Here is a 143,444-nt window from a genome sequence, read left to right as displayed (position 1 = left end):
AGATTCGAGATCTCCTCACGTGGAATTAGGCCGGATAGCGCCCCGAAGCCTTCTTTGTGCCCGATCCGACGCCTGCCGTGCTGCCGACCTGTGCATGCTACGGGCCACGCGCTCGCTTCTCTGTACTGCTTCACCGCACCAACGTGTTGGGAGCAGATCGGATCAGGAGGCCGGCCTGCATGCAATAACTAAGTGATAGTTGATATTTTTTTGTCAAATCATGACGGTATAGTGAAATCATTTGCTACGCCAACAAGAATTTGATTCTTGTATTTTTTTTTTGTCCCAAGGGAATCATCCATCATATAGGTAATATTTGTAGGTATGCTTAATTTAGGGTCATTTTCACAATACGCCAAACAGTCAGCCGTCACATACCTGTACTTAGTGCTTTTACCGTGCTTGATAAGAGAACACACTCTCGGTTGACTAAGCTCTGGTGGATACCTTGTTTGCGTTGGCTGCATGCATGCATTGTTGCTGCTTGGACGTACCATGGCCGTCTATGATTGCCAAGCTAGCAAATGCTGGACGAAAACATAAAATCACCTTTTTTTTCCTTGACGCATATGTTCCATGAACAAGAGCCATCCAATTGGTGGGCTAATGATTACCCACATATGCAAGAGCTCCGAATTTTCTTCTTCTCTTGCCGATCGAGTGAAATGGAACCCTTACCAAGAATATTCCACACAAGCCAAGTACTCTCCTAACTAGTGCTATGCATAGCAATCCAATAAAGGCAATATCTCCTCCAAAAGCAAAGGATTTTTCTCGCGCACTAGCGAGGATGTGCGAGGGAAACAATTCAGCACATCGCTAATGATATATACTACGGAGTACTAGTACAAGAGTTGTCCCCTAGTTACAAATCGACGGATCGAGCTTTACGATAGATCGATGCTGCCAATGAGCTGTTGCGAGGAGCAAGGAACATGAGAAAAGGGAGGATAGAATTTGCAAAGGCATGTACGTCTCCAACGCCGACCTGTCACTCCCGACGAGCGAGCCGATCGAACCCAACGCCGGCCGGCCGGCCGAACGAAGCTTTCAAGGCCGCTCGCGTCGCCTACCACTCGCCACTAGAAATAAAAGTTTTATCCGTTTATCTGTTTATTTACAGTTAAATATTTTAATAAGATTAGAGTTGTTCTTTATTTACTATTTCTAGATATATTCATAGACACCAATTGCTACTCGACAGGTATACATATACATATATAGATAAAATATACTTATATCTGTGAAACCTGTTTACCCGTCAATATATATGACATACGAGCTTTATTTTTTCTAACTCTAATATTCCAACAACTCTAATAGTCTAACTCCACCCACCCACCCCGTCGCCATTGCCCTCTCACCCAGCAGATCCGCCCCCCGCCCCCCACCGCCCTGCACCACCATCCCACCGTACCGCATCGCACGCCTACCCCACCACCCTAGGTCGACGTCACCCCTCGCTGCACTCCCACCTCGTACCGTCGCCCACCCCAACGCCCGATAAGTAAATAGGTATACCTATAAATGACAGATTTAATCCTGCCTTTTATCAGAAACATTCACAAATATACTTTAAACAGAGAAAAATTGATCGATACTAATATAGATAAGCACTACCATGCTAACTTATCTTATCCCTACTCGCCGCTCCCAAAAAAAAGGATTTGAAACAGTAAAGGAGATTCTCCATTCCATCGCCATTGGTCGCCGCTGCCCCTTCTTTTCTCTCTGCACCGTCACATCGAACGGAACGAGCTGCAATGGCTACCTCAATAGCTCCTTTGGCCGTCCATGTGTCAACGCGTCTGGCCTCTCCTTTTCTACCGCTCAAAGGTCCTTTTTCTCCATTGCATCCAAGTCAAGGCCGGCCATGGATGATATATATAGATATGATCTTCCATGCAGAGTTGCTCATGCCTAACATAGTAATTTCGTTACTCTAGATCAGATCGTGACCTGTGATGGACGTCTTGTGCATTTGTTCTGTGGTGGGGGTCTGTCCTCCTAGAACCGTATTCTCAAAAGAAAACGATACATCACACGTGACAATTCGTAGTTAACCATCCGCACGTATATGACTCACACACGTGACATTCCATTCACAGAAGCAAATAACAATTTGTCGAGAGATGGAATTTTAGGTGCGCTAGAATAACAGTTTGTATTAGACTTGAGTCATATATGTTCATTACTATAGATATATCTGGTAAGTTATAAAGAGAGTTTAGATACCTATTATAATCTTTTATATTGTACGTATCTTTAATATAATAAAGATTATCAATTGACGATCATGATTTTATCCATAAAGATTATCTCTGTAAAAATCGTGACTATTATTTGATCCTATCGTGTTTGATTTCTAACGAGTGATACCCGAACCGAATTGATACACGAAGTGTAAGAGAAAAAAATAGATCGATTCGTCGCCAATTTCACACCCGCATCTGCGTTCGTGTGATTCATCATTGCATCACGCGATTCGGTGGTCTTCGTCGTTGCGAGCCGCTGCCCAGGACCGTGCCGATCGCTATTGCGCACGCGATTTGTTACCTCTCGTCACGATTTCATCATCTCATGCTGCAGATCGCGCGTCTCTGGTGTTTTGGGATTTCACCATATCAGGGGGCTAAGACGCGGCCGCAAAGAGGCGACGCCCCAACTTGCGTACGCCCAGGGTCGAGCCCTCTGTGCTGAGGACCTCATTTGTGAAAAAAAAAATCTACGATTTTGATTCGCGCTGCCGTATCGACATCAAACCACCGGATCAAGTACCGTGACAGCTCACTCCGATCCGAGCGACCACCAGAGAATGCCTGCGCGGTCCCGTCCACCAAACCACACAAAGCAGCCAACCCGTTCAGCTTACCAGTTTCCGATTCACCTCGGAATTTCAAAAGGAAGAGAAAAGGAGCAAGTCCCGAGGAGATTAAAACCGAGGCATCCTATTGTTTCTGTTCTCCTTCAAAATTGATTGGTCATTGCTTGGTGCATCAGGAAGCCTACCAGAAGTTTTGCTGTTCATTGCTAAAGTACACGAGTGCTATACAAGGCTGCAGATTATTTTTTCCTTCTCGTATTTCTTTATCATGATTTATATGGAATATGATATTTCACTATTAAAATGAGACATAATATTTTTTTATGGCAAGTTAAGATGCGAGTTGTTTTTACATGTACTAATTTGGATGATACTCTCGATAATTTTAGGATTATATTTTGATCCGATGAAGAAAAGAGAAAGGATTGTAAATCTTTGTCATAAATTCATCTTCATTTATCAAATAATATTTTACAGAAGAAAACTGCTGCTACTTTATGGCTAAAACCAGAATCGATCTGCATATCCAAGGTCTGACCAGCAAAATGCATCTGGAGGTGAAGTTGTTTATGCACAAATTGCAAGAGAGTGGTTTTGTGTTGAATCATCTTTCGGTCTTTAAGAAGATCACTGCTAACCTACAGTCTATAGAGGTAAAATATGATGACGAGAATTTAAGTCTTATTCCTTTATGCTCATTGCTAAGTTCTTTTGTAAACTTCAGAGATACCATATTATATAGTCATGATAGATAAACTTTGAAAGAAGTTTATGAGGCCTTGCATGCCAAGTAAAAGATGAAACAGATGATGTCTACTGATGGCTCGACTTTCAATGGAGAAGATTTGATTGTGCGTGGCAGGACAAAGGAAAAGAATTCGCATCATAGCCACATAGCTAAAAGTTCGAACGATTGCAGGGGTCGTTCGAAATCCAGAAGCAAAGAAAAATTCTGCAGGTATTGCAAGAAAGATAATCATGACATATCTGAGTGTTACAAGTTGAAAAATAAAGAAAAGAGAAAAGATAAATCTAATGAAGAAGGTAAAGCTTCTGTTACTGCTTCCAATAATAGTTCTGATGGAGAGACTCTCGTTGCTTTTGCTGGATGTGCTAGTATTGGTGATGAATGGATTATCGACTCTGCTATGTCTTTTCATATATACATACATAGATATTAGTTCGCCACTTATAATTCTATTGAAGATGCTGGTTCTATTAGGATGGGTGATGACAGCCTACATCTAATTGTTGGAAGTAGATCAATTATGATAAAGAAACATGATGACATTGTTAGAATCTTGACAGATGTGAGACACGTTCCAAGTATGAAAATGAACTTTATTTCCTTAAGTACTCTTGATAATAAAGAGTATGATTGGTCTGGTGGAGATGGTATTTTGAAGGTGAAAAAAGTTCTCTTATTGTAATGAAAGGTGATTTAAAATCTATCAATTTATATCATCTTCAAGGCACTATAATCATAGGTGATGCCTCTGTAAGTTCATATTCATTATTAGATTATGATGCTACTAATCTTTAGTATATGCATCTTGGACATATGAGTGAACTTGGTTTGATAGAATTGAGCAAGAAAGGTCTTCTTGATGGACATAACATCGGCAAGCTAAAATTTTGGGACCATTGTATTTTTGGCAAGCATAAGAGGGTAAAATTTGACACTTCGGCTCATACAATAGAAGGCGTTCTTGATTATGTGCTGTCGGAGTATTGAGTAAGGGGGCATCCTAGTTAATGGGCCCTATGAGGGGTATGATGACCAACAGAGGATATTTCCTGAACCCTAGCCCATCACGCGACCAGGTCCAAGTTCGCACGGCCAACGCAAGGCTTGCACGACCAGCCTCTTTGCGATATTATGAGATCTCGTGACTAGCAACCAGCGGGGTCGGTCCTTACCTAACCCATCTAATCGCATTTATTGCAATTTACTTAAGTGTTTTTCTTCTCCAGGCACCCCATCCAGTGAACAAAGTCGTGGCCGGTGAGGTTGGGCATTGCCCTGTTCTGTAGCATTAAATGCTATGGATGGGGCCTTGCAAACCGGTGTAGCACCGCACAGCTGACGAGACAAGGTCTGTAGAAGACCAGGCAAGTGGACGGTTTTGCAGGTAGACTCATGAGGCGTAGGGACACGATGGATTGACATATGATCTTACGGCGCATGATGATGTGATGGGTCGGGCGGCTAGGGAAGGCAGGTGTAGAGGCGTTTCATGGTTAGGATAGGCACTCAAAGCTCTCAGGGCAAGTTGGGCTCACCTGGTTCTTCAGGATATGATCTAAGAGTTGAATATCTAGCTAGGCATGGGTCTACTAATCAGGGCCTACTTATAAGTTCTCTCTCTCTGGTATATAAAGAGAGGAGGACCCAGTTTGTAAAGGAGGATGGGTAACTAATTCACAAGCACTCATAACAAAATACACAGGATGTAGGGCTGTTATCCTTCAGGAGGCCTGAACTTGGATAACCCTGGTGTTTTTGAGTTTAACACACACACACACACACACACCGATGAATGCATACCTTTAACGTTGTTCACGCGCCCTTCGACCGGTACTCCCTGGAATCATTGTCAGGGATTAACCCTCGACAGTTGGCGCGCCAGGTAGGGGCGTCTTTCTGCATTTCAGTAGGTGTTAGAGATCAAATTGGGCTACTCATGGCCGGATCCACGACAACCGCTGAGTCCCGTTCTGAGGACACCGGTCAATGCGAGGTATTCGTCATGGGGTACGATACAGATGAGCCTAGTGTACTCTAGGAATGGGACACCGAACCGAAGTCCGAAGGATCTGAGGCTCAAGGAGAGGTTTGCATGATAGTTCATGCAATGGGGGGGGGGGGCAATAGAGGCTCCCGTGTTTCGGGTGCCAACGTTGATCCCTAGGCCACGGGCCCAAAGGGGAACCAGACCGAAGCCGGACACGGGAACGCTTCAACACAGCCCCAACCACCACAGCATCGCACGGAGGAGCTACCGCAGAGGACACGGTCTTTGGTGGCATTGTCACCAAGGCTGTCATGCCACAAATGCCGGGGGCTCCCCCCCTCGCGATATGTCATCACTCCGCACCCGATAGCTCGACTATGAGGCCATGACGCCAGCACAAAATTTGCAGACTGTGCGAATGCTTCTTAGCCACTCGACAGTATCAGTACCGGAGGGTTCGCTAGTGGTGCTATGGTTGTGTGATCTCGCTCTCCTGGTTGAGACTGCCCGATGCCAAACTGCGGCGGCAAACACCGCATCTGTCGCCAGGATTAGTGAGGGACGCGATCGCCAAGAATCGCGATAGGCTCCATGGCAATAAAGATCTCGTCCTCCCACATCAACAGGGAGCACTTGGAGACCCCCGTCACATTGAGACAGCCTTCCCTCTGACCTGCGTGACTCCCTGCGCTAACGCGACCTTCGTGGCATTATTTAGATCCAGGTTGTAAGACCCCGTTCCACGGGTTCTCCTGTGCCTCCAGTATCAGTCCTTAGATTAAGTAGCTGATATATATAGTATAACAGTTATAAAATCACAATCAAACTTCGTACACAATTATTAAGGTTACCGAGTACAAAAGGTAACAAAACATATCGTATACATTACCAACCTGGCCGAACGGCCAACTAAAACACAATAGAGAGTAGAGACCCAAGCCAATAGCATCTAGGGTGCGAACGTGACTTCTAGGACTACTCTTCATCCTCACCTTCACCTTCGGCGAAGTCACCATCAGTTTCTTCATCTGAATGACAATAAGAGTGAGTACAAAAAGTACTTGGCAAGTCTTATACTACTTCAAGTGTTTGATAGATGAATAAAGGATGGATCATGGCCAAGGCTTTATTGTTTAGTTTTAAGCGTAAAGAGGTTTTATGCAAGTATTCCATTGTATTATCTAGATTGACTTGAAAATAATTTGAATAGTTCAAATCAGCTAACAGACTATATCTGGGGGTTTTCGGTCCTGGGAGGGGCTACACCTCACTCCGTAATCCCTATTATCATCTCTGGTGTACCTCTAGTACCACGCAGCTTCTGGCGGATTGAGTAAGGAACCTCATCACACGGACATCTAGTCCACACACTCACTCATCAAGACACACACACTTAGACTCTAGCCAAAATGGTTACTACTGTCGTATGTCCATGACCGTGGACACGGCTATTCAAATAGGTTTACACTCTGTAGAGGTTGTATACTGTACCCACGCGATATGCTCAGCCTCCAACCGTTACAAGCGGAGGAGCGAATCATATCGAAACACTCCAATCACATTTCCTGCTGGGCTTTTCTACGAGATTTACCACCAAGTACTAGTGGTCTTGTACATAACGTCAGGTTCCCTTTTTAAGCATTTGTCGGTCTCTGCACGCTCAAATAGAGGGCCACATAGTCACTTGATTGCTCATTGCTCTCAGCCTCGTAGTAGGATGCCAACTCAGTCCGGTGAAGGAGAAGTCAAGTCCTACCCATTCAGGACGCATGGTTGCACGGGGGTAGCTAAGCATGACAGCACAATGACCGGATCCTCAAACGGTCGGAGCAAGTATCTTCTAGCAATGAACACCACAGAGGTGACTCAAACCCCCAGGAGCATCCTCATCTAGAGTACTACTTCACCTGCCCCCGCCAAACAACTTTCACCCATTTTTACACGTCACCCACCATATCCCACATGACATAAGGATTTCACAATCATTACGGAATTCACAACCATCAAGGATTCATGGTATATGAGTTATAATTGATAACAGTAAATCTTATCTCTGATGTGAGGTGTTTTTAAAAGCGACGTCTTCGAGGAGGCGTATTCAATCCTAAGCATGCTAGATATCAAGACGTCGTCTGTCATTAATATAGATAACAACAGGTAATCCTAGGGTGATATGATTTTTGGATGAGAACATTTATGGCATGGCAAGTGTTGCTAGGACTAACTACTACAAGCAGTTTGTAAAAGCGCAATATATAGCACATGCGATATAAGTCCAGTTTTAAGTTGATCATGTAGATTAATTGAAAACATAGGTTCAATATGATCAAGAAGATAGGAGTTGCCTTCTTCGAGGTTTTCTTCAAAGTCTTGGTTGTAGTCAGGATCTTCTTCGCTCCTGACGCTTCCTACGCAACACTCATAGAATTCTGGCATTCTGTAATTGCGATCACGATCTGTAACAAGCTATACTAGAGAAGAACCAAATTTAATGCCAATGGAAAGTCAAATGAGTTATAATGGATATCACACTATGATAGATGGGTAGATCACGATTTAGATGAATTTTGGCGAAAGAACCGTCGAAATCGGAGCTAGAACGGAGAACTTATGACTACGTGCTAAGAGAGAGAGCTCGGGTGGCTATACGCTACCTAGGCGGATGCATGAGGGGATTGGGAGGCTCACCGAGCACAAGAACGGTGATGGGTGGGGTGGCGGCCGGTGATTCGTTGAAGAGGTAGTGGCTGCGCTGCTCGACTACTAGGTCGGGCGGGCTCCCGTCGGGCTTCTGGTGAACGGACAGCGGCACAAGGACAGCGGCAAGGTCCTGAAGCTCCTTGGCTGCACATGGTCGGTGGATCGATGGTGGCGAGCTGCGGTGGTGTGCAATGGCGGCGACGGCGGTGAAATAGGGGGAAAAGGGGGAAGAACAGAGGTCGGGGCTACGCTATTTATAGCGGGGGTGGGACCTGTAGAGAGGTGGTGCACGCACGTGATGTCGGGCAGACGTCAGCGGGCAACGCAACAGTGAGGTGGCGGGGTGGCTCCCATCACGTTTCCTGCGGTGTGGGGGCTCTGCGCCGTCCATGCGCAGGCGTGGCGCGAAAGTCCTGCAGCATGGGTGGAGAGAGAGCGAGAGAGGAAGGAGAGAGTAGGAGAAGTGGAGGTCGATCAGGGCGCACAAGGATATCTCCTGGAGGAGGCGGATGCCATGATGGCGAGCGGCACGGCGTCATGCTGGAGGGGGAAGGAGGAGAGGGCGCGGCGGGAGGCAGTTTGATGCACGGCACATGGACGACCGAGCGTGCATGGGCGGGCGAGCTCGCGGGAGCAGGCCAGCGCGAGGCTAACTGGGCCGAGTGGCACAATGGCGGCTCAGCGCGGGAAAGAAGGGGGGGGGGGGGGAGGAAAAAAGAAGGCTCGGCCTACTGGATGGGCTTAGAAAGAGAGGGAGAGGAGGAAATCCAGCCCGGGGAGAAATGGAAGAGAAGAGGGAAAAGAAAATGGAAAAAAATGAGGAGGAAGTTTGGAATGAATTCAAATGGAGTATTTGAATTTAGCTTTGACCTTGGATTTGGATCAACTCATTTGAACATATTTGAACTATGATTTGGACTTGGATCTTGAGATTCTAAAGATGATTTAAATCAATGGATTTGAATTCAAATTGAATTTGAGCTGAATAGAATCTAAGACTTGATTTGAATGGAGAGACATCCGATTTCAAACCTCCACACAAGAACTATAAAGATCTCAAACCATTGCATATGAACCAATTTAATGCAGGGATTATTTTGAAATTGATTCTAATGCACTTAATATATATGAATGTATACATACATGTATATATATACATTCATATACTTATTTCCTCAATCTTAGTTAGACTAACTAATCATAAAAAGTTTTAATTTGGAGTGAAATTTGCAATTAATTTAACATGTTTAAACTCAGGATGTTACACAGGTGACCACTCGAGCGCAGGAGGACCGCGCCCGGCGAGAGCAAGAAATGGACAAATAGTCCTACTACTCACCTCCCCCACGCAGAGAGACGTCAGATTCCTCCATCTCGTCCCCTGGACCATGTGACCGTTGCCTCTCTCCATGAGCACATGCTGTCGCCCATCCGCCAGTGACTTCCTATTACGGGACGGGGTGCAATGCCCTATCAGCCTGACCATGAGAGGTGCGTTGGCCGGACAAGTTCCAGGTGGTCCTAGCCAAAAAAAATATGATGGCTTGACTAACCCTGAGGAGTTCCTGCAAATCTACACCACCAAGGTACAGGCTGCGGGGGGCCAACGAAAAGTCATGGCCAACTACTTTTTGACCGTCTCGACCAGTTCAACTTGGTGCTGGCTTATGAACCTTCCCTGCGAGTTGGTTAACTCCTGGGAGGATCTATGCGACCAATTTTTCGCCAACTTCTAGGGGACCTATGCCAAACCTAGGGTCAAGGACGACCTGTACCAAGTCAGGCAGTGACAAAGTGAGTTGTTGCGAGACTTCATCAGACGCTACACCGAGCGCCGAAACACCATTCCAAGAATCACAGGTGAATCCATGGTCATCACCTTCAAGAGAGGGGTCAGAGACCAAAAGATGGTCGAGAAGCTGACCACCAAGGTAATCCAAAGCACTACCAAGCTCTTCGAGCTCGCTAACAAGTGCGCACAGGCCGCTGAGACCCGAGAGCATCAAATTGATGCCAGGTTGTGACCGACCTCCGACCAACCCGCCCTCCAAAGGGGTTGTCCGGAAGGAGAAGAGGAAGAACAAATGCAAGGAAGCATTATCCAATGTCATGGTGGTCGAGCAGACCGGCCAACCGTGCCGGCACTTCGAGAAAAAGGAGGGAAAGAAAGGCCATGGCAACTGCCAGATCCCACTGCCCCGATGCCCATGACCTGACTTATTGTAAGGTCGTGCGGGGCATCATCGATAAGGAGCTTAAAGAGCGTAAATTTAGGCACGATGAGGATGGTGAGGATGCGGCCGACCCTAACCAGTCGACATTGGGGTGCCAGTAAGCCAATCATAGGGTCCACCACATCTTCAGTGGCGCTGCAACGTACTCCTTGAATAGGGAATACAAGTCAGTGGTTCGTGAGGTATGGGTGACCACGCCAGACCCAAGCCCACGTATGAAGTGGTCACAAGTGTCCCTTACCTTCAGTCAGGCCGATCACCCGACAAGTGTCAAGCGACTTGGTCGCTACCCTATTGTGGTTGACCCACTGTGTAGAACATCCAATTGGGTTCCGTGCTAGTCGACGGAGTGAGCTCCATCAACATCCTCTTCGCCGATGCACTGGATGCCCTGCAAATCCCAAGGAGTGCGTTAAAATCGTCTACCCCTTCTTTGGAATTACCATGGGCTCCTCAGATAAACCTTGGAGCGGGTTGAACTATCTGTCACTTTTGGCCCATTGAGTAACTTCAGGACCGAAAAAGTCTTATTTGATGTAGCGGACTTGGGGACTGCCTATAACGTGATCCTAGGGCGACCGGTGATGGCTCAATTCATGGCCATCGCCCTCTATGAGTACCAGGCGATCAAGATCCCTGGTCTGACTGGGGCCATCACCATCTTCGGCAACACAAAGACAACTTTGCTCTGCGACAAGAGGAGCTTTGATATGGTCGAGTTGACTTCTGGGCCGCAGCCGAAGAAAGATACACCTAGTGGCCACCCAATGAAGGTCCACGTCACCACCAGCCAAGACGAGCGGCTTAATGCAGTACACCTCGATGACTCTGACACAACCAGGACGTTTCAGGTAGGGGCCAGCCTAGCCCCCAAATAGGAACTCGTGCTTATCACCTTCCTCCAAGCAAACACAGATGTCTTTTCATGGAGTCCGTCTGATATTCCCTTAGTTCTCAGGGACGTGATCGAGCACAAGTTGTCAATATGACCTAACGCACAACCAGTCAAGCAAAAAACTCATTGGTTTGCAGCCGACTGAAAGGAAGCATTTCATGAGGAGATCAACAAGCTCATAGAAGCAGGCTTTGTTCAAGAAATACAGTACCTAGAGTGGCTGGCTAACTCATTCATGGTCCAAAAACATAATGGTAAGTGGAGGATGTGCGTCGATTTCACCGACCTCAACAAGGCATGCCCGAAAGATCTCTTCCCTCTAACCCGGATCAACTCAACCGTCGACAACGATCTCCTAAGCTTGTTGGATGCCCGTTCGGGGTACCACCAGATTAGCATGTATAGGGAAGATGAGGTGAAGATTGCTTTTGTAACACCCTTCGGGATCTTTTGCTATGTAAAAATACCTTTTGGTTTAAAAAGCGTCAGTGCTACTTACCAGTGTTGTATTCAGTTCATTCTTCAACCACAGCTCGGTAGAAACGTTGAGGCGTACGTGGATGATGTCGTCGTGAAGAGTAGAATCAAGGATGATCTAGTTGCGGACCTCCAGGAAACGTTCGACAACCTTCGGAAGTACTGTATGAAGCTGAACCCAGAGAAGTGCATGTTTGGAGTCCCATCGGGGAAGTTGCTCAGATTCCTCATTTTCAATCGATAAATAAAGGCAAACCCTGAAAAGTACTGTATGATCTTGTGAGAAGCCATCAGAATGTTTGAAGATGAAGTCCCAGACCAGGCTAAAAGAAGTTCAGAAACTAACAGGATGTGTGGCAGCATTGAGCAAGTTCATCTCAAGGCTAGGATAGAGGGGGATGCTGCTCTTCAAGCTCCTGAAGAGCAGCGACCACTTTTGGTGACACTGGAAGCGGAAATGACCCTCCAAGATCTAAAAAGGTACCTCTCCTCCCCTCTTGTACCGACCCGTGCCTCGACAAGATGATGAGCTCTTCCTCTAAGTTGTTGCCACCCCACAAATAACGAATGCGGTATTGGTCGTCGAGCAAGAAGGTCTTCAACGACCAGTGTACTATGTCAGTGAGGTCCTACATGAGGCAAAGGCTCGGTACCCATAGGCTTAGAAGATGCTATACACCATTCTGATGGCTTCTCACAAGCTCATACACTACTTCAAGGCCCACAAAATCAAGATAATATTCTCGCTCCCGATCAGAGAAATTCTCCACAATAGGGATGCGGCAGGAAGAACGGCAAAGTGGGTAGTAGGGCTCAGGGAGTTCGATCTCCAATTCATCCCCCGAACGGCTATCAAGTCCCAGGCGTCGGTCGATTTTGTGGCTGAGTGATCATCTTTTGAGCCCGAGTAGGTATAGTGACCAGATGCAGATGAGTACTGGACCATGCACTTTGATGGGTCATTCACGCTGAAGGGAACATGGGCTGGAGTAGTCCTGACTTCACTAATCAGCGACATCCTCATGTACATAGTTCAATTATGCTTTCCAGCCACTAACAATATTATGGAATACGAGAGCCTCTTGTCTGGAATGCGGATAGCCTCTGCACATGGGATTAAATGTCTGTTAGCGATAGAGGACTCGCTATTGGTTGTTAACTAAGTGCATAAGGAGTTTTAGTACTCTGATCCGATAATGACGGCATACCTCAATAAAGTAAGGAGATTGGAGCGATGTTTTTTTAGTTTCGAAGTCAGGCATGTCCCTCGTAAGGACAACTTCCTAGCCGATGAGCTGGCCCGTCTAGCTTCTTCTTGTGAATCTATACCGGTCAAAGTCTTTGAAGAAAGACTTACACGACCATCCACCGCGGTCTCGGGCCAAGGTGAAGGGGATTCTCCACTTGGAAACAGAGCACCAGAGGCAACACCTTTGGAGGCAACACCTTCTTCAGTGCTGTCGACATCGTTTTACCATCATGTGGTCGCCGTACTCGATTCGGGTATGACCTGGATGGATCAGATCTCAAACTACCTTCAAAATTGAGCAATCCCTGACGATGATGCATCGACAGAAAAGGTCTCGCGGCAAGCCCATAGATACTCCCTGGTAGAGAGATGCCTTTACCGTAGATACTCTCTGACGATGATGCATCACTCGGGAAGAGAGGAGCACACTGCTCTCTGATATCCATGAAGGCATATGTGGTAACCACGCTTCATACCGCACTCTGGTCAGAAAAGCATTCCGGTAAAGATTTTATTGGCCCACTACCCTCTAGGATGCTTGCGAGCTGGTGAAACAGTACGAGTCATGTTAGTACCATGACTGACAAACCAACCTACTAGACCAAGCACTGCAAACTATACCACTCTCTTGGCCTTTCACTGTTTGGGGCCTTGATATCATGTGACCGTTCCCTAAAGCCTCACACGGTTTTGCATTTCTGTTCATGGCAATCGACAAAATCACCAAGTGGATAGAGGCTAAGCCTGTCAGGAAGATGACCGCCACAACAGTGATTAAGTTCATACGGGGGCTGGTAGTGCAGTTTGGCAGTCCAAATCACATAATTACGGACAACGAGACTCGGTTCGCTAGTAGTGCTTTCCAGGACTACTACGAAGAGATCGGGACCAGCTATGTGTTAGTGGCACACCCACAGAGCAACAGATAGGTCAAAAGGGCAAATAGGATGCTACTGCAAGGGATCAAAACTCGGGTCTTTGATTGGCATATCAGCTCTTCAAGACACTGGGTGGATGAACTACCCATAGTACTCTAGTCGCTGTGAACAACTCCCAGCAGAGCTACCGCCGAGACCCCTTTCTTCGTTGTTTTTGGCGTAGAGGCAATGCTTCCCTCCGAGATCGCCCTTTAGTTGCCTTAAGTGGCCAACTACTCGGACGACGACTAGGTGGCGTGATGCGAGGATGATGCAAACTTAATCGAAGAGTTCTGCGAGCTTGCTCTAATCCGAGCTACCCGATATCAGCAAAGCCTCAGACACTATCACAACCACAAGGTGAGGGAGTAGAGACTTGTCATAGGGGACCTCATCCTTAGGCAAATCTAGAATAAGGCCGATCGGAATAAACTCTCCCCGAAGGTGGGAAGGACCCTACAAAGTAGTCAATGTCACCCAACCTGATGCGGTCAAGCTAGCCATGGATAACAACCATGAATTACACAACAACTGGAATAATGCCTTGTCACACAAGTTCTATGTGTAGGATTGCTCGAAAATGAGCATGTTTCTCTATTTTGTAGAACCTTCCGGATGAGCACAGAATAAGACTTGTAAGTTTTTAAAAGTTCAAAAGACTAGACTCTCTATTTTGCAGGATGTTATTACCAACAACGGACCCCGCCGGATTGACTATCTGACCACTGCATGACCTGGCGACTAGGAAGTTAAAATGACCAATTGGCTGTGGGCTCTGGGATTGTTGCTCGCACAATGGCAAAGGTACTAATGGCATAGGATAACGACCGCGAGGCCACAAGTCCCCGCTCGAGTCAGGCACTGGTTGCCACTGAGAGACTTATTGTGCCAAGGACTATCCTGCGCTTCAAGAGCCTAACTAATGGGCAAGGCAGAACAATCAAAGCCTATGTGCCACGACAACACAGGGAAAACTCTCTGAAAACTCTGAACTGAGGCCTGGACCAGACGATCCAGAAATCGCAGGGCCCCATATAATCTTTTGGCCATTGGCAAGACCTTCTGAAGTGGTTGGAACACTTTCATTCATGGAAAGGATTGGTTACAGACAAGATGATTACATCTGGTCGGACTAATTATCCTCTTACATGCCTGTTCTTTCCCTGCAGACTCATGTGGCTGACGCACAGTTGGTGGAAAGCTTCCGTCTAACTCTTATAAGGTGTGGGGATCAACCAGCTCCAAGGGTTCAGAAGTTGGTGGACCCCTACTTACCCTTGAATGGGTCAAGGAACCTTTTTATACTCTTTGATGCGCATTTGCCCGATCTTCCGAAAGGTAATATGATAAGTCGAATGGTGGAGCTTCGATGTTGATGATCCGAAGGCTCCGAACAAAATAGATCGAGAACCTTCGTAACCACTACACCACTATTCCGTGGTTATCAACCGTATCAATACATGGTAGATCTCGCCAAGAAGGCTTTTTCTGCAAGTGAATCAAGAACACAAGCAAGAACAGGTAGATGCAGTCTGAATATTGCTAATTACCAGTGAAGTACTTGAATTGGGGTTCAACAAACTGATAAACGGTGAAATTGTCTAAAATAGAATAATCTAAGTTAAACTCAAGCCTAAACTACGATGGCTACTGTATATATATAGGGGGACGTGAGGAGGTCGACCTAGGGTTGTGCAGCCATCGAAAGAGGCGTAAACAACCTAGACTCCGATCCCGACACGATTACAAAACCCAACAGGGTCCAAAACGGTGGCGTGATATCTTATTTCTTTGACTCTGACTAAACTATAAGGAATATTTGGTGGAGCTCATATCCATTGGAAAGAGCTCATTGTAAGCTTTTCAGAATGTCCAAGATTGCCTAAAACGGACTTCGTTTGAGAGTGTTATGCCCGTTTTATTGACGTGTTGTCCTGCGACTCGACCACGACCACGACCACGACTAGAGCTCAGCCTCGAGTCCGAGTAGACTTGGCCTTCGAGGGGTGACATTCGGGTGAGTTTGTGGTGCTTCTCCCACATTCCTAAGCAATAAAACATCACACGAATTTAGTAGAAATCCATTCAAGGAATCATGAACAGTGAGAAATGAGTTCACTTGATGGTCTAATTATCATGCACGTGTTCTTTTAATTGTATCTTGTATGATTTGAGGATTATTGGCAGTATTGATCATATTCGAAGGAGCCATGTGCTCATCAGGCATGGTGAGGAGTTGCACATGGCGTGGTCGGTGGCTATTGCCCAGGGAGAGAGAGTGACCAGAGAGTGTGATGGAGCTGGTGGAGCTATGTGTTTGTGTGAGAGATGTAGAGAGACAGATGAGATGTGTGAGAGAGCATTTGAATGAAAATTCAAATGACGTATTTGAAATTGAAATGGATTTGTAAACTGGATGTATGAAGATTCAATTTGAATAAATTGTGTTTGAAATGATTTTGTAATAATTCAAATTGAGTGATTTGAATTGGATCAGATTTGGATGATTCAAATAAATGACTTGAATTTGAATTGGATCGAGTAATTCAAATTGTATTTGAATATGAAAATTGTCATGACTTTGGAACGAGGATTCGAATTTGAGAGACATTAAAATTCGAGTTGATCAAAATTAATTGAGGATAATTCAATTGAATAATCAAATTATACATTTGAGTTGGATTGGAAGGTTGATTTTCACAGATTGATTTGGAAAAGGAAGTTACCGAAAGTAACTTAAATAGATTCGAATTTGAGAGACATTCAAATTCGAATTACCACACAAAAAAGATAAAAACAAATAAACCAAAATGCATATGATCCATTTATTGCAACGATTAATTTAGAAATTAATTTGGTGATCTCTAGAATACTTAGCCAAAATAATATATTTGAATAGACACATATAAGTATATGCATCTTCAAATATATATTTCCTTGATTTTATACTGGTTTAATAATTAGAAAAAGTTTTAATTTGGAGTGAATTTTGCTATATTTTTATATGCTAAAACTCAGGGTGTTACAATCTGTTCTGACAGTTGGACAAACAGATGCTGTCCAACTCAACCAGCAGTCTGGTCCAGTCAGTGAAGCAGAAACCGTAGACACAGATGCTGCACTACTCGAATACGAACTGGCTTGGATGACTCCGTACCAAGCCAATCTCGAAGGTCAAGACATCCTTGATATGGTCGACTCGACTAGTGGTCGAACTCGAGTAGATACACAATCTCGGCTATAGCAAACAAGGCCAGACCGAGATACACGACGACTAAACAGCAAGACTCGACACTAGAAACTAGATCACGATGACTCGACTAGCAACAAAGACACCGACAATGAACTCAAACTCAACAACGCGAATACTAAAAATAAAATTGCGAAGGCACAAAGTGGTTTGGACAGCGGAAAAACTAAGATCTAAATATTTTGTGGGGAAATTTTCTGGACTCTAGGTAACGAAAAACGACAAAAATAAAGGGGACAACTGAGATTACCTAACGGGCAACCGAAGCTCTGATACCACTTGATGTGCGTTTGCCTGATCTTTCGAAATGTAATATGATAAGTCGATTGGTGGAGCTTTGACGTTGATGATCCATAGGCTCAGAACAGAACAGATCGAGAATCCTCGCAACCACTACACCACTACTCCATGGTTATCAACCGTGCCAAGAAGTGGTTGACCTCGCCAAGAAAGTTTTTCCTGCAAGCGAATTGAGAACACAAACATTAACATGTAGATGCAATCTGAATATTGCTAATTACCAATGAAGTACTCGAGTTGGGGTTCAACAAACTGATAAACAGCGAAACTGTCTAAAACAGAATAATCTAAGCTAAACCCAAGCCTAAACTATGACGGCTGAAAGGATCGAATGGCCCAAGAGGGGGGGGGGGTGAATTGGGCGCTAATTAAAACTTCTACCGCTTAAACAAATAAAACCTTAGCCTAGATAAAAAGAATGTGACTACGTGATTTAAACTAGGACAAGGCAACTAAACAAGCAAGATGGCCAAGAGAGAGAATTTCAAAGAAGGACTCGCAATAGCAAAGATACTCAAAGTAAAATGCGGGAAAGTAAATAGTTGGAGAAAAGAACACCGATTTTTTCCCGAGGTTTCGAGAAGTTGGCACTTCCCCCTAGTCCTCGTTGGAGCATCCACCAAGGATGTAGCTCCCCCTTGAGTCACCAAGACTCAAGTGCTCCCTCTTGATTGCCCCTTCTCCATCTCTGGATTGGCGGGTATCAAACCAAGTACATCATGTCTTCCCGGGGCTCCCACAAGTCCTCCAAGAGCTCACCGAGAAAACCTCCGATCACCAAGACCGTCTAGGTGTTGCCAACCACCAAGAGTAACAAGCCTCAAGCTTCACCTGACAAAGATCAAACCTAGACAACAGCTAGATGCACACTTGTTACTCTTCAAGCACTCAAAGAAGTCCTTAATCTTCAACTAAGAACTTAGAATTGACACAAGTACTCTCTCTCTTGCTTCTAAATGACACACCAAGTGTATGAGCTGCTACAGGGTCGCAAGAGAGACTGAGAGGTCCAAATGGGTGGGTATTTATAGGCTAAGCATAAAAAATTAGCCGTTGCCTAACAACCCAGAACTTTTTCTTCACGCCAGAAGTTCCGGTGTGAATAACTCACTTCACATCGGAATATCCGGTGCTAATACTTCTGACAAAATAGCTGTTAACTGTTCCATTAGCCGTTAAACCTCCGGTGCTTAATCCGGACATACGCGGGATCATCCGGCGCATTGAAACCGGCCAGATGATTGTTTGCAGCCTCTCTGTATAAAATCATCCGGTGATTACTCTTTGCTACGCCAGACCATCCGGTGTGTAGATTTAATTCTAGACTTCACTACTTTCTATTTCTCCGGTGTTCTCACCTCTCGAACGCTGGACTGTCCGGCGTGGTCTTCAACAATTTTTCAAGTCAGAACTCTTAGGAATTGCTCCGGTGAAATCACTCTTTATACAGAGGATCATCCGGTGAATTGAAGTTTCGCTGAATTTATCTATTTCAAAGCCATTTTGAGTTCTACCTTCTAGATTCGGAGCCAAAAGCTTTTTGAGGTTAACCTAGCAATAGAAAGTCACAAGTGTGCATCGACTATGTCTAGACTCACCTAGGTCAAGCTACAACTCTTAACCCCTCTTTATAGTACGGTCAAAAGACTAAATAGAAATAGAACCTATACTACTCTAAGTGTCCTTCATCTCCTTGTGACACTTAGAACTAGAAGATCCTTATCCTTCAAGTTCCGGTCCTTTGATTGTCCATATAAGCTTTTTAACGGGCAAGAGTATCAAGACATTATTATCAAATAAGTTTTTCTTTATCCTTTACACTGCTCAAAAGCTCAAACGTTAGTCACAATGATATGGTTGTCATTAATCACCGAAACTCTTACCTCTTTCTTAGGGGCCTAGATGCTACAACGGCTACTGTGTATATATAGGGGGAACGTGAGGATGTTGACCTATGGTTGTGTAGGACACAACTAAGCATCTGGAGCGGGAGGAGACTGAGGATCTGTGGCAGAAGACGGGGCCACGACAAACTGGGAGCCATCATCGGAGTTGGACGGACTGTGCCCTGCAGCTGCTGTCACCTCATCAATCTGACACTGCATTGACTGAAGGGCAGCATCGGGCTCATCAAGTGCAGGCTCAGAAACTGGTGGAGGCACAACTGGCTGCTGCTGCTCAGGAACTGTCGGCTGGGGAGTATCCTCGAAGCGTAGAGGACCAGTGGGCAGAGGTGAAGTCAAAGAAGGTAACACTGGCCTCTGAGATGTCCCGATAGGCTCTGAGAGAACTCCGGTAGCCAAAAGAGCAGATAGCGGAAAACTGGACTCCGGAGTGTTGAGCAAACTAGTGGTGCCGGTAGGAAGAGGACTAGGAACTACAGCTGATGCTGGAAGCTGCTGTCCTGGCTGCTGAAGGAGGTATGAGAAGAGCCGAGTGTTAGTCTCCCTGTCGGCCGACAGAGCCTGCTGCTGCTGCAGAAGTGCTGCAAGCATGGCCTGCTGCTGCTGCTGGAGAGACTGAATAATCAATGTCTGCTGCTCCTGCTGGCGAATAATATCAGCCTGATACTTCAGCTGCCTCTCCTCCTGAGCTGCCTGCTGCTGAATAATCATCTGCTACTGCTATACCAACATCTGCTGCTGCTGCTGCATCTGCTGCAGGAACTGTGAAAACTCTGAGGATGATGCTGCAGGAGGTGGCACTGGGGGGTCGTCTCAGGTGCTGAAGGAAAGGAGGCTGAATGCTGTGCACCCTGAGCAGACCCGCCTGCCTCGTGATCATGACGTCGAGGTAGAGGCGGTAAGAACTCGTGATCCGCAGAGTCGGAGTCACTGTCTGAGGCTATGTCTAAGAATGCCTGTGGTAACTCAGCCTCGGCCTCTGCAAGTGCCTCATCCTCAGCAGCCACTCTCTCTCTATCCTCAGGAGGGATCTGCTCCTGAACGTGAGCCATTGCTCACTGACCACGACGTCTGTCTGTAGGAGGAGCTGGAGCATATACTTTGAAGGACCGAGAGGACTCATATGTCTCAAAGAACTCTGGGGGTCTGGTGGTCTGAGCAAGCAGGAATGATATGATGTGGGCATATGGCTGCTGCCTGACCATCGTCATCCCATCGGCGATCACATCCTCAATCTCACACAGAATGAAGTCCACAATGTCGAATGGCTGGTGAGTGAAGATAGACAGAATAAGCCACTGCTGAAGGCTCATGATCGACTCTGCGTTCCCAATCCTCGGTAGCAAACTGTGCCTCAGGCATTATGAATGATGCGCACCTCAGGGATCAGCATATCTGGCAGTCTCTGAGAACCGGGAGGGAACGGCAGCCGGAACAAGGGTCGGATCTGATCATCAGTTGGGAAAATCCCTCCAGTCAGACCGCGGCGAGGAGCACTGGCTCCTGGATAAACAATCTCATGCAAGCTCCTGTCAGACTCCTGCAGCCTCAAAGCCTCTAGTATATCTGTCCTGTACAGTCTCTGAAAGTCTCCCTGGAACATGAACTGCACAAAAGATCGATCCTCTGCAATCCAGGCTGTGGCATAGAATACTCTCACCCAGTCCTCAACATAGTGATCTACATCTGTCAGCAGGTCAGTGAGTCCTGGAATAGAATCAAAGTGACGCTGTCGGAGGATTAACTCCTGTCGCAGGGATCCCGAGAGACCCCTTTTTAGAGATTCAGCCGGGGGGATGATCCTGAATAAGTTCGTCGGAGAAATAAATGGAAGTGTAAGTAAATGCAACGGCCGGTGGTTGGGGGATGATCGACCTAGTGCAAAGGGAAATAAATGCACCGGAGTTTAGACAGGTTCGGGTCGCGCAGGGGCGTAATACCCTACTCCTGTGTAGATGCAATAACTGTCCTGAGGAAGTCCCTCAAGGATGTTGCTGGTTACAAGAATATTGTGTCTAACTAAGAGCTTGAGGCCCCTTGTTCTTGGACAGGGACTACGGTTTTGCTCTTGGTGCTTCTGTGCTCGATGCTTACAGTCTCTTCCTCGATTGCTTGTTCGGTCCTGCTCCTTTGTTTACTGGGGGGGGGGGGTCGTTCCTTTCTTTTCTTCCTGTGTGCCGACTCTTTTATGCACTCGCCGGCTGCGACATGCCCCGAACGGGAAGGAGGGGGCACAAGTTCCAAGTCGCCATGACTGGAAAAGGCGTCATCATTTTCTCTGGGCGAAGTGACCAGGGGGTTGAAAACGCGACGCCCGCCCGGTCACTTGTCACCATAAACGCCCTGGCAACGGGCACCGTTGAGAGGGCCCACCGGGCAGCCACAGAGCCACCCGGCGTGCCCGCCCTGTCTTGTTCCTCTGCCACGGCAGGGCGGCAGGCAGAATGCCTTGATCCTTGCAATGTTATCCCGAAACATACCGGATGATACGGGACGGGACCCGTGCAATTCATAGCCCCACGCCCCTCTGCCAAAGCATGGCAGGAACTGACGCTGCGGCGGGAGCAGTTGGATGTGTCAGGCCACGCGCGCTCATTTAATGCGGCATTGGACCTCTGACAGACGGATACCTCATGGTGGGCCCCTCAGGGGCCTTTCTGGGTCGTCGGGGAACCGAGTACTCGGGGGTACTGTTCACCTCCCCGAGCACTTTCTCCCGGGAATGCCTATCTTTGTCTTCGGGGTACCGGGTGCTCGGGGGTACTGTTCACCTCCCCGAGCACCCTTATACGAACCTTCGGGGAACCGAAAGCCCGGGGGCTGCCACGTGCAGCCCCGAGCACTCTCTCCCGAGCACTTTCGCACTGGCCCTCGGGGAACCGTGCTCTCGGGGACCGATGCGTGCAGTCCCCGAGCACTCTCTACCGGAACTTAGCCCTTCTGATCATTGGGGGACTAGGGTGGTCGGGGGCGACCGGGCAGCTCCCCGAGCACTTTCTTCCCGGACTTAGACTTTGCGGGTCATCGGGGGACTGGGGTGCTCGGGGGCCAGAGACTGTGGCCCCGAGCACCTTCTCCCGGAACTTGGACTTTCGTCACCCCGCAGGAGGGACCTCGCGGGATGGCGACACGTGGCGGACGGCTGGCCTGGCCTCGGGACTCAGGGACCCCCGGTTCCTGATACACCGACAGACACCTCACATCTGCTCCCCCTGCAGCTATCCTCATATATCTCCAGTTGAGCGTCTTGTGAACGCTCAAATTAACATTTAGCTTCTGATATGAGACATAGAAGCTCTCCTGCAAGAGGGTGTGGAACCTCGGATCTGTTCCCTCTTCTCTCTCCTCAGGGAACCACTCATCAATGGGTACAAATCGCAGCTTCTTGACCTTTGGTGACTTGTAAGAGGTCAAGTCACGCAACCGCCTCTCGGCCTGTGGCTGTGGCTCTGCTAATTGCTGCTGCTGCTCCTCCTCAAGCTCTGGCTCCTGACGAGCCCTCTTCCGGCTGTCTGACTGGCCGGAAGGTGTCGAGCTCGCTCCTCTAGCAGAGCGAGAGCGAGTCGACCGGCGCACAGGGGTGGCAGTATCTCTGATCTGAATCCCCTGACCCTGCTGCTGCTTGTTATAGGCATCTACGGCTGCAGTAGCTCTCTCCCACTCCTTCTCAGATGGGGTTCTCTTGGCCTTCTTAACCATCTTGCCCTTGCCTTTGTCAGTGCGCTCACGACCCATCACTCCTTAATGGCTGTGGAGACTACGATGAGGGGAGAATTCGTCGGAGAAGCTGGCCGGCGGCGTTGATTTTTCGGCGGCGTGGAAGAAAACAGCGGCGCAGAGGATGGGTTTCTCTGGGAGCTCGACGGAGAGAGGGGGCGATGTGGAAAATGGCGGCGCTCAGGACGGCTGTGGTCAAGGTGGTGCTGCTCGGCGCGGCGACGGCGAGTGCGGTCGGCGACTAGGGAGAGGACGGGCGGCGGGTTCGGCGCGGCGACGGGAAGAAAATAGAAGGAGTGGCGACAGGCGGCCAACGAACTGCTTATATGACAGGCGGGGCCCGCTCAAATTTGTGAACACCGGAAGGTCCGCTGAAATAAGATTTTAATGCCGGAAAGACACCGGATCAAAATTCCATAGACATATTCGCCCTAGTTTGTGAGCGTCGGATAGTCCGGTAACCTTGCCACTAAACACCGGATACATGCCGGAACAAATTTTCTAGAGACCATTTTAAACTGCTGAAGAAACATCTTCTGTACGCCGGATGGTCCTCTGAGTCATATACTGAACATCGGATAAACGCTGGAACAAATTTTCCAAAGAGCACTTTTAAACTGCCCAAAACAACATTACTGCACGCCGGATGTTCCTCTGAGGCGTGTACTGAACACCGGACCTTCCGGTTTAAGTCCTTTTTGAGTTCATTCTCATTGAACTAACCGGATAATCCGGTGATGACTTTGAGCAGACGCCGGATCATTTGGTGATAGAAGGTTGCGCTGAACTAAAATCTACTGAGTCCAAATTTTAAACAAACCACTCAACAAAAACACATATTTGGACCAGTTTGATTGAAATCTTTACCCTCTCAAACACTCCTTTGCAAATATTTGCCAAAGGCTTTACCATATATAATTTTTGAAATAGGCAAATAAGAACCAGAGAATAAGAGATGGAACTCCAAATAGAAATGTTTGAGTCATATTTCCTATGAACTTAAAGATTAAGACTTTAAATTCGATAGGACATGACTCAATTAGCATTAAGCACTTATATCAATTTAAGCACACTTATAGAGTTGTATGCTCACATCAAGAGTGAACAACCATCTCAAAGAGTGATATTCTCCTTTGTGATCTCTCTACCGCCAATGCTAATGTAATGCAAGGTTCATTCATGAAAGTAAACATGAGTGCATACTATATGACATGTGAATGTGAAGCATAAAATTAATCTATCTTGTCATATTACTTCCCTTCTCAAGCTTCTTCATGGTGAACCCAACAACATACCTTGAGAAGAACTAGTGACCCACCATCTCAAGCAAAACCCATGTTCACCATTATCTTGAGAAGGTTAGACAAGGTCCTATTATGAATGCATCTATATGACAAGGTATCACATGACATTAGAAACATCGATCACATTTAGTTCATTTCGCAATCTACTAAAAGTGGCTTCATCTAGAGGTTTAGTGAAGATATCCGCCAATTGATCTTCCGATCGAACACTACTAAGGGAGATATCATTGTTAGCCATATGGTCTCTTAGAAAGTGATGACGAATATCAATGTGCTTTGTGCGAGAGTGTTGAACAGGATTGTTAGCAATTTTTACGGCACTCTCATTATCACAAAGGAGTGGAACCTTCTCTAGACGAACACCAAAGTCTAACAAGGTTTGCTTCATATAGAGGATTTGAGCACAACATGCTCCGGCGGTAATGTATTCCGCTTCAGTTGTGGATAAGGCTATTGAGTTTTGCGTCTTAGAACTCCAAGAGACTAGGGATCGCTCTAGCAAGTGGCACCCACCCGAAGTACTTTTGCGATCCACACGGCATCCGACAAAGTCCGAATCTGAGTATCCCAGGAGTACAAAACTAGCGCCTTTCGGGTACCACAAGCCTATGCTAGGTGTATGCTTTAGGTATCTAAGGATTCTTTTTACCACGCTAAGATGTGATTCCTTAGGATTAGCTTGAAAATGAGCGCACATGCATACACTAAACATAATATCAGGCCTAGATGCGGTAAGGTAAAGGAGTGATCCAATCATAGAACGATAGAGTTTTTGGTCAATCGATTTACCCGTTTCATCCAAGTCGAGATGTCCATTTGTAGGCATGGGGGTCTTGATTGGCTTGCACTCATCCATCTTAAACTTCTTGAGGATATCCCTCGTGTACTTCTCTTGATGGATGAATGTCCCTTCCTTCAATTGCTTGATTTGGAATCCAAGAAAGTAATTTAGCTCGCCAATCATCGACATCTCGAACTCCCTAGACATCATGTTACCAAATTCCTTGCAAAACTCTTTGTTAGTTGAACCAAATATTATATCATCAACATAAATTTGACACAAGAAAAGCTCATTGTCGATGATCTTTATGAACAATGTGGTGTCCACCCTCCCGATCTTGAATCCTTGGTTGATGAGGAAGTCACGTAGGCGTTCATACCAAGCTCGTGGGGCTTGCTTGAGTCCATAAAGCGCCTTGACCAACCTATAAATATGAATAGGATATCTAGGATCTTCGAAACCGGGGGGTTGTTCAACATATACGAGTTCATTAATAAGGCCATTTAAGAATGCATTTTTCACATCCATTTGATAAAGTTTTATGTTATGATGTGAAGCAAATGCAAGAAGGATACAGATGGCTTCAAGCCTTGCCACGGGAGCGAATGTTTCCCCAAAATCCAAACCTTCAACTTGTGCAAAACCTTGTGCGACAAGTCTTGCCTTGTTGCGTACCACCACACCGTGTTCATCTTGCTTGTTGCGGAAGACCCATTTGGTTCCAATCACATTCTTGTCTTGAGGCCTCTCTTCAAGTTTCCATACCTCATTACGGGTGAAGTTGTTAAGTTCTTCTTGAATTGCCAACACCCAATCCGGATCCTTGAGAGCCTCATCTACATGTGTGGGTTCTGAACAAGAGACAAACGAGTAATGTTCACAAAATGAAGCACACTAACGAGAGCGAGTTTGTACTCCCCTAGATGACTCCCAATGATCAAGTCAATCGGGTGATCCTTGGAAATGTGTGTATGCTTCACTTGTGGTTGTTGAGGTGTATTTTGTGGTGGTCCAACATCTTGAGCTTGAGCTTGAGCTTTCTCTTGAGAGATATAAATGTCATGTGAAGGAAGTGGTTGATCATCCTTGTCTTCATCTTTATCAACTTGGGGTGCCATTGAGGTGTGCGGATTTAAAGTAGAGGGTACATCTTCATCATCCTCCTTAGGCTTGATATCCCCAATTGCCATATTCTTCATTGCATCTCTCAAGGGTTCATCACCTACATCATCACAAGAGATATCTTCTTCTTGGGAGCCATTAGATTCATCAAACTCCATATCACAAGTTTCTTCAACAAAATCGGTGGCATTGTTGAATACTCGATATGCTTTAGAGTTTGATGCATAGCCAACAAGAAAACCAATATCACAACGTTTTTCAAACTTACCTAGGCGTTCCTTTTTATTGTAGATGAAGCACTTACACCCGAACACCCGGAAGTATGAGACATAGGGTTTTCTCCCAATGAGAAGCTCGTATGGCGTCTTTTTCAATAGTCAGTGGAGGTAGACTCGGTTAGATGCATGACACACCGTATTGATTGCTTCCGCCCAAAACTTCTCCGACGTACCATACTCATCCAACATTGCTCTTGCAAGCGTGATCAAGGTCTTGTTCTTCCTCTCTACCACGCCATTTTGTTGAGGAGTGTAGGTTGATGAAAACTCATACTTCATGCCGCTATCATCACAAAAATCTTCAATTTGAGTGTTCTTGAACTCCGTGCCATTGTCACTCCGGATCTTCACAAGTGTGGACTCAAACTCATTTTGAGCCCTCTTTGCGAACTTTTTGAAGATCTCAACGATCTTGCCCTTGTCATCTAAAAAGAAAGTCCAAGTGTATCTTGTATAACCATCAATAATGATAAGACAATATAGATTACCACCAAGACTTTTGTAGGTAGTTGGTCCGAAGAGGTCCATGTATAGAAGTTCCAAGGGTCTTGATGTAGACATCATGGACTTGTATGGATGAGAACTTGCAACTTGTTTTCCCGCTTGGCAAGCACTACACAACTTGTCATTCTCGAAAACCACATCCTTCAAACCAACCACCATACCATTTTTGAATACCTTCTTGAGTTGGCTCATCCCAATGTGTGCAAGCCGACGATGTCAAAGCCAACCCATAGATATCTTGGTGAATAGGCATGTAGTCAAGCTAGCTTCATTAGAGGAAAAATCCACAAGATAGATATGCCCATGTCTAAAACCTTTGAATATTAGGTCATTATACTTCTTACTAGTTATGACAACATCAACATCACTAAATAAGCATGTGAAGCCTAAATCACATAATTGAGCTACGGAAAGCAAATTGAAGCTAAGTGACCCTACTAAAAGAACATTGGAAATAGAGAGATCTTTTGAGATAGCCACCTTACCCAAACCTACCACATTTGCCTTAGAGTTATCACCAAAGGTGACTTTATCATGATCACCCACTTCATCTTCTAGAGAGGTGAACATCGTTACATTGCCGGTCATATATTGTGTACATCCGCTATCAAGCACCCAATATTTTCCACCGACTTTGTAGTTCACCTACACATATATGATCAAGATTTTTGTTTAGGTACCCAACCAAGTTTGGTACCTTTCATGTGAGACACAAGAGATTTAGGCACCCAAATTTGCCTAGGAAGTTTGCCCTTAGCTTGAGTTCCGATGAATTTTGCCATGATTTTACCACTCTTAAGCTTATGCAATAGAAAATGATGATCATTAAATGTGGACTTGTATTTAGAAGGCAAAATGGGAAGGGGTTTAGTAGGAATTGGATACTCCCTCGTGTGGTGTCCGGTGACTTGACAATGTTGGCAATATGAACCAACTTCCTTGATAAAACAATTCTTGATCTCCGGTGTCTTTATGACCCTTTTTACCGGGTTGTGGAAGCATCTAAGTCCTTTCTTGTTGTAGTACAAAGCATTCTTCATGAGGATTTCCTTGTGCTTGTATTCCCCCTTAGTCAACCGGGCCACACAAGATTTGAGACTAGCAATCTCACTTTCAAGCTCTTGCTCCCTTGCATGGTTAGTCTTAGATGATGATTTAATATCACATGATATATCAAGAAGATCATCACAAGAGGTAGATGCATTGACCTTAACTACATCATTATCAACCAATTCATCCAAGCTACGATCAATGGCATCATAGGCATACTCAAGTTCTTGGTGTTTGTATATTAGGCCATCATGCTCAAGTTTTAGCTTATAGTTACTTGCTTTGAGAGACTTGTTAGATTCAACTACTTCATCATGTTTTTCAAGCAAATTATTGTGTTAGTGAGCAATTCATTATGTTTAGAACTAAGCATGAAATTAGCATTTTCAAGCAACTTGATTTTAGCCTTTTGCCTTTTGATAATGGTAGCATAGTCATTCATTAGCTTAGATAGATCATTAGGAGAAAGACCATTATCATCACTACTATCATCTTCCTCACTACTCACCTTGTTGTTACCTTTTGCAATGAGGCACATAGGTGGTGGAGGTAGAGGTGGATCATCATTAACGATTGCAAGACCCGCGAAGTTGTTGTCATCATTATCACTTGAGTCATCACTTGAGCTCTCACCGGAGATCCATTCACCAACAATGTAGGCCTTACGTCCTCCACCCTTCTTGTTGAAGAGCTTCTTCTTCCTCTTGTCTTGATCCTTCTTCTTGTGCTTGTCCTCGTCCTCACTTGCATCAAGCTTCTTGGACTTGTTCTTATTTCTCTTGTCGGGATGAGGGCAATCATATGAAATGTGACCAAGGTTACCACAATTGTAGCACTTCTTCTTGTCTCCGCCACCGAACTTGTCAAATTTCTTTGAGCAAAATTTGTTGTTCTTGGGATCATAGTTGTAGCCCTTCTTTTGAAACTTAGAGATCATCCTTGTGGTTCTTCTCATGAGAAGAGCAAGCTCGGTGTCGGAGTCATCATCATCATCTTCATCATCATCATCATCTTCATCGCTTTCACTTAATGATGGAAGCTTCATCTTCTTCTTGTTGTTGTCAACCATCTTTGCTTTGAGAGCAAGATTTTTCTTGGATGAAGACTCATGATCTCTAAACAAGAACATCTCATGAGCACATATCTTTCTCACGGCATCGGTGATGGTCATGTCATTGATGTCCCTTTCATGAAGAAGAGAGATGACAATATTGTATTATGGCTTGGGAAGCACCATCAAGATCCTACGAATAATGTCTCCATCAGACAATTGGGTGAGTTCAAGAGAATTGATTTCTTCCACAAGGATGTTCATACGAGTATACATGTCATTGCATAATTCATTTGGAAACATCTTGAATTGATTAAGAGCATTCATAAGCACATGATATCTTTTCTCACGAATTCTCCTAGACCCTTCATGAATTTCACAGAGTGCGACCCAAATGTCATGAGCGAATTCTTTGCTTCTAACTCTAGAGAAAACTTCTTCACTAATTCCCTCAAATATAGCATTCTTAGCCTTAGCATTCCACCTAACTTCTTGTTCGGTAAAAGGTTGATCAAACCCAACAGAGGTTGCTTGCCAACACTCGGGGGAAATAGCCTCAAGATAGCTCGCCATGCGAACTTTCCAATAGGCAAAGTTCTTTCCCTCGAACCTTGGCAAGAGAACGAGACTCTGATACCAATTGAAAGGATCGAATGGCCCAAGAGGGGGGGTGAATTGGGCGCTAATTAAAACTTCTACCGCTTAAACAAATAAAACCTTAGCCTAGATAAAAAGAATGCGACTATGTGATTTAAACTAGGACAAGGCAACTAAACAAGCAAGATGACCAAGAGAGAGAATTTCAAAGAAGGACTCGCAATAGCAAAGATACTCAAAGTAAAATGCGGGAAAGTAAATAGTTGGAGAAGAGAACACCGATTTTTTCCTGAGGTTTCGAGAAGTTGGCACTTTCCCCTAGTCCTCGTTGGAGCATCCACCAAGGATGTAGCTCCCCCTTGAGTCACCAAGACTCAAGTGCTCCCTCTTGATTGCCCCTTCTCCATCTCTGGATTGGCGGGCATCAAACCAAGTACATCATCTCTTCCTGGGGCTCCCACAAGTTCTCCAAGAGCTCACCGAGAAAACCTCTGATCACCAAGACCGTCTAGGTGTTGCCAACCACCAAGAGTAACAAGCCTCAAGCTTCACTTAACAAAGACCAAGCCTAGACAACAGCTAGATGCACACTTGTTACTCTTCAAGCACTCAAAGAAGTCCTTAATCTTCAACTAAGAACTTAGAATTGACACAAGTACTCTCTCTCTTGCTTCTAAATGACACACCAAGTGTATGAGCTGCTATAGGGTCGCAAGAGAGACTGAGAGGTCCAAATGGGTGGGTATTTATAGGCTAAGGATAAAAAATTAGCCGTTGCCTAACAACCCAGAACTTTTTCTTAACGCCGGAAGTTCCGGTGTGAATAACTCACTTCACATCGGAATATCCGGTGCTAATACCTCTGACAAAATAGCCGTTAACTGTTCCATTAGCCGTTAAACCTCCGGTGCTTAATCCGGACATACGCCGGATCATCCGGCGCATTGAAATCGGCCAGATGATTGTTTGCAACCTCTCTGTATAAAATCATCCGGTAATTACTCTTTGCTACGCCAGACCATCCGGTGTGTAGATTTAATTCTAGACTTCACTGCTTTTCATTTCTCCGGTGTTCTCACCTCTCGAACGCCGGACTGTCCGGCGTGGTCTTCAACAATTTTTCAAGTCAGAACTCTTAGGAATTGCTCCGGTGAAATCACTCTTTATACAGAGGATCATCCGGTGAATTGAAGTTTCACTGAATTTATCTATTTCAAAGCCATTTAAGTTCTACCTTCTAGATTCGGAGCCAAAAGCTTTTTGAGGTTAACCTAGCAATAGAAAGTCACAAGTGTGCATCGACTATGTCTAGACTCACCTAGGTCAAGCTATAACTTTTAACCCCTCTTTATAGTACCGTCAAAAGACTAAATAGAAATAGAACCTATACTACTCTAAGTGTCCTTCATCTCCTTGTGACACTTAGAACTAGAAGATCCTTATCCTTCAAGTTCCGGTCCTTTGATCGTCCATATAAGCTTTTTAACAGGCAAGAGTATCAAGACATCATTATCAAATAAGTTTTTCTTTATCCTTTACACTGCTCAAAAGCTCAAACGTTAGTCACAATGATATGGTTGTCATTAATCACTGAAACTCTTACCTCTTTCTTAGGGGCCTAGATGCTACAACGGCTACTGTGTATATATAGGGGGAACGTGAGGAGGTTGACCTATGGTTGTGTAGCCATGGAAAGAGGTGTGCACAGGCTGGACTCCGACCCCGACACAATTACAAAACCCAACAAGGTCCAAAACAGTGGTGCAACACCTTATTTCTTTGACTCTGACTAAACTATAAGGAATATTTGGTCGACCTCTTATCCATTGGAAAGGCTCGTCGTAAGCTTTCTAGAATGTCTAAAATTGCCTAAAACGGACTTTGTATGAGAGAGTTATGCTCGTTTTACTGATGTCCTATCCTAAGACTCGACCACAACTAGAGCTCAGCCTCGAGTCCGAGTAGACTTGTTCTTCGAGGGGTGACATCTGGATAAGGTTGTGGTGCTTCTCCTATGTTCCTAAGCATTAAAACATCACAAGAATTTAGTAGGAATCCATCCAAGGAAGCATGAACAGTGAGAAACGAGTTCACCTGGTGGTTTAATTATCGTGCACGTGCTCTTGTAATTGGACCTTATGTGATTTGAGGATTATTGGCGGTATTGATCGTATCCGAAGGAGCCATGGGCTCATCAGGAGACATCAGAGGTGATGCGTGAAGGGTCAGTGACCTCCGATGGACATTTTGTTCTTTCTCCTCTTAGGCCTCTCGATTGATTCCTCCTTGTCAAAAGAAACAATGATGACTCTGAGAGGAACCATGGCGAGGGGCCTTGGGGTGAGAGATCATATCTCTTCACTTTCTGGACCGGGCCTGGGAGACGATGGTGGAGTGGACGCCATGGCTTCAAGCTCTACGAGTTCTACTGGGCGTATAGGGAGAAAGGAGGAAGACGAGGTGAAAAACAAACGGTCTCGAGTCCTCTCTATTTATAGCGACAGGAACGGTTTGCGCTGTACACACAAAGCCGCCAAGATCCGATATCATTGGGCGTGATAATGAGGCCGCCTCGGTCACGTAGCGTGTCTGGCGAAAGTCGAGGCGTCGCTGCGGTATTATGACCTTCTAATCTCTATAAAGAGGAGTGCAGAGTCGTGATGACACATCAAATCAAGGGTTGCTGTGAAAACAAGCACGAGAGGGAGTGAGTTTTTAATGCTCACCTACCCCCTTGTTCGACTTTACTCGATGACAATGGAACAGCCACAGCCATGAGCTCGGGGGCTAGCACTCACAAGCGTGTGGTTGAGAGTAATGTGTCGATGCTTATGCTCTTTTTCTGTCTTGATTATCATATCGACCAGAAAGTCGAGAGCTACATCGTGTGGTTTTTTTATGCTTATGCTCTACTCTCCACTCGATTCATTCATCGAGGAGAGAGCCGAGGGCTACATCATATAATTTCGATTCGACGCTTTTGCTTCACTCTTTGTCTCTGGTTATCGCACCATTCAGAGAGCCAGAAGCCACGTTGTGTGAATACTTATGCTCCATTCTATACTTGAATTCAGTCATTGAGCGAAGAGACAGGGGCCACGTCAGGTATATTTTGATACATATGCTCTACTCTTTACCTTGATTATCACATCAAGCAGAGAGTCGGGAGCTACATCATATACTTTATATGTTACAACTTTACTCTTCACTCAATTCCGTCATCGAGTAGATAGTCGAGAGCTATAGCAACACATATCTTCAATAGTACAAGTATGCCCTTTTTCTAATCTTAGATTGAGTAATCTTCTCCTCGACCATAGAATCGGGAGCTACATAATAATACCATACTTCTCATAAATTTTGTATATATTTTTTGCAAAAGTTTATCTGACTTTGCCTCGACTGCTTTGGATAAGAGCCAATAAAGGCATATGTCAGATTGATGGCGGACAACTACAACTATTAAGGTATAACAACACAAGAGATTGTCAGACATATCACGCCTTACGGCTAAAAAAGGTTCTAAAGTTCTAGCCGATCTACGTGTGTCCTCTGTCGAGTTCATGTCTGAACGCTGTTTAAACATGCAAGTCAGTGAAAGTTTGCAAAAAGCCATCATATTTTCTGTTTCTAGTTTTACACTAGTATTTTCCTTATTATTATAGTCTTCTCGAGTGTTCACTGAAGGGTCACGCATCTAATGGCTTGTTTAATCGAGTTTACAAGTATCAACAGATATACAATCATCTAGTATCAAGAATGATTACAACGTGTACTTATCGGTTGTTGCGTCTACTTATGCTAACTCTATTTTATAAGCAAGAAAATAGCAGCCAGTACCATGTTAGACAAGCAAAATGATAGTATTGTTACAGACATTCCCAGATCATAAAATAAGTTTCAAGTGTTTTTGAGCCAAATGGACCATCAGCTTGAGGGACTCCCCTCACTTTCATCATCAGGCAGGCTAAGCCCTAGCAACTCAACAAAGGCTGGGATCACTGGTTGGACGCTGTGAACAAGTCTTGCTACTTCCTCAGTGGTACAGTTAAACCTGACTATCACTATCGAGGTGTTGAGTTTGGGGTTGTAACTCTTGAGGATGCCGAGCAATGTAGCGACGCTCGTAGAGGCCGATTGAGTCATGCGGTCGAGCGTCTATTCCTTTAGTTCTTGAAGTGCCAAGACCGCAATGTCTTGTTGAGTGGTAGCAGCATTTCGCTCGGCGATAGCAACATCCCTTTCGGTTTCCACGACCTTCCATTCGGCTCTCGCGGTCTTTGCTTGGTTCTTGAGTTTTTCCTGATACTTGATGTTGCCATCAATAGTCTTCATCGAAATAGAAAGAAGTTTTTCCTTGCGGTTATCGGAGGATTTGAGAACTAAAAAAAGTAAACAGAAAAGTAACCCTTGTTAGTTGTCTAATGATCGAATCACATACTTGTGATCTAGTGATGGACTCACATTTGATTTTCTCATGCTTGGCTTTAAGATTAATCTGGTAGTCGATATAGCCCTTTTTGGTGGTGGCTATTTGAGCATGCGCTACATGGAGGAGAACCTATGTTGCTGCCCAAGGGTCATCGGCTAGGACTGATATTAAGTTCTCAGTTCTTAAGCTCTTTCAGCCTTGATTCTTGCATTAACTAGGCCGTCCATGCTTCGATCAGAAACCTCGCTTCATCTAGCTGTGGCGAGGCTCCGATAGTCTCTGCATCGGACTGTTTCTCTGGCGAAGAAGGAGCAAAAATCTTCAGGTAAGAGCCAAAATCCATGGATGTGAGTTCTTCTGGTGGAGGCATGTGTTTGGGCGGAGAGAAATGAAGGTTTGTGCGAGAAGATTGGCGCCGATGACGAGGAATGACTGCTATAGTCCGGTTAGTATGGGTAAATAGCCCAAAAAACTTATAGTCTTTTTGACAACCACTCCCGTCTCTATGATGCTTCGGTCAGTGTCAAAAGTGGCATGATGATGACGTGCAAATCTCTGCACGCCCATCTATATTCTGCAAGCTTTAAATGCTCCTATACCCGTTGTTTTAAATTTTGAAAGGTTTTTTTAACTCTACTCAGAGACAGATGTCGATAAGTCGATACTACTGGCCCTTATCGAGTCTCGAGTGCAGATAATAATAGGGCGTTCGATCCAAAAATGTTTCCACTCGATGCTCAGAGCAGAGCATCTTCTTGTTCGATTCTTTCAACTGTAAGTTTGATCTACCTTACTCGACTAAGCTTGAACTTGGCGGTACTCGAATAGGTGCTTACAGAAATCCTCCCTGCTGAGTAGAGTTAGGGGCCTACCGTCGAATATCTAATTATATGGTATATATGTATAAGGAGAGTACCATATACAGACATGATGTGTTGTGTGCATACTTGATAACTTCGGATATTACGGAACTGAATCTGCGGTAACTAATACTCCCGTAATCTAGAAGTTGTATACTAGGAAGGCCTCGATTGTTTACCCAACTCAATTAGACTAGTATTCATAACAGATTTATCTACTTAGACGATAAGAAGAACTCCCTATCGATCCGTATCACCCTTATATAAGGCGGGGACCCAGATCCCCATGAGGGTTCTTTTTTTTCGGCTACTCGAGGAAAGCATCAGGACCTTGACACAGAAAGAACTCGTCGACTTTAGCCCTAGGTTAAACTAGAGCCGATCTACTCCTTGTAATTGGTTAGCCACATTGCCTGTACTCGAATGAATAAATATATATAATCATCCACACATGACGTAGAGTATTACTCCAACCGGAGGCTCAAACCTGTATACATTGTGTGTGCCTTGCTTCATGTTTGATATCTGATTCACGAAAGTGACCCCATTATTTTTCAGACATATTGTTAAAAACAAATCCTCAAACACGTTTCACCTTAAGGTACCTAGTTGTTTTGGTTTAGTTGGTGAGTATTGACCGGCATATATACGGCCATATATATACACCTCATTGTGGGTAACTCGACAGGTACTTTTTCCTACCAAAAAGAGAACGTTTGTTACACACATCTAGAGCCCCAAATTGAGAAGCCATCCATGGCCAGAAGACTTGACAGGTCCACAAGACGAATTTGAGAAAAGAAAAGCATCGAGATTGCCTAGTACTCTATTAGCATTTGCTAGTTTTGGTGCTCCACTCTTCTATCTATTTGAGGGTGATTTGCTGGCCGACAGTTTCATGTTACCAGATTGACCTCTAATATCACACCCTCACCACAATTAGGTCCAGCAATAGGTGCTACTCCTATATATGTATGAAATTCACATGGCCATCCACTAGATCGGTCTTTCTTTGCTTTCAAAATGTTCCTACATATTTGCAAGAAAATGCAGCACATAGATAGCTGCAAGTTCCACTCTATGCTGTAAGTGACAGACTTGCCCAGCTGCCATTGAAATATAGAAGTTGGTATCATGGCTAACCCTTGGTGCTCCTGTCACAACTGACGGTTCAGAAGCTACTAGCTCAACATGTGTCAAGAATGTGAATGTATTATTGCACTAAATTTTTTTTCTCCTTTGGTGCAGTGTGGCCTCTTATGTTGAAGTTTAAGACTAGCCCGTATCACCCTATTATGTTATGATGCGCTGTAGAATCTAGTTTGTTAAGATAATCTTAGTCGTTATGATAGATACTTCTACTATAACAAGCAATAAATTAGCATGCCCAAAGATGGAGTAGTAAAACTAAATGAAACAAATAGAGTTTCTAACTTTGCTCAACCATAAGTCTAAACAAAAGAAACTCCTTGTGGTTAAGCGGCATATATAACAGAATATCGAGCTCTCTTGAATGATTCGTTCTGCCAATATGTTTAGCATCCAAATTTCAAAAAAAAAAAATTGAACTGTACAGTAGGGGAAACCCCTACTATGTTAATATAGTAAAGCAGAAAAGAAAAGAAAAGAAAAATTGTACAGGGAAACAATAACATATGACTTTACAGACAACTATACATGAGACGTTAAAAGAGGGAGTCAATCCAGGAGGGAAACAACAAGACTCATAACTGGGCTCATTCTACACATGTGTAACATGATAGTATCTTTAAAACAGGTCTTTCACCTAACAAACGAAGGTAGCTCATGTCGAAAGATTTGCCCATTTCTCTGCTTCCATAATTCCCAAGCTGCTATCATGAAAACCTCCATGAAAAACGATAAATGCGATTCTTGCTTTGCTTCTTGGATCATGGTAAAGAACGGTTTGGATTGATCCCAGACCATCTGGAGGTATTACCAACATCTTGTGGCAAAAACTCATGGGGAAATGAAAAAGATCATGTTGGTTCCAGCAGAGACGAAATGAGCTAGAGTGATTGAATCATCTTTTGTATAAGAGAAAAGTCTTGGAAGCTGATCTTTGAGGTATTTTTCATTCCAGACATCAAGCCAAATGAGAATTGTGGAGCCATCCCCCAGGGATCCCGAAGCCACTCCTCTAAAGTGATCAATAATTTCATAATGTCCTTCCACCAAAAGGGACCTTTGGTGGGAGAGATATGAGGCAGGAAACCATCCTCATATTGTGTGTTCCAGATTAGATTAATCTAAGGAATTAGAACTTAAAGAGATGTTTTGGAATCAGAGCCTCATCCTGCACATGAACGTTGATGACTCTAAGACCTCTATTTTTTGGTGCACAAACCTGTTTTCAAGCCACTAAAAATCTACCTTTGGCATGAATGCCAATATATTGTTCAGATTTGGAGAATGAATGACCTAGTTTTCTTTATTTTTAGAACAACACACCCTTCCCCAAAGTACTCAGTGATGAGTGGGCTCCAAACATCATTCCTAAAGCCTACACATGTTACTTGCCTTGTCACACATGTGGAAAGCAAATTTGATATAACCTGGTCCTACAAAAGACGCTCTCCCCTGTAATGATACGTGTTCATTTCCTCTCTTTCCTCTTCAGTCAGCCATTGGATCACAAGATAGATGATATGGATGAGATCTCACGAGAGTCTTTCTGGACATGGTCCTATAGAATTTACTTCCACACATATGGGCCCACCAGTGCACACGTGGAATCATTCTCTCTCACGCTTGGTTACAATAATAAGATTTAGGGTCATAATCAATCATGGCACCGGATATACACAACCGTTAAAAATGGTCACCCCACTGAGTAGAAAGTGCTCTAGGGAACTTAACCCCACCAATTGCGTGCAACCATTCCGGAATCCATCATCCAAGGGGCAAAATATATTCATCTTCCACCAGGTGTTCTTTTGCTTGAGTGATGAATCTGCCTCTGGGTTTCTTATGGAACTAGGGGTCGCAGTGGATGCGAGACAGATTCTAGAGCAGAGCAGAGATGTTTATATTTAACTATGTAGATTCGAATTCAGAAAAGAAGCTGACCACCTGCCAGAAATTCCTACAATGCTGAGATGAAGAATCCTGCCCTATTATTATTATTTTCTATAAGGATGTCCAACTAGTCGAGCTTATCAGCAAATTTGACTGTTTGTTATAACTCTGGATTTTAGGGCCATATGGTTTCATAAAGGAACAACCCCCGCCAATTTGCATCCACGTTGACATGCCAATCCCAGCTGCTACTTGATGGGCGAGCAATTTGGGAATTTTTTAGTTAAGAGTTTTTTTAAAAGAACACGACTAAAAAAATTACGGTTTTATGCTACATTGCCACCAAACTCAGGGATTTTATTCCACATACTGACCGTTAACCTCAGGCTTTCTGAAAATCACTCTCATTTTGCATGTACTTAGGAGGAAATGCGGACCACACAAGGTTTTAGATTGTAAATTTTTAAGATTGTTCAGGTCTTATTTATACTCATCTTCTAATGATGAGACGTCTAAAAATGAGATCGAGCCATCAAACGACGAAGAACGGCGGCCGCCGCCAGGGTTAGGAGAGGGGCTTTCTTTGTCATCAGACTTAGAAGAGGTCATGTGGATAGAGGTCGGCCAGGCGGAGGAGATAGATACGGGGGCACAGCGGCAAGGCGGTGGGGACGGTGCTGGCCGTGACTGGCGAAGGATGCTCGATGGACGATGCCAAGGTGGTGGGCATGAATCCGACGGTGGGAGAATCGTCAGAGATGGTGGAGTTACGCAATCATTCTGGAATCCATTATCCAAGGGGCAAAAGATATTCACCTTCCACCAGGTATTCTTTTGCTTGAGTGATGAATCCGCCTCTCGATTTCTTTTGGAACTAGGGGTTGCAGTGGATGCGAGACAGATTCTAGAGTAGAGCAGAGATGTTTATATTTGACTATGTAGATTCACCTGCCAGAAATTCCTACAATGCTGAGATGAAGAATCCTGCCCTATTATTTTATTTTATTCTATAAGGATGTCCAAATAGTCCAGCTTATCAACGAATTAGAGTGTTATAACTCCAGATTTTTAGGGCAATATGGTTTCATAAAGGAACAGCCCCGCTATTGTTTTTTTTTTTAAAACACCAGCTCAACTCATAAATATACTCACATACTTATACCACCATATATGCACACACATAACACCTACTAAAGATCAGAGATATATATATATTGAAGATTAGCAAAATCATCATAGGCATCTCGATGTTAACAGGCATATCACTATCGGTAATGAGACACACAAAACGAAAGATTTAATCCCTCATATATAGAACCCACGCCAATTTGCATCCACGTTGACAAGCCCATCCCAGCTGCTAGTTATTGGTCGGGCAATGTGGGATTTTTTTAGTTAGAATTTTCTTAAAGAATACGACAAAAAAAAAAGTTACGGTTTTATGCTACATTGCTGCCAAACTCAAGGATTTTATTCTATATACTGACCGTAAACCTCAAGCTTTTTGAAAATCACTCCATTTTACGTGTACTTGGAGACGAAAGAAAGACCACACAAGGTTCTAGCTTGTAAATTTTTAAGTTTGTTCCAATCTTATTTATACACATCATTATATGATTAGACGTCTGAAAACGAGATCGATCTATCGAACGACGAAGAACGGCGACAGTCGCTTCCTTCATCACCGGACTTTGATGAGGTCATGTGGAAGGAGATCATCCCGATAGAAGAAGCATGTGTGGGGGCAAAGTGGTGAGGTGCTAGGGACGCTACCGGTCGTAAGTGGCGGAGGATGGCCGGTGAGCAATGGAAGAGCCGTCGGAGACGGTGGAGATGAGCAGTAGGAAGGGCAAGTTGCGCTGACTCAAGCAAGAAGACAAATAATACATAGAGAATAGAAGGAAGAAGAAAGAACTATAGTCGTCGGATAAAGATCGAAGCACTAACATTCATCGGCTATAGTTGCTCTGTTTTCAGGCATCTGAAATATAGCAACATCCTTATTTATATTCATTGCGTTTAAATCAAATGCGAGAATGAAGTGATTTGCTGAAGAATTAACCGGCGACAGAACAAACGAAGTGTCCTTAATTAGTTACTACTAGTTTAGCTGTAATCGTAGCAGTTAATTCCCCATGTGACTCTAATCCAACGAGGCAAATTACAAGAGCTCTCCCGTAACAGGCGCGCCCAAATTAACCACTTGCAGCGTCTCCTAGACCTCTCTTCTTCATTCTATTCGTCCAAAGTTCCAAACCAAACCCCCTCCGCCGCGCGCTCTCCCGCCCTCCGGCCCGCTCCCTATAAAAGGCGGCTCCTCCTCCTCCGCCGAATCCATCGAGCCAGGCAGCAAGGCAACCCACCTTCCTCAGTGCCCTGCAGCTCCCGCCGTTGCAGGGAGGGCAAGAGCCCACAAGAACAAGTAGCAAGAACAACCGCGTCGGCCGCCGTCGCCGGCGGTCACCGACCGAGCTCGTAAGTCGAGAGTCGAGCGACAATGGTGGTCAACAACAAGGTGGAAAGCCTCTCGTACGACGTCGCGGCGCCGCCCTCGAACGCCATGCCTCCGCCGCCGCCGCCGGCACCCGTGATGCACCAGCACCGGGAGGAGGCGGTGGTGCTGGAGATGCACAAGGTGTCGCTGCCGGAGCGGCGGACGACGGCGAAGGCGCTGCGGCAGCGTCTCGCGGAGGTGTTCTTCCCCGACGACCCTCTGCACCAGTTCAAGAACCAGTCCTCCGCCCGGCGGCTGGTGCTGGCGCTGCAGTACTTGTTCCCCATCTTCCAGTGGGGGTCCGAGTACAGCCCCCGCCTCCTCCGCTCCGACGTCGTCGCCGGCCTCACCATTGCCAGCCTCGCCATCCCGCAGGTATAGCAAGCACGTGCATGCTCTGTTCTCTTCTCCCTCCCCTGCTTCTTCCTCCCTCGCCTTCAATCAATTCCTAGCTACTTTTAGCCATGCTAATTACTCCTGGTACACAAATATGGGCGGCTCGTAACTACCATGAGCTGAGCTGAGCTGATTTTCTGTTCGTGTCCCTGCCGTGCAGGGAATCAGCTACGCCAAGCTCGCCAACCTGCCTCCTATCATTGGCCTATGTGAGTTGCTCGTGCCGTGCCTCGTGCGCTACAATTGATTGGGAAGCGGTCATGTTTGGTCGATGAATTAAATTAATCTTGGCACGCCGGCGTGCATGCAGATTCCAGCTTCGTTCCGCCGCTCATCTACTCGCTGCTGGGGAGCTCGCGGGACCTGGCGGTGGGTCCGGTGTCGATCGCGTCGCTGGTGATGGGGTCCATGCTCCGGGAAGCCGTCTCGCCGGACGACCAGCCCATCCTCTACCTCCAGCTCGCCTTCACCGCCACCTTCTTTGCCGGCGTCTTCCAGGCGTCCCTCGGATTCCTCAGGCATGATCATCCATTTGTTCTTCCTCGATCCACTGTTCCATTGCTCTGCTCTGCAGCTTACACATCCACGCTGATGCACGCACGCACGCATGCATGCATTGCAGGCTGGGTTTCATCGTGGATTTCCTGTCCAAGGCGACGCTGACGGGGTTCATGGGCGGCGCCGCCATCATCGTGTCGCTGCAGCAGCTCAAGGGCCTGCTCGGCATCGTCCACTTCACCTCCCACATGGGCTTCGTCGACGTCATGCGATCCGTCGTCAAGCGCCACGACGAGGTACTTTGGCTTGCCTCTCTGTCGGTCGATCCAGCAAAAACGACAACACCAACTCGTCCGATTCATCAGCTACGTCCAAATCTAACAAACTGCCCGTGATGATCCATGTCCCGATGATGATGATGATGCAGTGGGAGTGGCAGACGATCACCATGGGCGTCGCCTTCCTCGCCATCCTCCTCTTGACGCGCCAAATCGTAAGTTTTGATTCCTTCACCATAGTATACATAACCATGTTGTAATGGAAATAGGTTCCCCTGTTGTCGAAAAATATACATAACCATGCATCTGCTTCGACTAATTACCATCCTTACAGAAATAAAGTAAAGATGATTAAGCTTAACTGTACTATTACTATTAGTAGAAAAAGTTACTATTTTTAAACAATGGAAAAGAGTTTTGGTCTTTTGCATCATATGATGCATACAATTATTGTTCCACTCAGTGGTTTAAAGTCCCAAAAAGTGCCTGCCACTAACAAGGAATTTGAGTCCACTCAGTGGTTTAACAAATGGATAATAATTCTTGGGGGAGAGATTAAGCTAGCTCCCGCTTGTTGGGACCTTATAAGGTTGGGATTTATTTATTTATTTTCTCCCCCGAAAGGAATTCCGTTCTTCGATTTAGTTTCGCATAAGTGGAATCTCTAACTTCAATTTGTTTTGTTAGAACAGTACAACTAATAGGAAAGATATATATATATATATATATATATATATATATATATATATATATATAACACTTAAAGAGCATGGTTTGGTTCAATAAATTAGGGTCTTTCGAACTGTTTTACTTGTCCTAGGTAATGGTGATTTAGACTATACTAAAGAAAAAGAAAAAGCTTTAGTGTTGCTTGGCTTAACTAAACAGTTGGTATGCCAAGAAAAGTTCAGTCCTTCCGATCCCCAGGTTTAAACTTCCAAGATATCTAACTATTGAACTGAAGCATGGTGCCAAAAAGTGCTTGCTGGCGCGTGTCCTCTTTAAGGTTGCATATTTATAAATGTTAGCTTAAACGAAAGTAGTATTTATTTCCCCTTTCTCTTGAAGAAAAGCATTATTTCTTTCAGTAAATAAGAACCGAGCATAGCTGAAACACATATATATCATGAAGCAATACTTAGTTTGAATAGTTTTAGTTGGGTACAGTTAGAATTACCTACCAATCATGCATGTATATAGGTCATATTGTTCACACGACTAAATCACATGCATCGAATAAAGTAAGACGTGTGCGCCCATTTAGAATCTATTCTAATTAAACTGGTGTCCAATGGAACCTTTGCCTTTTCCTTTTTGGGGAGAATGCATCTGATTTGGCCTTCCGATGTGTGACCTGTTGAGTAAGTTGGCCATGGCCATCTATTCGTAATATTTCAACATTTCCAAATTCCAATCTATAGAAAATGATTGATAACCACGGCCAAGATCACTGTAAATGATGCGCCATTACGCGTGACAAGTGGCTATAATTTCATCACTCGATCCTTTGCTGTGGTGGGGCAAATTTTGCAGCAAAACTAGCTTGAGAATGACGCTGTTCCTAGTCACTTGGTACGATTAAAAGCGTCAGCCTGAGAATTCCACTCTCCTAATTGGGGCCATGCTTGAGAAATCTTCAAAAAGATGGTGCCATGGGGCCTCCAAATTCAACAGCTTTTCCACATTAAAATTTTCAAAATCAATATACTAAATATTTAGTTAAACAGTTACTAATTTAATTACAGTACAATTTTTTCTCTATTCCTTGATGTAATTGTGCAAGCAATAACTGACAGATGGACTTATCAAGTGCTAATTTTGTTCGCTGTTCTTTTCCAGAGTGCCAGAAATCCAAAGCTTTTCTGGGTATCAGCTGGTGCTCCCCTGGCCTCAGTGATAATCTCCACCATCCTCTCCTTCATCTGGAAATCTCATAGCATCAGCGTTGTAAGTATCTTCAGTACAACCTGTCTGAACTAATTGCTGATTCACAAATCACACTGACACCTTCAGACCTTAGAAACAATTAATCACTATTCACTAATTCGTCTGTAAATAATTTTTCTGTGACGCAGATTGGCATGCTCCCCCGCGGAGTGAACCCACCTTCAGCTAACATGCTCACCTTCAGCGGCTCCTACGTGGCCCTGACTATCAAGACAGGGATCATGACAGGCATCTTGTCCCTAACTGTAAGAACCTTGCAAACATTTTGATATTTAAACTTCAATCAAATTGCAATGCTACGAGTTTGGTCTGAAAATAAAGTTTTAATTTTTACTAAAATTTTGGAGCAGGAAGGGATTGCAGTAGGCAGGACATTCGCATCCATCAACAACTACCAGGTCGACGGCAACAAGGAGATGATGGCCATCGGAATCATGAACATGGCCGGCTCCTGCGCCTCCTGCTACGTCACGACGGGTTCGTTCTCGCGATCGGCGGTGAACTACAGTGCCGGGTGCAAGACGGCGCTATCAAACATCGTGATGGCGGCGGCGGTGCTGGTGACGTTGCTGTTCCTGATGCCGCTCTTCCACTACACCCCCAACGTGATCCTGTCGGCGATCATCATCACGGCGGTGATCGGGCTCATCGACGTCCGCGGCGCCTCCAAGCTGTGGAAGGTGGACAAGCTCGACTTCCTGGCCTGCATGGCCGCGTTCCTCGGCGTCCTCCTCGTCTCCGTCCAGATGGGCCTCGCCATCGCCGTCGGCATCTCGCTGTTCAAGATCCTGCTGCAGGTGACGCGGCCCAACATGGTGGTCAAGGGGCTCGTCCCGGGGACGCAGAGCTACCGCAGCGTCGTGCAGTACAGGGAGGCCGTGAGGGTGCCGTCGTTCCTCATCGTCGGCGTTGAGTCGGCGATCTACTTCACCAACTCCATGTACCTCGTCGAGAGGATCATGAGGTACCTCCGGGACGAGGAGGAGAAGGCGCTCAAGTCGAACCAAGGCTCCATCCGATGTGTCATCCTCGACATGAGCGGTGAGTGTGCCAAATCAATCTTGAAATGGCACTTGATCAGTAAAAAAAAAAATCTCAAGGATTCAGCTGACATGAGACGAATCAATTATCTTGCAGCTGTGGCGGCGATCGACACGAGCGGCCTAGACGCACTCTCAGAGGTGAAGAGAGTCCTGGACAAAAGAAACATCGAGGTACACACACACACACACACACAACAGCTTCAATGAGTCACTCTATCAAACGTGCCTGGATGTAACATGAGCTTGTGCTGATGAATTTTGAAGCTGGTGCTTGCCAACCCGGTAGGGTCCGTTGCCGAGAGGATGTTCAACTCGGCGGTGGGCGAGGCGTTCGGGTTGGACCGCCTGTTCTTCAGCGTAGCCGAAGCCGTGGCGGCGGCGCCATGCAAAGCGCAGCCCTGAGGAGCAGCACTGCCCCCATAGACCGGGCACGGGTACTCTGACCAGCAGAAGCAGTTGAACAAGTGCTTCTCGGAGGAGGCTAAAATAGTTGCATCGAAGAAGATGAAGAAGAAGAGAAGAAGAAGGCGCTTTAATTTGTTCGCGTGCATGTTCTTGTTGTGTTTAGGGAGACTGGTAGATCAGGAATAACGTAATGCCGAATGCTGATGATCTCTTCTGGATCGGGAGAAGAGTTTTTGAAGAACGTAACCACCAGCATGTGTAGTTGTTGTTGTGATTGCAACGACCGAAGTAATTGACGATGGTTCAGTAGCAGTTTAGGCCGTGCAGGCTTGAAAATGTCTTTCTCGTCTCTGAAATCTTAGCATCCTGATACGTTTATACAACCCAAATTTTCAAAATATATGGCTCGTCGACACGCTTGCAACCGTCGTCCGAAGATAAAGAACCAAATACCACATGAACAGTCTAAAACGAACCTAACTGCCAATACAAGCGTGCACATGAACAATCGGAAGAAAATTCTATAAAACCCGATCTCACCTGTAGACCCTCGTCAGGCATCGGCACGTGTCCTCCACCGTAGAGAAACACGCACGCAGAGACCGCTGGATCGAGGATAAACAGTGTGGATGCAAGTCTCGCAGAGATCTTTTCCACTCGGATCTTATAGAATTTTTTTCCTAAACAATCTAGCAAGAGATAAGAATGACAGTTTGGTCGGGATGCTATCGTATGAAAAAGGGGTGGGGGTATAATGCCGTCCTTTCAACGAGACCTCATTGTCACTCATCACCAGGCTTTGGCTTTCGCCATCGCAAACGCAGATTGAGCTGTGTCCAATTTGTTTTCCTCATGAATTGAATCACGTTGCTTAATTAATTTCCTCTTGCGACTTTCCAGGGTTATTTCGTTCCTATCGCATGTCGTCTTATATGGATATTAGGAGCCACATCCATTTTGCGAAAATAGACCGATGGATGAATCATACTTGACGGCACGATGAACGTAGAAAGGAGAGGTTCGGTCGACAGGAAGGAGAGGGTGAAAATTGTTAAGAGTTAATCTTGTTGTTTTAGATAGTTTGGTTAGTGTTAATGCAAGTATGACTTGCATGCTTGCGTGGGTTTTGTAAATGCATGTGCTGCATGCACGTGCGAACGTCTTTTGAACCTGTCACTGCTTGTGCATGAAGTCCATGACGTGTCCGTATTGGAATCTTAGGTGTGAGTTTCTGTGTTAGAGTTACAACTATAGGAGTCAGACTGTGTGGTATACGAGTACGTATACAAGTCTTGGTTTTGTACGACGCGGAGTCCGGCCGGTCAAGTCGCGGCATCCAAGTTGGGGTTAGGGTCTATAAAAGCACATGCATATGTTGGGAATTTTGTTGAGAATTTTGTGGATGTTAGTGGAGAAATAAAATGTAAGGTTATCTTTAGTAGTTATTTTAAATTTTTATCTAAAAATACTATTACAGTATTTTTTATTATTATTACAGTATCTTTTTTTTTAATCTTCAACGGCTACTTATTTTCTTCCTTCTACTACTTTTTTTCTCCTTCGGGATCCACTGTCAGCCTCTATATACAGTACTACTACAGTTGCTGCAGTATTACTGCAGTGCTTCTCTCACTCCGGCTCCACTGTCAGCTCTGTGAACAGTATTACTACAGTGTTATGTACTGCTACAGTACCCCCGACAAAAAATTCCTCACTCCCTCGTAACAATGTAGCAGTACTGTATGGTACTGTAGCACGAGGAAGAGTACCGGCTGAAGAAGGTTTCTGGTGCTACAGTACCGCTACAGTGTTGTGTGTTGCTACAGTACCCCCTCCACACCCTCTCCATAACCCTGTAGCAGTACTGTGTAGTACTGTAGCACAAGAAAGAGTACCGGCTGAAGAAGGTTTCTGGTGCTACAGTAGTGTGAAAAAACATTGTACCACTATATTTGCGGATTTGCAAGCTCTGCTGGAGTTGGTCTAAGAAAAGGAGATGCTGCCGTGATCTGAAAATTGCGTGTTTGTGTTTTTGTGATCGTGCCATCCAGTGAAAAACTAATAATTGGTATTAGAGCTGGTTAAGATATAAAGATGATACTATCACAAAACCAGTGCTACACCGAGGAGCGACGACACCAATGTGTGTCGAGTCTAGCAGCAAGGTGGTTGCGGCAACATCAACGATGGCAGCGATATAGTTGGTGACGACCAGTAAAAATTATTGGCTTTTTCACCAGGATCAAACAACCACTATCGCACCACACCACAGCTGTCGTCACCAACTATATCACTGCCATAGTTGATGTTGCCGTAACCACCTTGCTGCTAGACTCAACACGTGTTGGTGTCGTCGCTCATCAACATAGCACCAGGCTCACAATAGCATCATCTTCTATATCTTGACCGACTCTGGTACCAATTATTAGCTTTTTATCAGATTGGCACAATCACAAAGAACACAAACATGCAATTTTCAGATCATGGCAGCATCTCCTTTGATTTTTCTTAAACTTAGTTAGCATATGTTTATAGATGCTTGTTCTTATTCATGACTAACTCAAGTTGGTGGTATTTGGAGTTGACGAATTTTTCTCTGTACGCAGAAAAATTACACACACCAAAGTTCTTATGTGAACATCAGATGTTCCGGTGTTCACTAGAAGTTCCGATGTGTGCAATGTATACTCGCCGGACTATTTCTTGCAGAGAGTAATTTTTCTGACGAAATTGGAGATCAATGCACCAGAAGGTCCGGTGAGTGTGGTGGCTACACCAGAGGATATCACCATAGTATTTTCAGTGCTGAAGTAGAAATAAAAGTAAACACCGGATGTTTTGGTGATAACTTTGAGAGCGCCGGAGTATTTTTTGCAGAGAGGAGATTTTTGGTGCCAAGTTTGATTATGCACAACGGATAGTCCGGGTGCTGAGATTGTGAACACCAAAGAATGCATCGAATCTTTTGTTGTAAAGAGGTTGCAGAAAGGTGGTTCGGTGGATTGGCACACACTGGATTATTCAGTGATGGACATGAGATCACCGGAAGTTTTCACCGGACCTTTTATTGCAAAGAGCAAAAAATTTCTAGAATAGATAGTATTACACTTACCGAATGGTCCGGTTGAAGAGATCGGTGACGTCCTAAAAGGTGGTGAATTAGGACACTTAAAAAACTAACCTAAACTAATTGACTCTAAAAACTTTACAAGATAAAAATATATCAATTTCTATCTAAATATACTCTAGATTTATCTAGTGTGTCTACTCTACCGAACAAAGAGATTTGCAACCTATAGCCAATCCTAGCAAACTACTCTAGGAAGGTAAATGTGCATAGGTAAATTGCAAGTATATAAATGTGGAAGCGTAAAGATGGTAGAAAGAGCAAACTTGGCACAAAGAATTTTTATCCCGTAGTATCTCCCCTAGTTTACGTTGAAGCTCCACCAAGGCTATGCTCTCGGTCGGCATCCGGTCATGGCTCTTGAGCCACCAAGCCACCAAAGTAAGGTCTCACCTCTAGTCTCTTTTCTAGTCTCTTGCTGTCGTGATCACTTCAGAGCTTAAGCCACAAAGGCAAGGGTCTCCGCATCTCCGTACACGTGTCTTGTCGCCACTCCACACCAAGTCAGATGGTCAACAAGCTTGAACAATTTTGGCTCAAGTTGCCGGTGAGTCATCAAGACTCCAATGTGCCAGTGTACCCCTTGGTACAAGCTAGGATCACTCCTTGATCCCCTCTCAGCACCTAGCTACAACTCTCTTTAGATCTATAAGCACTTATCACTCTCTAATCTTATGCTTAATTGCCTTGGATGATCACTTTAAGTACTTTTGTGGTTTTGGATGTCTTCTCAAGTGTCAAAGGGCTCTCCTAGACTCCAGCACACTCAGACTCCATCAAATGATCGAGTAGAGGGGTATTTATAGCCTCAACCTTGCAGACTAGCCGTTGCTCCAACGATCACATTTTGTTGTACTCACCGGATGATCCAACGTGTGCAACATTACAAGCGTTGGACCATTCGACGTGTACTCCAAAAAACTAGCTATTGGAACTCTACCTTTTTTTGAACATCGGAAGGTCCGGCGTAATGTCCTCTTTGAACACCGAAACATCCGGCGTGCATACGATGCCAACCGAGCCATCTGCATCCTCTCTGCACAAAATAGTCCGGCGTGTTCATTTTCTGAACACCGGAACATCTGGCATGTTCATTTTTGTGAAAGCCGGAGTATTTTAATTGTGAATGCCGGAAGGTCCATCGTGTACAATTTTCAGTCGATAAACGATTTGTATTTTGGGCATAATTTTTCGCTCCGAACTCTGATTTTGATGATCTTGGGCTCTTTGGAAAGCTTGTGAAGTACTCTACATGATTGTACAGAAATCTATCCCATTTGATTATGTCAAAAATTCTAAGACAAATCCAATTCATTCTTCTCTTTGTCCCGGCTTCGGTGGCTTCTCTTTTGTTACATCCATGAGACCTACTAAAGCATATACTTGACAAACATGTTTGTCCTATTGACTATGCTATCATTAATCACCAAAATAACATACATGCTCTAACGATGTTCCACTACAATCTTCCTAAGGGCATGTTCGCTACATCGGTGTTTAGGAGCAGAACACACCGGAACATCCGGTGTTCACGTTTTCTGCTGGGTGTGCTCTGAGTTGAAGTTTTTGATTTTATACTAACCTAGAGATATTTTGGAGTGTGGAAAAATATGTTTGTTTGTTTCAAAGTGTGTAGATGATGGATGCAATTTGGTGGTCGATGGCGGGTGATTGTGGCTAAGCGGGTGCTTGATGCCGGACGATCAAGGAAGGCCGGGCAGAGTCAAGGCTGATCCTAGTTGTACACATGAAGGTCAAGAAAGCATGAAACGGAGAATGAAAATGGTGTGTTGACAAATTCAATCAAAGGGGATGTCGGTGCAAGTGACAAGGCGACCCGAGGGATCGGGAGCAGGAGAGACTTGCCGGCGGTGAAGATCGCAAGACCGAGGACACATGTCATCATCGAAACGCTTGCTTCCGGTGGAAGCAAGTGGCGGCTAGTCACGCTTTGAGAAGAATGCTAGGATTTCGCGGTTTGGTCTCAAAATCATGGGAGGACTGGAGGAGTATGTGGCACCATCGCGAAGCTTACATTGAGACAAAGCTAAGTTATAAAGGCACCGTAGCCGTCCAATGAATGAAGAAGAAAATAGACTAAAATGCTCTCGATGGTAGATAGAAGTGTACGACAAGAGAGAGGTATTTTGGGAAAAAGTTAGGAAACTTGGGGGTCAAGTTTTCTAGGCCTGTAAATATAGGGGTAGGGCTATGAGAGAAAATGAACCAGTTATTTTAGCCCCTTGTGCCACTCATATGAGAGCATTATGCTAGGGTTTTAGAGGAGAGAGGATGCGTGCTTAGCCTATGTAATAGTGAGAATTTTGAGATGAAAATCTTTATAATCTACCTAAAATAGGGCTGATTTCTTTGAGTAATGAAGTTTATTTTGTTTCATATGCTTGAATTTCCTCCTTCTAGTTTCCCTCTCTTGGTTCCCTTGCTTTGTGTGCAAGTTTTTCTTCTTCGGTGTTGATTTTTATTTTTTCTTTTTGACCTGAAATGTTAACACCTTAGGAGGTTGTTCTTCTTGATGCTAAAAATATAAAATTCACATACACATGCATATATGATAGGATCTTGAATTTTCTTGCCTTTAGACCATCATCTTGGAGATTTTCTTCACTCGTTGTTCATCTCTTGTTCCTTGAGTGATCTTTTCTCAAGATTCAATCTTTGTGTGGGGATGAGTCATGGATTGGTTTGATGTGAAACCTACTGTTCGATTCCAACTATGAGATCCAATTTTTGTTGAATCTTCTAGTTTGGTTTTTGATCTTTCTCCAGAGTTTCCAGAATTTCTGGGTAGGTGAAGTTTTTCTGCGGCGTATTTGTGTTGTGCTTTATTGTGATTCTCTTGTAGAGGTGCGTTGGATGTTCGAATAGAAGAAGGTCATCAATTTCATAAGAATTTTGTTGAAGTGCCTATTCACCCCTCCTCTAGTCATCATTCTCAATCCTACAATTGATATCAGAGCTAGTTTGACTACTTGTTAATCTTAACTAGCTTTGTGATTTATAGCCACATGGAGACAAGTGGAAAGATTCCGCTGTTTGATGGCCGTAATTTTTTGTTCTGGATGGTGTGCATAGAGGCTTATCGTCTAAGTCAAGAAAGTGCAATACGGGAAGTAGTTGATTCCAACTACGAGATCCCTGGTGCTCGCACGACTCAGGTTCAAATCGAACAATACGAGGCTAATAACAAGGCTAGAAATATTTTATTCACTAGCCTGAGTTGAAATGAGTTTGATAGGGTTCAGCACCTCCGTACTACCCAGGAGATCAGGAATACTTCGAGTGTCTTTCATGAAGGCACTAATCAGATTAAGACCAGATGCCAAAGCACATACAACCAAGAATATCAAATATTTGTGCAAGGCCCTAGAGAGTATTTAGATGTAATATTTGCTCGCTTTGATGGGATTATTAGCAATCTTCGATCAACTGGTATTTTGCCCTATTCTGACTACGAGAGAGTGATCAAACTTCTCTATGCTCTTGACCGTAGCATATGGAAAGTAAAGATCTCGAGCATTGAAGTGTCTCCAAGTTACGACACGTTAACTTGTGATGAGCTCTTTAGTAAGCTCAAATCCATCGAGACAGCCAAAGCGACTTAGACCGGTCTCGAAAATCCCCTGTCTTAGAACATGGCGTTGGTTTCCAGACCTAGTGGTGGCAATTAGTCTGCAGCTAGCTTTTCTTATGCTAACACTTCATCGAGTGAATTTTTTTGTCTTCCTTGGTTTCTGTCACAGAGGAGCAGGTGAGCGCGCTGGATGATGATGACCTTACGCTGATCGTGAAGAAGTTCACCCGCTTCTACAACAATCACTGAGATCGGAGGAGGGGTGGTTCTTGTGCCTGCTTTGAGTGTGGTGACACTACCCACTTCAAGGCGGACTGCCCCAAACTCAAGAAGAGGGAGGACGGCGCCACGACTACAACAAGCACAAGAAGAAGAACAAGAAGCCCTTCTTCAAAAAGAACCATGACAAGATGTTCAAGAAGACGGCCAAGGCGGCTTCTAGGCCGTTCGTGGTGACTCTCAGGGACATCGACACTTCTTCCAGCGATGAGGAAAGCTCGGAGGAGGATGAACCGCAACAAAGAACAAGAAGAAGGCCAAGGACTTCACTGGTCTCTGCTTCATGATGGACGATAACAACGACGACAGTGACCCCGAGCTGGATCCTTCCGAGGTATTACCTTCCTATGACCAGCTTTCTATCTAAGTCGATACCTTAAATGATGCTCTCGTTAGCCAGGATATGTTACTTAAGAAAGTTGTGCACGAGTTAAAGGATATTAAGCGTAAGTATGAGTCTGTCTTTTCTGAACTTGCATTGCTTAGGTCTAGGCCCTATGTTGAGGAGTGTGAGAGTTGCCTGATTGTCAAGTTAAACTTGTCAAGCTTCGTAATGTGCATACTCAAGTTACCAGTAGGCTTGAGAGTGTTAAGAAGAAGCTCCTTGAGGATGAGTCTAGGTCTACTCTCTTAGGTGCTTGTAAGAATTGCCCTTTGTTTGGAAAGGATATTGAACTAAAAGACAAGCGCCTGAAGGAGCTAGAGTCTAGATTGAAGAGTGCTAGAAGTTCTAAGGATGTGCAGCCAAATTGTTCCACCTGCACCGTCTTTCAGGATAAACTCAGCTGGGCTAGAGAGCAAGTTCAAAAGCTTTTGACTGAGAATGAGTACCTCCCTTCTCTAGTGGAGAAGTGCTCAGAGTGCAAAGGGAAAATAAATTTGATCTTGGCCAAGACTAAGATGTGTGTTGACAAGGCGGGTTTTGCTTTGGGTTAGGTTTTGAGAGGGTGGCTTACAGTGGGGAGAGTAAGATTGTGTTCACCACACATACTACCCTAAAAGCTGAGAAGTCCAAAATCAACACCACAACATAACCCATCAAGAAACTCATTCTTTAACCCACAAAGAAGAAACTCGCACCACAACCTACGAGAGCTCCACAACCTAATATAAGAGAGCCTATGAGAGCCTATGAGAGCCCCGAGTGACTGATAGTTGAGTTCCTGAGAGACTCTACCACTACACCTACTGCTAGAGAGAGTGTCACTTGGTTGGGTTTTGCTTTCGCTATAGGAGAGATGAGCGGCGTGAGTGGGAGTGAAGCACCCGGGACATGTACCGCTCCTCTATTAGTGTACATGAGCCTTTTCCTCGCTTTCACTCACGAGTCCCTAGAGCTTTTTAGTCTCTTCCTAAAGGTGTTACCCGACGTAGATTTCGATAGATGAAAGATATTACAGCTTTCAGTTAGTTTCATCAGAGCCCAATTTCATAAATAATGTATTTCCTTTATTCAATTCACTATGTAACGAAGTTGATAAGCTCACGCAATCCATTCTAGAATATTAGAGTAGGGAGTACCGAACTGCCACTAGTACTCGCCGTTGTTCGGATCTTGACCGAGTCCGAGCTTCCCAAGCTCTATGCTGTTTGGTCATTTCATAAAGTATTCGACCTGGTTTAACAACGGCTACCCAATATTCGGGGGATCCCTTTCCCGAGCTAATTCAAAAGAGCAGGCCTTCGAAGCCGCGAGTAGAATACTTGGAATCAATCCCTTGAAACCGAACGAACCGGCTAACAATTGCCGTAGAGTTTCTCAAAAAAGCTTAGGAAAGCAGGTTTAGGAAAGGCAGTTTCACCAGTGTCTAAGTAAGAAAAGTCATTACCATGACTTATATGATTTTGGTCCATGTGTAAGAGGTTTTAAGTCACGACGCTTTTGGCGGACCACATTTTCCTCATCGTGGTACTCGCCCCTAGCGTACTAGATCTGTTTTATCTGCACCTGCTTTTACCATTTTAGGGCGGATGACCCAGTACTAGATTCCCAAGAGGTTTTGACTAACCCCGGTACTGAGCCATCCACCTATTATTCTTCTCATATGTAGGTGGCAGGTGGAAGCCTGAAAAACAAATAGCTCATTGACTCCAGTTATTCACGCCATATAACCGGAGATCCATCATAGTTCTTCAACCTCACCCCCGTGACACGATACAAGTACATCATATTCGAGACGATCGGAAAGGAAGTGTGAAAGCCAAAGGTATGATAAGGGTGAATGAGAGTTTCATTCTCAAGGGTGTAGCTTTGGTGGAGCATCTGGGATACAACCTTCTCTTTGTATCTCAGTTGTTGGATGGGGACTTAGAAGTGTGTTTCAAACGCGATACTTCTCGAGTTCTTGATTCTTCTAGCACTTTGATTTGCAAAATTTCTTGAGTTGGGAGAGTTTTTGAAGCTGATTTTTCTGAGTCTCTTGGTTCTTCTCGTTGTTTGATTGTTCAACCTTCTTCTGAGCTTTGGATATGGCATAGGAGACTAGGGCATATGAGCTTTGCTTTTCTTACTCATTTGAGTGCCCTAGGCTTGATCTAAGGATTACCCAAGCTTAAGTTTGAGAAGAATCTTATTTGTGCTCTTTGTCGGCATGGCAAGATGGTTGTTGCCTTCCACCCACTAGTCAATCTAGTGATGACTGAACGATTGGGAGAACTTCTCCATATGGACACGGTTTGTTCTTCTCGGGTTCGTTCAGCGGACGGGAAGTTGTATGTTCTTGTCATTGTTGATGACTTATCTCACTACTCTTGGGTCTTCTTTCTTGTGAGCAAGGATGAAGTGTTCTCACACTTTCGGAGCTTAGCTTTGAGATTGTTCAAGTAACTCCCTGGTGCATTAAAAGCAATTCGCAGTGATAATGACACTGAGTTCAAGAACTATCTCTTTGATGCTTTCTATCTTTAGCATGGCATTAAGCATCAGTTTTCTTCCCCACACGTTCCTCAATAAAATGACGTGGTTGAGAGAAAGAACAGGACTTTGGTTGCGATGGCTAGGACGATGCTCGATGAGCATATGACTCCTAGAATGTTTTGAGTTGAGGCCATTAGCACAGCGTGCTACATCTCAAATCGGATTTTCTTACGCTCGATCTTGAATTTGACTTTTTATGAGTTGCGTTTTGGGAGGAAGCCAAAAGTTTCACATTTGAGAGTTTTTGGGTATCGGTGCTTTATCCTAAATCGTGGCAATCTTGACAAGTTCGAGTCACGATCTTCCGATGACATTTTCTTGGGGTATTCTTTTCATAATCATGCTTACAGGGTTTACAATCTTGACACTAACACCATCATATAATGTTGTGATGTGACTTTGATGAGTCAACCGTCTATGTTAGTTCTGTTTTTGAGTGTGCAGGTGATCAGGAGATGAGCGAGAGCATATTTGTAGATGGAAACCTTCTAGCTCTTGGTGATGATGAGGATGATCCACTACTTACCTCTACCACACCTGCTCTAGAGCTAGCTCCTGCTTTTTCTACTCTAGCAGAGGGTCCTGCAGCCTCTACTTCTACTTCAGCTACTTTCGAGCCTACACCAGCAGTGTTTGAGGGGGAGGTACACTCACAGCGTGAGGCCCCTCAATACATTCAGCGGTGACACCCTCCATAGATGATGATCAGTGATATCAATGAGAGGGTAACGAGATCCAAATCTGCTCCTCATGCTCATTTTACTGATTCTGCATTCGTTGCTTCTTTTGAGCCCCTTGATGTTGGACATGTTTTTATCTGATTCGAGTTGGGTCAATACCATGCATAAAGAGCTTGAAAACTTTGAAAAAAATAAAAACTAAGTTTGGGTTCTTGTAGAGTCACCCCCTAATGTTCACACCATAGGCACAAAATGGGTTAAAAACCAAATAGGGGGAGGATGGGTCTATAGTGAGAAACAAGGCTATACTAATGGCTCAGGGTTTCACTCATGTTGAGGGGATAGACTTTGAAGAGATCTTTGCACCCGTATCTAGGCTAGAAGCCATTAGGATCCTTCTTGCATTTGCGGCATCCAAGGGTTTCAAGTTATATCAAATGGATATCAAAAGTGTTTTCCTAAATGATTTCATTTAGAAAGATGTCTACGTTAGGAAACTCTCAGGCTTTGAGCACCTCAAATACACACATAGAGTTTACAAGCTTAGAAAGGTTTTGTATAGGCTTAAGCAGACACCTAGAGCTTGGTATGATAGGGTTAGGTCTTTCTTGCTAGAGCATGGGTATGTGATGGGGTTAGCTGATAAAAATTTGTTCACTCTCAGGTATGGCAACGATTTGTTACTTTTTCAAATATATGTGGATGATATTTTTTTTAGTGGCTCTTCTCATGCACTTGTGTCCAAGTTTGTAGCAACTATGTGCAGAGAGTTCGAGATGTCGATGATGGATGAGCTCAACTTCTTCCTTGGGTTGCAAATCAAGCAATACAAGTAAGGTACATTCGTCTACCAGACAAAGTACACTAAGAATTTGCTAAAGAAGTTCGACATGAGTGATGTGAAGCCCTTAGCAACACCAATGACTATCTCGGCCGTGCTTGATCCAAATGAAGATGGCGAGGAGGTGGATCAGCGGGAGTACAGGAGCATGATCAGCTCTCTCCTGTACTTGACGGTGACAAGACCTGACATCCACTTCGTCGTTTGCTTGTGTGCTCATTTCCAAGCTTCACTGAGGACGTCTCACCGCCAAGCGGCAAAACGCATTCTGAGGTACCTAAAGCACACTCTCGAGTATGGACTTTGGTTTTCTGCTTTCTCTTAGAGGTTTTTCATATGAGGATTTTGCTAGTTGTAGAATTGACAGGAAAAGTACCTCTTGTACTTGTAACTTCTTGGGTACTTCTCTTGTGTGTTGGCTTTCTCACAAATAATCTAGCGTTATGCAGTCTACTACTGAAGCTGAATATGTAGCTGCTGGTAGCTGTTGCTCATAGATTTTGTGGATAGTTGCCACTTTAAGGGATTTTAGGTTGAATTTCAGGAGTGTGCCACTTTTGTATGATAACACAAGTGCCATAATCTTAGCCAATAACCCAGTTCAATACTCCAGAACCAAACACATAGATGTGATATTCCACTTTCTAAGAGACCATAATGAGAAGTGAGACATTAAGTTGAGCTACATAGATATCCAACACTAACTAGCCGATATATTCAACAAGCCTCTAGATGTTACAAGATTTGTCTATTTGAGAGGAGAGCTTGGTGTGTGTCATCCTTATGGAATTGTGTGAAGGGGAGTTGTCCTTTGTACATACTCTATCTTACTTTTGTTGCATTTACATTGCATCTCATTATGTAAGATAATCATAGTAGTTGAGCTTTAACTTGTATGTCTTTAGCATTTTAGATTGCTAGACTTGAATTTAGACTAAGTTGAGTAGTTGTGTGAAGCAATCTTTTAATCTTATGCTCTTCTTGATGCTTTGACATGATACATTTCAAGCAAACTTGCTTTCCTTAAGATGAAATTTAAAAAATTTATGAATCATGTAGGCTATGAAATGCTACATTCTTTATCACCATATTCGTAATTGCTTTGGCTTAGTCAATACTTGTGTTAAGGCTAGTTTGTTGAATATCTTACTCTAGACTTTTTGATTCAAGATTGTAAATTAGGGAATATTGCACTATATTGTCTGTCTTTGTCAAATGTTTAGCTCACGATAGAACCTTAGTGGAACATGTGTTTCTTGTGTCGTAAAGACACTACTTGACTTGATCATGTGAAAACTTGTTTCGTTGTGAAAATATGAATAATCTAGTAATTTCAAGTATTTTGTACTAAAATGTGATCCTATACGGTTGTCTTGAAGCCTCAAGGTCTTTGCCGTACCCAGTCGCTTGACACTTTGCTGGGATAAGAGTCAACTTGAGGATAAAAATAAAAGAAATGTACCTAAATAATCAATTTTGTTTGAATCACTTAGTCTAACTAAGCCTTGGTTTTATATGTGAGCGTTTGCAAAGCCTACTGTCATGAATGCTTGTTTGCCTAGTTTGAGATTGAAGTTAGCTAGTTCTTAATGCTTGTATTGCCCCGACAGGAGTGGATGCTTATGTGGTGGTAACCTTGCACATGATTCGACTATGTAAAATTAAATGCGTCAGCCAACTCTTCGGGTTTAGCTTGTCAAGCTCATGTTCTTGTGTCATTGTCTCTTTTTGAGCTTCTGTGAAATTGTGAGCTCCATCCTCTCTTTTCCAGAGCCCTTTTGATATTTCTAGCACTCGCAAATGCTTTGTGGTATATTTGTGAAAACTCACTAGGATTGCATGTTTATACATTGCATAATATTTTGTCATTGATATTTGCATTGCCAAAAGGGGAGAGCATATGCACAAAGAAGAGAATATGCTACAAAGGAGGAGAAATGAGAAAATTTGCAATAAATATCAAAGAAAAATAGAAAATATGCATTCATCAAGGGGGATCATTTGTTTTTGAGTTCTTAAGTTTTTCTTGCTCTTTTGAGGTTTTGGCTTGTCTTTGTCTATCTTTGGTCTTTTGCAATCTGTCTTATGCCAAGTGATTTGTGTGTAATCTTTCTCAAGTTTTTGGTCACTTGGATGTGCTTCACTTCTTCTATCCCAAATCTTTGTGTTTTGAGGGTTGTCAATGCACTCATCAATAGGGAGATTAAGAAACCAAATGTAGAAGTGTCTTAGTTTGCATGTGATGAGGCATTGACCATAGTTGATTTGTCTTGAACTTGGTTAGCATGTGGTTGTGAATGCTTGTTCTTGTTCATGACTAACTCGAGATAACGGTGTTTGGAATTGGCGAATTTTTCTTTGTACGTAGAAAAGTACACATCGAAAGTTCCACTGTGAATATCGGATGTTTTGGTGTTCATCGGAAGTTCCGGTGTAGGCAGTGTATACTCACTGGACTATTTCTTGCAGAGAGCAATTTTTTGGGTGAAATTGGAGATCAATGCACCGGAAGGTCCGGTGAGTGTGGTGGCTACACCAGAGGGTATCACCAGAGTATTTTCAGTGTTAAAGCAGAAATGAAAGCAAACACCGGATGTTCCCGTGATGGACTTTGAGAGCGCTAGAGTATTTTCTGCAGAGAGGAGATTTTTAGCACCAAGTTTGATTATGTACACCGGATAGTCCGGTGCTGAGATTGTGAACACCAGATAATGCACTGGACCTTTTGTTGCAGAGAGGTTGCAGAAGGGTGGTTCGATGGATTGGCACATACCGGATTATCCAGTGATGGACATAAGATCACTGGAAGTTTTTACCAGACTTTTTCTTGTAGAGAGCAATTTTTTTCTGGAACAGATAGTGTTACACTCATCGGATGGTCCGGTGTTTAGAACAGAATATTCGGTGTTCATATTTTCCGGAGAGGATATGGAACGTGGGCGGGCCCCATGTGCAGACATCAGAGTGCGTTATAGCCTATCGCCAGCTGAAGGCAAAATTATCTCCTCCATGTAGACAAAATATTATCTCCTAAGATTAATATCAACTAACTAGATACCGCAGCACATCACAAGTAATATCGTAAGTCGTAACACCAAGCTAGCTAGCCTTTAGCTGGAGAGGCCACACTAAATGTCATGCAAAGCAAGATATATAAAACTGTGATACTGCACAGAATTAAGGAGAGCAATTGGGTTCAATGACATACGCACAACCTTGACACATGCTAAGGTAGTAATTATGTTCAATGACACGTGCACATTCTTGACACGTGCTAAGGTAGTAGCTTCTGAACCGTCAGTGGTGACAGAAGCACCAAGAAGCCATGATGCCAATAATTATATATATCCCAATGACAAGGCAAGTCTATCACTTATAACATATCGAGTGGAACCTCCAACTATATCCATGGAGTCAATAGCCTATAGCTTCCTTCCAAAAGTGCACTAAGCCCTAAATTTCTTGCAATTGTTTGGGAACATTTTGAATATTTGCATAGAAAGATGACCAAGTGGATCACCATGTGAATGCATATATTTATAGCACCTTTTCCTGGCCCTAATTGTGGCGAGGATGTGATATTACAGGCCAATTTGGCAACATGAAACTGTCGGCCAGCAAATGCACCCTCAAATAGATAGAAGAGTGGAGCACCAAAACTAGCAAATGCTAATAGACTATGGAGTTGTAGGCAATCTCTATTTGTTTCTTTGCTGAAATTTGTCGTGTGGACCTGTTGTGTGTTGTCATCCGGCCAGCTTAGGCTCCTCAATTTGGGGCTCTTTTGGTGTGTAACAAAACGTTCTCTTCTTGGTTTAGGAAAAGGTAGCTGTCTCTTTGCTGAAATTTGTCATGTGGACTTGTTGTGTGTTGTCATCCGTCCAGCTTAGGCTCCTCAATTTGGGGCTGTTTTGGTGTGTAACAAAACGTTCTCTTCTTGGTTTAGGAAAAGGTAGCACATCCGACGATGAGGTGTATGGTCATATATGTTCCGGCCAATACTCCCCAACTAAACCAATACAATTAGGTGCCTTAAGGTGAAACGACTGTATCTTTGCTCCGTATGGTTGATGTTTGTGGCTATGTGATTGTATCTCGAGTTAGTTCATTGACATGTTTAGGTACACCCCTCCTTAGATCCTAAACTCTGCATTGTCATTTCGCCGCTGCGAACCGGTGCCTCGATCATCTGCCATCGTTGTCAGCTCAGATCCTTCCTAATGAACATTACTGCATAAATGATCATTACTACCGGTTCAAAATTGACATTGCTGCTGGTTTTTAAACTGGTAGTGAATAAGCGGCAGTCATAATCCATGATTATCACTGCTGCCTCTAGAACCAGTAGTGATTGTACATATCACTAATGGTTCGTAATATGAATCGTCAATGATACAATCTATCACTGCCGGTTCTTGATCTCATTCTGCTCAATTTACATACATATCACTATTGGTTCTAGCTACGAACCGGCCATGATACTCAATCCAGTATAAAAAATAAAAAAATTAAATATTTATGCATTAATTTAAATAAGATTAGCATTTCTAATAATCATATTAATATAGTTTATACTAATTATAGCAAAAGCTGCCGTCATGCAGACGACAGCGCAAAAACTCTAACGCGCATGTCGACTAACCTAGCTAACTAGTCGTGCTCGAGTTGAAACTCGACCCACGAATGGAAGTATGCGGCCTCGTCGTCGTCCTTGTCGCTGTTGTCGTCCTCACCACTGTCGCCGTCATCGTTGTCACTATCGTCGGCGTTGTCTTCCTCCTCCTCCTCATCCTCCTCCTCCGACGAGCTCGTCCGAACCTTCTTGGCTCTCGATGGCACATCAATGAATGCGTCCCACACCTCGTCATACGACGAGGGGGGTCCCAGCAAAATGCCAGAATCGGATGTGGGGGCACCTCGTCCGGCAGGGCCTCCTCCTCCCCGAACGAGGACGGGGGTGTTGGAGGCGTCCTCAAAGAAGGCAGTGGAGGTAGCAGTGGATCCATGTGGATCGTGCAGGAGGTAGAGGTGGCCAGCGGTGGGCGAGAGAGAGAGAGAGAGAGAGAGAGCGAGAGGAGCGCTCACATTTAAAGTTGCGCACATGAAACTCGGTAGTCACGCGCGTAAAGACGTACATGTTTTTTATATCACTGTCAATTCGTAAATACAACCTGCAGTGATAGCCATTATCACTGTCGGTTATTAAAGACATGTCTTTTGATGAGCTAATATCATTTTCGGTTTGTGTTATGAACCGACAGTGATAATGTTATCACGGTCGACTATAGCTAATCACTATCACTATCGGTTTTTATTGGCTTGGTTTTTTATGTCGACTGAAACTTACAAACCGGCAGTGATATATTATCACGGTCAATTATTTTTGAACCGGCGGTAGAGAGGGGGCGTGGATGACACTTTGACCCTTTCTGTGGCAGTGGAAGAAGCTAAGCTTCAGACACAACCCATGCTCACCCTTCATTATTTCGAGTCCAAAGTTGCAAATTTCTTTTTCCAAATCGATCTCCTTATCTCTTCAGTTGAGAGGAAAAAAATTCAGGTCAAAGATTTTCAATCAAAAGTTTAAACGAAAGGAATCAATATTGTCAGTTTATTTAGCTCCTCTGAACCACTCAGGATCAGCCCAAATCTCTCCATTCTTCAACCCCGATCAGACGACCACGAGACATGCACAAACAACACATTCTGAGTTTTTGACTCTGCTCTCCCATCACCTCCTCCCGCCAACCATTCCATCAATCTCTTCGGTTATCTCTCCAAGATGAAAAGCTGGGTTGAAAAGTTCTGATCTACCCGGCCACTATGGGCAGGCTAACGATGATGCATGGCAGATGAGGTCAACGACGGTGATGGACGCGCAGCCTGAGCCGGCCGGCCTGCTGGTCGTCTCCTTTAGGTTTGGTTTGGATCGGTACCGGTCACTGTACGCTGAGCTAGAATGATTGGAGCCACTGTACGCACTCAGACGCAGAGTGATCATACTCTTGCTGCATGTGATAATGTTCCATTGGTCGACAGAGTTGCGAAAAAACTGGATATTGTTTATTATTGTTCCAGAAAGAATGTGGTATATATGTACGTTTGAGAATCATATATTATTATATATAGATTGATGCTTAACTATGAAGTGTGTCACGGGTGTTGTATTATTTTCGCTGAGAATACGGTTCTCGTGCCAGTCCTGGCCGGACAACCCCCCACAGAACAAATGCACACAAGACGTTCTGATCGTCATTTGTCCTTGTTTTTCTTCCCTGAATCAGAACACTGCGTTAGCACTCAACATATATATGTAAGTATGTAACTATTCATTTCGTTACAAACAAGTAACAACTGTGTACGTATCAATCATCGATCATCTAGAGTCTTTCTAGCAAAAATCATCATCTGAGGATCTAGTGACGAAATGACTGTGCTAGGCATGAGCAACTCTGCAAGATCATGGATCCATATATTTCGGACTGTTGCAGTCTGCCTTGACTTGGATGCATGGGCCGGAGAAATTAAAGGATCTTTGGAGCGGGAAAAGAAAAAGGAGCGGTCAAACGCGATGGACGACCAAAAGAGAGTGAGAGTGATCGAGAGTGAGCTTAGACCTTAGAGATAGACATTCGAGGTGACGGTGCAGAGAAAAGAAGGAAGAGCAGCGGCGACCAATGGCGGTCCAATGGAGAATCTCCTTTACTATTACGACAATCCCTTTTCTTTTGGGGGAAGCGGCGAGTGGTAGGGGACGCGAGCGGCCTCGACAGCTCCTGCATGCGTTGGATATGATTCGGCTCGCTCTCGCTTGCTCGCCGTGAGAGACGACAGGTCGGCGCTGGAGACGTACATGTCCAGCTGCATTTCTTTTCTCGCCTCCGATCCTCCCTTTCTCGTGTTCCCTGGTCCTCGCAACATCTCATAAAGCTCCGGCTCATACAGATGCAACTAGCTAGCAAACGAGATTCTCTTCCAGTGATGTTTCCATGAGAAGCCTGCCTTTTTGACACGGAGGAAACAGCACCGTGTCCCTCTAAAGTACTGTAAGCAAGGGCCATTTTAGCTCACACCAGCCTACAAAACTCTGATTTTCACCGTCCCTCATCAACAAATTAAAGCAGAGCCAAATTAAAGTATCTGTCATGTAGTCCAGATCGAGTGTTACTAGACTGAACGAACAACGAGATAGGTGCATTTGCTATTTAAGTAGTCAACCATCACTTAGCTAACTAGTGGTTGGTTTTCCTTTTAGCCTTTCTCCTCCCACCAGTTACCTCTTTGGGCTTGCCCCTCTCACCCTTTCCACCTGTTTCCTCAATTTTCATTATATGTGCGTTGTGATGGAGGGTTTTTTTTGTTGTTGTTGTATCTTGCTTTTGTTTGTTTTCTCTTTTTTTCCTATTTTCTTCTTTCTTTTCTTGTTATTTTATTTATTTCTTTTTTACACATATAAATGTGAAGTGTATTTTGTGTTCTTCTTCTTCTTTTCCTTTCTTTTACATTTTCTTATTCTTTCTTTCCCTTTTCTCTTTCAAATTATTTTCTTCCTTTTCCTTTTCTTCTCCTTTGTAGGTGTTTATTAGCATTTTATTGTTAATTCAATAGTTTCTGGTAAGTGTTTATTAAAAAAAATTATTTTTACTATATTTTTTTTACCCTACAGCTTTTGCTATAACATTTTTTTGTTAATGCAACATTTTTTGCAAGAGTTCATTCAATTTCTTATTGATTTACTTTTTTGTTAGTGTAGATTCAACGATTTTACAATAAATGTTACTTGAATGTTTAATTTTTATAGGTGTTATCTCAATATTTTTCTTTGAGAATTGAATATTCAACATTTCTTTTGTTGACTCAGCATTTAATTTTTAGACTTACTGACTCAACATTTCTTTTGTCGAGTCAACATTTCTGCTCTGTTAACATTTTTTTGATGATTCAACATTTTATTCTGATACCTGCTGCCAACATTTCTTCTGTTGAGTTAATTTTTTTATGAACGATTTTTTTTCTGAGACATGTCAATTCAAATTCAAATTTGTGTCATTGATTCAACATATTTTGGAATTACTTGAAATTTACTTGGGTTCTAAATTTTAATTTATGTATTTAATGTCTCAAAAATTCCTTGAATTTATGGAAATGCTCCCTATGTCGAAATGCAACCAAAATTTAGTCATGGTTAGGCGCCGCCACTGCCATGTTCCAAGCCTCGAGGCAGTAGGCAGTAGCCACCACCGCTGCCCGGCGCCCGGCCTCCGCCCGCCAACCTCCAGTACTACCGCCGTGAGTAGCAGGTGATTTGCTGTGGCGGCTCTCGCTCGAAGTGGGAATTAACCAGAGATCGAGGGGAGGAGGAAGAAGCCGTGCATGAACAGAAGAAGTTGGACCGCCTTATTTAGAAAAAGGAGTGACCACTAGTTTGCTTACTAGTGGTTGACCACGGTAGAGAAGCCCCAAGATCCGAGCTAGGCCTGTGCACCAAAGTAAATGCACAGATCCGTCATCAGATTCAGATACCTGCATGGCATGGTCACAACGCAATCGTATATCTTTTGGGTCTGCGTAGCAGGAATGCTACGCACTCGTTTCTGTGACGCCTCGCGGCCTCGCCTCATCAGCCTGTCGACAAGGCGAACGTGAGAGATGCACATAATGGATGACTGCTTGATCGGCGCGTCATGCATGACATTGCATGCGTCGCCGTTCAATCTCCCGCCGAGTCGAAAGCCGCCGATGGGATATTCCGAGCATAATCCCCCACTTCTCCGACACCGCACCATCATCGTCTGATTGACACCTCTTCTTTTCCATCCGTTTCTTCCTACTTTCCTTCGCTTTGCTTTTGTGGTTTCCTTCCACTCAAGCTAGCTAGAAGCTACAACTAACAGCACTACGCTACTCCCTCCGTTTCGTAATATTTATCTATAACATCGGAAGTATTTGTCTCAAATTATTTGTCCATTACGGTAATCAAGGATGCTTTATGTTTCATTTTACTGCTATGCTCTTGAGTGCATGTATGTATTTACTCCAAATCCTGATGAGTTACTTGCTCTCATCCTTACATTGATTAGGGGTAGTATGGTTATCTCAGTATATTTTTTCACTCGATTTTAGTATTTTTTGATTTGTACGTAACGATGAGTATGAATAAATATTGCGAAACGGAGGAATTAGATCGAGTAGCTTTCGCCTCTTGTTTTGATCGGCCATTGTGTTTGTGACAACTGACAAGAAAAGGCTATGCATGCAGGTATCTTGGGAGTGGTGGCCGTCGATTAGCATCTGGCTGACTGATCGACCATCTGATCTAGCCATGGCTAGCTAGCTTTGTGACGTGTCGGTGTCGCTACCTCCTGAGTGGATAAAGCACTTGCAATACATGATGCATCTCACGCTTCGTCGCAAGAGATAGACACAGAAATATAATGCATGTCGTTTTTGGGGCTCTATTGCTAAATGGATGGATGGATTCGTGGATATTAGGATATATCTTTGTGGGCTAGCTAGTGTGTTGCATGGTTGCGACGTACCTACTCCACGTACCTACTGTTGTATGGTTGCGACGCACACAATCATGTGTCTGTGCATATATGTGTGTATGTATACGTGACATCGATCTCTAGCTACGACGAAAAAAAGTGATGATGATCTACCACTGTACGTTCTGCTTATTAGCTGATGAAACTGCATACATTTTGTCGCAGGAACTAATGCATGTCAATAATCGTTGCCGGCTTTTATTTGTGCTGCTTTTGGCTTTCCCTACGATGGCAGAATAATATATTGTGGAGTAGTAGTACTCCCCGGGTCATAAATGCTCGTTGTTTTTTATTTTTTATGGTCTTTAACGTGCAATTAAACTATTAATTTATTATAATATTTAATAAAAATATAATATTATGAAAGTATTTTTTAAGATAAATTTATACGTGTGATTTTTATGTTTTCATATTTTGAAAACTGTTGACAATCAAAATTTTAAAAGTTTGATCAATCTTAATCAAAACGACAAGTATTTATAATTGGAGGGAGTAGTTAGTAGTGTCTAGCTAGCGTAGCGTGTGTGACCAGTAACCCTGGTCTCTTTTGTTGCCGAGGAGAACTCGGCTAGATCATGTCCGGCCGGCTTGCTAGCTGGAGAATATGAGAAAGGAGGGTGTGATGGGGAGAGGACAATGGGGTGCCACCATCATCCAATATTCGACGCACAATCATATATGGTATATATACATGTACTCTCGATCGAGCGTAGCATAAAAATATCTTTCCTTTAGGTAATGCAGATTTTAAGTATTTGATTTTCAAGTTTTGTTTTTTTTCTTTTCTACGTATTGTTTGAGGCTGCATTTTGTTAATAGAATGATAATATATGCTCCAAGCTCTAAAGCAGAAAAAATTATACAGACCCTATTGGACCAAATTGGTTACCTTGTTTTTACATGTTACTCCAATATTGGCTGTTTGCATCTGGTATGCAGAGGCAGGGAGTAACTCTTTTTCTATTATATCATCTTAATATAACGATTAGAGTTAATAAAACTTCATTTATTGAAAAACATGTTACTCCAATAATATTAGTATATTTTTTTTAAAAAAAAGGGAAACAAACCCAATGATGTTAGTATAGTAATGATACAATGTAAGAGCCTTTTGCACTGGGTGACATGGTAGCTTCTGTGATCGACATCATGTTACTCAAAATCACATATTTGACTTTGCAGCTCCTAAAGGTGCGTGACAGAGTAGGGGTTGAAATGTATATGTTCATGGTGGCACAAGTTGCCAACAAGTAGGAACTACCTGCTATAGCTTTACTTTGGTTGAAATTCAAGGGTCAATCACATAGCGGCATCCTAGAGGCAATTCTCGTTCTTTTCGGAAAGAAAGACAAGATGATTAGCTATATCACTCAGAAATTCATACTCACGGCATGATGAAATAGAAAAGGGAAGTTGAGTTAACAGAAAAGAGAGGGTGAAAATGATAAAAGCGCAGTGGCTAAAAATTCTTGGCTGGAATACGTCACTCCTTTCCAATGTCGTTCTTGTTATGGAAACTCTTATGGAAGTGAAGAATCCTTTTAGTGACAGCTTCGTTTCTATGGTGGTGGTGGTGATCGCATTTTGTTTATGCCTAGCTGCCTGGAGGCGGATGGTTGCCAAACATTGACCGAATTAACTTACTTTTCGGTCCATTTTGTCAGAATGCACTTTGCCGGTAGATCAGATCCGATGCCCCAGTCGAGCCTGCAATAACTTGTCTTACTTTGTAGCATACATATGATCTTTGAATATTTCCTCATTCTTATCAACACAACTTTCAGCATGTCGTATGGTCTGATGAGTTTAGAGTCTTGAAAGAATCAGCACTTATCTAAGCATTGATAAACAAGAAAAACTGAAAAACTGAATCCAAAGATGGATCTCCAATGGAATGATACAGGGGCAAGCTTTCGGCGCCACAATCATATACATGTAACCTTATCGAATAAAAAAATTACAGTAATGGCTAACAAAAATTGTGATATAATACAAGGTGTCATGGCTATTGGTAATGTGGCATATACTACATAACTCTATAACAATTTATTCAAAGGCTATGCATTACAACTGATTCCACACACAATCCATTGATTTCACGACATGAAAATCGGGTATGAAAATGTTGCAAGAAAAAAATTGCCTATTCTGTTGCCAAAAGAAGCCTGCCCGGATTGACACCAGTTGAGTAATCCTTCCGGTAGTCGAGTATGAGGGTTCATTTGAAGAATTTGACAAGCAATATGTGGCTCAAATGGCGCTGCAATAAGCATCACCAATCCAAGCACTTCGTAGTAAAATTGGGGTCCAACATGTCACATTGTCACCTTCAGAAAGAACAGATGCGTCCATTGCGTTGTGCTTCCCTCAGCTTCTACTCATGTTGGGTTAGCACTGCAAAAAGCAAAATAAGCATAAATACTAAGGGGAAAAGTCCTTGCTGCAATTAAGAATAAAATAGGTCGCAAAAAGTGCACTATATATTCAGGTATCTAAGTGAAGACATCCTCATATTTTACGGTTCCTTACCAACCCAACGAAACTACCTTCCACTAAATTAGATCAGTGTTTTTGCAGTAAGCGATAGCGTATAAAATAGCACATCCATTAACAAAGTCAAAGAAAAGGCAGGTGAATTGACAAGCTGGTAGTAATATATGATTGTATTTTAATCTCCTAATTAATTATCAATGGTGTATTGATATAATTGGGTTTGCTATCCAAAATTTGGAGGATTAGAATTGGTTTAACTGTTCTAGAACTTGGGGGCAAAGCCGGTGACCATAAACAAAAACTCAGGTTTTTACATTGCCAAACAATTCTTTTAGGCTGATGAAGTTCCTTCATTGTTCGTACCCCACTGTTTCTCACCCTCATTCCCATTTACAAAAACGGTCTCTTCAGGTTCATCAGCATCAACTGGGACAGCTTCATCTGTGTTCTCTTCCAATGCCTAAAAGAAATTATATTTGTTACTTTAAAAAATTAATAAAAATGGTATAACAATCATCAAGAGAAAATATTAATGAAACAATGGCATTGCAATCAAGACCTAAGAAAAGCTTGCTGATGTAAAAGTTGATCAGTATATATAGCATATAGGTTTTTCTTGGAACACAATAGCATTTAAGTTGAGAATGGGTAAGAAGCACAATACACATGTGATACCTCTTGATCAGGTTCTCCATCTTCATCCGCTGCATCTACTGGTTCCTCATTTTCAATGACCTGCATCCGCTTGAAAGCTTCCACAAGAGTCATGTCTGACTTCTCAGCATGGTTCAAGTACTCATCAGCAGGAGGATAGTGGCCCCTGCACATAAAAGCCTTATTATGTACTTCAAAACTATGAGGTGGTCTGGGAAGATGCAATAAAATCTAGTGTTGAAGCCATTATTCTCTGGAACAAAAAGACAGTTTCTGTGATAATCTTTTGCCTCTGAGAAGTATTACAACAGCCTTTTGTCCCAAGCAAGTTGGGGTAGGCTAGAGATGAAACCCAACAATAAGCAATACTCTATAACAAAAAAACGAAGCAGTTTCTGTGGTAATTGTTACCTCTGAGAAGCAATATTCTTTTCTACAGTAAGTGCAACCTGCCAGTCCTCAAACAAATTTGGGTACTCGGAAGGATCTGCCAGAGACTCTGCAGCTTTTGGATTAACCTGCATAGAAGGAACAGATTAAAAAAATAAGATGATAGCATATACCTTTTTAATGGCCCCAACTTTCAGAAATAAAGTTAAGAGCAGAAGATTAAGAAATTACTTTAGCTAGATCATTTCTCCAAATTGGTACTATTTCTGAGACTTTGCTGGGAAGATAAGAACGTGCCATTAATGCAGCCTCAGGTATACGATTGCTGCGGAATACACAAGAAGTCATTTAGCTCTGAGCCTCTGAAAGGAAGAGCACCACAGCAAACAAGATTTACCTGCCTATGAGCAACTGTATGCAATCTTCCAATTTACCAAGCATAAAAAGGCAGAGGAATGCAACATTATTTTTTCCATGACCTTTCGCTAGAGAAGCAAGCTTTTCGATTCCTTCAGTATCTCCCAGAGATGAGTACAGTAGCAACAAGCCACTTAAATCCTTTGCCTGAAGAAGGCATTCTTCCGCCATCTCTAGCTGCAAAGCAGAAATTGTGGGATACGCACCAATAAGCTAGTATGCATGAGCTAATACAAATGGAAGATTATGAAATGGAATATGTTGATTTAGGTTATGTGTCAATTGCCATCAAATGGTTGCAATATTGACCATTATCCATTTCCAATTTCCGTGGGGAGGTTTGGCAAAATCTTGGAAGGATATAATCTAAAGCTCATATCAAAAGCATTTTTCAAATGATTTTTCTTCTAAATTTTCAAAAGATCAAAAATCCAATTCCAAACTATTTGATCACAGAAAAACAAATCTCACACTTCAATAGCGGTACTCTATCTTTGAAGACTTATCCCCAATGTAGCCCTTTACGTGTTACAAACCAACAATCTTTCATAAGATTTAAGAACCAACCTTGCCTGTGGACATGGCTAGTTCACCAAGCTGCTTCCATTTAGATTCACTTTGTGCTTCTATGGCAATAGCCTGTACAGTAAATGACCACATGAGATTTAATAATATATGCTATTTAGCTAGTAATTTTAGCTACTGACAATATGTTCTGTACCTTTGCAACTTCTAATTTTCCAAGCTGCACAGCTAGGTCAAACTTGTAATTGGCATCAGTAGCAATCTCGAGAGCCTCCTCCAACATACCTCTAGACTCCAAGAAATGAGCGACACTGCCATATAAAGAAAGGGAAGCCAGATCTGAGGTTAGAAGAGAACAGACTCAAAATAAAGCTGGACAAAATACACAAATAGATGAAGGAAAATAAATTGTCTGATTTCGTTATCTGACACTTCCATTAGTCAGTCAATATATGAAGATACAGCAAAGTCAATATGTAGTCTTACAACAGAACTATATGTCCATACCCCTTGCAGAGTCTATTTTAGATGTGACGTACAACAGACAGTTATGTGATAACACAGGCATCAATTTAGCATTAAACCTTTTTTTTCACAAAACACAGAATTGGATCTAAAGCAAAAGAAATAGTGAAGCACTGAACCGAAGGAACTTATCCGTTTGGAACAGAAGATAGCTACAAACCTATTATATTGTGCCTTTGGTATGGATGGTAAAATTTCATTCGCACGTTCCAAATCCCCACGCATCACAAGGGTCTTGTACTCAATCAAACTGAGAAGTAATGTGTACCCGATGGCACTACAACAAATATATATTTTAGTTACAGAAATCAACCACAGATGCTACATAGAAAAAAGGAAGCAACATTTTCAAGCAAACATACTTAAACCCCTTGTCAATAAGATAAACTCGACTTTGATTCGCAAGATATCCCAACAAGTACATAGGGCGATCCAAGTGATACATCGTGGTGACCTATAAATATAAAGCTTATAACTATGTGAACAAATGAAGTTACAGCACACAAGATACCCACATAGAGAAAACATTAACAGAACAAAATGCTTGTGTGGAGGAGCACACTATCTTTACCTCGCCACCAACACAATAATTTAGACGCCATGATGAGTTGTTATAAATAAAGCAGTCTCCAACCCAAATTCCAGTTCGCACTCGCTCATTGACCTCATGAAGCAGCTCAAAAGCATCTTCAACACCTTCCTCATCCACAGGCTTTCCACCTTCTAGATAAGAAGCAACAACGTCTCTCTGCAGGAACATAAAACATAAAAAGATTTCATGCTATGTTCAACACAGATTGCGAAATAATATATTAAGAAGGACTGGAGAAGGAAAGAAGGAACAAGATAATGAACATTTAGAGGATACGATATATTACGTTGTACTTGAGGATGTAGAATGACGTATCACTTGCTATTGCAACTAGGTCACCACTATCAGCCCAGTAGAGGTTCTAAAAATGCAAGGAAAAGAAAAAAGGTTAGTTGATAGAGAACTCCGTATATCCGAATTTTCCATTGGAAAATATGACTCACCTTGACATTCACATCAATTCGGCGTATTAGTCTGCAATCAACCCAGTCATAAAAGCAAATAAAGTCACTAGAACACATCGCCAACAATACCCCACCAAAAATACGCTCCGCCAAAAATGTAGGACGGACAGTTTTCTTCTCCTGTAAATCAGATCATTTAAGCCAGAAGGCACATTGAAAAATGCTTGAAGAACAGCATGCAAATTTGCTTTGACAAATATATTTGAAAAAGGGGACTAGATCACATAGTAACTCTACATATGCTGCTACGATTTCTAGAGCGGTGTTATGGTTAAACAAAGTAGAGGATTCCTTTAGGCTGATGAATGCCAGCAGACAAGGGATATGATGCAAGAAGCATAAGTGATATATCTCCTATAAGACTGAAACCTTAATGATGAATCATGACCAAAGCCAATCACAGAAATCAAAGTGCATGAGTACAAGTCTTAAGAGTTAAAAAGAAACCTTCGCTGATAAAAGCAAACATAATGAAATAAAAGAAGCATAGTTGTTATGGCGGCGTGGCGAGGCGCAACAACCCACCACCTTCACAACTTTACAGCGCCTATGGCGCGCGGCGTGGCGAATACACATGTTATAGTCTAGGATATTAGGAAATTATATTGGCAAATGGCAATGTAAATGCAGCTCAAAAGTTATAGTGTAGGATATTAGGAAATCAAAATAGCCATGTTATGAAAATGTGTGCTATAATGCTATCAGAATTCAGAACTAGTGATATACTCGTATACTGCTATCAGAAATTCAGAATTCACAATTGCTAGTGCTAGTGCTAACTGAAGTGCCACCATCCTACCAGAACTAGTGTGACATATCGTATTGAGCAATACTATAGAAGTGCTAAAATAGAGAAGAGAGAACAGAACACATAACACTTAGTTGAGGTCTTGAGGGGCTGGCATAGTAGCATACAGGCATGCACAGAAGATCACCAAGGAAACAGAGCTCGGAAAGCAGCCCAACTGTTCACTGTGAAAGCAGCCCAACTTGGCCCATTCAGTCCCAAACCCTACCTCACCCCATTCCTTGCAAGCATCTCTCTCTCTCCCGTGCTCAACATGGCGGTGGCGGCGGGCGGGTGGGCACGGAGTTCAGTGGGCGGGCGCATAGCTCAGGCAGGCGAAGTGGGCGGCTAGCGAGGCGGACGGGAGACGGCGAGGCGGGCGTGGATCCAGTTGGGGCGGACGCCATACACGCCTCCTAGCCATGGCATCCCTGTGGCGAGATGCGGATTTCCGCCACTGCGATATATCGCCGTTATGGCGACGATATCTCGACGCCATGACAACTATGAAAAGAAGACTAGAAGAGTAAACTGAATATTGCACGGTGCAGATTTACAATTACGACAAGGCAACAGGGTAAACAGGTAAAAATGGTCAACCAGAGGCCGCAACCTCCAAGGTGGTCATAGAAGAAATGACTAATGAGACACTTGGATCTTGCAAAGCAAATTCACAATAGAAAGATCATAAATCAATGTAGGGTACACACCTGGAATGATTTATTGAAAACCTTTATTCTTGATGTACTTTCCCGAATTGCATATTCTCCTTCTGATGACCAAACAAACTCCAGTGCAGATCCAAATGATCTATTCCTCCAAGCCAAGGCTGTATAAATTATGTATTCACCATCTCCACATACAACAACAAATCGGCCATTGGGATTATGCTTCAAGCTCTGACCAACCAAGAAAATCGCTCATACTCAGATTGTATACTATTCAAGATATAAGGAACAATAACCATTGAATAATAAAAAGAAAAAACATGTTACAGGCATCTCAGTCTATTAGCATCATCAAGGAACAAAAATAGAGGTGATGGCTCGGTGGTGAGTAATTATGTTAAATGATCAAGAATACAGGTGCAGTATCAGGCTTATGATTCAAGAAACACAAAAGCCTGAAGCATTATTAAAGCACACATCAACATCTCTTGTAAGAAATTATCTTTACGCATGACGAATTGTAGGTATATAAAAATTAAGCAAGTGAACAAACTTAGTTATAACTCTTATTGCAGTAAACAATTCGTATGTTCTTCATGAATCTTAAGTCGCCACAAGCTACTCTGATGGGTAGTTGTTGTTTATGCAGGTGCAAACATGAACACTGTGGTTTATGCACAAGTTGAGTCACTTAAGCACACAACAAATCTACAATACTAATAACTTGTAAAGCATGAGGAGCATAGCAGCATCCAAAAGTACCTGTGGGTACAGATCACAGCTTCCTAACTCCTTTACGGCAAGGGGCAATATTTCCCCGTCTGTGACCTGATTTAGAAAAATAACAATTCATCAGTCCAGCGTCTCTTCAATTATTTCATTTCTTACGAAACAGGTTAACTGACCTCAAAGCCTGCACTGACACTCTTGATATTCACAGTTTGTATCTCGTTATGCTTTGCCCAAATTATTTTTCCACTGGTATCCATACTTGCTACTGGTACTTCACGACCCATTTTTATCATAATTGTTCCCTCATCATAACCAATCACCATCCTAGACGAAAACCAAATAGTATACTGGTTCAAAATTAGAAAAATATATAGTACCACAGGACCCAAAAAAATTAAAATGAAAGATAATATGATCTACTAGCTATCCAAATAAATGAAGTGGACAACATAACAGCTACAAGCATGAACATGTTGCAAGAAAAATACAAGTAAACAGAACTGAAAACATGGAATAGTAATGACAGCCATCAGTTTACCAGTTTTGTTGAAATTGAAAAGGATATGGTAAAGCAATCAACCAATGATGTGTTGCTTGTGAATGTCTTAGCTAACTATAGTGTGACACTCTTAAAAGCAAACAAAAAATAACTTGTTAAGAGGAATTCTTATTGATTTATCAAGCACGACACAAGTATACATATCAACCGGAGAAAACAAAAAAAGTAAAGTATTAGATAAATAGCTACGCCCATTAGATAACTGAGGACATTAAAGAAACAAAAGCAGAATGCAAATCATCTTGTACTTACCTTCTTGATCCCTTCATGTATCCAACAGACCATACTCTTTCAAGGCCATAGTTTAGTGTGTTCTCAAGTCTACAAATTAAATAATGAAACAAGAATAAGAATATCTCACAATTGTAAAAATAATAAGTGTAACATAAGTGGTGTTTGACCTCAGATTATCACAGAGGCATGAATAAGTTAACTACAAAACAACATTTGTAACTTCAATAAGCAAACCAAATTAGATGTTCCAGTTCTAGTTCAGCTTTTGCTTTTGTCGTTCTACCTAGTTCTATAAGTTGTCATGTAATGGTTGTTAGCCTTTTGCTACTATAGAAGCGCGTGGAAGTTAGCAATCCACATGCGAGAACCATAACTTTTGCTACTAATACCTTTATTATCATTATTGTTTTCTCATCATCTTTTTAGTTGGATCTTGTGGGTTTCATCTCTAGCCTACCCCAACTTGCTTAGGACAAAGACTTTGTTGCTATTGTTGTTGTTGTGTCTGTTTCCCTCTATTCCTGAAACCTCCTCTACTTGTAACTAAACTGAACATGGGTTCCGTTACGAAGGTAATGGAATGTGGGGTTTCCCCTTTTCGAAAAAAATAAGCAAACCAAATTACACTGATGGTTATCCTTTGTTTCATACTCTACAAGAGTTCAGAGTCACAATGTCAATGACAGAAGATTCTAAAATTATTCAAAATGGTAGTGTGATAAATGCGCTTTCAACAAGATTTTTTATTATCTACTTATTGCAGAAGGCAGATTTCGTATACTTCTTATCACTAGGTACAGAATGTATCCATGGTAACCTGCCTGTCAGACACATCCATCAAAACCTATATTGGTTAAAATGCTTTGAAGAATGAAAGAGTATTCATAAAAAGTTTGGATCCAATTTTGAACTCAATGGACTTGACGTAACAATTGCATTTCAACAATAAAAAGCAAATACTGCACAAACAATTGGGCCTAAAGGGACAAAGTGTTATTTTCTGACAGAAGTGTCCCCCCACCCTCACACAAATGTCAAAGAAAAAATTCTGCACGGGTAAGGTTTCTAAGAGATGTTGAGCTGCATGACGTGATAGCTAGTAAAAAGCATAATTATAGATGGCAAAAAGGCTTGTATGTCTAAGATAGCATACCATGGAAACTAATAAGTTACCATGAGTTTGAACTTCGAAGAGTACAAACAGCATATAAAGCATCAATGCTGTTCTTGTAGGACTAAATATTAAAAATTTATTGTGCCCATTTTTAAGAGGGGAAACTGAATGGTTTTTATCATTCAAGTTTAATGAGAAGAGTTGGTAACTCAGTTGCAAGGAAGTAGCTTGATTAATGGCCAAGCATAAAAACTAGGAAAGACCAAAAGACAAATTTAGAGACTTCACATAAACAAGTAAACATAGGGAAGAAAGCCACCTGTAAGTTGTCGAATGCCATATACGAACTGTACCATCTTCTGATCCAGTAATGATTATAGGAAGCTCAGGATGGAAACAAACAGCAGAAATATTATGTGTATGGCCTTCAAGTGTCTGAACACAGCTCTTTGTTTGGTAATCCCAGACCTAGTTTGCCATAACTGCATTATATTAGGACTGCATTGAACAACTGAACATTCAAAATTCTACAGCGGGGTACAAAAACAGACCTTTGCAGTGGAGTCATCAGAACCAGTAATCAAATAAGGCCTGTCACCACCAGTGAAGTAATCAACACAGTTAACACCTTTCTGGTGTCCATCAAGTGTAAAATTTGGATCTGGAGAACCCAAACTCCATATCTGTAATTTCAAATTAAGAAGCATTAATGAACCAGATCACATAGTCATGACTCATAACTAGCATTTTGTTGCATATCAGAGATTGAAAAACAAACATACCTTCGTAGTACGGTCAAGAGATGCACTTGCAAAGTTGTTAGTATCCTTTGGATTGAAAGTAACCTGCATCACATAGTGTGAATGTCCCTCAAAGATTTGGGTGCACATCCACCCTTTATCCCAGTCCCACAGTTTTATTAACATGTCGTCAGATGATGACAACACATATGGCAGAGTCGGATGGACTGCAACGCATCTTATGTAATCAGTATGAGCCTCGAAAACTTTAACTTTGTCCATTGTATTGTAGTTGTAGGCACGGATGAACATATCGTCTGAACCAGCTACAACCCATTGTTTCCTTGAAACAAATTTTGCTGACCGCACTGAAACAAGTTTACAGATACATTAGAATCATGTCCAGCCTCCATGACAAGTTCTCATTTCATGTGAATATAAGTGCACTGCATACCTGGCAATTCTGAGACTTCAAACGATTTCACCATAGCCTGCAAAGATATACAAAAGCAAACATATTAAAGAGTCACACTCTAAGCTGCCAGCTTTAAATATATTTTTTAACAAAAATACAATAGATATATTTGTTATAAGTAAAAGCCTTAACATAATACACAACAGATATTATGCAACACAAGTGTGGAGAGGTGTCACAAGAAAGCCTTAACATCACACACAACAGATTCATAATTCATCTGTTTGGTTTATAAATTATCAGGGACAAGACAGAGGTTTTATAAGGCATGCTTATACTTTTCACAAACTCGTTTTTATTCCTTATTGTACCCTAGGCAATCTTGGGCAAATAACCAAGACACCAAGTGCGGATTAATAACCAAGACACCAAGGCAGGTCATCTCAAAGGAAGATGTAAATGGCCAACATATAAGAATGCAGTTAGGTTCACAGAAACCTAAACTGAGGCTAAAAAAAACAAAGAATGTTACATGATAAACCAGTCAACAGCAGACAACATTGAACTATCAACAGGAGCCCATGGTTGAGTTCTTTCACATTTAGTAATGTGATCAGCACTCAGCACGGTGCTGGGAGCAGTAAAGTGTTGTTTCTAGCAACATACAAATTTGCAGTTTGCAAAACTTGAACAATATGTAATGAGAGCAACATGTAAGAAAGCTTGGGTGATCAAGTTCTTAAGCACAAAACTGAATGTAGAACATGCAAAATTCTGCAACCAACAATAAGCAAAACCATAGATATTGCAACAGCTAAAAACGTCAGCAGTCAGGCTCCAGCATTGCGACAAGTAAACCCTAAGTTTATGCACGGTTCATGTATTACTCGCTAGCATGAGCATGAATTCTAGCACGTATGATAGCATTTAGTCAGACAGATGTAGCTACACATAACAGGGGGAAACACAACATGAAAACCAGCTCGAGTCCTTGCCTGTGACTGATAATCCCAGATGCAGACACTCCCAGAGTAGAGGCTCGACAGGATCCTACACCAATGCAAAAGCACGTAATTAACATTGGGTACGAGTACATCAAAACGATAAGTACCAGCAGCCCAAATGTGATTGAAATGCAGTGAACGCCTCCAAAAGCGGAATCATTTACCATGGCTCCGAGGGGTGAAGATCCACCGACTTGACCCTCTCCGACCTTTGCGCGAACTTCCTCTAATCACCGCCAGAAAACAAAATGACAACAAAATCAGCGCAAAAACAACGCGACACAAGCAACCACGAGGAAGAGACCGAGATCCAGCGGGGTCGAGGAGGAGCACCTTGATCTCCAACCTGAGAGGCTAAGGGAAACACAAGCAGAAAACAACATTGATCAGATCCCGGTGCGTGCGCCACGAGCTGGGCTCAAGAAAAGCCGGCGAACCGATTGGAGATTCGGGAGCGGGCGAGTTGAGATCCACGTACCATGGTGGCGACGGCGAGTCCGGCGGAATCGAGCGGGGCGACGGCCCAACCCTAATGATCTGCGGCGATAGGGGTGGCGCGCGTTTGAGCGAGGCGAGTGGGGGCGCGAATCCGATCGCGAGCTCGATGGACGATGGCAGAGCGAGGAGGGAGGAAGAGGTAGATGGGAGAAAACAGAGGAGTAACAGTCGAAGGGAGCTTTGTGTGTAATTTGCTTTTTTTAATTAATTCAAATTAGCACCTGGAAATTAATAAGGCAAAATTGGTTCATTGACTATTTTTAATAATGAAAGTACTTTCGGCTTCTGCACCGTCAAAACGACGAAATGTTTAAGATGCACACAGACATTTTTTTAATAAACACGCAAATTTGTGTAAAAACTCGAACTTAGGTGGTTCAATGACTATAGAGATGCTCCCTTGTTTAAAAAACCAAAATAAAACAATGGATTACCACTAAAAATGACCGCGCATTACCATTCAAAAATTTGTATAGTTCAATATAATGAAAATTAAGTTTGTTCTTATTTTTCGATTGATACATATTACAGTGGTAACGACGGTTGATTCTTATACAAATGTGACAACACCCATGCCCATCTTACCAAGTAGGATGCCAAGGCTTTTCAACAATGTGCACGACTTTTTACTATAATGTTGTGTGGACACTTGAGAAAAAAAGAGATTACCTATTACAAGGTATAACTTGTCAATGACTTTTAGTAGGTTCTGAATTTTTTCAAAAATATTTTGATTCTAGTTTTTAAAATATTTCTCTAATAGATTAGTAGAAATATTTTTATAATGAATTAGAACATTTTGTATAAAATTATTTGGCTGATCGGATAGATTTCAATTCTTAAGAGAGAATGGCACAGGTAAATAAGAAGACAGTGATTTAAAAATGAAAGAAATTATGTTTTGTATGTTTCTTTCTTGCAGTGTAAAAAGAATAATCATTTTTTCTGTTTTAGATTCGAATCATTTGTTAAAAGACTCGTTGATTCTAACTAGAATTCATAACGTTTCTTTCCTCCAGATAGGTCTTAGCTTGGTGGTGGAGTAAAAATCAATAGACAAATGAAGCGTAGGGCAGAGCTCACCAACTCAAATAATCTAGCTTCACTACGAGCTGGAATTTTCGCATTGGAGCCTACGGATTCAACTCTCATTGTTGGTTTGGTTTTCGGTTTAGACGAAGCAACATTCTCCAAAATTTATTTTTATAAACGTCTTGCTTATATAAACAAAATATTTTGATGTTTATTTTTATAAAAGGGTCACTACTAAAAATATTGAGGTTTTTTTATAGGATACTGAAAATATTGACTATTTCGTGCTTCGGGCCAAAATCAGGCTCGGCTCAGCCCTAAACCTCCAAGCATTGCTCACGCCAATCCATCTTCTTGTTCTTCTTCGTCGCCGGCGGCCCAGCGCGCGCGCTCACGCCGTCGAACCCGCTTCCAGCCTCATTCCACCGAAGCACGGCATCCTCCCTCTCGTCGTCGTCGCGGTCTTTCCCCTTCCCGACTAGTGGTACTTGATTGACGTGGAGTGGCGATACATCCGGACCTGGGATTGATTCCTTTTGTTGGTAAGTAACCCTAATCTGCTCGATGATAAGGAAATCATGGATTTTTTTTACAAGAGACACGGGTTGCTCTGGGAGATGTTTTATCTTCTGTGAACATTTTTTCGAGGAACCTGCTGTGAACATCGAATCCAAATGCCCCTTTCTTTCCGTCAGTTAGAAGCGGATTTCGTTGCTGCATTGGTGGAGCACTGATCTAATCCATCCATTTGCTCCATTTTCTCTTCTTCTTCTTCTTCGCGCGCATAGGATTTTGATTGGACCCGAGGTCCGGGCGCAGTCCATTTTCCAAGAAAATATCGGACCCTGCATCCAAGAGAAGCCTCCCTTCTCGGATGGGTTCTTCTAAAGATGGAGAGGACGAGTCAGGCAAGAAGAAACATGCGGGCACTTCCCGGAATGCTCAGAAAGAGCCGGATTTCTCCAAACTTTTGGTAATTGCCGATTGTCCTCTGCCTAAAGTAAGATGTTTACTGTTCTGTATTTGTGTATGACTGAGGTGATTCTCCAAACTGTTCTCTCTGGGCAGGACAGAGTTGTCTTTGTGCTTTCAGGGTTTGTGAACCCTGAGAGGAGCACGCTGCGCTCCCAAGCGTTGGATATGGGTGCGGAGTATCGGCCAGATTGGACATCAGATTGCACCCTTCTTGTTTGTGCATTTGCCAACACCCCCAAGTTTCGGCAAGTCCAGTCAGATAATGGAACCATTATCTCGAAGGTGAATTTTCTGCTTTGGTTGTTCTAGTGAGCTTTTTCAGTGACATTCTGTATATGATTCATAGAGAGAACATCTCTAGTGTATTTTACCTTCTTTTTTCTCATTTGCTTGTAGTTAAATTTAATTTGCATACTACTTTGTTAAACATACTATTTTGAACATTCTTTTGGTGCTTAATTCCTACAAAGCGTAATGGGATTTCTGTATTGCTGTATGTAGTGCTTTAGTTATTTTCCACAACTGCTTCTCCATTTTCTGAAAATAAAAGGATTTATCTTTCTACTGCTTGGCATGAGTTCTGGTTGAGGCTCCCTGTAAATAATTAAGGGGAAATTGCTTTCATACCAATATTTCTTAAACAGTTTGCAAGCATACCACTCCTTTTCGCTGAATTACTATATTACCACTCTTTAGTTCCTACAGTTTGCTTTGTCTAGTACTCCACCATCAGATCCAATATCTATGGACCAGATCAAAGCTGACCCTGTCAAACCGTTAAGTCTGTTCCCTCTTACTGTTAGATGCATCCCTTTCTAACCCTTCCTCTCCACCTCCGGCATTTCTCCTCTGCCCGCTGCAGACGCAGCAGATTCGTCGGCGGTGTGAGATGGCCGGCGTCGTGGCCACATCGGTGAGGGCAGAGCACTCGGCGGTGAGGGAAAGGGGGACCACACCGGAGACGAAAGATAAGAGGGAGGAGACCGGAGATGACAGAGTGGTAGACGGCGCAAAAACAGGCAACTAACTACTGCTGAAGTAGTAATCTTGGCGCTTGAGGAGTGTTATGTTTGCAAAACAGTTCGGAGAGAGTGGTAGAGGCAATTTTCCCAATAATTAACTGATTGGGACACCCATTGTTATGCAGTATGGTTGCATAACCAAATTTTCCATCGAGAATGTAGAAAAGAACAAATTCATGCAGGTCATGTACTCTTATCACCTGCTTCGCTTTTAAAACAGAACAGGATTGCATTTCGGATGCTTTTAGTTATTCCACTCGCCATGGTTTGTCGGAAAACAGAAATAAGGATAAATGAAATACGGTTAAAAGCATCAATGAACATAAGTACTTTGCTCCTTGTTTGTTGGCAAGTCATATCTATTGCCGTATCCATGTTTTGGTTACAACAACAACAAATCCTTTTAGTCCCAAGCAAATTGGGGTATGCTAGAGATGAAACCCAACAAGATCCACCAATAAAGAGGATGAAAGAAGTAAAAAAATTATTTGTAATAGTAAATATAGTAATGGTAATAGTTGTATCGTTTGGAAAATTTAACTGCACACTAGAAAAGGTGTAGTAGTTTGTTCACTGGTACACTTAAAAGTTAAAAGATTATCTTGACATGTGTTGGCGAAAATTTTAACTTGTCTTATTATGTCATACATTGGCGTCAGGTAATTTGGATTTAATTTTACTTAGAACAACACAATAATCGCTGCTTGTCCTCTTGCCTTCTCTCAGGACTGGATCTCTGAATCTCACAGACAAAGAAAACTTGTGGACATTGAGCCTTACCTTATGCATGCTGGAAAACCATGGCGAAAAAATAAAGAGCTAGTCGAATCCGATCAAGGTGATAGATGCTTTCATCAGAAATAGGTTTTACAAACATAAGCTCCTGTTATGTGATTCAATTGTTTCCTCGATACATATGGCATCTTTGGGGTGCTGTCTGTAACTTTTTTCTGATATGTACAGAGCATCGGTATCCAGTTTAGCTGTCCACGTTACACCTTTGATCCTTGCATTTTACATTTGTCTATGGTTTTCATGTTCATGTCCGTGTCAGCATGACACCAATTTATCGCATATCAGGTGGCCCAGAGAGTTGATCATTACTATCATATAGTTTTGCATCTCTGTTGTCTAGTTCTTTTGGTTATGGCTATTTTATCTTTCAGTAATCCTTACCAACTTATAACTGCATCAAGTTGTTCGAATAATGTGATGCCCAACAAATTAAGCCTACTGTTCATATTACATCAGCATATTGGATGAGGGTACTAGTGTTTTGTTTGTTTCCGCCATGAACGTTTGAAAATTAAGTTAACTCATTTTTTTTATCCATATCAAAGAATGTTACATTCGTCTGGATAATGAGCCATATTTATAGATGCAACAGTGCAACTACACGTGTCCTAGACATGCGAGCCATAGATGTACACCTGGTAATTGGACAGATTAGGCTGCTCTTGGCAATTCTTTTAACATTTCACTAAAGCTGTGGCGAAACATTGAAATTTTACAACCTCAAAGAAGTACCATTTCATGCACATTAACTAATGGGGTGTTTAGTTTGAGGGATAAACCCATCCTAGATGGGATGGCCCATCATGGGTTCATCCCATCAATTTTGGTGGGATGACACCATCCCTCATGTTTACACTAACTATGTGCTTGTGAGGAATGAGGTGGTGATGGATCAACCCATTCCATTTCTCAAACCAAACATGTGGGTTAGGAATGAGGTGGTGATGGGTCACCTCATTCTTCAAAACAAACACCCTATAAATTTGTGAAAGATGAATATCCTTTCAGCTCTTGGGTACTTTACCATTTTTCCTTGTGTAGCTTTGAATTGAGCGAATCAATTAGAAGCTATTGATTTTGTAATTTGTTTCGGTCCTGCTGGTGTAGATCAGAAGAAGGAGCGCAAAGAGCATCAAAAGCAAGTTGAGAGATCTCATATCAGCTCATCCTCCTCTGCTGCTGTAGAGGTCTGTTCAAAGTGATTTATGAAATAGCCAAGAACTATGCTTTTGATGATGATGACATCGATTATGACGCTAAAAATTATAAGATAGAGTTTCTGAATTTCTACTCAGTAGCTAATATATCTGTCTACTTGAATTTGATGTCAGCATCATTGTGGATTGTTAGAGACAGGACAAGTGCTAAACCTGAATACTTCAATCATGTGTATTTAATGTCTACAGAAAGCATTCTGTTTCTTAGGAAAAATCGACACGTACGAAACATGCATCATTGTACCTTTTGTGTAAGAAATGGGGGCCAGTGAGTGCATATGAAGGTTGGGACCAACTATCCGTCATATTTTTTATGCCCAGTCTGGATAATGTACAATTTACGGTCCTTCCCATTGATCTTTATGTGTTTGTTAAGCATCCATTCCTCCACCAAATAACAAAAACATGGAGGGTTGTGGAAAAGTACTTTTTTGGGCTAATAAGTAGTCGAGTCTTCATTTGGACAGGAAATCCAATTAAATCCTGTGCTTAGACTTCTCTTTCTCACTAAACCTCACTGCTTTTGTTCACTTATTGCCTTGTGGAAATGCACTAAATCAGAGAGCTTTCCAATATGAAACAATATGAAGGCAACACGTGTTTCTGAAAACATCTCAGCATGTTTTACTCTTGCAATAAATAACTTTGATGATTCTTTTGCATGTAGTTTTTAGTCCAAGGCCTCACAATAGTTTTGAATTTATTGTACAGGTGGGACATTTAGAGACTACAAACAAACAATTTTCTCCATCAAAAATAAAACAATGGGCAATGGATGATTTGACACAGACTGTATCATGGTTGGAGAGCCAAGAAGAGAAGGTGGGCACTTAGGGTTAAATAGTCAAGTGATGGATTAGTGGGCGATGTATTACAATTCAGGATTTATGGTTTACATGTCTTGATGTCTTCGACTAAACTTAGGTTTAGTATTTCATAGAGTAGGCCTACAAGCACTGTCTGACCATCATAAATATTGTCAGCACTGAGTGACTGTCCAATGGTGTTCCTATTGATAAAAATGCATTTATTTATGTTGACTTTTTTTCTTCAGTCTTACCTCTGCTTGTCCAAGGTTTATTTAACCGATGGAACTAATGTTTGTTGTTCTGCCTGACTTGTCTTTCTTTTGCTTCATTCCTGATAGCCAGAGCCAAGTGAAATGAAGTCCATAGCTGCTGAAGGGATTGTCACTTGTCTGCAAGACGCCATAGAATCTCTCAACCAAGGCAATGTAAGGAATGTAATATCGTCCTTTATTTAAAAAGTGCATGTATTTGCCTTAATTGTTCGACTACGGATCAGGAAACACTGCTATATCTGATTGATTTATATTAGGCATTGGTCTTAAGTAATCTTGAAAGATTGGAATGCTGCCTAGATGGCAAATATTGAACTGGGTTAATTTGCCATTGTTATTATGCTTCCATTGATGTCCTTAAGAGTATCTTCAACCGACTCCTAAATCCTGCTCCTTAAATCTTCATATAGAGAGCCTCTCTAAAAGATTCCCTTTGTATTTCTCTGCCCGCTTCAACCGACTCATCTAAATCTTGATCCCTAAATTCCACTTGCTTATATTTTATTAGTATCCTATAAATAAAAAATATTTGCAACAGTTATATTTCCAAAGACTAAATTTTGTATGTGTTTGAATTTGTTTGAATTCAAATTGAATTAAAAGAAAAATATCACATGAAATGATAAAAATCCATATAAATAGAGCATTACAAATGAACTTATTTTTCACCATATAACCTAGGGCTAAAAATAATTTTAGAAATTTGTCTATCACATAAGAAGAATATTAGTGAATTTTTTCAGATTTTTGGGAATTTATTTAAGACCTTAACAATTCCTGAAGTTATAAAAGTAGCCTTTTTGGAGAATTTTAGTTTAAATTCTACACAGGCTTTTAGTTGAATCTAATTAAAATGGGTTGCACATGGATTATGGAACACATACGAAAAGTTCTAGGATTTTTAGAGCAACAGAATACCATTGTTTTGAGCAGAGAAGATGGTAAGGCGAAATTAGATATGCTGAGTACTGTTCATAGCGGGTCCACGTCATCGTCCACTGATAGCGAGCAGGAGGTCGCTGGATGTAGCGAGCGGATAGCGATGGTGATAGGGAGTCGGTTGGAGCTGTGTTTTTGTACCGGCTCAACAAATTTGACAATAGCGAACCATTTGCCAAGCCGGTTGGAGTTGCTCTAAGAACTTGATTGTGGGTAGTCAACACAATAGACTGAACATCTTTCGCATGTTATTTATTATGGTGCTTACTGGAAATGTGCTATACTCTCAGCTGTCCATGGTAAACCTTTTTTCAGGATATCACTGGAGTGGCTGAGCAGTGGAGCTTTGTCCCCCATGTTGTCAACGAACTGTTGAAACTGGATGTAAGAAAGGAGGCATGGTTACCTAAAGAACAACTCTCCCAATTAGCAATCAAATGCAAGAAAATTTACCAAACTGAGTTTGCTCGCATGGTTAGTGGTGATAAGGGGAAGAGACAGCAAGATACTGAGCATCACAGCAAGACTAGATCAGATGATGGTCAGTATGACAGTGATGCTACGATCGAGATGACAGAAGAAGAGATTGAACTTGCCTGCAGACAACTCCCAGGGATATGCGGCTGAAACTAGTTTGGTAAGTGTTCCAAAGATGGATATGCGGGTGAAACTGTCTTAGGTCATGGCAAGTGTTCCAATACTGAAGATGTCCATCTCCTATGCCTTGTATGGATAGCTGCCAGATGTAAACTGAGCACAGTATGGTCAATGGAGATCAAAATTTCATAATGGTTTGAAACACTAGGCCTTTTCTTTTTGGTGTGCAACTGGGTCACCTGAAAACTTAATATCGGTAAAGCTGAAATGGTTTGGTCACAGTCACAAGGCAATGGGAATACTAGTGCTCGTGCGGATCGTGATAGCATTCTCCGTGGTGAGGAACGGAGGTGGCGAGAGCGTACATCAGCAGCCGGGCGGCACACTGGTGCGCCCGTCGGAGGACCTCAAGCATGTCCTCGACCTCGGCACGCCGCCGCAGCTTGACACTGGCAGCGACCTCATTCTCGTGCTAGGAAGAAAATTTTGTAAGATCTGTTTTTAAAAAAGATTTTCTACTGTGCATATCATGTATCTTTCTTCTTTCTCTTAATTACATGTGTTAACCGTTAGATAAAAAAAATGATATAAATAAAAATCTTATAAAGATCTTTCGATATCGGATCTCATAAAATTTCTTTTTCATATAATCTCGTGTGCCAACTGCCTCGCGCAACCGGACCCGCTGTTCGCGCCGGGCACAGGCGCACAGCGACCCCATCGGTTGCTTGTCCAAAGTGCAAGGGGTGGTAACGCTGTAGCAGCCCGTGCAAAGCACCATACCTACTGATGCAGTGTGATGCTATGCCACAACAGAGGAGCAGAGATGAGACGAGCCATCAATTCAATTCTAGCCAGATATGCCATTGGTAGGCTCGTGCTCTGCATGCAGTCCACTGGAAGCACATGCATATGGAGATGACCACAAACAAATCTGACGCTAGCTAGACGTGTTGGAGCGCTCTTACCATTCGGAATCATACGTGACAACACGTACGCTAGGCTAGCTTAGCTATTACTAGTGTTGGAGCCTTGCAGGTAGCTTGCACTAGCTGGTTGTACCCACCTCCATCGTCACAAATAAAAGGACGCCCTCTACATTGCTTATCTGATTTCCTCTTTAGAGCTTGTATTATACTAGTTAGGATAGTAGCGTTTTCTTGTCATTATATTAGTAAAATGCTCTATTTTTTCCTATTTATGTCAGGCAGAAACTTTGTGAGGCATGTAATTAAAATGCCCTCGCTTCTTGAGCCTTCTTGGCCTGTGAGCATGTAAAATGCCCTCATTATGCTAGGCTGGGACCTTACCTGTGCTCAACATTTGTTATTTATTTCTGATCAAGAGTTCAACATTTGTTATTTATTGCCCCCCTTTACCGGCACTGTAGTGTTTCTCAAGCGTCCAGCATTAAGTGCAAAACACATAGATTATTCTATAAAACTCAATTGATAACTTTTATACTTAAGTTATTTGATCTTCACAAGTAACTTATTAGCCTTCATGCATATTGTCAATCTTATTGAGCTTCTCCTTCTCCTCATGAGCATCACCTAGCATCACTAAGAGCTCATTCATCTTAATACACTTTCAACTTTCCTATTTACCTAGAGTTCATGCATATCTCTCCTCCATTCATCACCTATGGAATAATCTACTAACAATTCTCAACAAAGTTATTAGTCCATATGTATTATCATTAATTACCAAAACCACACATAAGGGCTACACTTTCACTCTTGCGACTGCCCATGGGAGAAGAGCGAAGCCGTCGTCGTGCTATCGTCCTGCCGCTATGTTGTTATTTTTCCTCGCTAGCCAGTGATGATAAAACTGAGGCCCAGCTGTCGCGTTCTCTCTGTCTGTGATGTGTCATGCCGCTGATGCTGCCTCTCTGTGATGATCGGCCTTCGTGCTATGTACGCTTGAGCTCAGGCCGTGTGCCGTAAGAAGCTCCGGGCTCCAACCGTGCGCTGTCGAAGTCTTGTACTCCGGCCACGTGCTAGTGAAGTCCGGGCTCTGGCCGTGAGTTGCGATAGCCCTGCCGTATTGCCAATGTCACTTGAGCTCAGGTCGTGTGCCGTAAGAAGCTCTGGGCTCCAACCGTGCGCTGTCGAAGTCTTGTACTCCGGCCACGTGCTAGTGAAGTCCGGGCTCTGGCCGTGAGTTGCGATAGCCCTGCCGTATTGCCAATGTCACTTGAGCTCAGGTCGTGTGCCGTAAGAAGCTCTGGGTTCCAACCGTGCACCGTGGAAGTCTTGTACTCTGGCCACGCGCTAGTGAAGTCTGGGCTCTAGCTGCGAGTTGCGATAGCCTTGCTATCTTGCAGATGCGTTTGTGCTCGTGCTGTTACTGTCGCCTCTGTCTGGGTGGTGCCATTGTGCTCTTCTCTCTGAAGCCCGGCTGCTGTCGCATTATGTTCCTCCACTTGTTGTTGCACACCATCAGGCCATGGAAGCCACGCTCCGGCTACGCACTGTTACAACCCGTGCTTTGGTGCGCGCCGTTGTAGCCCTGTACTTGTTCTTGGACAGTGTGCATGTTCTGATCAGTGGCTTGATTTACTTTGTTGTCAATCTTGCTCTCTTCGATGGTTCTGTTGTTACCTTCAGTGTTATACCTCTTGTTGTGAGGTCTATTGGATAGTGTGGGCTTTGACAAGTTGTTATTGCCCATGAATTCATGTTCCTGATGCTTGCTGCTCCTCTCAGTGATATGTTTATGTTGGGGTTCTGAATATATGTGCTTGAGGCATGTTCAGCCCTGGCTAGGCTTGCTGCTGTTTGCCCAATGCTATTTCCCTTTTGCTATCAAAGTTGTGGCTCTGTTCTTTTGTTTTATAGTCCTGTTATTCGCTTTTATATTGTCGGATGGGTACTTCCTTAATCACTGTTGCAAGATATGCCCATATTGGCATTGAGTTTGCTGATGGCTGATTGCATAGTATAAAAACTATATGGTGATGCACTTGTGATTACCTTTATGTTGTTGAGGCTCGTTGTTGCTTGCCCTACAGATTCCTTTGTGGCTTGTGTTTGCATATCGCCACTGTGTTTACCCAACCTGTGTGGCATAGCGCCTGTGTGGCTGTTCATGACGCTTATCAAAAAGAATAAAGTGCCCTTATGGCTGGAGTCTCCGTGGCCCACAATGATTACCCTTGCCTTCATGGCTTTCGCCTTTGTGGTATGTTGCCTTCATTGGCCAATGAGGACAAGTTCGAGGCCCAAAGAGGGAGTTAGTGAGTCAAGCACGATATCGGAACTCCTGGTCGTGGCCATGCTGCCACTTTCGGTAGAAGTTACGCGTCGTGTCGTACTCCTAGCTCCCTCTTCACACATATACTATGCTTAGGCCATACAAGGTCAATGATGACCCAATATACATAAACGGTCCAAAAAACTCATGCTAGACTGTTATCCCATTCTTTACTATTTTATGTCTAATGCTTACTTTGCTTGGTCTTTGTTGCATGTGATTACAACCTTGCAGATTCGGAGACGACCTCGATATGACGACTACCAGTACAGCTTGATCGGATGTAGCCCGAGGACGGATGTAATTAACCAGAGAGCTTTATGAAGCCTCAGGAACCAAGACAAAGCAATCACCATATCATTGAGATAATCAGATAGCGTGTGCATTGTGGAGTAACATGTATAATGAGAGAAACTGTACTTTATAAATTCGACATGAATGAATAAAGTTTACATATTTTTTATTATTACATTCTCACGTCCTTCGTATACTCTGTATACTGGTGCATCCGCAAATATTACATTCACAGTTATATATGTTAGTAGATCTCATGGATGTAATACATCAAGAAGCCACCGTAACTGATATAAAGATTGACTGAATTGGAGAAGTCCCAGCATAATTGACTTCATCGGATGGTTCAATATTCAGGGGTTGAACTCATCGGAGTATTTTGTCCAGAGGTAAAGTGAAGGTTAATGACTTCACCGTATAGTTCGGTGCTCTATGTGTTAAACTCACCGGAGTATTTCTAACAAAGGAGAAGAAGGTTGAGGACCTCACCGAATAGTCCGGTGATTTGCACTGAATAACACCGGAGTATTTCTTGCACAGAAAAATGCAAGTGCGGGAGACTAAAGATCAACCTACCGGATGATCCGATTCTTGATTTGTGCACAACGGATTATAGCACTGGAGCATTTCTTACAGAGGTGACTGCAAGTGTTGAAGAATGAAGAACAACTCACAGGAAGATATGGTGCTCTTAAGATGAATGCACCATAGTATTTTATGCAGAGATGCTATAAAGGCTCGGATGGCTCAAGATAACTCACGGGAAGGTCCGGTGATAGATTTGAAGGCACACCAGAGTGTTCGGTATCCACAGAGGCTTTGAGTAGAAGTCCAATGGCTACTTTCTAAAGCTGTACTCACTGGATGATCTGGTGTTAGTACTAATATTCTCACCGGATCATCCGGTGCTAACAACTTTTCTTAGCTGTTGGGAAAACGGTTAGTTGGCGGGTTTGAGGCTATAAATACCCCTCTACTCAGTCATTTGAAGGTGTGGCATGCTGCTGAAATCTAGAGGAAGCTCATACACACTTGAGAAGACATCCAAACCACCAAAGTATTTAAAGTGATCATCTAAGACACAAATTAGATAGTGTTTAGTGCTTATAGGCCTAGAGTGAGTTGTAGCTAGGTGTTGCAGCTTGAAGAAGGGATCAAGTAGTGATCCTAGCTTGTACTGAGTAGTTCATCGACGCCTTGGAGTCTTAGTGACTCAACGACATCTTAGACCTTAGTGGCTCAAGGTTGTTGACCCTTTAACTTGGTGTGGAGTGACGACAAGACACATGTACGGGGACGTAGAGACCGTTGCCTTAGTGGCTCAAGCTCCGAAGTGATCACGATGGCAAGTGACTAGAAGAGAGACTAGTGGTGAGACCTTGCCTTGGTGGCTCATCGTGTTTGAGATCTTGTCTTGGTGACTTAGTAGCTCAAGAGTCGTGACCAGAAGAGACTTGACGATCATGAGCATATTCTTTATGGAGCTCTAACGTGGACTAGGGGTGGCATTCATGCCATCGATACCACATGATAAAAATCCTTTGTGCCGAGTTTGTCTCTCTGTCTTATTTACGTTTCCATATTTACATACTTGCAATTTACCTTGCTAGAGTAGGTTGCAATCCTCTTGAGCGGTAGAATAGACATACTAGATAAACTTAGAGCATATTTACATAGAAATTGAGATAGATTTATCTTGTGAAGTTTTTAGAGTCAATTTGGTTTATGTTTCTAAGTGTCCTAATTCACCATCCCCCTTAGGACGTCACCGTTCCCCACAATTGGTATCAGACTCTTATGCTCTTGATAGGCTTAACATCCTAGAGTTGTGACGTCCGGTATTGGATGGATACCCATAACGTTCCACATTTTGATGACACTATTTTCCCCCGTTGAGAAATTCTAATATCTTGTTATTTGTAAGCCAAGGGTCTAGATATTTGAAAAGCCGCCAAGGAAGGGATGAGACCTTGCATCACCTACAAGGAGAGACAATTAGATGCATTGGTGAAGAGTATCATTTTATCATCTTTAAATGTTGATGAATTTAATCATATTTATTCTCTCACCGATGCACATGATATTAGAAATAATCTCATCGAAATACATGAATGTACAAAAGATGTGTGCAATGGGAAATATCATATGCTTGTTACTAAGCTCAATAACATCAAATAATTTACCTATGAAAGTGCTAATAATATGTACTCAGTTTGAATATTCTTGTCAATGAGATCAATGAGCTATGTTTGATGTCAATTGACGATGATCAAGTGGTGAGAATAATACTTCAAGCTCTTCTTCCGAAGTACAAGTTGATAGTCTATATCATCTACGACAACAACGACATCAAGAAGATGACTCCAAGTCAAGTGCTCGGCAAGATCACCACCCATGAGATGACCATGAACATAGGGATGAAAACCTCTTCCTCATCAGACGCCAAGAACATTACTCTCACAAGCAAACAAGCACCATACCCACACATGAAAGCGAAAATGAGAAGAAAAGAGCCAGAGTCAAGCTCAAACGAAGATGATGGAGATGAAGATGAAGAGAGCAATGAATATGATAGGCAAAACACATCAACGTGGATGCTCCTGGGGGCTTGAGTTACCTCTGTGGTATTTATTATCAGAAGATACATGCCCTGACTGCTTAAGGACCGAGTCATTTCACCGCTATGCTTAAGCAACCCTCGTGCAACCACACGTCCTGAATGGACAGGACTTGACTTTTCTTCATCTGACTGGGTTGGGCATTATACTAGGAGGCTGGGGGGCAGTGAGAGGCCAAGTGTCCATCTGCCCCTCTGTCTGAATATTTCGAGAGACAGCATAGCCAATCTGGTATTCAGTCCAAGGACTCTGAGACTTGAGGTGTCTCGTAGAAAAGCCCGGTAAAAAAGGTGATTGAAGTCTCTCAGTATGATTCGCTCCTCCGCTTGCAACGGTTGGAGGCTAAGCATATCGTGTGGGTAAAGCTGTACAACCTCTATAGAGTGTAAAACTATTCGAATAACCATGTCCATGATCATGGACATGCGAAGGCAGAACTTTTTTTACTAGACTCTGGGTGCGTAGTTCTTGATGAGTGAGTATGTGGACTAGATGTTCGTGTGATGAGGTTGCTGGCTAAATCCGTCAGGATTTGTGTGGTACTAGAGGTACACCAGATGTGATGAAAGGTATTACGGAGTGAGGTGTTGCCCCTCCCAGAACCGAGAAACCCCCAGATATAGCTTCTTACCTGGTTTTGAACTATTTAAACTGTTTTAAAATCAATCATAGATGATACAATTGAATACCCGCATAAACTAATTTACACTTAAAACTAAACCGTAAAGCCTTATCCTTGAATCACCCCTTTATGCATCTATCAAACCCTTGAGTAGTATAGGGCTTGCTGAGTACCTTTCGTACTCATTCTTGATGTCATTCGGATGAGGAAGCCGATGCTGACTTTGCCAAAAGTGAAGGTAAGGATAAAGAATAGTCTTAGAAGTCGCGCCTGCACCCTAAGCTGCTTGTGGTTTGGGCTTTTGCTTTCTGCTGTGTTTTATTGGCCTCTCGACCAGGTTTGTAATATACAGTATGGTTTGTAAACATTTTGTACTCTGAACCATAATACTTATGTACGAAGTTTGACTATGATACTACTACTGTTATACTGTGCGTATCAGCTACTTGATCTAGAGACTGATACATGAGGTATAGGAGATCCTGGGTTTAGGGTCTTACAAGTGGCATCCATCCTAGCGGCGGCAGGCGGGAAAGCGTTGATCACCATGCAAGGGTGAAGCAAAGGACTCAAAACAGAGTATATGTGTTGTAATGGTAATGTTGCCACTTGCCAAGTGTTGTAGCAATCACTGCACCTGCAACTCACTACAAGCATCGATTAAGTAAGAAGTCACCGAAGTATACATCACCTTTTAGGGGGCTCAATCCCCTACTCCCCTCATTCTTTGTGGCCATTTTTGAAGGAGAGAAAGAACAAAAGGGAGAGGAAGAGGAGGAGGGAGAAAGAGGTGGAAGAGCCCCCTACCCGACTACTCTGCGTCAACCATTGCGTGACAACATGTACACTAGGCTACATGTTTACTATCTACTGGCCCTCGTCTTCTCCATGGCAAGCGTAGCACTGTCCATGGTGACATATGTGTATATCATTGAGGTGAAGGTATAATATTTGCCAAATGATTGATTAAAAAGCATTGGTTAAACAAGAAGTCGCCAAATGAGACATCACCTTTTAGTGGAGGGGGGCTTGTGCCCCTACCTCCCATCATTCTTTGTGGACATAGATGAAGGAGAGGAAGAAGAAAATGGAGAGGGAGAAGGAAGATGAGGGAATGGAAGAAGAAGAGTTAGAAATAGGTGGAAGAGCCTCTTTACCTAGTTGCACTGCGTCCGTCACATGTACACTAGGATGCGCATCTACTTTTTGCTGGCCCTCATCTTCTCTATGGCGGGTGCAACGCTATTCATGGTGACATATATATACATCTTTCAGGTGAAGATGATGGTTTTTGCTTGCCTATCAGGACCAGTCCGCACTTCTATCTTTCTGTGCCATGCCATCATCGGAGCTATCAGTTGTAGCATGTATTATGATATTGCCAAGGTGGCACTCTTCGCAGAATAGAGTGTGATCTCGTGTTATGGGGAGAACAATGTTGTGTTCGTGATTTTCAAATTAGTGTGTTGCTACTTCTCTAGTGTTGATCATGTCATGTGGAGGACTATGTTATATTCGAGCTATCGTGTCATGTCACCTGGAAGGACTATATATCCATGAATAATCTAACTAATGTTGCCTTGTGTTTGAGTTGAAATTTTATTATTTGGGATTCTTAATTGTAGCATATCTTTGCATCATGTACTCTATGTCTTAGAACAACATTGTGATAGACAGCTAGACCTAGTGGCATCCATCCCTGTGGCAACAGAAGGGAAAACATTAATCACCGTGCAAGGGTGCAACAGGGACTCAAAAAATAGTTGTTGTGCTACAATGACAATATTGCCACATGTCAAGTGTTGTAGCAATCACTTTGCTTGCAAAATCGTCAAAGCATTTCTTAAACAAGAAGTCACCAAACATGACATCACCTTTCAAGGAGGGGGACTCGTCCCCCTACACCCCCTCATTCTTTATAGCCATGGATGAAGGAGAGGAAGAAGAAAATGGAGAATGAGAAGAAGAGGAAGAGGAGGGAGAGGAAGAAGATGTACAAAGAGGTGGAAGAGTCCCCTATACCAGGTTGCCCTACGTCCACCGTTGTGTGACAACATGTATACTAGATTATGCGTTTGTTATTTGCTGGCCCTCGTCTTCTCCATGGTACGCACATCGTTGTTCATGATTTTTCTACCTTATCAGTCCAACTGCATCACTATGATTTTTTCCCTTCCCATGAGATATACTTGATCAGTCCGGAGTTCCATATTGTTCATAAAAACCACATCACATTCGTGCATGATACAACAATATTTTGCATTGTTTAAAACCACATGTAGGCATGCAAAAAAACTAGTCAAACTGATTGTAACCTTCATTTTTCAGGTATTTCCATTAGCTTTGTCTTTCTCATCGTTTGTATCTCTGTGCTGCTAACCAAGTTTCAAAAAAGGCAGCTAGCAAAAGAGAACAAAAAATTCTTCAAACAAAATAGTAATCATGTATTATACCAACAAATCCTCTCTAAACAAATTGATATAGTGATAATATTCACAGTAGAGAATTTGAAGAAGGCCACAAACAATTTCAACAAGAATAGATAACTAGGCATAGGGGGCCACGACACTGTCTACAAGGGCATTTTGGGGATAACAAGTAGTAGTTGTCAAGCGCTCAAAGATTATGAATGTGGCCCAAACCGAATAATTTGTTCAAGATATTATTATACTCTCGCAGATCAATCACATGAATGTGGTCAGGTTTATAGGCTGCTGCATGGAAGTGGAAATGCCCATATTAGTGTATGAATTCATCCCAAATGGCACTCTCTTTCAGTTGATCCATGGTAATCATGGTAGACCAACTATTTCATTGGAAGTCTGCCTCAAGATATCCTAAGAATCTGCTGAAGCATTGGAGTATCTGCATCTCTCCATCAACCACCCCATAGTCCATGGAGACATGAAGTGTCTAAACATCCTCCTAGATGAAAACTACATGGCGAAGGTGATCGACTTTGGGGCGTCAAGGATTCTTCCTAACGATACAGTTCAGCTCATGACAATGGTGCATGGAACTCTTGGTTAACTGGATCCTAAGTACTTGCAAAACGGAAACTGACAGAGAAGAGTGATGTTTACAGCTTTGGAGTTGTGCTTCTAGACCTAATCAGAAGAAAGACGACAATATACTTCGAGGGCCTTGAGGAAGGAAAAAACCTCGCATCATCCTTCCTACAAGCGATGAAGGAGAACATAGTTGAAGGTTTGATAGACACTAGTATAATTGGTGCAGGAATGAAGGAACTGTTCCAAGAAGTTGCTCAGCTGGCTAGCATGTGCTTGACTTTCAAAGGGGAGAAGAGGCCTTCAATGACCCAAGTGGCCGACAAGCCGAAAGCTATACGAAGTGCATGGAGAGAGATATTGTTGCTGAAGCACGAAGAAACTGAATGTTTAGCTGAGAGATTAGGCATGGCTTCGACTTGTGCCCTATAGCCTAGCATACAATGGATGACGCGAATGATAGGGATGGATATCGAAACACCACATGCAGACCATGCTGGTACTAGCATTGCTTAAACAAAAATTCACCAAAGTAGATATCACCTTTCAGGGAGGGGGGCTCGTGTCCCCTACCTCCCCTCATTCTTTGTGTGCAACTCTCGCAATTATCGTGGTTTCTACTACAGATGCAAACATCATGGGCAACAACGACTCACACCTTTATAGCAGCGCATGTGCATAATTCTGTGACAGTGAGGATACCATCAGTAAGAGTGCCAAGTGTGATGATTTGAGTTGTTATCAGACTTTCATTATAGCAAATTTTATGACCTACCAGTTAACATTTGCAAATTCTTCAGTTCTTACATAGAGTGAGGGGTTTTATCAAATTTCATCATATATACCAAAAGTTTTAGCCCTTGCAGCTTTACATTCGTCACCGAGGAGGACTGGTTCAAATTTGATCCTTCCTATGCTAAATCATCAAATTTTCTTGAACGCTACAAAGATGGCAGGGTCCCATTGGTTCTTAACTAGGTAGTTGGTAGTGAAACAAGTGTGGAAGCCAAGAAGAATCAATCATTGTATGCATGTCGCGGAATCAACAACATATGCATTGACACGCCCAATGACCTGGGTACCACTGCAACTACTCTCAAAGGTTTGAGGGCAATCCTTACCTAGACAAAGGCTGCTAGCAAGGTCAACTTGCATTCATCTCCATTTTCTCTTCATACTGATTTGGTTTGTGAATTATGCTTTGCCAATTATTAATGTTTATTCCACTCACTTATTTAATCTACAAACATCAATGTTGTTATGGGGAGAACAATGTTGTGTAATATGACCTTGCCAATGTGGCACTCTTCGTAGAATAGAGTGTGATCTCGTGTTATGGGGAGAACAATGTTGTGTTCGTGATTTTCAAATTAGTGTGTTGCTACTTCTCTAGTGTTGATCATGTCATGTGGAGGACTATGTTATGTTCAAGCTATTGTGTCATGTCACCTGGAAGGACTATATATCCATGAATAATCTAACTACCCACTAGGGGTACCTAAGGTGCGCACTGGGGTGGGGGGACGACGCCCCCTTGCCCCTTGCTGGACCTGCCCCTGGTTCCAAGGTTCAAGCTTCTTGAATTTGCTTGTGTTTTACACTATAATTCAAGTGTCATTTTAGCCGGTCCAAGTCACACTCTTTGCACTGTGTATCCATATAGCATGTCGCTGCCATCTTCTTGGTCTCCGGTGACGGTTGTGAGCCGCTCTGTCGTAGGGTTGAAGAATGGATCATTGTTGTTGAGTTCACAAAGTGTGAGCGAGAAAAGCATGCAAAGAAGGGGGGGGGGGGTAATTGCATATCAAACTATAGGTTTAGGCTGCGCATTCTGTTTTGTACTTCTGTTAATCTCGAATGAAACATTTCCCTTTGAGCTTATGATTTACACTATCATATAGCCTTCCATTTCATGTAGTTAATGTTATGGCCGTGTTTCAATTTACATCCAAATTGGCATGTGGAGTTTTGTAATGCATATGTACTTTTACTGCATTTTGACCATAGTTGTTGTTACCTAAGCTTTGAAAATTGAAATGTTTCGCATGCAGATCATGATGGATCTTTTCCAAGAGGCATTGGAGATCTGTTCTAGATCAACATTGTTCAGACTGGGTTGTTCCTCTTCAAACATGGACTGATGGTGCCTCCATAGAGATCCATGGAGTTGCACAGCTGTTGTGCTAGTCAACTCCACGTCTATCAGATGGTATGGCTCATCCATTCTACCTCATACTCGCCGTCTTCACCTCTATGTCCTTGTACTGCATCATCAAGTACCGAGGTGGAGGGCGCCTGCAGCGTGTACTATGAACTTGACAAGGTGGCACCTTCGCAGATTAGGGTGTGATCTCATGTCACATGGAGAACTATGTTATGTTCATGCTTCTCAAATTAGTGTGTTGCTACTTCTCTAGTTTAGATCGTGTCATGTGGAAGACTATAACATGTTTGAGCTGTTGTGTCATGTTATTTGGATGGATTATATATTCATGAATAATCTAACTATCGATTAGGGGGTATCCAAGGTGCGCACTAGAGTGGGTGAGTGGGGGGAGGGGACCGCCCCTTACCCGTGCTGGATCCACCCCTAGTTTCAAGGTTCAAGCTTATTGGATGTTTGTGTTTTACACTATATATGATTCAAGTGTTGTTTGAGCCGGTTCAAGTCGTCACCTTTGCATCATGTAGCCATACCGCATATCGTTGTCATCTTCTTTGTCTATAGCAATGATTGTGAGTCGTTTTGCCATGGGGTTCAAGAAGAGATCATTATTGTTAAGTTCGCATAGGACGATAGAGATAGGCATGCAAAGAAAGGGGTTAATTGCGTATTACATTATATCTTTAGGTTGTGTGTTCTATTTTTTTTTATTAATATTGAATAAAATATTTTCCTCTAATGATTTACACTGTCATATGCAAGTTTTGCATCGATACCAAGATTCCTCGCATTTGTAACAGAAGAAAATGCTAATGTTGTGTTGTGTTACTCGTAGTAGTTGGAAAGATGAAATGTTGTTCTCTATGTTCTATGCAAGGTCCATATATATAGGCGTAGTCCAGTGGCATTTCCTAGATTGGACAAGTTTTCAAGGCATCAAACAAATTTGTCCAAGAGAAAACTACATTTTGGCCTCCACCTTAGCCTTCCAGATTCGATTCCATGATAATATGGTGTAGGAACCAATAAATTGGACAAAGATTGCAGAAAATTGTAAGATTAATATTGGGTCCATCTTGATTAGGGGGAATAAAGGGTATGTTTGGCAAAGCTCCAGCTTCAAAAATTTTCAAGTTGTTCATCATTAGCTTCATAAATTGTTTGGCAAAGCTCCAACTTCAAGATTTGTTAAGTTGTTCATCATTAGCTCCAGCCCTTGAATAGCTTGCTTGTGACATGGCACATACTACTACGAGGCTCAAGCAACAATGACACATACTACGACGTGGCCATACTACTAGGCTCAAGCAACAATGACCCACCTTGACTGGGGGAATTTAGGGTATATTTGGCAAAGCTCCAACTTCAAGATTTTTTTAGAGTTATTTAGCATTAGCTTTATAAATTCTTAGAGGTAGAGTTGTTGATATATTGAGGATTTTTGTTAAGTCATCTTGTTCTTATTTTGAACTGAGAATAGATATTTAAATTGTTTTATTTTATTCTACAAACTTCAATTCTTGTATAGATCTCGTAGCTAAAGTTGTGCTAAACAGGATCCAAATATCAAATTTTCCATCCAAACATATATACATACATACATATATATATATATATATATATATATATATATATATATATATATATATATATATATATATATATATATATTCAGTGAAGATGGATCATGGAGCAAAGAACACAAGTGCATCAATCTGATGAACTAGGTAGGATACCATCTTCAGAATAGCTCAGTTGGGACATGACACATACTACTACGAGGCTGACACATACTACTACAAGGCTCAAGCAACAATCACCCACCTTGATGGGGGAATTAAGAGCATATTTGGCAAAGCTTTAGTTTCAAGATTTTTTAAGTTGTTCATCATTAGCTTCATAAATTTTTGGAGTAGAGCTGTTGACATATTGAGAATTTTTGTTGAGGTATCTTGTTCTTATTTTGAACTGTATTTAAATCATTTTATTTTATCCTATAAACTTTAAATCTTGTATGGATAGATCCAAATATCAAATTATCCATCCAAACATACATACATACATACATACATACATACATACATATATATATATATATATATATATATATATATATATATATATATATATATATATATTCAATGAAGATAGATCATAAAGCAAAAAGCACAAGTGCATCAATCTGATGAACTAGATAGGATACCATCTTCAGAATAGATCGCTTGCGACATGACACATACTACTACGAGGCTCAAGCAACGAAGACACATACTACGTACGTAGATCGTCCAGCGGACGGCTGGGACGTGGTGGATCACTGGGTAGAGTCGTCCTGACCCTGCTGCCTTGACCCAACCCACGGGCTTCTCCCCTCCCTCTCGTCTCGGCTCCTCTCCTCCCAAATCCTCCAAATCCAACGCGATTCCTTCGAGCTGGCGCCGCCGTCTTCTCGATCGGCCCCCACGCACCCGTAGCTCGGCTCGCGTTCTGGTGAAAAGAGAAGAAGCAAGCTTTCGATTCCGAGGTGAAAGCTTGGATTTTGATACCCAAAAAACATAATCTTTTTATGCTATCCGTATGAGCTTTAAGGTCTGAAATAGAACTCATCGTTCTTGAGATATCGTGTAATTTTACTGCGGATTCTTTTTAGATTGGCAAAGATTTAGGAGGCCTCTGGTGTGATTCGAATTGATTTTTGCTGATTTCAGAGTTGGAAATGGAGATCCAGTCGAGCCGGTCCATCGATGTGCTGATGGAGAAGGTGCTGTCCGTGAACATCCTCTCCTCGGACTACTTCAAGGAGCTCTACAGGTTCAAGACCTACCACGAGGTCGTCGACGAGATCTACCACCAGGTCGACCACGTCGAGCCCTGGATGACCGGCAACTGCCGCGGCCCCTCCAGCGCCTTCTGCCTCCTCTACAAGTTCTTCACCATGAAGCTCACCGTCAATCAGATGCACGGGCTGCTCAAGCACCCGGACTCTCCTTACATCAGAGCTGTGAGTATCTGGCCTGCTTGCTTCTGTTTATGCGCTTGGCAACCGCATATTGCATACGGACTGCTATGTAGGGGGGTTACTGAAATGTAAGAGAATTTCGCCGTGCAGACGGTGTGACTGAAAGTGAGCTTCGTTGTATCATCAGGAAAACTTTCTCCGGTCGTAGATTTAGTGGGGAGATTTAAAATCTGCATTGGGGATCCTGATAGACTTAGGTAGGGTAACTCCATGGAAGCAAGAAACATTCCCATTTTTGTATGGCACTAGCTTGTAGAGCATCTCGAATTTTTAGTTTGTCATACAAATGAATTTTGGCTCACAGACAATAATATTCATTTATATTTCAGATCGGATTTCTCTACCTGCGATATGTTGCAGAACCTAAGACACTATGGACGTGGTATGGGCCCTACGTTAAAGATGATGAGGTAATGTCTCTCTCGCTGTCTTGCATTTGGTTGATGTTAAGTTTAAGCAGAAAAAGAACAACTGCTAGTTCACCCATGTGTTCCTGTATTAAACACTCAAGTATTCAGCAAATTTCCTCATTGTTTCCTCTTTAGTGGTATGTTTAGGGCAGTGCTTGTGGCAAATCAGAAATAGTTTGACTAAAAAACTAAAGACAGATTAAAAGTTGGTTCCTATACTTGTATTCTACTTTAGACCGAGGAAAGAACCGAAGTTCAAAAACATGAAATGAAGGAATCCAGATGTTGATATGATGGGAATGTAGAGTCTGCAAGCCAAAATTGGTGGTGCTCTGGAAACCACCATTCCTGTACTAACACTTGCTTCTTTAAGACATAATGATGTCCACATCTATGAACTAACTGCTTAGCCATGTGGATCTATCTGTGAAAATGATTTTTCATGCCTATCACTAACATGTTGATTTTGCTGTGTTTATAGCTGTACAACATTTATGCTTTATGATGAAATGAATAATCAATTTGCTGTTCTTTACAATAAATATACCATGTCTCACATCTAATATGTCATCCCCTTTCAGGAGTTCTCCCCTGGATCAAATGGTAAAATGACTACAATGGGTGTTTATGTGCGTGATCTACTCCTTGGTCAGGTATATCTCTTGAACCTCCTTCCCGTTTCTCCCATAGAACAGGACAGTATTGAAGCTGCTATTACAGTGTCCTTTAGTTACCCAACTACATCCAAGAGCAGACATCATTAACATATTATTTTCTGAACCTAAATGCAATTAGTGTTTGTTGAATCACTCACCTATTGATTTGGCATACTGAGGGGAAATTTCAATTGTGGAGTTGCTATAAGAGGAGACATCATCTCTTACGCCAGTAACAACACTGTATAAGGTTTGTCATGATGTGTTGCTCAAAAGTTCTTTTTCCCTCTTTTCGCTGGTGTTCCCTATGTTTCAACTGGTTGAAGGATTTGTAGCATGTGAAAATGTTCAATCTTATTGAGATGATTTGCCTTTTTTACATGTTGGGGATTATTTCACACGGAAACTATGTTCATGTTACTTTTGTCCATATTGGTTTCTTGTGCAAGAGTTGCTATTGCTTTCTTTTTGGTCAATACATGATGCTTTGCTGAAGTTATATGTTATCAAGAAAATAAGTTCATTTCCATAGAAAAAGTGAAACAATTACAATGCGCTAAATATTATATAGGTGGAAGTTTTTGCATTTGTTTGAGAGTGCTGGTAAAAAGAAAATGGTGATAGTGCATAAGGTCTAGTAGATAATTAACTGTAAAAGCACTTTTTTGCCGGTTGTCTCCACATTTATTCCCATTTCCGAGCCAGATGCTCCTGTAGTTGTAAATTCCTCCAAATTTAGCTATGAATTAAGCAACTAAGGCCCAATGGTCCATAGATTTAAATGTCAAAAGTGGCAGCAAATTAAGGTTCTTTGGTTTGATGGGCTGTTGCCCTTTGCTACTCTTGAGTGGATGTGCCCCACTCCGTTTACTGGTCCAGCCAATGCACAACACAATTGATTAAATTGTTATTGTTTTTCCCCAATCCCAATTACTGACATTTTTCTACTGTCACAGCTGGACAATCTGTCATTTAATCTTATGTTGTAATGTTAGAGCTGCATGCCTGCATATAACTGCATGCATACATGTGAAGAAAAATCAGTGTTTATTAAGCTCATCATTATATTCATCTATCATCCTGTTTTTGTTGACAACTCGGATGCTATTGCTCAGTGTTTCTTTTTTGAGATATTATTCCAGAAGCTTCAACTAAGAATTATTATATTTCGCATTATTGTTTAAACAAAATTATCAATGATATTTGTTATTTCCTTGCAGTACTATTTCGACAGCATTCTTCCACGAGTGCCTCTCCCAATTCTGCGTCAGGTCACTGTCCATCTTGAGAAATTGAAGCTCCCAACAAAGCAATCAGGGATGACCGGAGATTCTAATAGGCATGAGTCAAATGATACTGCCCGAAGGCCTCCTTCTGTAAAAGCTTCGTTGTCTGTCTCTTTTGGTCAGCGTGCTCCACACCGTGCATCCACGAGGGATTCGTCCCCAGTCCGAAGGACATTACCTTCCAAGCAGGAGAGGGAAAGAAGTTATGATGGTGATCATGCAAGATCATCACCAAGGAAGCGCCGAAGTCGGAGTCATGAGCGTGATCATGATTCTGAGAGGGACCGTTCAGATCGTGATCGTGGTCGGTACAAAGATAAGGAGCATGATCGACACGCTCGTGATCACAGAAACCAGGATCACCATCGGTCCAGTTATTCAGACAGGGATGGTGAGAGGCGAGTTCGTGAAAGGAGGGACAGGGATTCTGATCGAAATGGACGTTCAAGCACCCGCAGAAGCAGGAGCAGAAGTCCGGTTCATGGAAGAACTGAGAGTGATAAACATCGCTCGAGCCCATTTGGTAAGGCACCAGAACCATCCAACTTGGCAAAGCTGAAGGATCTGTATGGTGATGCAGCAAACACAAAGAATGATGCGGATGACGATAGAGCTCACAGGGGTTCTGGAACCGAAGAGGTAATCAGACTGGGAGCCACAAGGTGGAGGTGAATGTCAAAAGAAACACCGCGAGACTGCATCTAAGCCCATTTATTCTTGTTGTACTAACATCAATATGCAGTGTCAGAGATTGAGAGATGACACGAGAAATGGTGGGATCCTTCTCCCTGAAAAACTGCTATTCCAATGGAGAGATATCTAGAGGGAGAAGTGCTCATTTGCTGAAATTAAGTGGGCTGGCATGTGTTGGTTTTCGAATTATGGAATATATTATTTAACCAGCTTAAAGAATTAGTGTTACTATTAATAAATGATTTGACTTGGATGGCCTAGTTCTGTATCTAATATGCTGCAGAACTTGCTTACTTCGAAGGGTTTTTTCCCTTCCGCGTTGCTTATCTATGCCCATGATTGCTGCTATAAAATGTTGTTTGATGTGTCTGTCATTGACTGTGTTTGCTGCGTGTAGCATCACATTTGTAAGCAAAAATCGTTCCGGGCTTATTAGAGCCAATATGCGGGAATGATGCAATAGCCACAGAAGTATATTTACAATGTATCCTTGCTGGCTCAAAATTGCATAATGAACAGAACTTAAAATTTGTATGGTTCATTTTTTGGGCTACATCATGTACAGCAGCATACTGACACAAATCAAATTTGCTAAAATTATAATTGGAGAGATGAAGCGTAGAGTTTTTATGTCAGTAAATTTTAAAAACTTATAACTATTTTGACATATATTATAGAAAACTATAACTTTTGATATTCATTTTAAAAATCTATAATTATTTTAACTTATATTGTAAAAAACTATAACTTTCTCATCGTAAATACATCTGTTATCTTCTATAATATATAATAGGAGGATTAACTGTGAACTTATATATTACCAGAGTATGATAGGTGAATTTATGATGAGAAAGTTGTAATTTTTTATAATATATGTTAAAATAATTTTAGATTTTTAAAATAAGTATTAAAAGTTATAGTTTTTTATAATATTCGTCAAAACAACTATAATTCAACGGGTAAAATGCGACGACTGAATACAATTCTAAGAAAGATTGCACTGACAGATCTCGGCCGCATTAGTACACTCCACTTTTCGCAGATGACCTCATGCACACCTTTTGCTAAGCCAAAAACTGAATTTGTTTTCTTCTGCTGTAAGTAATCCGTCCACCCTTTTTGCTGAACACTATCCCAGCTGATCGAACTCTACAACCTGATAGAAAAGTTCCTGCCTTGGGCGAAGTTCATCACTATTTAATTGAAGACAAACAAAATATATAAGCATGCAAGCCCCTACTTGTTCCAATTGAGCTCTAAACAATGCTGGAGAACAAAACGGCAATTCCTGTTGAAAATGCTCTCGCTCAACAATAAATGGTGTTGTCCATGCTTTTTTCACATAATCCAGCCGGATGCTTACTGATATCCATCAGGAGCCAAAAAGTTGACTGCACAGTAATTTACTTGCAAACAGTGACAGCAGATGCTCAGAATTCAGAAGTTTCTTCACAGAGTGTGCAGCAATGGAACAAGCAGGACAAGCCTCACAATGCCACCAGTTTGGGATATGCCATTACTGCTGTGACCTGTGAGAGAAAACTCTCAACTTGTAATATAGCCAATTTTAGCAAACGATGTCTTTCATGCTTGTTCATCACAGGCCGATCATGAGTATGAACACTCCGCATTTTACACATCCTTTATGGCACTGAAAAATAAAGTTATCATCTCATAAGAACAATGCCTTATATGTCAAAGAAAGGTTAGCTACATCTATCAACAAAATTTGCTACAACTTTACCTGTTTGGTGAATTTGTTCTGCTTGAGGGGTCAATGGCTGCACCACGAAAACTGCTGTAAATCTCAGCTGAACTAGCCAGAAGGCAGCCTAGTAGTTTGGTAGCACACTCACATGCTGTTGGTATGTCGTAAACATCAGTTAGTCATGATGGGATGTTAAATCCAGCTAGAACCAACTTCTTTCTCCGTGGCAGCATTTCTAATTTGACTTCTCAAATTGTCGATCACACTCCATCTATTGATTGATCCATTTACACTGATGAGATGCAGATAAGGCATTTTTGTAGAAGGATTGATGGAAATCAATTGGCTCGCTGCATGCTGTGCTAACCTATCATTGCCATTCAATCTGCAATTACTTAAGAGAGAAGTCCAGATTGCCGAATCTGGTTCAAATGGCATTGACTTCACTAACTCTTCAGCCTGCTCAAGCATGCCTCTCCTGCAGAATAGATCAACCATGCAAGCATAATGCATAATATTCGGTAAAAATCCATAATTACATGTCATCACATTGAAAAAATGTTTGCCTTCCTCCAAAAGGCTCATGTGATTACATGCAGCAAGTACGCCGAGAAATGTGATGTCATCGGGATTGACTTGAGCCTTTTTCATATTCTCAAATGTTTCAATAGCATTTTGACCAAGACTATTGAGCGCGTATCCATGAATCATTGTATTCCATGTCACTACATCTCTGCTAGCCATCCGATCAAAAATGGCTTGGGCAATAATCATTTCACCACATTTGCAATATATACTAATAAGTGAATTTCGAATTAGCAAATGTGACTCAAGTCCAAGCCGGATAGTTGTAGCGTGAAACTGCTGACCATGAACCATCATTGAATGATGTGAAAAACACCCGATGAGGCTAGAAAGAATCGAGTCACTTGGGCGTATATTTGACAGTAGCATCTCCTTGTACAGCTTAAGTGCATCATTGTTTAAACCATTTTGAGCAAGACCGGTAATTAAACAGCTCCAAGTTACTAAATCACGTGTTGGAGATTCATTAAAGAGCTTGTAAGCTTCAGTAACCTTACCTTGATGAAACAAACCAGCTATCATCACATTATAGGTGACAACTGTCCTTTTATGCATCCTATGAAAAAGGTCCACTGCAGCATCCAAATACCCTCCTTTCACGTATCCAAAGAGCAAAGTTGTGCAGGACATTACATCTACTTGAGGCATATTGTAGAACACATCCCGTGCCTTATCAAGCATTCCATTGTCTATAAAACAAGACATCAATGCAGTAGCTGCTTCTACATTCTTTTCAGGCATCTTTGAGTATAACTCAGTAGCATCAGCAATTCTTCCTTCTTTTATATAGCCATTGATCATCAAGTTCCATGAGATCTTATCTCTGTCAATCATGGAATCAAAACGTTTTCTAGCCTCATGTATCTTGTCAGCATGGATATAGCCAGATATGATGGCATTCCATGAACCAAGATGCTTTCTTTCCATCTTATTAAATTCCAACCATGCCTTGTCGATATCTAAGGAGTTACAGTACATCAAAACCAATGATGACTCAATAATCTGGTCAAGAACAAACCCAGACTTCACAGCGAAACTGTGAATGCACCTGCCTCCTCCAATGCTTTTCAAGCTAGCATAAGCATTCACAATCTTAACAAGAATTGCACCTGTCACTTCCTCCCCATTCCTCATCAAAGTGTTGAACAGCTCAACTGCCTCCCTGTATCTCTTATGGTTGACAAAACCTCCGATCATTACGCACCATGACACGGAATTCTTCGTAGGCATCAAGTTAAAAAGCTCAAATGCCAGCCCGATATCGTGCACCATAACATACCCTTTTATCATCGCAGTCCAGGACACAACGTTGCGCACTAGCATCTGATCAAACACCCTCCGAGCATCCTCTACCCGATGGTTCATCACGAGGCCCGATATGAGAGCATTCCACAAGGCCACGTTTGGGGTCTCGACATGGTCAAGAACCCGCTCCAGGCAGGCGAACACCCCACAGTTGGCGTACATCGTGACCAGAGAAGCGCCCACAAACACATTTCCTGAGGAGCCGGCCTTGATCGCGAGCCCGTGAACGCACCTCCCCAGCTCCAGAGCCTCCATCCGCGCGCAGGCCGACAGCGCGGTCGAGAACGAGGTGTGGTCCACGCGGAACCCGCAGCGCCTCAGCTCTGCAAAGGCGCTCGCCACCTTGTCATGCGCCCCGGACCGGGCGTGCACGGCCATGAGGGAGTTCCAGGACACGACGTCCCGCCGCGGCATTCCGTCGAACGCCTCCCGCGCGGCGTCCAGCCTGCCGGCCCGCAGGTACCACCCAATCAGCCTGTTCGCGGAGGTTATCGCGTCGCAGGCGCCCGACGTGTGCATCGCGGCGGCCAGGGACGCGGGTGGCCCGGCGCGCCGGGCGCAGCGCGTCGCCGCCACACCGAGCAGCATCGCGGCGCCGCGCGGTGCGCATGCCTAAGCTGCTGTTGCTGCGGGCGCGGGGCAGCAGCGGGAGGAATGGGCCCGGGGAAAATACGGCGCTCGCTTCCTCGGGCCCTCCGCTCTGCCGGGCCGCTGTCTTGCCGATGAGCGCTCGTGGACCGGGCCGAGGCTGCAGAACGGTATCGAATCCGAGAATTCTTTTATTTATATATATTTTTTAAAAACATCACGTTCCAATACTCTCAACATTCAAAACAATATCCAAATAGTCGTGAAAAATTCTGAAAAAACGGATGATAGACCTCTGTTTTTACAATTTTCCAAAATAACCGCTTAATTTTGAAATTTTTCTAAATTAAAAATATATAAATAAAAATCTCGATTTTCGAAAGCTCTCTGAAACTTGGGGTTTTCAGTACGAGACTGCTACCCGTTGACGAGTGCTGTTCGTTCGTCGGTGACTGCACCCAAGTAGTTCCTTCCTTGTCGTATTCATCTTCTGCGACGCTTGCAATTGCACACAACAACAACAACAACAACACACACGCTGACACAAGTTGCGCATGCACCTGCTGGATCCCCACACCACGCTGTCACAGGAGCGGCACGCGCCTCACGACCCTACCACCAGCAGAGCAGAGAGCAGAGCAGAGCAGAGAGCAGTGCAGTGCAGCGCGCATGGCATGAATGCGCGAACCAACCATTCCAGCGGCGGCAGGAGCGCGCGCTGCCTGCCCGATCCGACCGTGCCCGTGCGTCGCCGGACCGGCACCGAATGAATGCGATGCGCGCGCGGAGGCCCCCGTCCCCATCGCCATAACGCACGCGATCCAATCCCAGCGGCAGCGAGCGGGCGACGTGCGTGGTCCATCTGCCGCTGCCGCGCGACGAGCCGGTTGATTTTTTTTCCCTCAATGTCAATAAATGGTCTCACTTGTTTGCTACTATCATCTACGATCATTAACTAAGATAATCTCACATTTTATTGATATAAGTGATATTATAATTAAAATATTAATATTTTAAATAACAAATGATCAATTTATTCCCCGCGGTCACTGCGTCGTGGGGTCCCGTCCGGCGACAGGCAGGCGCGGCCATCAGGGTCCCTCGCAGCAGCAGCGATCGACCCGTCATTGCTTTGCGAGTTCTCCTCACTATTGACCGCTTTTTTCCATGGTGAGGTGTGAACCTTCACAAATACCGCTAGTACCTCTGGTTTTACTGCTACACAGTGGTAAGTGTTATTACATACGATAATATTAAATATAAACTTAATGTATAGGGATGATGATATGGTATGAAAGTGTCGTCGAACAAATACGTCATAAGGTAGATTTTAGATGAGATCTAAAAAGGAGAATGAGGTTATCTGCTACTTTTTCTTTTAACTTCTCTATTTACTTGTATTAGTAAAACATGTCTAACCAGATATGAATGCTGATAGACGAGAATGAATAGTAAAATTAGATAAACTATTTAAATTTTAGAGGTTTTTATTAGATAAGAAGCACGTAGGGAAAGAGATGATACAGAAATTAAACTCCTGTTTTATACTATAGAGAGTACCTCTTGTGCTCGTAATATTAAACGAGGGCATTTTAGTCCAAACTTAGAATCCACTTGAGTTGCATGTTTTGATTGGGACGGCAAATCATGCAAATCAAGTGGCTTCCAACTTAGGACCCACTTGATTTACTGTAAATCTGTCCGTAAACAAACCTTGGGAGCCTTCGCCTCAGGCAACGACCGTCAGGCAGGTACGGTTGCCTTGTTGGGTTCGGGCTGTCACGGGCCCCGCGACCACGGAAAAATGCAGGCGGTTGGTTCGGTCCGGGTGCCGAGCTGACAGGCAGGCAGTCTCCCTCCACACCTACCGCCAGCTCTGCTCCGCTCTGGCTCTGCTGCTGCCTAGCTTTGCTTCGCTTCACGCCTCAAGGCATCTCATATTCTCATCTCGCTTGTACGCATACATTTTCTGATTTGTTCGCTGCGTTTCCCATGATCCGTCGTATCTCACCGAACCAAACCAAACGAGCGATACTGCATGCACTCGTGATCTCCGTCACCAGAAGAGGAAAAAGAAACTGTTTTTATAATCTTCTTAGCTGAAGCTTCCAAAGCTTGGAGATGAACTTGGGAGTATATCGCTTTTGTGGCAACCCAGGTTGCACTGCAGGCGGTATGCACCAAACAGGCGCCAAAACAGTTTAGAAAATTCATCACAGAAAGTGTAGTAGGGAAAGCGACGCCGATGATTGCACGTCGCTGTACCTTCTTCCAGGTCTAGCGTTTTGTTATCCCTTCACAGTTCAACCTTCCACCAAAAAAAGGGAGGGAAAAAACTAGCAGCCGGATCCAGATTCCAGCGCAACTTCGAGCAGACTACGGTCAGATTATTCAGACAACCTTCACAGCCACAGCGTGCCTTCAGAACAATTGAGCAGAGAAAAGAAAGAGGGAGAAATAGGCAAAGGAAAAAGAACCTGAAGAGGACAGAATTAAACTGTAGGCAAAGCAACATGTTTTTTTGCCTCCACTACAGAAACTACTAATTTTTACATAAGATATGATCCCAGAAGGTTAACTCTCCTTAGTTCTGATTTTTCATGCTTCAATATCAGACAGATCAGACAATGTAAAGCGATCTCCTTTTTTCTCTCTTTTTTTGATGAAAAAGCAGGAGGGCTGCAATTCAATCAATAAGACGATAAGAGTTTACAAATTAGGCTGTTACAAGGGACTGCCACTACACACCCAACATGGGTTAGTGAACACTACCTGTAAATCTTTGCTCCTGCATTCTCATTCAGCAATCAGCACCAGAACACAGCTCATCCACGCCCGTCCGCGGTCTGAAAAACCTGGTGTGTGTTCCTCTCGTTCCATACGAACCTTCATATGAGCACGATGAAAGAATTCCACCCTTTTTCCTGTCTTAACCCAGGCTTTAGATTTCCTCTAATTCCTCATCCTTCCCTCCTGGGCTTTCCCCATCTAAGCATTCTCTCCGAAACCTCTCGCGTGTATGAATAAGAACAAGCGGCCAACAAACCCATTGCAGTCTCTGGATGTGTGTAACACATATCCAGAAGCACCAAACTTCTTCCCATCAAACATTTGTTTTGTGTTAGTAGCCAAACTTAGATTCTGCACTTCATAGGAGCTAGTTCTTGCCAGATTAACCTCAGAAGCATTCATGCCCTTTCAGCTGGAAAAAACCCCATGTTTCCCTCGCCCTGCGCTCTCTTAGGCCGCCATTCTGTGTGAGCCTTCACAATATCAGCTCCTGACTCCAGCTGAAGCAGGTGGTCACACTGGATGGTGGATTCTGGGTGACCATCTGTGCATTCACTTGAGATGGTGGTAATTGACTGAAGCACACTGTCGCGGCCACACTCCTTCCTGTAATCCAGTGTCATGCTTGCAAGCTCATGCTTTTCCAGGATTGAAATTGGAGCACTCTGGAAAAAAGGAAAAGGATTAAGGAGTCTGATTACCTCCGTATTATGCAAAGAGTACGATGCTCAATGGAACACTTGACTAACAATGTCTACTTTACAGACCACCAATTGAAGGTGCTCTAGAAAACAGTCATGCATACACAAAACTTTCTAAACTTGAACGCATGCTAGTGAGATCATAACAACCACGACAGGGCCAGTGGAGGCCATTAGATACGGAAAAAAGAGGACCGAAAGAAAATTACCTCGAGAATCCACCCAATATACTTGACATTGTTCACATGCTGGTTGACATCAAGGTCTCCCCACCTAGGCTGTTGCACAGAATGGAGTTCCATTAGAAATCTTATACATGAGAACTGAGGCACAATGATAACTAAGCAAGAAAGCACGGTTATCCAACTTACAGTGAGCCCCTTTCTTATGAACTGCTTCATAGCATCACCATCAATGTTGTTCCCTGGCTTAGCTAACTTCTCGCTTTGTTCATTTGTTATGGCTGAGCGATCATTAAAATATGGGCCTATCTCAGCCCTAACTGGATCTGGCATTTTCGAAAGTCTTCTAGTTTGCTTATTCATCATCACCCAAACACTGCAAGCAAACACCAAAAGATAAGCACAATTAGCAAGCACAAAAATACGGCCAAACATCGTAAATCAAAGATCAAATGCCTCATCAAAATGAGAAATGCAATAAATAAAAATACAGAAGAAACTCAAACCTTGTAGCTCTCAAGATTGTACGGCCAGAATTGTAGTCACGAACATGCCAGTCACGACGCATGCCATTTTTGCCAGCAGCAGCTACCCATGTGTCCACTTGAACCATATCTCCCCTAAAATGATGGCAGAATGTTGTTAATTTTGCAGCCCATAAACAAATTTCTACAACTATATCTGAACCACAAAAACTGCCATTGAATTTATTTTTCCTTTTCTCCAACAAGGCAAACTTAGAATTGGACAAGTGGTCACATGAACAATGAAAGTCTGTAGCGGCTACTGATTTAATGAGTATTCAAGTTAGTTGTGAAATAGACGATTAAATGCAGTGTAAGATGAAGACAGACAAGTCGACCAATCTAGATAAAGGAACTGTTCCTTTGGCAGCCCACAACATTTATTGCTTATGATGAATGAAATCATTTATTCCGCCAATAAAGACCACTTTTTGATCTATTGTGGTACACAAGGAAACACGGACAGATGCCACTGTTATGTTTGGGTGCAACGATCCATTTTAAGGTGTTGCACACTATGAGCAGTTACAGGCAGAGAAGTGCACAATAAACTTGCTCATCTGTGCAGACCAATAAAAACCAGCAACTTAGCAGGGAGGTTGTTTTCTTGTGCTTCTGATCGCTATTTAGAATTACATTGAATTCTAGTTATACCTAAAACCTGCACTGCTGATGTATATTTTTCATCTTCCCAAAGCAGAAGTAGACACCGAATCCTTCAACTGTAGAAGCCTGCTTATGGGTCCTTATTCTTTTAACCAACAGATCACAAGTTGGAAGACTTAGATACAGATGTGTAAGCTTTTGTGTTGCTTGTACAAAGGGTGGATAATGAGCACTCTGTGTGTTGCTTCTACTAAACATTAATCTTCAGTAAAGCTAAGGGCATGGTACATCCAGACTTAAATAGGACTTTTTTGTACTACACAGTAAGGCAAGTTAGGTTATAAAGCTTCATGGTGGATCAAACAACTATGAAATGCACAAATTATCAGTCTAAAATCCACAAAATGATATGATAAATTTCCTCAAAAAAGGACAGCTAAGTAAAAATGGTAAAATGACTACATTTGAGGTCAATAACATTATTTGGTGGAAGTAGTTTACTAACATATAACACCAGTCTTCTTGCAACATGCAACATTAAATTAAATGTACCACGGGACAGAAGCAAATGCTTCCATAAATAGTGTACAACATCTGTTACGGTTATAAATTCAATTGAAAGCAAAGAAAAAAAAGGTTTGCCAAGAAGATGGATAAGGGCAAATCTGGTTTGTGGAAAAGTACCATGATGGGTATTGCTCAACAAGAAGCTGAATTTTGCTGACAACCCAGATCAAGTTTCGCTTGCTCATCTCTGGTGTAGCACCAAAACCATCTCCAAGAAGGCCAGCTGTCTTCACATGGTTAAGAGCCGTTTCCTGACAAAAAATATCAAGATACTGTGAGCATGACAGAGAAAAATGCACCAATAATAATAAAGAAAAAGAAGGAAACGAAATTAAAGTTTCACAGTGTTATTACGTCACCTGTAAATGATTCATTAATGTCTCTATAGAAGCTGTACGATCGGCACCAATCTCATAGGACCGAATCAAGAAGCTCTGCCTAAACACCAGTCCATCCTGGATGATCCTACCAAACCCAAATGTATCAACAAGCATGTCAGGTCTCTTCGGCTTCCAGTCAAGCAGTGTCCACTGCTTCTCTGCTGCCAGGAAGATGGTAGTGACAGCCGCAAGAAGCATGCTCCAGTCTGGCAGCTGGTTGTAGAATGTCTTCGGAACATTGTAAGGTATTGACTCCTCTGTGTCTGCGCTCACGTTCTTGAGGTTAACCTTGGTGCCATTAACCTTGGGAAGGGCTTGTGCCTGTGCCTTCACTTGCATGGCACCAGGAGGTGGGTTAGGCTTCGCAACGATACCACGGACGCTCAAATTCTCCGGTAATTCACCAGTTGTGCCCTTTGAAGTTCTAGCTGATGCTGCGGGGGAAGACCCAGGGCCAGGGAAGAACGCCGAGGCGGCAAGGGATCCAGTCATGACTGAACCCTACGTCAGGATTCAGAATTGCGCCAGATCACCCACCTGAATGAATAGTGAGCAGGACAAACTTTATAAGAGGCTGTTTAGATTACACATAGCAATGTTTTTCTAGTTTCCATTGCATTGCATCAATCACGAACTATGTGCTCTCTGTTGGGTCAGAAGGCACGCAATACAATTCCCAAAAAAAAAAAAAGAAAGGCATGCAATACAAAACTTGTGTATGTTCGTGAAAGAGGTCACAGAGGGAAAACAAACATGGTGTGACTGAGATTCCAAATTTGGCGTCCAGAACCAAGCATAAGCCAGCGGACAATTCCATATTTGAGTAGATAAGAAGGCAAATAAGAAATGAGAGAACGAACAGTTCCCTGGAAATCAAAGGACAAGTTCAGACATAAGCCAGCGGATCCAGGCATCCATCTGTTAAAACATGTCTTTTTGGGGGCAAAAGAAGGCCAGCATCAAATAATTTTGTAACTAGTTTAGCCTATTTGAATCAATTCGGCAGAAAGGGCCAATGCTCCAACCAAATCATTTCAACCTAGGCCAAGACCACATTTTGTGGGCAAATAAACGCCTTACGCCTCCGAGCCCAATAAAATTCAACCTTTCCTCCGACAAAGCTAAAGAAAACTGAAGCAATAAACAGCTATCCGGGGACAAAAAGGCCTGAACGCTAACAGGAATCCAAAGAAGACCCAGATAGCCATTTGGACCATGTTTCCAATCGAATTAAGCGAAATATAATCATTAAAACACCCCCACTTTTTGCACAAGAACAGAAACACATTGCAAGGCGAATCCACCGTCACCCAAAGCCCGAACTGAGCCATTGTTCAAGCCTTATTCATGCCCATTTCAGGCGAAGCCGGAACCTACATTCAAGCAAAAATGCCCCCCAAAATCCTTTTTTTTCGCACGAGCCGCATCAAAAGCAAATTTAAACCAAAAAAAGGACGGGTTGAAACTCGAAACATGTCCTCGCATAGAAAAATTCCTCATAACCACCGATACCAATCACCCTGAAGCAGCCAGATCTATCCACGAAACCGAAATGCGGCCAGAAATCCATCACCCAAATGGCCAAATCCCCACCATCACACGCTCCCGAAACGGCTCGCGCGACCAGATCGCCGGGAACTCACCGTGCACTCCAAGAAACGAGCCGGAATCAAGACCTCCACGCCGCTGCTCGCCCCTGCCGTTCCCCCTCCTTGCGGCAGCTGGAGCGGATTAGGTACGGGCGGATTAGACTTGTGGCCTCCGCTCCTCGGGCTCGCCCGCCACCTCACGAGAGAGAGAGATGAGTTGTTTTTCTCTCGTTTTTTTTCTTCTCTGCGAAGGGTGTCCACGAAGCAGAGCCGTTAGCGGCCGCCGCGGTATATATACACGCGCGTACGGCTCACGGAGTTCGTATGCGTATGGCATACCGTGGTGCAAAAGGACGGAAATGCCCCTGACGCTGTTCGGTCAGTGCTGGCAGCACCGGTGGGACCGGCGCGGGACTGCTCCAAGTTTTCTCTTCCTTCTTGCTGTCCGATGGTTGTACACGAAATTGTTTCGGCCACCAAAAACCACAGGTACTAGTGGACGGTAAGAACAAGAAAGCGATGTTTTTAAAAGTTAAATATATCAAAATGACTAGTAATTGTACTATATTAGTTATAAAAGTTGATTGTGTAGGTCATGTCTATAACCGTCCTTAATTATTGAAACATATGGTCTTATTTTTCTTAAAAAGAGTTTATCCCATCTTACTTTAAAAACGTAAGTTAGACTGTTTCATAACTTGATTTTTTTTCCGGTGACAAGCTTAATGCTAAAAAGACTTAGATTGTGTTTGGTTAAAATGTAAGATTAGATGAGTTATGACTATCTCTATTTTTAAAGGATAAGATTAGTCAAGTTGTCTGTTTTAATTGGACGGAGGATGGACAAGATGAGCCAATTTTGTATTTGGTTAGAGGGATGGGGACAGATATAATGAGAATAATTAACTAAATTATATCTCTTAATATCAAATAATAATAATTTATCATACACAAATTAATACGCACTAACACTTATCAGCCTTAATCTTATATACTATTTACTAATTACAACAAAGTATGCTAATTATCACTCATTATACTCTAATTGGTACAACTGTACGTTAATCAACACACTATAACACTTATCAACCATAAACTTACAATATTAATACTAATAAGTAATACAATATGCTAACTAGCACTAATTATTTTACTAATAATCAAGATTAGAGAATGTGGATAGCCTCATCTAGCATAAAAGAAAAAGTCCACTCACTCTATCCAGCACATATAAGAAATATTTCTCAAAATGAATGATCATATTCTGTTCATCATTCAACCAAACACTAAAAAAATGAATCAACATATCATATCTATAGTTGCTGCTACTAACCAAATACATGCTTAATGGATGATAATACTAGATAATTTTTTTTAAGATTATACTACTGAGATAGTTTCAAGATATAAAAACCTAAAAAAACACCTTAGGCTTATATAGTGACTTAGGCTTTTTAAAAAATCCAGTCAAAAACCTCCCATTTGTTTTTGGCTAGAGGCTTTTTTGCCATCTCAATGATCTCATCGATCCCAGCCGCACCGGGCGAATTCAACCAGCGCTCCTCCTCGTCCGAGATGGCAGGCCGCGCGGCTACCCTGACCTGCGTGCCGGCCGTGAGCTGATCACCACACGCGGCCGCCTGCCTCTGCCCGCCGATGCTGACAGCTCCGGACTCGCATGATCATGGTCCCAGGGGCAGTTTCGGAACCGGTGGTAACTTCGAGAACCGGGTCCTTTTTCTTCTTCTTTTCGGCAGAGAGTGAAGGGGAGGACGAGGTGCAGAGGTGATTGCTCTGCTCTGCCAGTGGCAGTTGGCCACGTGAACGCTTTCAGGTCAGGCCCAGCTACTTGTACCAAACTTTTTTCTCTCTCTCTCTCCCCTTTCCAGACCTCGTATCTGGAGTTCAGAACGTGCCGAGAATTCCGTGTACGGGTAAAAATGGATGGCAGGAAATTCGAATTATCCGATTTCATATCTGTTAAAATACGAATATGGATATCCGTATCTGTATTTGTTTCTGAAATGGATACTAAAATGGATATATCCGAATTTGTTTTCGAGATTCGGATTCAAATGTAGATATCCGAATTCGAGATATATCCGATTCGTATCCGTATCCGCCAACCAGGGAACCGAATTTTGCTAAAGTTTTAAAAATTTCAGATATGAATGAAATTCCAACCCAATCAAATTGGAACGATTTCAGTCAAATTTCATCAAATTTCAGTTAAATTTGATCAAAAATTTAAATTTCCAACATGAATTTTGAACAAAATTTGTAAAATTCCGGCCCAATCAAAGTAGAACAAATTTCATTCGAATTTTATCAAATTTCAGTCAAATTTTTTCAAAAATTTAAATTTCCAACCTAAATTTCGAAGATCGAGTAGATATCCGAATGCGGTTTCGTATTCGAACTATCCGATTCGTATTCGTATTCGAAGATATCTGGATCCATATTCGTATTTGGATTAAAATATGGTAAATCGTACTATCCGAATTCGATTCCATGCGCATCCGATCCGTTTCCATCCCTAATTCTGTGGGACTGTGCCATCACAGGCTCACAGCACGGCTCATTGCAAGTCAAAATCTTTTCTGTTTAGGCACTCCAAATCTTGTTGAAGAAACAACGCAGATGCGTTGGCAAAGATCTGAAGCCGAGTTCAGCAGCTCTGACGGCGTCGAATTCTGCTTAGAGACCGGAAGTAAATACGTACGTACGTAGGTGTACTTGTCCTGACGCTACCGAGAGTCAATTCGTTGCGGCCAAAGGATTAAGAAAATCTATCGTTGGAACATACAGGTACGGCCCATGCATGCATAACGTTTGAAAAATCATCGTGTGTCTCGTCAATGCTTGCTATGAAAACGACGCAGGTGCAGCGTGACTCCATGAACTATGGAGGGAGGACTGTCTTACAATACTCAGGCGGTGAGCTAGCGGAGGTCGTGTGCGTGCGGCGGACTGACTGGACGATGTCGGAACAAAAACCATGCATGCATGCATGCATGGTCCAAGGAGGAATGGAAGGCTGGCAAAAAAAAATAACTGGTTTGTAAGTAGGTAGATGAAACGATCTTATTGTACATCCTTCGATTATCCTGAGATTGGGACGACATGTCATTTCTGCAAAAGAAGGTGTAAACTGAACGCGATCAGCGGTATATATATACGAAAGTACCATGCGTGCATGCGCAGTTTTTACACGATGGTCTCGTAACAAAGTATGCATGGGACAGGAATCGATCGTCGTCTCCCAGTCCCAGCGATCGACAAGCAGGTAACTGCTGTGGTTCCCGGCCGGCCCCGCCCCAACGTCTCCTCACTGTGTCATAATCAAGCTTCACCAGAGATTCGCGTACTCGACACATGGCATATAGCTGTGTAAGAGTACTCCTTTACAACTGCTAGCTCGATCATATCACCCCTATTTTCGAAAGGGAAATAAAAAGATAAAGAACAATATACAATAGCATGATTTTTCAGGAAGCGTCGTACGTATGCTAAAGCAGCCGGAGGAAATCAATAAAACGGAGAGCAAGCTTAGGGCACTTTTGTTTTAGTTCAGGGTTTAAAAAATAGTTTATAGATTATGGATCGTAAAATGTTATATTATAAAAAAAAATCAGATTATAGATTTAAAAAACTTTTATGAGTAATTTGGTAAAAATGAATTTTCATAATCTGTGAAAAACTGAAAAAAAAACTAACTTCTTGAATTCCTATTATTTAATAAGCGGATTATAAAATCTATGACAAAAAAGTTATACGTTAGTTTCAGTTTTAAATTTTAAAAGTTGAAAGCTATAACTCAAAACCGAAATAAACAATCCTTAGGTTGCAGAGTACTTCCCTAGGTCGATCGAACTTTGCATGGCAGGTAGCCCGGCCGGGCGTAACGATGCAGGTCAGCATCTGCTATGCTCCGGCGCGGTCACTGGAGGCCACAGCGATGGCAAGGCAACAACAAGCCAGGGCAAGCAAGGTTTCGTCAGGGAAAGGACTAAAAAACGAGTGGTTCAACGTTGCCAAGTTGGACCCTAGTTGTTCAGACAGAACAAAGCATCTCTTCTCCTCAGGAACTGTACTAAAGGAAAAGCATTGTTCGCTGGCTACAGCAGTTCCGAGGAACAGAGCTCGTGGTCGGGTCGTCTGATCTGTGAGCATCGAGGACAGGTCACAGGTGTCGTGTGCAGACTGCAGAGAGAGAGAGAGAGAGAGAGAGAGAGAGCGGGCACGACATGACCCTGAACAGAATACAGAAGTCACCTCTGCCGAGGAGAAAAGAACAAGAATGGATGTCGGATCGCTGAAGAGCTTCGAGAGCCCAATTGGCAAAAAAGAAAATTAAAGAGGCCGCCGAGCCCAGCCTTTCGTTTAGAGGAACCGGTGGTCATTTCATCGATATAACATTGAGATTACATATTCCTGACAAGGTGGCCTCGTGGCCCAGCCGCGCGTCTCGGCCGGCCGCTCTGCGGCATCCCACCTGCCCCCCGCGCGGGCACGGCCAGTCTCCAGCCCACGCTACGGCACACGACATCGGCGGCGGATGCAACGGACGCGGCTTCTGCGCTGTTTGGTAGACCTTCATGCTCCAATTTCCTAGGAAGTGATTTTTTTTAATTGATTGTGTCGGAAAGTGATTCGTTTAATGATTCTCTTCGAGTAAATTATATGAAGAAAATAAATTTATAAGAAAGTGAATCAAGAAAAAATAACTTTTTAGTTCTCAGTATCTATTTTATTTTAAATAATTACTCTATAAAATTAACCTGTAAGTTAAAAACTATAAACTGCTATTTAATAGAGCATTTATTAATTTTATTGTGAGAATTGGTCTGGTAGCTCAGGCAAACCGACCCTTTGTTTGACCCGCATTCCGATGATGGAGCGCGCGAGAGAGTCGCCGTGCCGTTGCTTCGTTTCCTCGTCGGCCCGTACGTCGCGCGAGCGCGATCCGTTCGGCGTTCGCCGTGCCAACGCGACGTGCAAGGATTCGCCCAGGCCGGAGGCAGTGGCAGGCAGACAGCGCAATCCTCGGCTCGTTGCTCCGTTCCAAGTCCTGTGCACAAGCTGCATGCGGCGCCCGCGGCTGTAGACGAATCTCCTCCTCCATCCATCCATCGATCGATCGCTTCGCTGTCATGAGCTCCAAGTCCAAGGTCGGACAAAGCTTCTAAGCTCTTGTATTTCTACGCATAGTTTAGCTTCCAGTCTACTGCAACCTTCAGACACCTTCCAGGTAAGCGTTGATCGATGCGTCTTGTGTGGCGGCTACTTCTACTAGTTTGCATTCTAAATTTCTAATGATCGTCCCTAAGTTAGGGCGCCGTGGTGGCATGCGCGCACCTATTTTGATCCATGTACAGACTTTACCAAATTTTTTTGCCGAAGAGGCCGGAGCTCTTCCTAATTAAATTAAGAAGAGAAAGAAACTAAATTATAAGAGTTCAATATTACAGGAGACTGACTAGCTATGTCACATATAGGAATAAAAAAACTATAACATGACGACTAAAAATGCACGCTAAAAATAAAGACTCCTCACTCGTCTAAAAATAGTGCTTGTCTTCTTAGCTTGATATCGGCGATAGTGAGTACCAATACCTCGTTTGGCTGTTTAGCCAAGTTCTGAAAAATACGTCGATTACTTTCTTCCATAGGTTCCATATGGTGTAGACGAGGGGCCTATTGAAGTCATCACCGTGTGTGACCGGCGTGGCCAGATAAATACTTTACCACTTTGACTGTTTGACGGAGAGAACGTCGACCGGTCAGTGTCAGCACAAGGAAAAATTCTCGCAAGGAATGGGACGTAAGAACCGTTCTACTACTTACATATATAGTTCTAGGCGTACGTACAGTCATATGTGTTCATTGGAGTCTTATCCCATCTCTTAGCCGCTAAGGAAAAACATCAACCGGAAGCATGGGGAGAAAAAGCTCAATTATTTGCAAATTCGTGTGTAACTTTCAGCGTATTTTTATATATGTTTTTCTTTGATATAAATACACAAATATCCCTTGGAGATATCATCTGGTTCATAGAAGTCCACAATGCGGCAAATAAAATATCAGAAGGAGGGCTCCAATTTTTATAAGAAAAAAAATGCAAGGATTCTGCGACATTTATTTTGGCCTTTTGCAATCAGTTTCCCTAGCGAACCATCTGCCAACTCAACACGTTTGCAACTTGTAAGATATGGCTGCATTGATTTCCATGATATAAAATCTTGTAAGAGGTGTTGTGAACCTTTCTCATGATTTTCTGATATCTGTTTTCTGACAAATGACCAGCCCAAGATATCTGATTCTCTCATATTTTCCAGGCATATCCTCGACTCACAAAAATCCCAACCAAGGTACACGCAGTGGCGGACCCAGGGCCCGGCGACCCTGGGCGTCCGCCCAGGCTCCGTCCCAGCCCGCCTCTGTATATTTATATAGGTTATGAGGAAATTCGTAACTTGGACCGATCAAATTTTGGACAAAGTCTAGCCCGTATGAGCATGGCCTGCGCTCAGTCTAGGCTCTCTGAAATTACTGGGTCCGCCACTGGGTACACGTATTGATATAGAATCCATACTTCAACTTCACAAAGGGTCCCATGCATGATCTTCAGCAAAGGCAGAGCGAATGACATCATGACTTGATGAGCGTACAATGCATGTTAGGTGAAAATGTAAACTGAAACCTGGACTATATATAAATGCAGTGCATCACTTTCTTCCTGTCTTGATTTAAAATGCATCCATTTTCGTCCGATCGTGAATGTTGTTTTGAACTTTCGCCAGACTTATATGACGCGTAGAATCCCATAAAAAGAAATTAAATAAATGACCGTCGCGTACAAATCTTGTGTTCGAAGGAAACTAAGTCATGGATGCATGCACAAATAGAAATAAAACTATTATTTTCGTCTGCATATGTTGCAAGGGTGCTTCCAAGGTGACCCACTTTTTTTCTCATTTTTTGGGAGCAGCCATGGTGACACACTTGGCATTGACAATGGTGGCCTCTGCTGCTGCTCTCTCTATAAATATAAGAGAACCGAAAAGGTAGTATCAGCATTCAGCAAGGCTCGGTTAACTGCTTAATTCACCCAAGGGGTTAGAAGCCAAAGAGAAGTGAAGAGAAGAAGCGAGGATGTATAACGCCCCGCCGCCGCCGCAGGACATGTCCTACTACGAGCACTGCCAGAAGCGCAACGATGAGAAGGGCTGCCTCTATGCATGGTGAGATCTTCTTCTTCTTGGTTACTGCTCAACTGGAGCTCAGGGATTAATATTCTTCCATGCGCTGGATTTGAAGCTGATGGTTTCAGAGGGGATAGCAGGGGAACCAGATACTTTTGTCCGGTTGTCTGCGCAATCTCCTTTTACATGCAAAATTGTGACCTTTTTTTTATCTTGCTCTTAACTATCGTCTCCAAAATAACCCTCCTGACCAAGTTCATCACGCTATCAGCTCAGCAAAGCACCTCTGCATGCCACTCTTTTCCATACTTGAGGTGATTGACTAGATATTTAACTTAGGCATGCTTTATGATACTTTTGTGGTCTGCTGGAAGTTAAACTTAGTACTATGTCCCTGGTGTCTGAACTTGTGTTAGGCTATATTCTGCTACTATTTGCTTCTGCCTCAGGTCTATGCTTCTGGATCGATATATGCTCTATGTCTGCTTCTAAAGTTGTAAAACATCGTACTGGAGATTCCCGTTAATATGCTAATGGAAATGGGGTATCCTCGCGTTCGAAAATTTAATTTAGAGCCATCAGATACATCGATCTCTGTCGTGAAGCACGAGGCCATGCTGCCAAATTCCACCAATATCCATCCGATCGGCAGTGAGTTGCTGACCTTTCACTTTCAGGCATGGACGCATGGTTAGTGGAGAGGCAAGTTGGAAGGAGGACCTTGTTCCTAAAGCGCACACACATGAATCACACCCCATAGTTCCTATGCTCTGAATTCACAGGACGCGCATGATTTTTTTTTTTTTTTATCGTTGCTTTTGCGATTGGTGGTTTGGGGGCGTTTTGCCGATTTTCTGTTCTTATTCCAGCCTACCGGAAGTTCAGACGAACTGACCACTCAAATAAGAGGCTCCTGTTCCAAGAAAAGTCCATGAAACTATCCTGACTCCATTAATTTTTCAAAGGGACACAAACAAAGGCTAGAACGCATGCCGGGGGAAAATAAGGACCAATTTGGTCCTGCATGTACGGGGAACTTTCCCTGATTCCTGTAGGAATTCAACTATTTTGTATAGAATTCACGCGTTTCAAACGGACCCTACACAAAATCCATGTTGACAAGTCTAGAGAGCTTCTACCATGCATGAAAAATCAGACAAGTGAGTAGTGGCGAACGCAGGGCAGACGAGTAGGAGGCTCCTCCACTACTTTCTCTCTTTTTCTTTTCCTCTTTTTTTTTTCTTCCTCTCCTTAATCTATTGGAACGCGGATCCCCTAACGTCGTGCAGTTACAGTGATATCGATGTGACGGGATCCGGAGAATGGGTGCCCCTTAAGGCTCTGTTTGTTTCGGATTGTAAAAGTTGGATTGCGATCAAAATCTAAAAACTGAAACAAACAGCTGAATTGTAAAAGTTGGATTGTGATCATAATCCAAAAGCTGAAACAAATAGCTGGTTAGAAAAGCTGGATTGTTACAATCCAACACCCAGATTATAACAATCCAGCAATCCGTCTTCCACCAGATTGTAACAATCCACAATCCAGCTTTTATCATCCAGATTTTACAATCCAGCTTTTTACAATCCATAATCTACAAGCTACTTTTCACAATCCATAATCTACAAGCTACTTTTCACAATCTCCAGCTGAAACAAACAAACCTAATCTGCCTCTTGCTGTGCGCATGAAAAGAAAAAAAAATTGCACACAGGTTTTACAAACAGTCGCTGGCAGGTGGGCCCATCGAGTCATACTGTCAAACACTGTCCCTTTCATCCGTGCACAAAGCGACAGCCATGTGAACTGTAAAGGCTAACCGCCGGTCTGGACTGTGGGCAACTACCGTCCCCGTCCCGGTCTATAAAATGCTATCCACTCCTTCCAATGCTGCAAGCCGCAGGAGAAGAGATCAGAATTCAGAAGACAAGAAACCCCTGTCCCTCCCCTAACCTTCGTCACAAGCCAGCCAGCCAGCTAGAGCTTGATTAGAAGAAGATGTATAACGCTCCGATGGCGCAGGAGATGTCCTACTTCGAACATGTGCAGAGGCGCCATGAGGAGAAGGGCTGCCTCTATGCATGGTGAGGGCTCTGTTTCGTTTTCAGATATTTCTTCTTCTCGTTTTGGAGACGCGAAAGAGCATGGGAGGTTAACCGTCAGTCAGTTCGGTTGCAGTTAGCGTGGCCTCAAACTTCCTTGCAGCTGATCTCTCTCTCTCTCTCTCTCTCTCTCTCTCTCTCTCTCTCTCTCTCTCTCTCTCTCTCTCTCTCTCTCTACTTTATTTCCCAGTGGTGTTGTTTTTTTTTGTTGGATTTCTGAGCAACCTGCTGCGTTTCATGAAAATATCTGCAGCTTGATAGGGCAGCAACTTTCTTAATGATTATTCCAGATCATGAATTAACTTATTAGTGTTTTTTTTTTCAGAGCTAAAGAAATTAGTACATGTCTATGATCCTTCTGCAGTTTGATAGACTTAATTGGCTCTGTCAATGCTCTGGTGTCCATATTTGATTTTTCTTATATACACTTGTAGATCTAATGAGAACCAAGCTAATTATACATCCCAAATATTGATAGACTAGCAAAAACTGACCAAATTGTTCAGAATCTCACAAAAACTGATCAAGTTATTCTTGCTTCTGTTGACTCTGCACACGAAAACACTTTGAATGATGCCAGGGCTTTTCCTGAAGGTTTCTTTCTGTTTTAATTTCTACTCCCCTGACTCTTCTACTCTCATGTGTTGTACAACTGATCGCAGCATCTTCACCGCGCTGTGCTGCTTCTGCTGCTACGAGACCTGCGAGTGTTGCCTCGACTGCCTCTGCTGTTGCTGCAACTAGGTCGAGCATCAACAGAGAAGGAGATGAAAATGGAGATCGGACTCCATCCCTTACCGGAGATTATTCAGTAGCTTCCCCCCTTTAATTTGGTTGTGCAGAAATAATAAGCATGTAGTAGAAGAAGAGAGCTTCGTCAGTTTGAGCATTTGTGTTTCTGAACAAGACTATTATTGTGTGGTAACTATGGTATGAATTGCTGCAGCATATTAGCATCCGATTCCGATTCTGAAACCGACGGATTCCTTCGCCGAAATTATCAATAATTCTTCTACGCGTGCGAATGGAACTTCTCCTTTTGGCTTTCCCTGAACAAAACATTTACGATCGTTGAGTTCAGGTTCAGGTGAAACATGATTGTCAGTGACGGTTCATAACGACCTCGCGTACCGATTTTTCCATGTCTGAATTATCCCCCGCAGCGTCGATATGCGCACCTGTTGGTGCACCAGATCTTCACTGCCGTTGAGGCAGGTTGAGCAGGTTAACCTGCCACGCGAATCAGCTTGGACTATGCAAATAAATAGTTCATCAGAAATCAAAAGGTGTCATTTCACTGATGCTGCTGACATAAAGATGTTTTTGGGTGAAGCCCTTTTGAATTCGGTGCAACAAACCTACATGACTGGAGACAAAACAAATGGTTGGTTGCAGTGTACTTACACAAGAGTAGTGCAAGGTTAAGACCGTTATGAAAATGTCATGGTAGCTTCCTCTGAAGTCTAGTTTAGTGCAACTGTTTCTCTGAAGCCCATGCTCTTATCTGCTTGGAAGTGTCAAAATTAGCTTTGTTGCATGACCATCTACGGTTGCAAGTTGCAACTTACAAGGGGACCATTGAGAATCTGGAGAAAGGCTAGTAGGCCTGGACAATGATGCTGACTTTTTATGGTGGATGCCAGAACATAGCATATCCATCAACTAGTTCAGTGTCGGACAAGGAACAGCAATAGCTATGGACTAGAAGACGAACATGATTTTTTTTTTCTGTTTTAGATAAACAATTTACAAGGAGGAGAGGATCGAACCCCATAGACTTAGGAGATACACACATGTAATTACAAAAGAGTGTAGTGATGGTGCTCTGGCTCTCGCCCATGTCTCGTTCCCCTCCTACCGTCCCACCTGTCACGAACCTCGAACCGATACAAGTGGTTTGGTATGGTGGAGAAGGAAGAAGAACTGAGAAAGAGAAGTCGAGGTAGGAGAAGAAGCCGGTTCAAGTCTGTTCTGTTCGATGCCTCCTTCTGATGTGTTCCCCTTCTTTTGTACCCTGTGGTCGCGCCAGCCCACGCCAGCCTGGACCATGGTGGGCACCAACCCAGCTAGCAGGGGTAGTACATGACGTCCCTCCCCCCTAAAGCGCGGCTTGCCCCCAAGCTGTTGTCATTGCGCCAACGTACCGGGGAGCGTACTTGCGTGGTGTGCTGCTATCCAGGTTGATGGTGCCCGACGACAACGACGACGATCTAGGTAGGTCATATACAAAGCGTCGCGTAGTTTCATCCCATGAGTACATGATGTATCAATCCTGGAGTTGTGCCTTGCTCAGTGCTGATTCAACGCTTGTGCTCTTCATACCTTACAAGATGAGTTGTGCTCTTGTGTATGGTTCTGTTCTTGTCCAGTCCTTGCGTACGTCGGCGGCGGTGTGGTGATTGAAATAGATGGTGGTTGTGGCACGGATGGCATTCACGCGCACACCAAAGCGTGCCACCTCCCTGGCCAAGGCGTGCATGAGGCCGATGATGGCCACCTTGGAGAAGTTGTACAGGTAGGGCGTCAGGCTACCGATCACTCCCGTGATGATGGTTGTGCAGATGATGTTGTCGCTGCGTCACAGCAACATGATGTGGGCCGCATGCTTGACCCCGGCCATCGCACCCCGTGTGTTGATTGCCATGACGTGTTCGAAGTCGACCAGGTCGAGCATGTCGAGCGGGGGCCGCGCCAGGGAACCCAAGACGTCGGTGTTGTTGAAGATGACTTTGAGTTTGCCATGACGCGTGATGGCAAGGTCCATGGTGAACAAGAGGTCCCGTCGGCTCATGTTGTCGCCCCTGAACACCTTCCACCGCGTGTTCAGCAACAACGCCGATTCATGGACGGTGAGGACGGGGCGGCTGTCGGTGTCGACGAGGATGCACCACCTGCTGAGGCTGAACGACATGCCGTCCACGCGTAGCACAAACGCGTCAATGGTCGCATCTTAGAAGAGTTCTCAAAAGATGGAGCAAATGTCTTCCCAATCTCAACAGCTAGCTTGGTTCTAAAGGAAGTTGAAAACTACCACACTTCCATCTACCTCTAGAACTGATAAAGCAAAACTTTAGCGAGGTAGACATAGGGCTTAATATGTTCATCTCCCGTATTACCATTTAATTATTACCCTCATAAATTTGGGGCCTCTCTAATATGGTATAATTATAAACCGGTTTTGGTTAACTCTCCGCGGTTAGGCAGAAGCTACACGATCTCAGCCATAGAATTACAATCCCCTCCCTTCGATGAGCAGCAAAACCCCATCGCCAGATCTGGTCATTGTTCAGTCTCCACTGAAGTGGATTGGAAAGTACATCGATCCAACTGGTTATTGAGACATGAGGATATTCACAGGCAGGCATGTAGGTGAAGCGTTATCATTTCCATTGCCGCCCCTCGTCGCCCATTCACATCCTCCCTTAAACCCCACCAAAAAATTCACCACCTAATGCAATCATTCATTATTTCCATGGTAAGTGGGGACATGCTACGCTATTTTGACAGTCTAACCCCACCAAAAAATCCACCACCTAATGCATTTGGTCCTTATCTCCATGATAAGTGGGGACAAACTACGCTATTTTGGCAGTCTCTTATTACTACATGAGAACTTAAGACCTCATGGACAAATATTCACTAGACACACCCTAATAACCATGTACCCTCACAACACAACTTTCTTTTACTTAGGATATTATTGTTAAGAGTAGTTTATAAGATACCTCAAACGTCTAAAATATTGTCTCTAGATAACAAAAGAACATCAAATAATGTCTCTACAAGATATAGTAATTTTCAAAATGCCTCAAAGAATACCTTTCAGTCCATTCCACATAGTCGTTGGCAATGGCTGAAATAATATTTGTACGCTTTGAGACACTTTCTAAAATGCCACAACAAATTTCTATATTATATAATATAATATACCAATTTATAGAGGCAAGTTAGAAAATATCTATAGCAAAGTATCTTTGTAGATATTTTTTGTTGTAGTGGATAATTTAAAAGAACAAAGGCCTCTCTTCATTCTGGAAAACAACTTCAGGAAGATACTTAAAGTACATATTCTGCAACTCCACAAATACAAAAAAGAGAATATTGGAGAAAAAAGGTACACCATCAAATGGACAAAATTTGGGGATGAAAGCACAATTTTTTTGCATGCAGCTGCTACTGAGAGATATAGAAGAAACACTATAACTAGTCTGGAAACATAAGATGGCAGATTAATTATAGAACATTATGAGAAGGCTGCAATCTTAGGGGAAACTTACTAAGAGAGAATGAGAACTACTTCTGATCCACAAATGCATTCTGTCTTTGATTGATTCTCTTCCTTAGTCTCTTCCCCACTTTCTTTCTCTCTCAGATTTTGTATAGTTTCCTCTTCTTTCTTTGGTCTTTGGCCTTGTACAATTTTAACATTTTTTATTTTATTAATAATTTAATTTATACTGCAGTAGGGATCTCTCCTATTTTATTTTCCTAAAAAAATGGGCAAGAAGTTTGCACACCGTTCATAGTGCATCAGGATGTGTGCTACACCATGCCCTTATCCAAAATTCAAATTTCAAAGGTAGAAACACGAAAGAGTTCACATAAAATACTTAGCCAGTTAACTGCTCTGAACGACACTTCCTCTACCAAATTGATCTGAGATGTTTGTTCAAGATCGAATGGCTTCTGATGCTTCCCATTTTAAACTCCCACTAATTGACAATTTATACTGAACTTTTCACTTATGGACTTGATGGTTGGACCGCAGCTTACTGTAGAGCAAAAGGATAATCATATAGTCCTACTGAAAATATACTAGTGTTCTTCTCTGTGCAAAACTAAGAGTGCATATAACTATGACATACCAAACATTGTGCCATGTATGTAATGAACTACACTGCTGTCAAGGTTTGGAAGTTTTGGATAGTTTGCATTGCATTCCAGAGTTTGACACATGCAAAAGATACCCTACATTCCAAATTATTTGCATTCCTCAACCACAAAACAAGAATACGGTTCAATTCTGCTACATTAGAAAGCTAGCATGACTAAGTCATGAAAACATAAAGTCAAGACTATTCTAACAACACTATGGGCACTCGTTCTGAAGCATAGCCGCCAATGGAAAGTGCTGTGGTTTCAAAGCAGAAGTTGGATCATAGGCCATACTCCATGCTTTATATGACCCCAAGTGTCTAAAGCTGCTTTGCATATCTTGAAATCGGATCATGACTTCCTCGTAGAAATAGTCAAGGGCAATGGTGAAATCCCAGTTGCTAATCTTTAATCAGATTAGCGTTAAGTTCGTCATGTATATGACATTAGGATATGACGAGCATATCTTATGCAGCCTTTGCAACTATCAGCTTCCTCCAGTAGGATTTGATCCAACATTTTCACAGGGTAGCTGTTCAATGAACGAAAACAAGGGGTCAAGCTTTTTACAGATGCAAATCAAACAATTTATATGTAGTGACAAAGGGAAGGTAGTCAAATGCTTTGACATCTTCAGTAGGCTTGAACAATTTGTGCTGACATACACAAGAACATTGCATCAACTAGCTCACTGTAAGATTTTTTTTTTTCTGTTTTATTTTAGTTTGTGAGGAGGTGGGTGCTTTATGAAAGTATTTCTTGTCAGAATACAACATTGATCTTGTGTTTCAAATGTGCTAACGATAGCCTCTCAAACTGCCAAGTTCTCAGTTTAGTGGCAGGTTAGGCCTTGGTCACCACCCAACCTTAATTAAAAATAGAAAAAGATAAAACTTTGCACAAAACCTCCATGATATTCCACGATACATGTGCATATACTAGTATTCTATTTCCTTATAGACCAGTTTTTTCAAGAAAAGCCTTGTTGTGCCATGATAAAGAACATTGCATTATCTATTGAATGCTCTGAATTGAGTGTTCCCATTTCTGCTACTATTGAAGGTTACCTCATAACTCTAAAAAATATGCACAGAGAAACTGAATGACCATGTTTCCTGTGTCGAATTATGTGATTAAGCTGCCAGGTTGCTTCAAAGTCCTGAATTATTACCTCACGATTATAACCAGTTTGTGTCCATATCTCATGCCACTGGGATATTTGGCTCACCAAGGTTCACAAAAGACTCAGCACGCATCATGAGTAGAGTGACAGTATGCCAAGAGATGAGATGGTCCATAAAGTTTGTAACATATGTTCGCCTATCATCCTGCATAGTTGAAAAAGAAGCACCACAGATGTTTTCTGCTAAATTAGCACTAACTTGTCAAACTTCAAAAGCATAGAGTCAATGTCAACATGATAGGCACACAAAAAGAGAACTCGAGATTACCTTGTAGTCCAAGTAGTAAGCATGCTGAACAGAAAAGGAGAAATGTCAATATTTGGCCCAAAGTAGAATCTAAACTTAGAGTCAATGTCCTTACCTCCCACAAGTCTAGGCCGATGATTGGCTGCAAGAAGAGGATATGGGATGCCATCGTTAAGTTTATACTGAAATTGTTACTCTAAACATTTCAACGTATAACAAATAAAGGAAAAAAAGGGGTCGAGTAAACATACAATATCGCCAAAAGCAAGTGGGGAGATGGCATTTCGTGTATGAACTACTGAAAGTATTCTCTCGTCTCTCTTCACTGCATCAAACATTCAGCAGAATATGAATTAAACTAAGAAAATATCTTTAGAAACAGCAGCTCAGAAAATAAGCAACTTGAATCAATAGTGCATGAACTTCAAAGAAATCGGGAAGGAACTTACAGACAAGCCAAACCCAACCAGACCCCAATAGTTGTAAGGCCGCGCGAATAAACTCATCCCTGAAATTAGTAAACGAGCCAAAATCCTTTTCAATCTGCTGCAACACACCTCCCTCAGGTAAGCCACCACCTTCTGGTTGCATTGATTCCCAGAAGAAGTGATGGTTCCAGACCTGCATATTGGAAGATAGAAGATAGGAACTCTAAAAACCATCCTACTATTGGTGAAATCACAAAGTGTATTTTTTTTCGTTTTGAAAGAAAACAAGTGAAAGGAAGTAAATGATACATGCAAAAAAAAAACCCCCAATAAACGAGGCATCATCAACAGATTACCTGTGCTGCATTATTATACTCTGGTAATGGATTGCCGTTGTTGTACGCTTCTTTTATCAGCTCCTCCAGAGTGTATCCATACAGCGGACTGGTAGCAAGCTGCTTATTCAAGCCATCCACATAATCCTGATGGTGCTTTCCCCAGTGAAGTTCCATTGTCTTCCTGCTCATATAAGGTTCCAGAGCATCCTGAACATCACACCACAAAAGCAAGGTAAAAGTCAAAATGTTGACACTCCCTTTAATGACAGCTGCCATGCAAATCTGTCGAAATTGACATAAAAAACCTGACCGTACATACCAGTTTATATGGTGGGGTTGTGAGACCGTAATAGGACACGACTTTCGGATACCTTCGAGACAGACCACCCTGCCTTTGTACTCTCTGCAATAAACATCATATTCAAACAGTAAATCGTCTCACAACCTATCATGTCCACACTGATGCAGACCTCCTGCTATTTCCTACAAAAAAAACCATGTGTACACTGCAGCTTAAACCAGCAATGAAATGCCTCCCATTCAGTGCCCATTGTATGCACGATGAGTAACTTTAAGTGCAATGCAATCCCTGAAGCACGTAAGTTCATCCAACTATGCAATCAAAGGGATGCTGTCGAAAAGAAATAATTAATGGAAGGAAGGAAAACTTTCTTTTGCTACTCTACTCAAGAAATCTGGGTGACCCGGTCGTCTAAAGAGACGAGATTTTCAGCCAAACGGTATCAACTAAAGAGGTTGATAGGCTGAATGTGAGACTGATACTCTAACACTCACACTCGCACACGACACACTCGACTTCTCATGGGCATTTGCTCAAGCACCACGCATGCGTGATAACAGGGCCATGTACACACGCTCGACCTACCAAATCTCACAGAATGAAACATCAAAATCCTCGCTTTTTACATAATTCCACGCATTACACATACACACGCAAACAAGTGAAACAGAGGAGGAACAATAATCCGGCGAGGTTGAACCATGCAGGAGGGAGAAGAAGAAGATGGAAGTGGTAAAGCGGGTGTTCCACGGGGCTCACCGAGCGCAGACGCCATTGCTGAGGCTGGACAGCGGCCGGCGGCGAGGGGAGGAGACGGAGGTGGAGAGCGGAAGCGGAAGCGGAAGCCGCCATTTCTCTTCTCCCTCCTGCGCCCGCGCTACCTAATCCACTCGGCAAAGCCGGAAGCCTTCTTTTTACGGTTTTACACTCGATGGGCAAAGCCAGGGTTCATCGCAAGAAATAAGTAATTGTAGGGTCTATTTCAAAAATATCCACCGGCCGCCTGCTTTCCGCCGTCAATCCAGGCCGCTCACATCATCTAACGGCCGCCGATGGGTCAGGCCAAAGAGGGGCGAGAAGCCCCAAGTTTGCAGATTAGTCCCAAAACTTTGAAAAAGAGTCCCTTATTTAGATCACGATTAATTTAATTGCGATCCAGTGTTTTTCAGTAAAGCCTCTAATTTGGATCGTGACTTTAATCGTGATCCTTATTTTCACAAATTAGCCCTTACTTAGATTTCATCGTCATAATTTTTGTAGATTAGCCCCCACACATCGGCGAAAATCGTGGCAATTTGGCTACAGGTACCACACTAATTAAGACGATGTGGAGGCATAGTTGCAAGAAAAAATTAAGCGTCTCAAAGCGCTACGGTGTGTGATTTCTTAGGCATTAATTAGCGATTAAACTAGAAAAAAAACTAATGTGACAAATAATTTAAGGTCTCTTAGTGCTGGTTTTTTTATATTAATTAGGTGTCCACTAAAAACGGATGCGGCAAATTTAAAAAAGAGAGAATGTATTTGTTTCTTGTGAAAGAAATTAGTTCTTTAAATAATTCTAAATGAGGATAAGACAATTAATTGTCTTAAGAGGTTTCAATAAACTAGCAATATATATATATATATATATATATATATATTAAAAACTAATTTCTTAACAATAATTTGTTACATTTTCTCTCCTCCTATAAATCACTAAAAAGTAAAAAGTAAGGCATAGGAGTGATATACAGAGAAGAGAGAACGAGTTTACTTGTCATAAGTGGCAGACCTAGTATTTAGTAATTGGATATTCAGTATTAAAAAAACTGTTCAATTCAAAATACGAGAAGTTCATAGTAACGTAAATTTTGAAGTATAAATTATTTATAGTAGAGAAGTTTTAACTAATTAAGAGAAATTACAAAGTATTTAAAGAAAATTACAATTTAACTGTGTTCCTTTATGTCTTAGAAGCGTTTAATGATGTCACTATTCTTAACTTGCACAAATAATTCACGCTCAACTGCCGACTGTCGAACTGGGCAGTCACAACATGGAGATCATGAGCTCCTGATGCTTGCTGCTGTGGTACGAGAAGATAGACTCTTTCCAGTTAATAGGCCGAGTGAATGATGGATGGTAGTTTGGACTCACGTTTTGCTAGTGGTATGATAGATTGAAGCAGTAAACAAGTATATTAGTCTAACTATATATATACACACATAGTATAGCTGCTATATAGTTATTTTAAAAAAAAAGTTAGATATTTAACTGAATATCTTTGCATCATGGTAGATCCGTCCCTGCTTGTCACATAAGCAACTAGCATTTTGAGCTATCATAGCAAGAAAACATATGCCACGAAACAATTAGTTAAGTCTAGACCTCAAGAAAGTAGCACCTCCCCTCTCTCTCCACGTAGCCATTACGTAAGATAATCCATTGGAAGTGGCCTAATCAACTAGGACCCAGAAAAAAAGATTAAATTTCTGTTTGGATTAGTTTCTCTGTCATGTCGTCAGTTCAGGACGTTTTTTAATATTACTTTTTTATGGATATTAAAAAATAATATTGAAAATGAAGAAATTTCAAAAATAATACTTATTCGTCTAACGGTTTGGTGAAAATAAGTTTTCGTGCTACTGTACGGTGAAAACACTATTTTCGTCAAACCGTATGGTGAAAATAGATGATGTGTCCCTAGCGGCAGTTTAGGGGTCCCCGAAGGCAACTTCAAGGCTATTTTCATCAAACTGTTGGACGGAAACTATTTGTCACCAAACCATACATGGAAAAATACTTTTTACCAAATAGTTGAACGAAAACTTCGTGCCCCTGTGACCCCTCACCCCTGGATCCGCACACGGGAAGTCCATCTTATTTCGCTACCCAGCGCGACGGCACAAGCAGAAAGCGACTACGTGAGGTAGAAGAGAGAAGAGAGGAGCAGAGAGGAGAAGAGAGAAGAGAGAAGAGAAAAGAGAAAAAAGGGAGGAGGGAGGAGGAAGGAGGAAGGAGAAGGGGAGAAGGAAGAAGAAAAGTAAGGTAAATTATTTTTTCTTTTTAATGTTGTTTTTAGATGTACGTCTAATTTTTTATCTGTATGTAAATTTAATTAGGGATTAGAAAAATAATTTTTCCTTTATAAATATTGATTTTAGGTACAAATATTTGTATTAGGTTATTTTTAGTATTATTTTAAAAAAATAAAATATATGTGCACACAAATATTAGATCTCGGCACTCTAGTTAAGATGATGTATGTAGGATTATATTATTGGATTATAATAATATATGTTTTACACTAAAATACGATATTTATTGGATTGTAATAATATGTGACTTAGGACTAGTGGTTTGCAAAAAAAAAAAAAAACAAAGATAAAAAATAATAAAACAAAGAGAGCATCTAAAAAGCAATAGAGCACCGAAATATTTATGTTAAAATTTTAAAATTCAATGAACATTATGTATTTGAAAATTCGCAAGACTCATAATATCAAATGTTATTAATTAATAAGTTCTTGAGAATTAAATATATCAATTTTTTGTTGCTAGTAATATGTTTATTTAATAATGTTATCACCAATTTAGATTTAGGGATGTAATATTAATTAGTAGATTTTAGGTAACGAAGACTATAGTACTTCGCATTTTAGGATCAGAAATGGTGGGCCGATATGACCATTACGTTAGTCAATTTTAAGTTAGTCGTATTGTATGAATGTAATTTATTTTCATTTCTAATTAATAGGGATAATAAGTTGGTAATCTAATTGATATATTTTTTAGTGACAATTATATCAAACTCTACAAATCTTAGAGTATTATATGGAAATGATCAAATCCGTAACGGTCTATCTAGTATTGATTTGAGCAATTTTCTATTTACCATCCTTTGCACCCAAACCCTGAGGGTACAAGGATGAAGGAGATGAAAATGTGATTCACCCAATACTTTTAGCTTGACCTCCAGATTTATTTTGTTACGATGCAATGCATGTGGACTCGTATGTTACATTCAGTTTTTTGGAGTTAAAGCCGGAGTATCAGACGGACAAGTGGTTGAAATGGTTGGAGTGGTGCAGGCGGCGTCGAGTTGAGTTCACTATCCTATGCAACCATGTCCAAGAGAAGAGGATGATAGTAGCAGTCCAGCAACACCAGTAGAAAAAGAGGATACACGTGGGCATGCAGTGTCGACGGAGGAAGTTGAACAAGGGTAGACGACTAAGGTAGAGGTTGTTGTGCATAGGCAGGCGACAGGGGTTGATGAGGGTCAGGCTGATGCAGGGGAGGAAATTGAAGAAATCATTGTTGAGCTCGAGAACGTGGACCGTAACGTAATTCATGAGGAAGAAACTTTATTGAAATCTGTAAATGTAGATGAAGATGATGGTGATGATGAGGATGACGAAGACGATGACTGCTCTAATACTGCCATTCTAGAATAATAGAACTTGTCTGACAAAGCGAGGATGCAAGTTATAGAGAACCATGAATCTCCTTAGGAATATGGTTCAAATATCGTTCACCTAAGTCAGGTGTTTCCCAATAAGTTTGAAATGAAGTATGTAGTGGCATGGTGGGCAGTGACATCATACAGAGAGGTATTTGTTGCTATCTAAAGTAAAAAAAAAAAAGTACAGTGTCAAGTGCAAAACTCCTCGATGCAGCTTTTATGTTCATGCATACAAGCTGAAACATTCAACCCATTGGGTAGCCTCTAGAGTGGTTCAGCATAATTGTATGCTGAAAAATATTGGTTAAAAGTATCGCAACCTCACTGTTGCACTAGTTGCAAATGAATTATTCATTGAGATTATTTAAAAGCGGGACATATAATGCTCGTTCATCCAACGATCAATATTACGACAGTTCAAATATGAGATTACTTATCAAAAGGCTTAACGTGCAAAGCAGAAAGCCTTAGAGAAGCGGGGGTACATATGAGGCTTCTTATTGCAACCTATCCCGTATGCTTAAGATTTTGAAGGTCAAGAACCCTAGCACATACACTGCTTTCAAGGAGACTGAACTTGATAAAAACCAGCCTAGGATTTTTAAACGTGTTTTTTTTTTCTTTAGGTCAGTGTATTAAGTCCTTCTAGTATTGCCATCATTTGCTTTGCATGGATGGTACATTCTTGACTGGGAGTAAAAAGGCTAGATTCTCACTGCAATTGGTGTTGATGTAAATAACTAGATATTTCCTTTTGCATTTGTGTTTGTGAAGGGTGAGAGCGGGTTGAGCTGGTTCTAGTTTTTTAGGCATCTTAAGGTTGAGGTTGTCCGTGATTGACCTAACGTTTGCATTATACATGATCGGTATGCTAGGATCTTATCTGTTATAAAGACACTGCAAGAGGATTCAAGTGAGTTGTTTCCTTGGAATGACCTGCAGAATAGGTGGTGCATGTGTCACATGGGAGCAAATTCCACAAGCAATTCAAGAGCAAAGCCCTGATGGACATATTCAAGAGGTTGTGCAGTCATAACCAAAGTCGCAAGTTTGATGCTTTGTGTAAGGAGTTGGATAAGAAAACAAGGACACACATATAGGAGAGAAATAAGATGCTGGCTACTGATGAAGATATTGTAACGGAGGCGTTGTCGTCTCTTGGAGAAGGCATTGATCCTCCTAATATGAGAAGAAGTTCGATAAGAAACATCAAATATTTCTCGCACTGGATTGTGGCAGAGCCAAAGGAGAAGTGACCCTTACTCTGTGACACCGGAGGTGCTAGGTTCATGTAGAGCTACATCTTTATCGAATATGTGTAATATTAGCTAGCATATTTGAAAGTTGATACCTATCTATTTTGATGTTTTTTAGTAGGTATGACATCATGACTACCAATATAGCAGAGGTTTACAATTGGATCATCAGAGGGCTACGTTGACTCCCTATTGTTGCATCGTTAAGGGAATATTGTACGAAATTATTGGTTACTACCAGAAGAGGCATGCTGTTGTTGTTAATCATTGTACAACAATGCGTACACCGTATGCCCAATGAATGATGGAGTACCTGCAAAAGAAGAACATGAAGGTAGTAGAACATATGATTCGTAGCATGAGTGTCAATGAGCACCACTTCAAGATAACCTTAAGATCAAAACAAGGAGTGGGGAATGATACCAAAATTGTCACTCATGAGGTGAACCTAGGTCAAATTTTCAATGGATGGTGCGAATGTTCCTGCAACAAACCGAAGCTTTTACATGTCACTTGTTCTGATTTGCTGGCCATATTATCACAAGTGGTTGTGAGAAGCTCAGTATATGTGTCACAATTTTACTCAAAGGAAAATGTGATGCTGACTTGTACTGGAGACTTCCATGGATTCAGTGTACATGGTGACTTCACAGTTTACGATAGAAATATACCGATATGTCTGCCCCCTATGATGTTGCTTAGACATTCCCATGGAAAAGGTGACCAGCCACAGACTAGGTATATTCGTAACAATATGGATGAAGCTGAAGTTGGCAGCACTGTGAGGAGGTGCAATGACTGTGATGAGTATGGTCACAAAGCAAAGAACTGCCCACACTCTAACCGCGGGGATGTTGGAGTAGGACCATCCACCGTTAGTCGACGTGGGAGAGTTGCACATGGAAGACAAGCAGCACACGAGACTGAGGTAGACCGTGACGGATATGCTATCTAGGAACTATGTGTTTCTTTAGTTATTTATATTTTTTTATGTTCTTGATGTAAAAATTAAGTGGTATTATTTGTGTATTTTTTATGTTCTTGATGTAAAAACTAAGTGTTTTTATTTGTGTAATATTTATGTTCTCTCTGTTATATGAAGTTGTTCGTGTATGGTTTATGTTGTTGACGTATGAATTATGTGGTCATCAACATACAATAACTATGTTATATGTTGTTCTGTTTTGAGGCGTCGTATGAGCTTCTCGACCATTCTATGGACGAGTGTCACCGTGGCTTCTTACATTCCATGCATGACGCTTTGAATATGCCTGTGTTACGGATTCGTGCACCAAAGACGGCTTGGTGACTGCACTCGGACTGGTTCGGTGGGTTGTACAGATAGTTCAATTTGCATGCAGCAACATTTAATTTGTAGCAACTAATCAACTCATATATTCGTTGGTTGGGTCGCGCTGAACTTTTTCTGCTTGCACGGATGATTCAAGCCACAGATGAGGACGCAGGTCCGCATCAGGTGGCTAAGGGTCAGGAGGACGAGGACCAGCTGGAGCGGTCACGTCAGTTCTCATTTGACCATTCCCTTATTTTGGTTTTGGTGGACCGATGGAGGCTGGAGACACACACGTTCCACATGTCGTTTGGGGAGATAGCAGTCATGCTACAAGATGTCTCCATGATGACTGAGTTATCGATTTCTGGTGAACCGATCGGTCCCTTGATCACTCCAGCTAGTTGGTAGCAGAACTTGTTTGAGAGGTTTTAGGGAGTTCTACCTGAGCCACTAAATGTCTTGCCCATTGCGGTGCATTAGAAGCACGTGTCTAAGAAGCAGTGATTGGAGCAGTTCAGAGTTAGTAATTTTTTTATGTTTCTTCTCTAATTTCATATTGCACACGTTTTGTCCATTTATTATCGGTAATAACAATCAATCAAATTACGCAGGTGAATAGGATGGCCGAGGATCCCAAGGAGTACCAGGTTGTTCGACACCTAGAGGCTTACCTATTGTGGTTGTTTGGTTGGGTGATGTTCACCTTCAGCCACGATAACACTGTGGACGCACATTGGATAGCCTATGCCCGGGCTATTGCTGACGCAATAGTCACCGATGTGCCTCAGATGTCTTGGGGTTCGGTGGTTCTTTGCTCCACCTACCGTGCCCTGTGCAATGCCTGCGTGAGGACATGCAACGTGTCCAATTTGATGGATATGTCTCTACTGCTTTAGCTGTGGTCCTTCAAGCGCTTTCAGGTTGGACGACTCCTCGTGGTGCCTATGCATTACACCTTAGAGATGTACGCTGGTGATGACATCGACAATCCTATGATGGGATCACTTTGGACACGCCGACGGGTATGCCCTTAAGAGTACCGTTCAAATTTTACTGTTGTAACATTGATAACCTAACTTAGATGAACTGTAATTTTGCAGCCGCAGTGGGCAGGAGTTCAGGTTTGTTTAGCGTATGAGGCTTTCAATGAGCAGTTCGACCACCTGAGGCCTAATATGGTCGTTTGGGAGCCGTACACCGCTGACTTGATGTTGTGGCGATCTGCTAGTCGTGGGGTCTCCGAATTGTACTTCAGGGACTTGATATTTTGGATGACGAGGAAAAAACTGATGTTTGACGTATTCATCAAAGACTATGCCATCCACCGCATGATGCACCAGTTTGGATGGTGCCAGGAGGTCCCGGTCCCACCGGGAGACCGTGTTCCTACTACCGTACACATGTGAGTTCTAATGTCACGTACCTCGTTTTACTATGTGTATTGCATTTCTCTAATTGACACTCCATTGAGGTTGTCGACGAAGGAGCCACCAAGGAGGATGGCTGATATGACCATCATGATGCAGCCCTGCGTGCAGGAGTGGGGCCATGCTCTTGCGGACGTGATTGAGTTTGGTGCACCTTACGATGACTACAATTACCAGTAGTAACTTCAGGTACACTACACAAACTCGCACATGTCTCCTTCATGTCGTGGACCCCCACATCATCCCTCTGCTAGCACTGCTGCTCTATACCTAGGACACGCAGGAGTGGCGCTACACCTTGCGGTACGTAAAATATACAAATTCGTACGACTTTTTACATTCACATTACTTATAGTGCTAATGATTTCTCATCTACCGTAGTCCGACATCACGAGAGAGATTAACGAGGAGGCGATAAGTTTAGCTACGAGACTGTGTGAGCAAGACACATGTGGTATGGCGATTGATGATATCATTGCAGTGTTCTCCCGCTTTTCCACCAAGGCCTAATGTATCATGGAGTGCACATCATGCCGGCAGCCCGATGTTGTTGTACGCAAGCCGTTTGCCATGTGTTCCACGCAAAGGCCCCCACGACCTTCCTCCTCCTTCGACCGCCAGCAATATGCTAATCCTCAGCTTCTGCTCCTTGATCAGGTAATATTTTTACTCTAAGAATTTTTTATTTAGTCTGAATTTTTTTATTTCCATTGAAAATTACGTCATATTGCAGATATGTCAAACGCAATAAGTCTTAAAGTAAAATAAATATGTTGTACATAATTTTTTCTTTCTAATATCGTTGTGCATTTACATAATCTTAACAATCTATTGTTTTAGATCTATGTAAGGTCAATTAACTTGGTATTTTGTTCTATACATTTATGTTATGCTGTAATTATGTCAAACGCTAGAAATCTTAGAGTTTTCTATGCAAATGATCAAATCCATAACGGTCCATATGGTGTCGATTTGAGTAATTATGCAAGCAGGAGGCTCTGGATGGGCTACCCCTAGTGCACAGGATGCTCTGGATGGGCCACCCCCAGTTCACAAGATGCTCTGGATGGGCCGCCCCTAGTTCACATGAGGCTCTAGATGGGCTGCCCCACAGTTCACAAGAGGCTCTAGATGGGCTGGCCCCTAGTTCACAGAAGGCCCTGGATGGATCTGGTCTGGCTACGATACTCCTCAGCCTTAGCATCCTGTCCATGCAGGAGGCTCTAGCTTTGCCACGCCTTTGTGTATTCCTACACTAGGTATGTCACGCCTCTTTATTCCATAATGTTTGATTTATTATGTATTCTCCGCCAATACTTACTTATTTCTGCACGATATAAATGCAGGTTTGATCTGCATCGATATAACCACACAGGTTTCCAGGGGTACGCCACAGTCTAGCGGGAACCCATTCTTTGACTATGTAGGGGCCTCAAAAGTGTTGGCCTCATCACAGTTGTACGGTGCACGTCCGCTCACTTAGACTACGCATTAGGAGACAAAAGGCAACTATGGTCCCCAGTTGCCCAGACGTGAGTGCCACGTGTCTGATTGTTACACACCTTCGGCCTACGAGCATCCTCGTGAGGAGGTGGAGGTCGATGTTCCAGCGTTAGCACGTAGGCAAAAGCATGGCAGAGGCAGGGTCTAAGGAAGGGGTCAGGATAGGGGTCAGGAATAGTCTGTGTTGCTTTTATGCTTAATAAATATCATTTGTTCAGCTTTCCATTTTATTAGTTCAGACTGCCAGTTTACGGAGTAGTTTAGTTACTATGATTCTGCTATCTTATTCTACTATGTTACTATGGTGGGAATATTACCTTATGTACTGTAGGCACAGACAGACAATAAATGCTTACGATGACCCTTATATATGATGTACTTTACTTTCTTCAATAAAATGATCGGGATTTATTATTCTACCAATATATTTTTTTCTAAGCCCAATGATTTCATTAAATTCCCCACCTTATATGCAAGGGGCAATAATAACTACTTACTGAACTTTTACAGAATAAAATGACCATACCAAGCAACAACTTTCATAGAAAATC

At 42.6% G+C, this 143,444-nt stretch overlaps 7 protein-coding genes, 1 long non-coding RNA gene and 1 pseudogene across 18 annotated transcripts; 5 read left to right on the top strand and 4 right to left on the bottom strand.

Annotated features, from left to right (window-relative positions):
• Nucleotides 1-40,459: 40,459 nt before the first annotated feature.
• Nucleotides 40,460-45,637, top strand: LOC133926228 (probable sulfate transporter 3.4). Its single transcript, XM_062372038.1, has 10 exons — nt 40,460-41,089; nt 41,271-41,319; nt 41,421-41,628; nt 41,733-41,904; nt 42,036-42,101; nt 43,726-43,833; nt 43,962-44,078; nt 44,184-44,874; nt 44,971-45,047; nt 45,141-45,637. The coding sequence occupies exons 1-10, from the start codon at nt 40,718-40,720 to the stop codon at nt 45,276-45,278; spliced, it is 1,998 nt and encodes a 665-aa protein (XP_062228022.1). The 5' UTR covers nt 40,460-40,717; the 3' UTR covers nt 45,279-45,637.
• A 22,487-nt stretch (nt 45,638-68,124) lies between these two features.
• Nucleotides 68,125-79,266, bottom strand: LOC133926227 (coatomer subunit beta'-1-like). Of its 5 annotated transcripts, none has more exons than XM_062372033.1 (25): nt 79,057-79,266; nt 78,912-78,932; nt 78,743-78,804; nt 78,570-78,624; nt 77,614-77,650; nt 77,202-77,527; nt 76,971-77,102; nt 76,739-76,887; nt 75,324-75,392; nt 74,686-74,836; nt 74,543-74,608; nt 73,823-74,011; nt 72,305-72,445; nt 72,148-72,222; nt 71,841-72,017; nt 71,632-71,723; nt 71,430-71,546; nt 70,941-71,055; nt 70,787-70,858; nt 70,200-70,396; nt 70,034-70,127; nt 69,824-69,930; nt 69,434-69,578; nt 69,073-69,218; nt 68,125-68,659 (listed from the first exon to the last, which is right to left on the bottom strand). In XM_062372033.1, exons 1-24 carry the CDS (start codon nt 79,057-79,059, stop codon nt 69,090-69,092), a joined length of 2,721 nt encoding a protein of 906 aa, XP_062228017.1. In that variant the 5' UTR covers nt 79,060-79,266; the 3' UTR covers nt 68,125-68,659; nt 69,073-69,089. The 5 variants fall into 5 exon arrangements, 4 of the variants coding, with proteins under 4 accessions (XP_062228017.1, XP_062228018.1, XP_062228019.1 ...); XM_062372034.1 differs by having other exon boundaries at nt 69,122-69,218; XM_062372035.1 differs by having other exon boundaries at nt 69,137-69,218.
• Nucleotides 79,267-80,384: 1,118 nt separating this feature from the next.
• LOC133926225 (DNA-repair protein XRCC1-like) lies at nt 80,385-86,926 on the top strand. Of its 4 annotated transcripts, XM_062372030.1 has the most exons (8): nt 80,386-80,650; nt 80,757-81,081; nt 81,177-81,365; nt 82,832-82,943; nt 84,008-84,087; nt 84,829-84,939; nt 85,265-85,351; nt 86,453-86,926. In XM_062372030.1, the coding sequence occupies exons 2-8, from the start codon at nt 80,983-80,985 to the stop codon at nt 86,762-86,764; spliced, it is 990 nt and encodes a 329-aa protein (XP_062228014.1). In that variant the 5' UTR covers nt 80,386-80,650; nt 80,757-80,982; the 3' UTR covers nt 86,765-86,926. The 4 variants fall into 4 exon arrangements, with proteins under 4 accessions (XP_062228015.1, XP_062228014.1, XP_062228013.1 ...); XM_062372029.1 differs by having other exon boundaries at nt 80,386-81,081; XM_062372032.1 differs by lacking the exon at nt 80,386-80,650 and having other exon boundaries at nt 80,947-81,081; nt 81,182-81,365.
• Nucleotides 86,927-96,256: 9,330 nt separating this feature from the next.
• LOC133927509 (putative wall-associated receptor kinase-like 16) lies at nt 96,257-96,966 on the top strand (annotated as a pseudogene).
• Nucleotides 96,967-100,992: 4,026 nt separating this feature from the next.
• Nucleotides 100,993-105,022, top strand: LOC133926224 (pre-mRNA splicing factor SR-like 1). Of its 3 annotated transcripts, XR_009911068.1 has the most exons (6): nt 100,993-101,222; nt 101,407-101,699; nt 102,047-102,127; nt 102,709-102,780; nt 102,923-103,033; nt 104,004-104,148. XR_009911068.1 is itself a non-coding variant. In XM_062372028.1 (5 exons), the coding sequence occupies exons 2-5, from the start codon at nt 101,415-101,417 to the stop codon at nt 104,739-104,741; spliced, it is 1,176 nt and encodes a 391-aa protein (XP_062228012.1). In that variant the 5' UTR covers nt 100,996-101,222; nt 101,407-101,414; the 3' UTR covers nt 104,742-105,022. The 3 variants fall into 3 exon arrangements, 1 of the variants encoding a protein (XP_062228012.1); XR_009911067.1 differs by having other exon boundaries at nt 102,709-103,033; nt 104,004-104,045; XM_062372028.1 differs by lacking the exon at nt 102,923-103,033 and having other exon boundaries at nt 100,996-101,222; nt 104,004-105,022.
• Nucleotides 105,023-105,251: 229 nt separating this feature from the next.
• LOC133926223 (pentatricopeptide repeat-containing protein At4g02750-like) lies at nt 105,252-109,014 on the bottom strand. 2 transcript variants are annotated; one of them, XM_062372026.1, is made up of 2 exons: nt 106,507-109,014; nt 105,252-106,413 (listed from the first exon to the last, which is right to left on the bottom strand). In XM_062372026.1, the coding sequence occupies exon 1, from the start codon at nt 108,946-108,948 to the stop codon at nt 106,663-106,665; it is 2,286 nt and encodes a 761-aa protein (XP_062228010.1). In that variant the 5' UTR covers nt 108,949-109,014; the 3' UTR covers nt 105,252-106,413; nt 106,507-106,662. The 2 variants fall into 2 exon arrangements, with proteins under 2 accessions (XP_062228010.1, XP_062228011.1); XM_062372027.1 differs by lacking the exon at nt 105,252-106,413 and having other exon boundaries at nt 106,781-106,948; nt 107,553-109,014.
• A 2,557-nt stretch (nt 109,015-111,571) lies between these two features.
• LOC133926222 (palmitoyl-acyl carrier protein thioesterase, chloroplastic-like) lies at nt 111,572-116,563 on the bottom strand. Its single transcript, XM_062372025.1, has 7 exons — nt 116,342-116,563; nt 114,678-115,235; nt 114,436-114,569; nt 113,128-113,241; nt 112,811-112,997; nt 112,649-112,717; nt 111,572-112,403 (listed from the first exon to the last, which is right to left on the bottom strand). Exons 2-7 carry the CDS (start codon nt 115,188-115,190, stop codon nt 112,137-112,139), a joined length of 1,284 nt encoding a protein of 427 aa, XP_062228009.1. The 5' UTR covers nt 115,191-115,235; nt 116,342-116,563; the 3' UTR covers nt 111,572-112,136.
• A 6,974-nt stretch (nt 116,564-123,537) lies between these two features.
• On the top strand, nt 123,538-126,552 carry LOC133926221 (uncharacterized). Its single transcript, XR_009911066.1, has 2 exons — nt 123,538-125,576; nt 126,257-126,552. It is a non-coding gene; the product is annotated as an uncharacterized LOC133926221 (long non-coding RNA).
• Nucleotides 126,553-130,556: 4,004 nt separating this feature from the next.
• On the bottom strand, nt 130,557-133,890 carry LOC133926220 (superoxide dismutase [Fe] 2, chloroplastic-like). Its single transcript, XM_062372023.1, has 9 exons — nt 133,726-133,890; nt 132,985-133,068; nt 132,684-132,872; nt 132,349-132,520; nt 132,151-132,224; nt 132,015-132,041; nt 131,921-131,944; nt 131,641-131,797; nt 130,557-131,001 (listed from the first exon to the last, which is right to left on the bottom strand). The coding sequence occupies exons 1-8, from the start codon at nt 133,816-133,818 to the stop codon at nt 131,672-131,674; spliced, it is 789 nt and encodes a 262-aa protein (XP_062228007.1). The 5' UTR covers nt 133,819-133,890; the 3' UTR covers nt 130,557-131,001; nt 131,641-131,671.
• Nucleotides 133,891-143,444: the final 9,554 nt, after the last annotated feature.

This window comes from Phragmites australis, chromosome 8, assembly GCF_958298935.1.
Source record: "Phragmites australis chromosome 8, lpPhrAust1.1, whole genome shotgun sequence".
NCBI classification, from domain to species: Eukaryota; Viridiplantae; Streptophyta; class Magnoliopsida; order Poales; family Poaceae; genus Phragmites; species Phragmites australis.
The sequence above is the reverse complement of the archived record's forward strand: the minus strand, read 5'-3'. Positions and strand labels throughout refer to the sequence as shown.

Excerpts from the sequence above, each read along its gene's own strand:
- LOC133926228 (XM_062372038.1), top strand. The coding sequence starts at position 40,718 with ATGGTGGTCAACAACAAGGTGGAAAGCCTCTCGTACGACGTCGCGGCG. Across the intron at positions 44,079-44,183 it reads CAGGCATCTTGTCCCTAACT|GAAGGGATTGCAGTAGGCAG; the intron begins GTAAGAACCTTG and ends ATTTTGGAGCAG. Across the intron at positions 44,875-44,970 it reads TGTCATCCTCGACATGAGCG|CTGTGGCGGCGATCGACACG; the intron begins GTGAGTGTGCCA and ends ATTATCTTGCAG.
- LOC133926224 (XM_062372028.1), top strand. The coding sequence starts at position 101,415 with ATGGAGATCCAGTCGAGCCGGTCCATCGATGTGCTGATGGAGAAGGTG. Across the intron at positions 102,128-102,708 it reads CCTACGTTAAAGATGATGAG|GAGTTCTCCCCTGGATCAAA; the intron begins GTAATGTCTCTC and ends ATCCCCTTTCAG. Across the intron at positions 102,781-104,003 it reads GTGATCTACTCCTTGGTCAG|TACTATTTCGACAGCATTCT; the intron begins GTATATCTCTTG and ends ATTTCCTTGCAG.
- LOC133926227 (XM_062372033.1), bottom strand. Across the intron at positions 77,528-77,613 it reads TGAAGTCTCAGAATTGCCAG|TGCGGTCAGCAAAATTTGTT; the intron begins GTATGCAGTGCA and ends AACTTGTTTCAG. Across the intron at positions 71,547-71,631 it reads CTTATTGACAAGGGGTTTAA|TGCCATCGGGTACACATTAC; the intron begins GTATGTTTGCTT and ends TATTTGTTGTAG.
- LOC133926225 (XM_062372030.1), top strand. The coding sequence starts at position 80,983 with ATGGGTTCTTCTAAAGATGGAGAGGACGAGTCAGGCAAGAAGAAACAT. Across the intron at positions 82,944-84,007 it reads GCTAGTCGAATCCGATCAAG|ATCAGAAGAAGGAGCGCAAA; the intron begins GTGATAGATGCT and ends CTGCTGGTGTAG. Across the intron at positions 84,088-84,828 it reads CCTCCTCTGCTGCTGTAGAG|GTGGGACATTTAGAGACTAC; the intron begins GTCTGTTCAAAG and ends TTTATTGTACAG.
- LOC133926220 (XM_062372023.1), bottom strand. The coding sequence starts at position 133,818 with ATGGCGGCTTCCGCTTCCGCTTCCGCTCTCCACCTCCGTCTCCTCCCC. Across the intron at positions 132,873-132,984 it reads CAACCCCACCATATAAACTG|GATGCTCTGGAACCTTATAT; the intron begins GTATGTACGGTC and ends TGTGATGTTCAG. Across the intron at positions 132,225-132,348 it reads TGGTTGGGTTTGGCTTGTCT|TGAAGAGAGACGAGAGAATA; the intron begins GTAAGTTCCTTC and ends TGTTTGATGCAG.
- LOC133926222 (XM_062372025.1), bottom strand. The coding sequence starts at position 115,190 with ATGACTGGATCCCTTGCCGCCTCGGCGTTCTTCCCTGGCCCTGGGTCT. Across the intron at positions 112,718-112,810 it reads TCATAAGAAAGGGGCTCACT|CCTAGGTGGGGAGACCTTGA; the intron begins GTAAGTTGGATA and ends TCTGTGCAACAG. Across the intron at positions 112,404-112,648 it reads ATATTGGGTGGATTCTCGAG|AGTGCTCCAATTTCAATCCT; the intron begins GTAATTTTCTTT and ends CCTTTTTTCCAG.
- LOC133926223 (XM_062372026.1), bottom strand. The coding sequence starts at position 108,948 with ATGCTGCTCGGTGTGGCGGCGACGCGCTGCGCCCGGCGCGCCGGGCCA.